This window comes from Aotus nancymaae, unplaced genomic scaffold (assembly GCF_030222135.1).
Source record: "Aotus nancymaae isolate 86718 unplaced genomic scaffold, 86718_ANA_hifiasm-v0.15.2.pri h1tg000028l, whole genome shotgun sequence".
NCBI lineage: Eukaryota > Metazoa > Chordata > Mammalia > Primates > Aotidae > Aotus > Aotus nancymaae.
Window position 1 is genome coordinate 5300192 of NW_026988441.1, and position 120223 is coordinate 5420414.

General features: G+C 49.6%; 5 protein-coding genes and 1 pseudogene across 14 annotated transcripts in view; 4 read left to right on the plus strand and 2 right to left on the minus strand.

Moving 5' to 3' along the window:
- Positions 1 to 276: 276 nt before the first annotated feature.
- On the plus strand, positions 277 to 10119 carry IZUMO2 (IZUMO family member 2). 2 transcript variants are annotated; one of them, XM_064380672.1, is made up of 9 exons: positions 277 to 594; positions 766 to 840; positions 3898 to 3984; positions 4223 to 4243; positions 5124 to 5204; positions 7839 to 7965; positions 8365 to 8404; positions 8895 to 8984; positions 10018 to 10119. In XM_064380672.1, exons 1-8 carry the CDS (start codon positions 279 to 281, stop codon positions 8970 to 8972), a joined length of 825 nt encoding a protein of 274 aa, XP_064236742.1. In that variant the 5' UTR covers positions 277 to 278; the 3' UTR covers positions 8973 to 8984; positions 10018 to 10119. The 2 variants fall into 2 exon arrangements, with proteins under 2 accessions (XP_064236742.1, XP_012316673.2); XM_012461250.2 differs by lacking the exons at positions 8365 to 8404; positions 8895 to 8984.
- Positions 10120 to 11204: 1085 nt separating this feature from the next.
- Positions 11205 to 30637, plus strand: LOC105723296 (zinc finger protein 345). Its single transcript, XM_064380770.1, has 6 exons — positions 11205 to 11276; positions 14432 to 14534; positions 18594 to 18682; positions 19731 to 19857; positions 20795 to 20896; positions 28063 to 30637. The coding sequence occupies exons 1-6, from the start codon at positions 11205 to 11207 to the stop codon at positions 29829 to 29831; spliced, it is 2262 nt and encodes a 753-aa protein (XP_064236840.1). The 3' UTR covers positions 29832 to 30637.
- A 7699-nt stretch (positions 30638 to 38336) lies between these two features.
- ZNF473 (zinc finger protein 473) lies at positions 38337 to 54298 on the minus strand. Of its 4 annotated transcripts, none has more exons than XM_012461190.3 (5): positions 54183 to 54298; positions 52499 to 52695; positions 48492 to 48618; positions 46028 to 46117; positions 38337 to 42811 (listed from the first exon to the last, which is right to left on the minus strand). In XM_012461190.3, the coding sequence occupies exons 2-5, from the start codon at positions 52505 to 52507 to the stop codon at positions 40431 to 40433; spliced, it is 2607 nt and encodes an 868-aa protein (XP_012316613.1). In that variant the 5' UTR covers positions 52508 to 52695; positions 54183 to 54298; the 3' UTR covers positions 38337 to 40430. The 4 variants fall into 4 exon arrangements, with proteins under 4 accessions (XP_012316613.1, XP_012316633.1, XP_012316639.1 ...); XM_012461210.2 differs by having other exon boundaries at positions 52499 to 52945; positions 54183 to 54275; XM_012461216.3 differs by lacking the exon at positions 54183 to 54298 and adding an exon at positions 52772 to 53361.
- A 555-nt stretch (positions 54299 to 54853) lies between these two features.
- VRK3 (VRK serine/threonine kinase 3) lies at positions 54854 to 103663 on the plus strand. 2 transcript variants are annotated; one of them, XM_064381021.1, is made up of 15 exons: positions 54854 to 54934; positions 60878 to 60940; positions 64964 to 65103; positions 68165 to 68308; positions 69639 to 69980; positions 76440 to 76504; positions 79970 to 80036; positions 81952 to 82036; positions 82307 to 82412; positions 84243 to 84335; positions 87804 to 87936; positions 89062 to 89182; positions 96039 to 96097; positions 100922 to 101081; positions 103340 to 103663. In XM_064381021.1, the coding sequence occupies exons 3-14, from the start codon at positions 64965 to 64967 to the stop codon at positions 101068 to 101070; spliced, it is 1503 nt and encodes a 500-aa protein (XP_064237091.1). In that variant the 5' UTR covers positions 54854 to 54934; positions 60878 to 60940; position 64964; the 3' UTR covers positions 101071 to 101081; positions 103340 to 103663. The 2 variants fall into 2 exon arrangements, with proteins under 2 accessions (XP_064237091.1, XP_064237092.1); XM_064381022.1 differs by lacking the exon at positions 54854 to 54934 and adding an exon at positions 58567 to 59424.
- Positions 103664 to 107256: 3593 nt separating this feature from the next.
- LOC105724188 (sialic acid-binding Ig-like lectin 6) lies at positions 107257 to 110100 on the minus strand (annotated as a pseudogene).
- SIGLEC11 (sialic acid binding Ig like lectin 11) overlaps positions 107745 to 120223 on the plus strand; it is a 14912-nt gene continuing 2433 nt past the window's right edge. For 2 of the 5 annotated variants that reach the window (XR_001108767.3, XM_064381019.1), the window contains exons 1-11: positions 107745 to 108917; positions 113448 to 115986; positions 116058 to 116438; positions 116562 to 116846; positions 117163 to 117210; positions 117328 to 117591; positions 117877 to 117924; positions 118243 to 118500; positions 118572 to 118859; positions 119047 to 119143; positions 119574 to 119760. Coding sequence is in view for 4 of the 5 variants with exons in the window: in XM_064381019.1 (XP_064237089.1) it covers positions 115839 to 115986; positions 116058 to 116438; positions 116562 to 116846; positions 117163 to 117210; positions 117328 to 117591; positions 117877 to 117924; positions 118243 to 118500; positions 118572 to 118859; positions 119047 to 119143; positions 119574 to 119760 (2004 nt within the window). In the remaining variant the exon portion in view is untranslated. Of the gene's footprint in view, positions 108918 to 112652; positions 115987 to 116057; positions 116439 to 116561; positions 116847 to 117162; positions 117211 to 117327; positions 117592 to 117876; positions 117925 to 118242; positions 118501 to 118571; positions 118860 to 119046; positions 119144 to 119573; positions 119761 to 120223 lie in introns of those variants that run through there. The other 3 variants (XM_021668556.2, XM_064381020.1, XM_012461044.2) reach the window with 3 other exon arrangements.

Sequence of the window (120223 nt, forward strand, 5' to 3'; positions counted from 1 at the left end):
GTAGGCTGAGGCATGAAAATAGCTTGAACTTGGGCAGTAGAGCTTTCAGTGACCCAGGATCGCACCACTGCACTCCAGCCTGGGAGACAGAGCAAAACTCTGTCTCAAAACAAACAAAAAAACCAATATGTTTTGAATGAATAAATTTAAGAAGAATTAGTAAGTTCCAAGAGGGGTAGAGGACATGCTTTCTGTTTTTTCTTGACTCTCTCTCTAGGTCCTAGAACCATGCCTGGCACATAGTAGGTGTTCGGCAAACACGTGCCTGTAACACCCTGATGCTCCCTGAGCCTCCTGACCCGCCCTCGCCTGGGGGGCGGGGCTGGCCGGGCTCCCTCTGTTACGTCACAAGGGCCCCCGCCATGCCTCTGGCCTTGACTCTGCTGCTGCTCTCGGGCCTGGGCGCCCCGGGAGGCTGGGGCTGCCTGCAGTGCGAACCCTCGGTGCTGGAGGCCCTGAGTCACCTGCGCTCCGCCCTCATCCCCAGTCGCTTCCAGTTGGAGCAGCTGCAGGCCCGCGCCGAGGCCGTGCTGCTGGGCATGGAGGGGCCTTTCTTCCGGGACTACGCGCTGAATGTGTTTGTGGGGAAAGTGGGTGCGTGCTGGGAGAAGTTGGGCGGCGGGGTGGGCGAGGGATGCTGGGGACCACGCCCCCAAGAGGGGAGGGTCCAGGCCTGGAGGGGGAGGGGCCAGGCCTGGAGGGGGCGGGGTCACGGCTCTCTGGGGGCCCACTGGAGTGTCCTCTCCCCTCTCCCCTCTCCCTCAGAGAGGAATCAACTGGACCCTGTGGCGTCCTTTGTCAAGAACCAAACGCAGGACTTAATGGGTAACTCTCTGAAAGGTAGGAGAGAGGAGGGGACGCCTTCTCCAGCACCCCTCCCCTTTCCACTGCTCGGCCCCACCTCCCTTGAATATAAAAATAAGAACAGGCCGGGCGCGGTGGCTCAAGCCTGTAATCCCAGCACTTTGGGAGGCCGAGGCGGGTGGATCACGAGGTCAAGAGATCGAGACCATCCTGGTCAACATGGTGAAACCCCGTCTCTACTAATACAAAAAATTAGCTGGGCACGGTGGTGCGTGCCTGTAATCCCAGCTACTCAGGAGGCTGAGGCAGGAGAATTGCCTGAACCCAGGAGGCGGAGGTTGCGGTGAGCCGAGATCGCGCCATTGCACTCCAGCCTGGGTATCAAGAGCGAAACTCCGTCTCAAAAAAAAAAAAAAAAAAAAAAAAAAAAAAAAAAGAACAAACATGCATGTCATGTAGCCTTTTTTTTTTTTTTTTTTTTTTTTTTAAGAGATGGGGTCTCACTGTTGCCCTGGCTGGAGTGCAGTGGCACCATCACAGCTCACTGCAGCCTCGACCTCCAGGTCTCCAGCATTCCACCGGCCTCAGCCTCCAGAGTAGCTGAGACCACAGGTGTGTGCCACCACACCTGGCTAATTTTCTAATTTTTAATTTTTTGTAGAGACAGGGTCTCATTATATTGCCCAGGCTGGTCTCAAACTCCTGGCCTCAATAAATCCTCCTGCCTCAGCCTCCCAAAGTGCTGGGATTATAGGCGTAAGCCACTGCACCTGGCCATAAACCAATATACTCTTTTCTTTAGACCGAGTCTCACTCTGTCACCCAGGCTGAAGTGTACTGGCGTGATCTTGGCTCACTGCAGCCTCTGCCTCCCAGGTTCAAGCGATTCTCCTGCCTCAGCCTCCCGAGTAGCTGGGATTACAGGCACTCACCACCACACCTAGCTAATTTTTGTATTTTTAGTAGAGACAGGGTTTCACCATGTTGGCCAGGCTGGTCTCGAACTCATGACCTCAGGTAATCCTCCCACCTCGGCCTCCCAAAGTGCTGGGATTACAGGTGTGAGCCACCGTGCCCAGCCAAACCAAGAACTCTTAAGTCAGGATATTCCAAGGACATAGAGGTTACCTTCCAGGAGCCAGGCAAGAGCCAAATATATATATATATATATATATATATATATATACACATACATACACATACACACACACACACACACACACACACACACATATATATATATTTTTGGTGGTGGGGGGGATGTGCAGGGTTTGGACAACCCAGGCCTGCTCAGTTAATCCTGTATTGCACAATAAGTCAAATGGGGGGAAATGCTACGGAGAAATAAAAATAAAGCGGGGACCACGGAATAGCGAGTGCTGTGAGGAGGGGTGGGGATTGCGGCTTGAGGTAGGGCATTCAAGAAAGATGTCCCTGAAAAAGGAGCATGTGAGAAAAGACGTGAAGGGGAAGGGAGGCAGCCATGAGGGGGTCTGGGGGTAGAAGGGTGCAGGCATGAAGAATAGCTGGCGGAATCCTGGAGCTGGGACTACGGCATATTCACAGAACATCCAAGGAGGCCGGAGCGGAGTGAGGGGGCGATGCTGTCTCTGTGGAAGATGAAATATTGGAGTTAAGGGAAGGGAATGGATGCTTTGAATATTGAACCAACAAATAGGATTTGTTGCCAGTCATGCTGACAAATGGCACTGGGATGTAAGAAAAGGAAAGATGTCGGCCGGGTGCGGTGGCTCACGCCTGTAATCCCAGTACTTTGGGAAGCCGAGGCCGGCCAGTGGATCATGGGGTCAGGAATTTGAGAACAGCCTGGCCAACATGGTGAAACCCTGTCTCTACTAAAAATACAAAATTAGCTGGGCGTGGTGGCATGTGCCTGTAGTCCCAGCTATTCGGGAGGCTGAGGCAGGAGAATTGCTTGAACCCAGGACGTGGAGGTTGCAGTGAGCAGAGATGGCACCACTGCACTCCAGCCTGGGTGACAAGAGTGAGATTCTGTCTCAAAAAAAAAAAAAAAAAAAAGTCTAGTAGCCACATATTTAAAAAGGTAAACAGAAGCGGGTGAAATTAATTTTGATAATATATTTTAGTTAACCCTATATATAAAAATCACCATTTCAATATGCAATCCACATAGGAATTGCCAAGATATTTTACAGGTTTCTGCACGTCTTTAAAATCCAGTGTACATTTTATACCTATAGCACATCTAAATTCAGACTAGCCCATTTCAGCTGTTCGGTAACTACATGTGGCTAGTGGCCGCCACACTGGACAGTGCAAGTCTAGGTAATATATAAAGCCATGTGGATTGAAATCATGAAGGAGTGAATGTAGACACAAAAGGAAGAGAAGGCCAGCCACGGTGGCTCATGCCTATAATCCCAGTGCCTATAATCCCAGCACTGAGGTCAGGAGTTGGTGAAACCCCATCTTTACTAAAAAGACAAAAAATTCGCTGGCCATAGTGGTATGTGCCTGTAATACCAGCTACTCAGGAGGCTGAGGCAGTAGAATCGCTTGAATTTGGGAGGTAGAGGTTGCAGTGAGCTGAGATGGGCAACAGAGTGAGACTGCATGTTGAAGAAAGAAGAGAAGAAGAAGAAGGAGGAGGAGGAGGAAGAGAAGGAGGAGGAGGAAGAAGGAAGGAAGAAGGAAGAAGAAGAGAAGGAAGAGGAGGAGAAGGAGAAGGAGGAGGAAGGGAGGAGGAGGAGGGGAGGAGGAGGAGGGGAGGAGGAAAAAGGAGGAGGAGGGGGAAGGGGAGGGGGAGGAGAAGGAAGGAAAAGGGGAGGAGGAGGAGGAAGAGAAGGAGGAGAAGAGAGATCAAGTCCACTTACCAGATGAGGAAAGTGAGGCCAAGGAAGGGTGGTTTTGCCTAGGCCCCACAGTGAATCAGAAGTTAGATGCAGGATCTCCCTGGCCACAGATTTGCCCAGCAGACCCTTAGTCATCCTGGTCTTGGTTGCCCCTTATAAATGAAGAGGAGCTTCCTCATCTCTTCTCCTGGAAGCTGCAGGTAGCGGGGTGGGCTTTCTGGGTGCCTCCTGCCCCACAGAGATCTCCTTCTCTCCTCAGATGAGCCTCTGCTGGAAGAGCTGGTGACCCTTAGGGCAAATGCGATCCAGGAACTCAAGAAAGTTTTAAGATCATATGAATTAAAAGGTGCAGCATGTCTCTCCACCAATCCCCTCTCCCCTTATCCCTTATCTCTTGATCCCCTTTTCCCACTTATTCTCCCAAACTCTTTCACCTCCCTATAGCTCAGCCTTCTTCATGTCTCCCCAATCTTCCCTTCTCTCCTTTCCCAGCCTCGCCCCTTACCCCATCTTCTGATCCCTTCCCAATTAAATTTTCAAGTTGTCATCCCAATTTAACTCACCTCAGCTCTTTTATCTTGCAGCCTGCGACGCCAATATTTGCCGTGAGTTCTGAACTGTCTATCTCTCCCTTCTCTATTCTCCTAACCTGCTTCACCCTGTCCCCCCAAATCAAGTCCTACTACCATTCCTTACTCTATTTGGTGGTTCCCTCACCCCAAAGCCATGGTACTAGGGAGATTTGCTTCTTAAACGCTTGTGAAAATAAGGACTACCTGCAAAACAGTGTTTCGAAGGTATGTAAGTCACAGTGAGCTAAGCTACGTTGTAGTAACAAACAAACCCTCACATCTTAGTGGTTTAACATAACAAAGGTTTGTTTTTCTCTCACCCAAATTCCACTGAAAGTTGAGTGGCACTTCCAGGTGGTGACTCAGGGATCCAGGCTGCACACACACGGGAGCTTCTAAGTAAGCTTCAAACGGGAAAGCAAATGGGAATCACCCTGGGAATTTTATAGCCAAACCTGGAAGAGAGGCACATGATTCTGCTCACTTGCCATTGGCCAGGACTAGGTCACATGGTCGCAATTTCCTGAAAGGCACCCTGGGAAATGTAGTCCTCCTGTGTACGCCAGCAGAGGAGGAGGCCAGGCACCCAAAGAGAAAACATCTCACCAGTGTCTGCAAAGGAGGCTCCAAATTAGAAAAGTGCAAACTCAGAATTAAAAAACATTTAATTAAATGTCCACAGCAGGATGTTTAATCTACTGAACGGCTGCAACTAAATTTAACTCTTCAATGATTATATAAAAATTATTTTGTAAGTGAACTGTCTGTGCATTTTGCTCAGTTCGTCTGCTGTGCAGTGGGACCTATGAAATTTAGGCAACCCAAGGGACCTCAACTCCTCGTTCTCTTCTTCCTTCCCACCCTTGCTGGTCCTCTGATATCTGCCCTTACTGCTCCCTTTCCCCTTGCCTAGGCTTGCTAAAAGAAGAGGTGTTGGACTGTTTACATTGCCAGAGGATCAGTCCCAAGTGTATCCACAAAAAGCACTGCTTTGGTAAGCTTCTGGAGGTCGGGGAAGACAGGGGACAGGCATGCAAGTGGTTAAGACAACCATGACCCACTAGATATGGGTTTCCAGTCTCCCACATGCAGCCTCGAATCCTGCCCTTACCATTTGCTTAGAGTGTGACCCAGAAGTTGCTTCTGTATTCTGAAATTCACTTTCCTCCATCTGTTACATAGAAAGACTCCTCTGGAGCTTTAGAATGCCCCTAGCACCAGAATGGCAGATGCTAAAAAAACATTTTATTCTTAGCCCTTGCTGTACCCAGGGGATTTGGAAGGATATACTGAATTCACTTATTCATTTATTCATTCGGAAACCTAAAAAACATATATATATATATATATATATATATATATATATATATATATATTTTGTTTGTTTGTTTGTTTGTTTTTGTTTTTTTTTTGAGACTGAGTCTCACCCGGGCTGGAGTGCAATAGTGCCATCTTGGCTCACTGCAACCTCTGCCACCTGGGTTCAAGTGATTCTCCTGCCTCTGCCTCCCAAGAAGCTGGGACTCCAGGTGCGCACCACGCCGTCCAGCTAACTTTTGTTTTTGTTTCTGTTTTCCTTTTCTGAGGCAGAATCTTGCTCTGTCACCCAGGCTGGAGTGCAGTGGCACCATCTCGGCTCACTGCAACCTCCACCTCCCGGGTTCAAGCGATTCTCCTGACTGAGTCTCCCAAGTGGCTGGGATTATAGGCGCCCGCCACTGCACCTGGCTAATTTTTGTATTTTTAGTACAGACGGGGTTTCACTATGTCAGCCAGTCTGGTCTTGAGACTCCTGACCTCGTGATCCACCCACCTCAGCCTCCCAAAGTGCTGGGATTACAGGTGTGAGCCACCACGCCCAACTTTAAAAAATATATTCTCATAGCAGAAAGAATAGTACAATGAACCCACATATATCTATGCAGATTGAATAATCATGCTGGATCTTTTCACATGCTGTTCCCTCTCTGTGTCACACTGTTCCCATCACTCCCTCACTTCATTCAGGTCTCAAAGGTCCCTTCTCATACAGGCCTCTCTGATCATAATCTCAAAAGTAGCACTTACTATCAAATTATGGGTGTTTTTGTTTTTGTTTTTGAGATGGAGTCTGACTCTGTCACCCAGGCTGGAGCACAATGGCATGATCTCAGTTCACTGCAACCTCCACCTCCTGGATTCAAGCGATTTTTCTGCCTCAGCCTCCTGAGTAGCTGGGATTACAGGTGCTCACCACTGTGCCCAGCTAACTTTTGTATTTTTAGTAGAATGGGGTTTCATCATCTTGGCCAGGCTGGTCTTGAACTCCTGACCTTGTGATCCACCCACCTCGGCCTCCCAATGTGCTGGGATTACAGGTGTGAGCCACCGCGCCCGGCCCAAATTACATTAATGATTAACATTCTTCCATATTTACTTTACCTATTTTATTCTTTGCCACGGTATCTTAAAAGAAATCACAGACTATAAACCAAATATTACCAAACACATAAACACTTCTTTCTTAATTAGGGTTAGGAAACTTTGATTATATAAATACTATAATTAGAAATTAATCCTTTCAATGATTTGAACTTGTTTTCATTTCAATTATATTTTAGTTGTATCAAATAAAAGTGAGTTTCCATTCAAAAAAAAAAAAAAAAAAGAAATCACAGACACAGACACCATGCCCTATACATAGCAGTACCTCTAAAAATAATGACATTTTCCTAAGTAGTCACGATGTTGTTTCCATGCCCATCAAACCTAGCAACGATTCCTCAATGTCAAATAATTCCAGATCCCACTGTCAACTTCCATAATTGTCCCCAGAATATTTTTCACAGTTGATTTGTTCAAACCAGGCAGGGTCCAATGAAAGGACTTCTTATATCATTCCATTGTTGGGCTTTTCACTTCTTTTTAAAATCTAGAACAGTACTTTGTTTGTTTGTTTTTGTTTTTTTTAGAGACTGGGTCTTGCCATGTTAGTCTCAAACTCCTGGGCTCAAGTGACTTGCCCACCTCGGTCTCCCAAAGTGCTGGGATTACAGGCATGAGCCACTGCACCCAGCCTAGAACGGTTTCTCTTATCAGTTTTTTTTTTTCTTCCATGACATTGGCATTGAAAAAGAAGGGAGTGTGTCCTAGGGAGTGTCCCACTTTTGGATTTGCCTGTTTGCTTCCTTTGGCTGGTATTTAGGGACAACAAATATTTTGAGCACCCTACGATGCCCCAAACTGAGGAACGGTGGAAGGGGAGACAGGTGTAGTTCCTGCCCTCATGGAGCCCACATTTTCCTGGTGCCCGGGGTTAGACTGGGTTTCTCAACCTCAGCACTGTTGAGATTTGGAGCCGGATGGGCCATTCTTTGTTTCGGGGGCTGTCCTGGTTATTGAAGGATGTTTAGCAGCATCCCTAGCGTCTACCCATCAGAGGCCAGTAGCATCTCCCTCCCCATTATGACAATCAAAAATGTCTCCAGACATTTCCGAATGTTCCTTGAGGGACAAAATTATCCCTGATTGAGAGAGCGCCCCCACCCCCCACCCCTGCCCCAGGCTGCTGAATGAACAGGTCGGATGGATGCGAGGCTAAGGAGGGGCGGTGACTTGGAGGTCGGGGCTGTTTTCCCACCCGCCGCAGTTGACAGGCAACCCCGCGTGGCCCTGCAGTACCAGAGGGACGGCAAACACCCGAGGAACCAAGCTCTGTTGGGCACCCTCATTTCTGTGTCTCTGGCTGTCTTTTTCTTCGTGGTCATCGTGGTCTCGTGAGTCATCCTTGCCCCCTCCTCAGTCCCCCGTGTGACCCACTGGGCCCCTAAAAAATGGCAACTCCCCGGATGGGTCACTGTGTACTTTGGAAATCTCTTCAGTCACTTTAGTCTCTGTCTGTCTTTCTCTCTCTCCGTCTCTCTTCCCTCTTCTCCCTCCCGCCCCCTGCCCCCCCATACCTCTCTCTCACCTGTATTTCTGTCTCTTTCTCATTTTCCCTTTTCTCCACCTCTGGGCCACATTACAACTTCCCCGGGTCCTCAGCACTTTTGCCTTTGTGGGCCTCTTCTTACATTAAAAGCAAACCAAAACCCCTAAAAGTCATATTTTGTGGATGCATCCGTAGAAAGACAAATATCATCCAAGTTGGCCTCATTATGTTCTTTTTTTTTGAGATGGAGTCTCACTCTGTTGCCCAGGCTGGAGTGCAGTGGCATGATCTCAGCTCACTGCAACCTCCGCATCCCGGGTTCGAGCGATTCTCCTGCCACAGGCTCCTGGGCCTCATTATGTTCTATTCATCATCATAATTACTGTTGTTATATTCATTTATCTTCTTCTGGCTTTCAAAGATAGTGAAAATATTTCCATGGACCTCAGGCCCTGCGCCTAAGGAAGAAGTGGCCTTCATCTTCCTCTCCCCTTCTAAGCATATCTCCCTGCCTCTTTCTGCTTCTGTCCTGCCCCGAATCCCTTCTTCAGCCCCTCTCTTGCCCTCTCCACCTCAATTTCCATCTCTCTCTCTGCCTCCTCCAAGTGCCCCATTAACCTACTTTCCCTAACACCTCAGTTTCTTCATATGCAAAAAGGGTGTAATGCCAGCACCTCCCCCGGGGGGTGCGGTGAGCACTGAATCAGTGAACGCTCTTTTTTTTTTTTTCTTGAGACAGAGTCTTGCTCTGTCACCCAGGCTGGAGTGAGTGACATGATCTTGCAACCTTGGCTCACTGCAACCTCCACCTCCCAGGTTCAAGCGATTCTCCTGCCTCAGCCTCCTGAGTAGCTGGGACTACAGGCACCCACCACCACACCCAGCTAATTTTTGTATTTTCAGTTGAGACGGGGTTTCACCATGTTGGCCAGGCTGGTCTCGAACTCCTCACCTCAGGTGATCCACCCGCCTAGTCCTCCCAAAGTGCTGGGATTACATGAGGGAGCCACCTTGCCCAGCCAGTGAACGCTCTTAATAGCACTTAGCACATGGGGAGTGCTCTGCGTGGGCCAGCTCTCACTATGCACTTGCTCGGCCTCTCTTCCAACTCTGACTCTCTCCTCACTTGTCTATCTCCCTGTGTATTTGTTTCCTATTGCTGCTGTGACATCACCACAAATTGGGTGACTTAAAACAAAAGCAGTGCATTCTCTGGGTTCTGAAAACAGAAGTGTGAAATCAAGGGGTGGGCAGGGTTGGTTCCTTCCAGAGCCTCTGAGAGTGAAACCACCCTGTGCCTGTGTCCTAGCTGCGGGCGGCGGCTGGCAGTGCTTGGCATTCCTTGGCTTCCTTCTAATCCCTGCCTCTGTCTTCACATGGCTTGGTTTCCTGTGTGTCCATCTCAAATCCCCCTCTCCTTTCTCTTCTAAGGACACTTGTCTTTAGAAGTAGGGCCCATCCTAAATCTCATGTCACCTTAATTACATCTGCAAAGACCGTGTTTCCAATTAAGGTCACGTTCCCAGGTACTAGGAGTTGGGACTTGGGTATATCTTTTGGGGACACAGCGAAACCCACTCTACCCTGCTTCCTCCCTGTCTCTACTGGCTCTCTCGCCATTTCTGCCTGTGTCTCCTCTTGTCTTTTTAGACTCTTTCTGATCCCACATTTTACCATCACCCCTGGTCCCAACTTTTCTTTCCCCTCTCCTCACCAACTCCTATTGGCAGAGAACCCTGAAAATCTGCCCAGACACCCACGATGTCACTGGATGAGCCAAATCAGGCTAAAGATTGGAGGGAAGTTATGGGGGGGTGGGGAAGTTATGGGTCTCTTGATCTGGAGGAGCCTGAAATTATCATTGTAACCTACAGGCTTTTTCTCTCTGTACATACAGGGCTTGTACATACAGGCAAAACCGAAAACTCCTGCTGCAGTAGGACGGTGGTTTGGGGTTTGTAAGGAGAAAGGAAAATACATTTAATAAAATTGATGACAATCATCAATGTCTCTGTCCGTTTTCTGGGTACCCTCCCCCTAGTTGGTGTCCAGCTCTGTTTCTCTACCTGACTGGGTGCTCCTCAAAAGCTGGGACCAGATCCCACTCATCTGTAGACAGCCATTATCCTAATTCAAGGTAGAAGTGACTTGGATCTTCAAAAAGGATGGACAACATATTGTAAGGATCTGAAGGGACAACCATTTCTCCTCTAGGAAGGAAATGCATCCGAAAGGACATAAGTCAGTGCAAGCCTCGAGGATGGTTAAACAGAGGAAGAGCAGAGGTCAATGTGGAAGGCACAGGGTTTCTTCTCTATCTGAACTACAATTCTTCACCCTCTGTGCACCTGAATACTAGATTCGGATATTCTTCTCTTTTTGCTTTTCTTGTTTTTTGTTTTTGTTTTTGTTTCGAGACAGAGTCCTGCTCTGTCGCCCAGGCTGGAGTGCAGTGGTGTGATCTCAGCTCACTGCAACCACTGCCTCCTGGGTTCATGCGATTCTCCTGCCTCATCCTCCCAAATAGCTGACATCACAAGCCTGCGCCCCCACGTCCAGCTAATCGTTGTATTTTTAGTAGAGACAGGGTTTCACCATGTTGGCCAGGATGGTCTCCAACTCCTGACCCGCCTCGGCCTCCCAAAGAGCTGGGATTCCAGGCATCAGCCACCGCGCCCGTCCCAGCGAGACTTCTGATTGGCCGAAATCTTGACTTCTTTGTTCCAGCCCCACCCGTTGCCAAGATACCAGTTTTGGCACATGCGCAGTAGGGTGTCCCTTGAATGAAAGGGTTTGAAGAGGTGGAGCACTGGCCCATATTTCTGAAATTGATCCGGCTGCAACCGGTAAGACTGGGAATGGTAGTTTCCGGCCTCAGCCTGCGCAGGCGCACTGTCCTACGCCACATTGGCGCGCAAGAACCCTACCCCGCGCTGCCTGGTGCCTCCCACGGTGTCTGAAAGTCCGCGGGAACCAGGCTCCAATGTCTGGGCCTCTCTGTCTCTGAGAACTGCTCCCTCCCCTCCTCTTTTTCTCGACTCCTCGCCTCCGCTGGGAGCCGGCTCCAACGGAACGCTGGTTGCCATGGCGACTCTCCTCCTGGTGAGCGCGACGTCACCGTCACCTGTGCGCTGGCCAGGGACGTGGCTACTCCAGGTGGGTCAGAGATGCTTGAATTCACGCGCACCTCTGAAGCTGGTAGTCAGACTACAGCACCTGTGAAAAACTCAAGTTTGAGGGTCGCAAACTGGTGGCCCCCGAATGCGTTTTGCTTGGGCAGTAGTGAGCAGTGTTACGGGTTTATTTTCACGTCTTCATGCTGCAGGTCCAGACACTTCATCCACTTCATGGAAATTTCCTGGGAGAAGTCCATATTAAACAGATAATTTAGTTGCGCATAAATGATAGTGTGACGAGAACTCTCAGGGGCGCAGACTGGAGGAGAGAGACAGTTACCAAGAATTACAACACAGCCATTAGCACATAGCCCTGTAGGATCTAAGATACCAGGATGTTCTCGTGGGAACCCAAGAGAGCGAGTTGCCAGCTCCCGCTCAGCTCGGTGGAAATCGGAGACAGTTTACTGCAAGGAGAGGCTGTAATAACTTGTTCTTGCAAGAAACGTAAGTGTTTTCCTAAAGCAGTAGTGGGGAAAAGTTAGAGTAAAGAGCAAATAGAAATCACAGGTGGGAACGATTAATGCTTTTTTTTTTTTTCTGAGACGGATTCTTGCCCTGTTGTCAAGGCTGGAGTGCAGTGGTGCTATCTTGGCTCACTACAACCTCCGCCTCCCGGGTCAAGCGATTTTCCTGCCTCAGCCTCCCAAGGTAGCTGAGATTATAGGCCCCTGCCGCTACACCCAGCTAATTTTTTTGTATTTGTAGTAGAGACAGGGTTTCACCATGTTGGCCGGGCTGGTTTTGAACTCCTGACCTCAAGTGATCCGCCTGCCTCGGCCTCCTAAAGTGCTGGGATTACAGGGTGAGCCAGCGCACCCAGCCTAACGCATTTTTAATAATTGCAAACACTTACATGGGGTTTTTTATCTGTCACAGACTGTTCTAACGGCTTTACTTCTATCAGCCTACTCATATCTCATAACCTGATGAAGAGGGTACTTATTATTGCCCCATGTACAATGAGGAAACTGAGACACAGAGAGGTTAATGACTTTCACAGTGTCACACTGTAAATGGGAATAGCTATTATGCTAGGCTGCACTTGCTACAGGGTTCAGGAGTTAATAAGCACTTATACTTACAAAGCTCTGATAATAATCAAGGTCTTTGGAGACAGTTGTATCAGCCAGGATGACTAGTTATGCTTCAGTAATGAACACTCCTCAACCTCTGTCATGGCTTATAGCAATGAAGGCTTACTCCTTGTCCACGTGTGTTCCATATAAGGACTGTTTATGCAAAATAACCCCCAAATGTGGAAGGAGCCAATAACCAAAAAAGAGGGAGACAAATCCAGTTTGTTGGTAAGGGGCGATTTATTTGGGGAACTTGCAAAGGGAAGCTTGGTCTTGGGTGGCAGCAAGACAGGACGATCTCCACAGTTACTCCCTAATCACAAGGCTTATCTAACATAGGGAAGGGGAATATTTGCTTTCTCAAGACAATTAAGGGTAAGGCAGGTAACCCTCCAGAGCAGGCAAGGACACTGTTTGTGTCATAGCCTATAATTTGTGTGATAGCATCAAGGCTGACATGATCTTACACTAGGGACAGTAAGTAAAGTAGGAATCCGAAGTCATTCCCAGGACTGGGGTTAATCAGAAGTCAACATGACATGCCTATTAAAGATTAGCTCCATGCCACCCTGACTCCAGAGCCTCAGGTGACAGTACAACCTGTGCTTGGAGCATTTGGTTATTAGGACACAAAGAAAAAAGAGCAAACTTGGCAGTAGTAAAATGAAGTGGTTGCAAATATGGGCTGGACCCGGATTCAAATCTTGCTTCTGTCCTCGACTGCTCTGGGAGTTTGGGGGGAGACATAAATCCTCTATCTCAGTGTCCTTATCTGTAAAATAGGGAGAGTAATGCCTTCTTCATAGGGTGGTGGTGCCAGCTCAGTGAACTAGTAAAGCTCATAATGTGTTGTCAGTAACACCTATTATTATTTCATTCAGGCAATGGGCCATCTAGCTTTTGATCATGAGCACATATACAGTTTACACTTTTTTTTTTTTTGAGACAGGGTCTTGCTCTGTTGCCCAGGCTGGCACCATCACAGCTCACTGCAGCCTTGCCCTCTTGGGCTCAATTGATCCTCCCACCTGAGCTTCACAAGTAGCTGGGTCTACAGGTGCTCACCACCATGTTTGGCTAATTTTTGTATTTTCTGTAGAGATGGGGGTCTTGCTATGTTTCCCAGGCTGGTCTCAAACTTCTAAGTGCAAGTTAGCTTCCCTCTTTAGCCTCTTTGAAATCCCAAAGTGCTGGGATTTCAGGTGTGAGCCACTGCACCCAGCCTGGCAATTCTTTTAGTGTTTTACCATTAAGCCTGATATGAGGTTTTGATTATATGGACATAAATACATACAATAAGAGGTCAGCAATTCTTTAACATTGTTGCTATTGTTGTTCAATATGAATATATGCTTAATTTATTAAGCTTATCTAGAAATGACTGGTTACTGAATTATTTTTTGTAAGCGTTCTCAGCTTCTAGGATTACTTAATGTTATCAAAAGTCCTTTTAGTATCTATAGATATGGTTGCATATGGATATATATTCAGAAAGATCAATAGATGAAATGTGTAACGTCCTAATATCAAACCATCCTTGCACTCCTGAACATACATCTCCTAGCTCCCAGAATAGGCTCCATTGCCTTTACTAAACTGCCCTTTAAGAAGTAATGGGTGAAACTGAGGCAAACAGGAAGACAGATGCCCAGGGAAATTGAGTAACAGTGACTCAATTCATTCATCATCAGTTTACAAAGGGCCAACTTTTATCTGTCCTGTAGACATCAGCCATGGTAGGAGACATTTGGATTACATGGACTATGGCATCATCTCCTGTGGAGGAGAAAACTCTGCCTAAAACAGGGTTATTCACGGTGCCAGTGTAGTCAGGCATATCCCAAATATCAGTTTTCCCCCAGCTGCAAAGCTGCTGTCTATAATCTAAATACAGTCTTGCTCCCGCCCCACATTCTGCTCCCAGACTCCATTTCCCAGCATAACCCCGCACTCAGAGCCCTTGGCCGGGAGGTTCTTGAACCTCAATGCTTTCTGGGAAATGTAGTCCGACCGCGATACCGAATTTAAAGTACCGGGACTTACATTTCCGAGACAGCGACCGCGCAGGCGCGTTCCGGGGCCCGCCGGAGGGAGGAAAGGCCTGGCTGCCCGACGGATTCCGCCTGGACGTACGGACCTCGCGGACCCGACTGGAACAGGTGGGTGCAGAACGGGCCAGGCAGGCTAGCAGCAGCTCAGAGGGCGGTCCCGAGTCTGACCTGGGTGGGAGGGGGGAGGGTGCTGTGGGTGATGCCCCGCCCCGTCTTGTCATTCCCTGAGCCCCACCTAGCATCAGTGCAGTTCGGACCGCTCAGTGCGCAGGAACTGGGCGCTTGCTGTTTGTCTGGAGTCCCGCGGAGCGTGGGACTGCTGCAGTCTTCTAGGAAGGGGAACCTACTATTCCTCACTTAGCAGATGAAGAAGCTCAGACTCGATGAGACTCCGCGACTTCTCTCAGGCTGGTGGAGCTGCAACCCAGATTCTGACCCCAGAGCCCGAGAGCTGCACTGCACGGGCACATCCTCGGTGTCGGCTCCCCTTATCCTGAGCACCTGTTCTCCTGTCTCTGGGTCTCCCATCTCTCTCTTTAATCTTCCCCTCACCTCCGCCGCCTCAGGTCCTGTCCCCGTCTCTCTGGGTCTCTGTCCTCCTCTCTCGGTCTCTGCGCCCTCCTTCCACTCCCCAGCCCTCCTAGCGAATCTCTGTGTTTTCCAAAAACAAGGTCATTTTCTTACATAACCACAGCACCACGATCACAATGAGGAAATTAATACTAATAGCCAATCTGTAGACTTTGTTCAAATTTTTGTCAAATTTTTGATGATTCTTCCAGTAATGTCGTGTGTCTCTGTGTGTGTGTGTGTGTGTGTGTGTGTGTATGTGTATGTGTAGACAGGGTCTTGCTCTGTCACCTAGGCTGGAGTGCAGTGGCACAATCATAGCTCACTGCAGCCTCCACCTCCTGGGCTCAAGCCATCCTCCCACTGCAGTCTTCTGAGTAGCTGGGATTACAAGCATATGCCACCATGCTCGGCTGATTTTTTAAATTCTTTTTTAGAAACGGTGTCTCAGTAGGTTGCCCAAGTTGGTCTCAAGCTCCTGGGCTCAAGTGATCCTCCCACCTCAGCCTCCCAAAGAGCTGAGATTACAGGTGTGATCACGGTGCCTGACTGCGATAATGTCCTTAATGGCAAAAGGAAATCCTAGATCACACACACTACACGTGTTGTCGGGTCTCTTTCAATCTGGAGCCGTTTTTCAGTCTTCTCTTGGAAGTTCCAAAGATTATGGACCATCTACTTGCAGAAGGTCCCTCAGTCTGGGTTTGTCTGGTGCTTCTTTATAGTTAGATTTAGGTCATGTGCTTTTGGCAGGGATGTCCTAGGGATGATGCTGTCTCCTCATCCCATTGGGAAACCTGGGCTCAGCTTGTACCACCACATACCACATCAGCTTCATTCACATGGGTAAGGTGGCATCTGCCAAGTTTCTCCTCTCTAAAGTTACCCTGGTCCAGGCGCAGTGGCTCACGTTTGTAATCCCAGTACTTTGGGAGGCCGAGGCAGGCAGATCACCTGAGGTCAGGAGTTCGAGACCAGCCTGACCAATATGGCAAACCCTGTCTCTACCAAAAATATAAAAATTAGCTGGGCATGGTGGCAGGTGCCTGTAATCCCAGCTACTCAGGAGGCTGAGACACAAGAATCAATATCCTGGGAGGTGGAGGTTTCAGTGAGCCAAGATCGCCTCACTATACTCCAGGCTGTGCGACAGAGTGAGACTCTGTCTCAAAAACAAAATAAGGCCGGGTATGGTGGCTCACGCCTGTAATCCCAGCACTTTGGGAGGCCAAGGTGGGTGGATCACCTGAGGTCAGGAGTGTGAGACCAGCCTGGCCAACATGGTGAAACCTCGTCTCTACTAAAAATACAAAAAATTAAGACAGGCGTGGTGGTAGATGCCTGCAATCCCAGCTACTCGAGACGCTAAGGTTGGAGAATTGTGTGAACCCAGGAGGCGGAGTTTTCAGTGAGCTGAGATTGGGCCACTGTACAAGCCTGGGCAACAAAAGTGAAACTCCGTCTCCAAATAAATAAATAAATAAATCCAGCTACTGCACTCCAGTCTGGGCCACAAGAGCGAAACCCCATCTCTAAATAAGTAAATAAATAGATAGCAAACTGTCTCCAAATAAATAAATTAAATTAATTAAAAAGCTACCTTGTTCTTTTTGTAATTAACAAGTGATTCATGGGGAGAAAGTTAAGACTCTCATGCTGATTTTCTCATCAGAATCTCATGCAGTGGTTTCAGCATTCAGGTTTGTGTGTTCTGGGTAGCTGGGGATGTGTGTGGCTCCTCGCCTGGGAAATAAATGTGCGAGGTGCTGAATCTTTTCATTTTGTGGGCTGTATTAGTTTCCCATGGCTGCTGTAGCAAATTGACACACACTTACAATGACACAATTTTATTCTATTACAATTCTGGAGGCCAGAAGTTGGAAGTGGGATTCTCTGGGACGGGATCAAGGGGTCAGCACGGCCATGCTCCCTCCAGAGGCTCACCGGAAGCATCTGTTTCGCTGCCTCCTGGCCAGTTTCCAGTGGCCTGTGTTCCTTGGCTTATAGCTCTTTCCTCTGTCATTAAAGCCAGCAGCATAGTGTCCTCTCTCTCGGCCTCTGCTGCTCTCTGCTTCTTCTGCCCTGCGTCAGATCCTCTGCCCCCTCTTTTTTTTTTTTTTTTGAGACGGAGTTTCACTCTTGTTGACCAGGCTGGAGTGCAGTGGCACGATCTCGGCTCACCGCAACCTCCACCTCCTGAGTTCAAGTGATTCTCCTGCCTCAGCCTCCCGAGTAGCTGGGATTACAGGCATGTACCACCACGCCCAGTCTGCTCCCTCTTATGAGGACACTTGTGAAGGCATTTAGGTCCCAAGATGATAATCCAGGATAATCTCCCCATCTAAAGATCTTTAACTTAATCCCTTAAGTCTCTTTTCCATGTAAGGTAAGATCTGTAGGTTCCAGGGATATCTTTGGGCGCTGTTAGACAGTCTAATCCACCAGGCAAGAAGTCCCAATTTATGGAATAAAGTTTTAAGAATCTTTGCCAAGACTGGGTGTGGTGGCTCATGCCTGTAATCCCAGCACTTTGGGAGGCCGAGGTGGGAGGACTGCTTGAGCCTAGGAGTACGAGGCCAGCCTGGGCAACAGAGAGACCCTGTCTGTATTATTAAAAAATAATAAATAAATAAATAAGAAGAACTCCTGGCCAGGCGCAGTGGCTCAGGCCTAAAATCCCAGCACTTTCAGAGGCCAAGGCAGGCAGATCACCTGAGGTCAGGAGTTTGAGACCAGCCTGGCCAACATGGTGAAACCCCGTCTCTACTAAAACTGTAAACATTAGCCAGGCATGGTGATGGATGCCTCTAGTCCCAGCTATTCGGGAAGCTGAAGCAGGAGATTCTCTTGAACCCGAGAGGTGGAGGTTGCAGTGAGCCGAGATCGTGCCACTGCACTCCAGCCTGGGCGACAGAGCGGCGAGACTCCATCTAAAAAAAAGAAAATTATGGGCCGGGTGCGGTGGCTCACACCTGTAATCCCAGCACTTTGGGAGGCCGAGGTGGGTGGATCACGAGGTCAAGAGATCGAGACCATCCTGGTCAACGTGGTGAAACCCCGTCTCTACTAAAAATACAAAAAATTAGCTGGGCATGGTGGTGCGTGCCTGTAATCCCAGCTACTCAGGAGGCTGAGGCAGGAGAATTGCCTGAACTTAGGAGGCGGAGGTTGCGGTGAGCCGAGATCGCGCCATTGTACTCCAGCCTGGGTAACGAGCGAAACTCTGTCTCAAAAAAAAAAAAAAAAGAAAAAGAAAATTATAAGAAAAAAGATAAGGGGTGGCTCTGTGGCTAGACTTCTCTGATTCTTTGTATGTCCATGAACTTGAGCAGGTCTTGACCTCTTGTGCCTCGATGTTCTCATGTAGGGATAATTATGTTCCTGTGTCCGAGAGCTGTGGTGTGGGGGAGGTGAGACAGCCTCATGGTTGCTGGCTGTTGTCACTGGTATGAAAAGGGGGCCTCAGGTGGCCTGTCCTGAGCCTTTGCTTTGACACTTAGAGGACCATGGGCCCTTCTGTGACAGGAGTCTTTGGGGAAAGCGTCTGTCTGCCTGGACCATGACTGACCCCTTTTCTGCTATGGTCTCCTACTCCAGCTCTTCAGGCCCTGGCCTGGACCTTTTTCCCAGAGATGCATGCCCAGGACCCAGCAATGGCCAACAGGACCCTGATGGCTGCCGGCCAGGTGAGTCTGGGTTTCCTCTTCCCCAAGATGACTTTGTGGACTCCTGTGGGCCCTTTTCATCCCTGTGCATGATCTGAAGGTCTCCTGACTCTCCCAATACTGGGAAAGCGGGTATGAGGAGGGGGGAGCTAGGCAGTGCAGAGGGGCAGGGGACAGAGGCAGAATGCTCTGACCTGGGACCTCATCACGCAGTCTAAAAATTTTACATCAGCCTGGTGCAGTGGCTCACGCCTGTAATCTCAGCACTTTGGGAGGTCGAGGTGGGCAGATCACCTGAGGTCAGGAGTTTAAGACCAGCCTGACCAACATGGAGAAACCCCGTCTCTACTAAAAATAGAAAATTAGCCAGGCGTGGTGGCGCATGCCTGTAATCTCAGCTACTCAGGAGGCTGAGGCAGGAGAATCACTTGAACCCGGGAGGCAGAGCCTGCAGTGAGCCGAGATCATGCCATTGCACTCCAGTCTGGGCAACAAGAGCGAAACTCGGTCTCAAAAAAAAACATGTTTCCACCTAACACTGCAGCCTTTTGGTTACCAGGCAGAGTGGGCAGTGGATGGTTTTGCTTCACCCCTGAGCCTTATCCCTGGAGTCAGGAATGGGGGTCAGGATCAGGATGGCGTCTGGGATTGAATGGGATTTAGGAATATCTCCAGCACACAGTGGCTTGAGTTTTTTCTTTAAGTATTCCTTAGGGCCGTCACTTACAGGTGTACAGGCTGTGCACTGCACAAGGGTGCCTCATCCCAGGCAGGATTCACACCTTGCACCTCCTACATTGTGGCAGTTTTCAGGTGATTGGTATGTCATACACTAAATTAATTGGTATATTACAATGACTGCCCAACAGATGGCAGTAAAGAGTCACGTGAAAGGGCTCCTGGTTGTACTTTATACCCAGGTGTCTATGTAGGCCAGTTTGATTCAGGCATCCCAATTCTGCACAGTCAGAATGTTCCAGCCCAGGGGGCAGTTGTAGGCTCTTGACTCCTGACACCTGTGCCCCTGAGTTCCGGAAGGACCTCCATCAAGTGAAATTGGCCCTTGCAGGAATCAGTGACCTTCAAGGATGTGGCCGTAGACTTCACCCTGGAGGAGTGGGGCTGGCTGGAGCCTGGCCAGAGGGAGCTGTACCGAGATGTGATGCTGGAGAACTACCGGAACCTTCTCTCCCTAGGTGAGGCCCCTCCCCCAGCCCTCCCCAGGGGGAGGCCTGATGCCCCCTGGTACCCTCTTTGATGCTCCTGGTGCTCTCTAATGCCCCCTGGTGCCCTCTCTGATACCCCTGGCACCCTCTCTGATGCCCCCCTGGTGCCCTCTCTGATGCCCCTGGTGCCCTCTCTGATGCCCCTGGCGCCCTCTCTGATGCCCCCCCAAGATCAGCCTGGGCAACATAGCGAGACCCCATCTCTACAAAAAATTTGAAAATTAGCCAGGCCTGGTGGTGCATGCCTGTAGTCCCAGCTATTCAGGAGGCTGAGATGGGAGAATCACTTGAGCCCGGGAGATCGAGGCTGCAGTGAGCCGTAATTGTGCCACAGCACTCCAGCCTGGGCAACAGAGTGAAACCCTGTCTCAAAAAAAAAAAAAAGCAAATGTTTTAACGTACATATTTAGGAGTCTTGAGATGGAAGCTTCGGGCATCAATGAATCTAAAACAGAGTTATCCATCAGAAATAAGATGCAACCCCCTCAGGTAATTTTACATTTTTTGGTGGTCACGTTAAAAAAATAAGAAACAAATGAAATTAATTTTAATAACGCGTTTTATTCACTGCAGGCTATCTAAAATCGTATCATCTTGACACACTGAAATCATAACCGATTAACACATTGTTGAAATATTTTACTCTTTTTTTCTTTAGTAAGTCTTCAAAACACAGAAGACAGTGTTTTTTGCACTTTCACAGGGCACTTAACTGGAACAGCACAGACCCGGAGCCTTAAACAGTCTTGTCCGAGCTCAGCCTCTCTGCAGTGCGCAAAGCACACAACAGATGAGTCTGGCATTGGCCATTCGTGCTTCTAATCATTAGGCGCTCAACGCATGCGCCCTCCCTCCAGACCTCCGTGTGATTCTGGCACCCACTGCCAACTCTTATCTCTTTCCCCAGGGGCGGGGCTTCCTGGGTCCAAACCCGACGTGATCTCCCGTCTGGAGCGAGGGGAAGAGCCGAGGCCAGAGGAGAGAGAGGCCCAGCGAGTTACCTGTCCAGGTAGGGGAGGATGTCCAGCGGTGTGAGCCCTCCTCCTACCCCATCTCTCGTGGTCAGTGAGGTTCGCTCAGGGATGAGACAGTGGAACACATGGGTGATCATTGTGGGCTCTGGAGTCAGGTGGCGGGGGTTCAAATCCCAGCTGATTACTTCCTAGCTGTGAGGCCTTGGCAAGTCACGTAGACTCTCTGTGCTTTGATTTTTTCATTTGTGGAAAGGGGGTGACATGAGTATCTAGGGTTGGGAGGAATAAATGAATTAACAGATACAGAGCAGAGCCCAGAGCTTGCTACAGAGTCAGTCGTGGCTTCAATGGCTGTCATTGTTATAATTCTCACCCCACCCTCCCCTTGTCCCACCACAGCCCATCAGTCCCCAGCCTTGTGCCTCCTGCCCCTGGCCAGGCCTCAGCTTATCTCCCCTGGACCCTCACCCCAGCCTCCTGGCCCCCAGGCTTACCCCTCAGTCAACACACAGCCCCAGGTGATCCTTCCATACTGAGAGCTGACCCCCCTCCCCCTCCCCTGGGCTCCCCAGCTCCCCCAAGATAAAGCCCCAGCCCCTCAGCCTGGCACTCGATGTGTAATGCAGCCCGGGCTTTCTCTGGCCTCGTCTTCACCATCCACCCCTGGTTGTATGCCGTGCCCTGATCTCGCTGAAGCGCCTGTCCGTACCTCAACCTGAACGTGTGCTCCCACCTTTGGACCCTCACACGTGCTATTCCTTCTCTCTGGAACACCCTTCCCTGCTTTTTCTGCCTGGCAAACACCTTCATGTCCTTCAAGACGAAGCTTACGTGTCACCTCCGAGTGGCCTCCTTGCCCGAGGTGGTGTATAACCGCGCTTGTGCGTGTTGTACTTAAGAGTGTGGACTCTGAGTTCCAATCCCCTTTCTGCCGCTGACAGGCTGCATGACTGTACGCAAGTGACTTAACCTATCGGTGCCTCCATTTCCTTACCTATTAAATTGGGAGAATAATAGTATCCACCTCATTGAAATTTGTGGATGATTAAATTACTTAATACGCAGAGCAAGCTCAGAACAGTGTCTGGCATGTAGTAAGCGTTTAATGAAGTTCCCTATTGCAATAATAATAATTGTTATTATCCAGTATATCAGGACTCTTGCATATAAAGAATCAAAATAGCTTAAGAAAAATTAGATTTTTTTGACCCATATACCTAGGAAGTATTTCAGTGCAAGGCTTTGGGCACAGATGCATCTAAGGCCTTAAATGGTATTTTTAGGGCTTACTTGTTTTCTCTTTCTCTCTCTCTTTCCTTCCCTCCTTCCTTCCTTCCTTCCCTCCTTCCTTCCTTCCTTCCCTCCTTCCTTCCTTCCCTCCCTCCTTCCCTCCTTCCTTCCCTCCTTCCTTCCCTTCTTTCCCTCCCTCCTTCCCTCCCTCTCTCCTTCCTTCCTTCCCTCCCTCCCTCCTTCCCTCCCTCCTTCCCTCCTTCCTTCCTTCCCTCCTTCCTTCCTTCCCTCCCTCCTTTCCTCCTTCCTTCCTTCCCTCCCTCCTTTCCTCCTTCCTTCCTTCCTTCCTTCCCTCCCTCCTTCCCTCCTTCCTTCCTTCCCTCCCTCCTTTCCTCCTTCCTTCCTTCCTTCCCTCCCTCCTTTCCTCCTTCCTTCCTTCCTTCCCTCCCTCCTTCCCTCCCTCCTTCCCTCCTTCCTTCCCTCCTTCCTTCCCTTCCTTCCCTCCCTCCTTCCTTCCTTCCCTCCCTCCTTCCCTCCTTCCTTCCTTCCCTCCCTCCTTCCCTCCTTCCTTCTTTCCTTCCCTCCCTCCTTCCCTCCTTCCTTTCTTCCCTCCTTCCTTCCTTCCTTCCTTCCTTCCTTTTCCACACGTGTTAATTCTGTTTCTAGCTTCGTTCTGTCTACAGGCCTTTCCAACTAGCAGTTAACATGGCTACCCACAGTCTCAAACTTCTATTCTGCCTAGTAATTCCATATATTAATCTCAGGGAAGACTCTGATTGGGTCTCTTTGGATGATGAACCAATTATTATTTATTATTTATTTTTATTTTTTTCTTTATTTATTTTTTGAGACCGAGTCTCGCTCTGTCACCCAGGCTGGAGTACAGTGGCACAATCTCGGCTTGCTGCAACCTCGGCCTCCCGGGTTTAAGCAGTTCTCTGCCTCAGCCCCCCGAGTAGCTGGGATCACAGGCGCGTGCCACCATGCCCGGCTAATTTTTATATTTTCTGAGTAGGGGTTTCACCATCTTGAACCCTGACCTCGTGATCCACCCGCCTTGGCCTCTCAAAGTGCTGGGATTACAGGCGTGAGCTGCCGCACCTGGCCGATGAACCAATTATTATGGCCTGGGGAATGGGGTATTATGATTGGCTGGCCTGAGTGTGATGCCCATTACTGAGGTAGGGGTTGTGGAGATGTGTATGTGGCAGCCCCACCAGGATTACAGGAAAAGGGGAACAGTGGTTGTTCAAAGACAGGGATGCTAAAGAGATAAGTAGGATATATCCAAAACGTCGGAGTACAAGCTTCCCTTCCCTCCTCTCTGAGGACAAGAACCAGATATCTTGTTTAGCACAAGGTCACCCACTCACAGCACTGTGGTTGGCACACATGTAATTAATGGACATTCCATGAACAAACCTACTGGCTCAAAAAAAATCCATTCCTTCCACATTCCAAATGGTTTTGCTTTCTCCTCATCATGACTTTTTATTCATTTATTTTTATTTTTAATGTCTTTTTGAGATGGAGTCTTACTCTGTCACCTAGGCTGGAGTACAGTGGCATGATCTCGGCTCACTGCAACCTCTGCCTCCTGAATTCAAGCAATTCTCCTGCGCCACCACACCTGGCTACTTTCTGTGTTTTAGTAGAGACAGGGTTTCACCCAGTTAGCCAGGCTGGGCTCAGACTTCTGACCTCGGTGATCACCTGCCTCAGCCTCCCAAAGTGCTGGGATTACAGGCGTGAGCCACCGTGCCCGGCTATGATCATCATTTCTTCACTACAGCTACCTTTCTACAGATTACAAGCTCATCTGCAAAAGCTTTATATCTAATTAATATATATTGATGTTTTTCAGATCAAATAAAAGCTATGCGTTCATCATAGAAACTTAGAAAATCTAAATAAGAATAAAGCAGGAAATGAAATTTCCCCATAATCCTGTCTCACAAAAATTAACTTTCGACATTTTAATGGCGTTCTTTCAAGTATTTTCTTTCCTTCTTCTTCTGTATGTGTATTTTTTGATATGGAGTCTCACTCTGCCACCCAAGCTGAAGTACAGTGGTGTGATCACATCTCATTGCAGCCTTGATGTGTTGACCTCAAGCAATCCTCCCACCTCAGCCTTCCAAGTATCTGGGACTACAGGCGTGCACCACCACACCCACTAATTTTTTAATTTTTAATTTAAAACAATTTTTTAAATTTTTTTGTGGAGATGGGGTCCCCCTATGTTGCCCAGGCTGGTCTCAAACTTCTGGGATCAAGTGGTCCTCCTACCTTGGCCTCCCAAAGTGTTGACATTACAGGGATGGGCCACTGCACTTGGCCCTCCAGGTATTTTCAACTCAATGTCTTCACTATCTTTTAATGTTAGTTCTTTAAAAATATTATGCTGCTGTAGTAGTATAGTACACCACTATAATAGTATAGCATAGTACTAAATCTAAATCACAAGAAGGAATAAAATTATCATAATTTTTTTTTTTCCTCTTCAAGAAAGAGTCTTGCTCTGTCACCCAGGCTGGAGTGCAGTGGTGCCATCTCGGCTCACTGCAACCTCTGCCTCCTGGATTCAAGCAATTCTCCTGCCTCAGCCTCCTGAGTAGCTGGGATTACAGGCACCTGCCACCACACCTGGCTAATTTTTGTATTTTGAGTAAAGGCAGAATTTCACCATGTTGGTCAGGCTGGTCTCGAACTCCTGACCTCCTGATCTGCCCACCTCAGCCTCCCAAAATTTCTGGGAGTAAATATGTGAGCCATCATGCCCGGCCTAGCATAATATTTTTAAGTCATTCACATTGCGGTATTTATGAGAGCTTCATTCGTGTTAATGACTGAATAATATTTTATTGTATGAATGTGCCACAATTGGTTTATTCATCAGTTGGTAAACAGTGAGTTATTTCTTCTTTTTGGCTATTATGAATCATACTGCCATGAACATTCATGCACAAGGTTTTGTGTGAATGCATGTTTTCATTGCTTTCGGGTAGATACCTAGGAGTGGAATTGTTGAGTCATAGAGTAATTCTATGTTTAACCTTCAGAGGAACTGCCAGACTATTTTCAAAAGTGGCAGTACATTGTTACATTCCCACCAGCAGTGTGTGAGGGCTCTGATTTCTCTACATCCTCACCAATGCTTACTATTATCTGGTTTTTTTTTCATTATATAACTCGTGAGTGTGAAGTGGAATCTCATCTTTTTCATTTTAATTTCCTTGATGGCTAATGACGTTGAGTATCTTTTCATGTACTTATCGGCCATTTGCATATCTTTAAAGAAATGACTGTTGAGATCTTTGCCCTTTTTTAATTGAGTTTTTAAAAATACTGAGTTGTAAGTATGCTTTTTATATTCTAGAAACAAGTTCTTTATCAGACATAAGATTTGAAAAAATTTTCTCCCATTCTGTTGTCTTTTCACTTCTTGTTAGTATCTTTGAAGCACAATGGGTTTTAATTTTTTTTAATTATTATTATTTTTGACACAGGGTCTCACTCGGTCACCCGGGCTGGAGTGCAGTGGTACGATCATGGCTTACTGCAGCCTCAACCTCCAGGGCTTCAGTGATCCTCCCACCACAGCCTCCCAAGTAGCTGGGACCGCAGGCATGTGCCATCACTGCCTAATTTGTGTATTTTTGGTAGATTTGGGGTTTAGCCATGTTGCCCAGGCTGTTCTTGAACTCCTGAGCTCAAGTGATCTACCCACCTTGGCCTCCCAAAGTGCTGGGATTACAGGTATGAGCCAGAGTGCCCGGTCTAGGTCTTACTTTTGACAGTGTCCAGTTTATCTATTTTGCTTGTGTTGCTTTGTGATTCTGACATCATATCTAAGATAAGATACCATTGCCTGATCCAATGACAGAAGAATAATTTCAAGAATCCTACATAGCATTTCGTTGTCGTGTCTCTGTTTTGGGAGTCCCACAACCACCCACTGGTTTGGCAATTTTCTGGAAGGAGTCATATGACTTTGCAAGTTGTATTGACAACTTACAGCAAAGTATGTAACACAGGAACAGTAGGAACTAACAAAGGCAGGAGAGGTCAGACACAGGCTTCTGGCCCTCCCTTTCCCTGTGAGGGTCACGTGGGTATGCTTTTTTCTGCCAGTGCAAAACCACAGACACATGTGTGAGGTGTCTTCACCCAGGAAAGCCCACTTTGAGTCTTACAGTCAGAGTTCTTGAAGAGAGCTGGTCCTGTATGCACCTACCTGCTACATGACCAGCCATAGTGAGGACCCCAATCCAGGTACCAGGTGCCCGTCATGAATCCTCATATTTACAGTCAACAGTGCTGACAACCTAGTACATCTTGACCCGCAGTCTTGTGCATATGGAAGAACATCTTACCCAGCACCTATGTGAATACCCCAGGAGTTTAGTTCTCAGAGACTGGCCAAGGGTCATTCCCATGTCTACAGAGACAACAAAACCAGAGTGAGATGGACCTTCTGTTAACTCTTTTCTTGCACGTTCCCATGAACAGCCTGTGAGAGGGTCTGTGCCATGCTCCCATGACAACACGGGATATCTTTAATATTTTCCAATCTAAAATGGGTAAAACAGCACCCTAATGATTCAATTTTTTTTTTTTTTAGAAGAAGTTTCACTCTTGTTCCCCAGGCTGGAGTGCAATGGCGCGATCTCGACTCACTGCACCCTCCTACTGCTGGGCTCAAGCAATTCTCCTGCCTCAGCCTCTGGAGTAGCTGAGATTACAAGTGCCTACCACCAGGTCCAGCTAATTTTTTGTATTTTTTTAAATAGAGACAGGGTTTCACCATGTTGTCCAGGCTTGTCTCGAACTCCTGACCTCAGGCAATCCACCCACCTCAGCCTCCCAAAGTGCTGGGATTACAGGCATGAGCCACTGCGCCCGGCCATGATTTGATGTTTTTAACTATTGCTGATGTTCAGCATCTATCCATGTGTTATTCAGCCTCTTATTTTTCTTCCGTGAATTGTCTGCTCATATTCTTGCCTCTTTATTTTCTTAGATTTTTTCTGTCATTTTTCATATTGATTTGTAAAAACATTTATTATAGCCAGGCGCAATGGCTCATGCCTGTAACCTCAGCACTTTGGAAGGCTGAGGCAGGCGAATCACGAGGTCAGGAGATTGAGCCCATCCTGGCCAACATGGTGAGACCCCGTCTCTACTAAAATACAAAAAATTATCCAGGTGTGGTAGTGCGTGCCTATAGTCCCAGCTACTGGGGAGGCTGAGGCAAGGGGAATCGTCTGAGCCCAGGAGGCAAAGATTGTAGTGAGCCAAGATCGTGCCACTGTACTCCAGCCTCATGACAGAGCTAGACTTTGTCTCTCTCTCTATATATATATATATCTGCTATCTTGGCTGGGCGCAGTGGCTCACGCCTGTATTCCCAGTACTTTGGGAGACCAAGGCAGGCGGATCACGAGGTCAGGAGTTCAAGACCAGCCTGACCAATATGGTGAAACCCTGTCTCTACTAAAAATACAAAAATTAGCTGGGTGTGGTGGTGTGTACCTGTGATCTCAGCTACTCAGGAGGCTGAGGCAGGAGAATCTCTTGAATCCGGGAGGCAGAGGTTGCAGTAAGCCAAGATTGCACCACTGCACTCTAGCCTGGGCAACAGAGCAAGACTCTCTCTCTCTCTCTCTCTCTCTCTCTCTCTCTCTCTCTCTCTCCTACACATACACACACACACACACACACACATATAGATGGCCACTCAACCTCTGTGTACATAAACTGTTTGCAACTTGGTTCTTTTCATTTTTAGAGTGTATTGAGACTATCCTTCCATTTCAGAACACGAATCTATCTACATACACATGCCTTTCAAAATAGCAGCATCAAGTTTGAAACCTTTTTCTTTTTTTTAGGTTTACACTGCCACTTCCAAGTAATCAGCTTACTTTGTCCTGGGACAGATGGTATTGGTATTTTCCATTTCTTTCAGACGTGGAGATGATCTCTGTGACTTTTGGAAAGACACCTCCAAAAAAGAGCATTTCTGAAGATTCAGCTTCCCCACCTGAGGGAGCTTTAAGGGCTGTGCTTGGAGATGCCAAGCTGGGGAAACCCATGGCATGTCACTGTCCACTGGAGGACTCAAGAAAGCAGGAGAGGCATTTGAGGTGTTTATTTGCTACTCCCAGGGGAGACACCTCAGGGGAGAGAGGCCTTGGGTGTGATGAGCTTGGGAGAAGCCTCCGGCAGGCCTCTGCCCTCACCAGGAAGCAACGAGTGCCCTGTGGAGAGAGGCCCCGGAAGTGGGGCGGACCCTGGAGGAGCTCGAAATGCCAAAGGACCTTCATGGAGAAGAAACCATTTAACTGCACGGAATGTGGGAAAGCCTTCATTTACCATTCCGACTATATTCTGCATCAGCGAATTCACACTGGAGAGAAGCCCTACAAGTGCCGTGACTGTGGGAAGGCATTCAGCAACAGCTCGTATTTCATTCAGCACCACATCATCCACACAGGTGAGAAGCCCTACGCCTGCCACGAGTGTGGCAAGACCTTCACTCAGAGCTCTTCACTCACCGAGCATCAGAGGATTCACACTGGAGAGAAGCCCTACAAGTGCAAGGACTGTGGGAAGGCCTTCACACAGAGCTCATCCCTCATCAAACACCAGCGGTGCCATACTGGGGAGAAGCCCTACAAATGCAGCCAGTGTGGGAAGTTCTACTCGCAGGTCTCCCACCTCACCCGCCACCAGAAAATCCACACAGGGGAGAAGCCCTACAAATGTGCAGAGTGTGGCAAGGCCTTCTGTCACACCTCCTCCCTGACCCAACACCAGACCATCCACACTGGGGAGAAACCCTACAAATGCAACGAGTGTGGGAAAACCTTTAGCCACAGCTCATCTCTGACCCAGCACCAGCGAGTCCACACTGGAGAGAAACCCTATGAGTGCACTGAGTGTGGCAAAGCCTTCAGCCACAGCTCGTCCCTGACCCAGCATCAGAGAATTCACACTGGTGAGAAGCCCTATGAGTGTCACGAGTGTGGGAAGGCTTACACACAGATTTCCCACCTCATGAGGCACCAGAGCATTCATGTAGGGGAAAAGCCCTACATATGTGATGAATGTGGGAAGGCTTTCAGCCACACGTCATCCTTCACCCAGCACCAGACCATCCACACTGGCGAGAAGCCTTACAAATGTACCGAGTGTGGGAAAACCTTCAGCCAGAACTCCTCCCTCACACGCCACCAGAGGATTCACACAGGGGAGAAACCCTATGAATGTAAAATGTGTGGGAAAGCCTATACCCAGATCTCCCACCTCATTCAACACCAGAGGGTTCACACCGGAGAGAGGCCCTACGAGTGTAGCGAGTGTGGGAAAACCTTCAGCCGGAGCACGCACCTCATTGAGCACCAGAAGATCCACACTGGCGAGAAGCCCTATAAGTGTCAGGAGTGTGGGAAAACCTTCAGTCACAACTCATCCCTCACTCAACATCAGAGAATTCACACGGGTGAGAAGCCCTACGCCTGCAAGGAATGTGGGAAGGCCTTCAACCAGAGCATTCACTTAATCCAACACCAAAGGATTCACACTGGAGAGAAGCCCTACAAATGTCATGACTGTGGGAAAACCTATACCCAGATCTCACACCTTCTCCAACATCAGAAGGTCCACACTGGCAGCAAACGCTATGCATGTGAGGAGTGTGGAGAGGGTTTCAGCTGGAGTTCACACCTGACTTAACACCAGAGGCTTCACACTGGGCAGGATGTCTATATCTGTGATGATTTTAAGAAAGCCTTTGCTTGGGAAACAGAGTTTTCTGATCATCAGAGAACGCATGCTGATTAGACAACCTGAGTGTGTAATAAACTGTCTGTCCTGCAGAAGGTCCCACCATCATCAACACTAGGAACCTCAGGAAAAATTTTGCCTTCAGGAACAGATGGATCCAGGGGCATAAATAGCCTTTAAGCCATCTGCTCTTCATCAACACTAGGGACTCCCCAGAGAAGGATGCTAGTGCCATATGTTGAGATAATTTGTTCCTTTCTTCCCTAGAGGGAAGGTGGCACAGTTTTTCACTAACTGGGACAGGTACTGATCATTTTGGGGGTTTCCCTTTCATACTTCCTCCACTTTACCATGTCCCTAGATTGTGGTATAGTTAGGGGTTGGTCCAAAATGGATACTATTTCATCTGGTACCTTTACTAAGAACAGCTGTCTTCAAGCTTTTAAAATGGATTGATCCTTCCTTAAATTGGAGCCTGAATATTTAGTGGGGAAAGACAGCTGTAAAGATTAACTCTTTAACATTTTTAGTTTCCTTTAAAACTTTAAGTTATAAATATCACAATCTGCAGTTGGCGTCAACAATAAATACATTTCATATAAATATGACTATAAATATACATATGTTTCACGTTTTTATAGGCATTCTTAATGTCCTATTGTTTCTGTTTATTATGTTTCCAGGATCTATGCTTTACAAAGCTATTATTCTTTTCTTTTTTTCTTTTCTCTCTTTCTTTCTTTTTTTTCTTTTTTTTTTTTTTAGACATAGTCTTGCTCTGTTATCCAGGCTGAAATGCATCTTATTTTTTACTTTCTGTTTTTTCTTTTTGTTTTTGAGACAGAGTCTTGCTCTGTTACCCAGGCTGGAGTGCAGTGATGTGATCTCAGCTCACTACAATCTCCAACTCTTGGGTTCAAGCGGTTCTCCTGCATTAGCCTCCCAAGAAGCTGGGATTACAGGCACCTGCCACCATGCCCAGCTAATTTTCGTATTTTTAGTAGAGCTGGGGTTTCACCATGCTGGCCAGACTGGCCTCAAACTCCTGGCCTCGTGATCCTCCTGCCTTGGCCTCCCAAAGTGTTGGGATTACAGGTGTGACCACCATGCCTGGCCTACATAGCTATTGGTCTATTAAGTGTCATGTTCTTAAGCATCATTGTTTGTTCATGCCCAAGGGGAGACTTTTTAAATCATATTTTAAAAATACAATATGATTTTGTATTTAATAATTATATTTTTATGACAGGAAAAATTTTAGTGAAATATATGCTCTTCATAAAGGATAATTTGGAAAGCATAAAGAAGTATGAAATAAAAGACAAATTCCCTATAATCCTGCAGTCCAGAGAGACATGCCAGTCATTCTTGGGTGTTGGAGTTGTTTTGTTTTTGTTTTTTGTTTTTTTTTGAGATGGAGTCTCACTCTGTCACCCAGGCTGGAGTGCAGCGATGCTATCTTGGCTCACTGCAACCTCTGCTGCCCGGGTTCAAGTGATTCTCCTGCCTCAGCCTCCTGAGTAGCTTGGATTACAGGCACCTGCCACTGCACCCAGCTAATTTTTGTAGTTTTAGTAGAGACAGGGTTTCACCATCTTAGGCAGGCTGGTCTTGAACTTCTAACCTCATGATCCACCTGCTTCAGCCTCCCAAAGTGCTGGGATTACAGGCATCAGCCACCGAGCCTGGCCTCTTTATTTATTTTTTAAAATCTATATTCCATATCCACAGGTTTAGTTGTCAGAAATTTGGGGTTGAAAAAATAAAAGCCATCACTGACAATTTAGCCATCCTTAGAAGTCATATTGTTTTTATTTTTTATATTTCCTTCCAAATCTTTTAAACAAATATGTTTATTTTATTGCAATCACAATGTAGGCACAGTTTTGCCATCATTATGCCATGAGCATTGTCATTGTCCCATATACTTTTATCATTATTAAGGATAAGGATATGCTATTGAGAAGGCGTGATTTACAAATCCACTCTGCATTTAGATTCCCCTTTAAGCTTCCGACTCACACCGGTTGTTCACCAATTATCCCAATTACAAATAATGGGTTTTTTTTCTAAAATTTTTTATATTCTCACCTAATACACTTAGAACAAATAATGTTATAATGAAATTTCCATGCTCACTTCCTCTCTCCCTTTGAGGCGATTATCCCTCAAAGTAAAATTCCCAGAATGTCAAAGATGGGAATCAAGGCTTCAGCCACTTTCCTGATTCCTCATACATATTGCCATATTGTTCTCCAAAGGGCTGAACTTAACCTACCTGCCGTAGCTGGGCGTGAGGACCATGGATGTACTATGTTTTTATAGCAATGGGTGTCAACTATTTAACACATCATTAAGCAACTTTTAACAACCTGATATTTTGCAGCTTCATGTAGTTTATTCACCCGACATATTATCCGGTCCCTTGTTGGACGTTTTGGCTGTTTCTAGCTTTTGGCTTTTACATATATAGTATGGAACATCACTCTGATGAAAGGGATGAGCACCTTACCATTTCCCAGGCGAAATCCTGGCAGTGAGGTCATGGGGTCACAGGGAGAGATTTCTGTGACCTCAAGCATGTTGCCAATGGGTTGCCAGAAGTTCTGTATCAGCTGGAACTTCTGTCAATATATGGAGCTGTCTTACTAGCCCTCATCTGTGCTATTATCATATTTTAAAGTCTTTGTCTAGGGTATTTCTCTTATCTTTTGTGCCTTCTTTCATGATTGAAATAACATTCTTTGTGAATAATTCAGATGATACGAAAATAAGAAATCTTTAGTGCCCTGTAAATCTTTGTTCCAGGCTGGGTGTGGTGGCTCATGTCTGTAATCCTAGCACTTTAGGAGGCCAAAGCGGGTGGATCACCTGAGGTCAGGAGTTCGAGACCAGCCTGGCCAACATGGTGAAACTCGTCTCTACTAAAAATAAAAATAATTAGCCTGGGCCAGGCGCTGCGGCTCGTGCCTGTAACCCCAGCACTTTGGGAGGCCAAGGCGGGTGGATCACGAGGTTAGGAATTCAAGACCAGCCTGGCCAACGTGGTGAAACCCTGTCTCTACTAAAAATACAAAAATTAGCTGGGCATGGTGGCATGCACCTGTAATCTCAGCTACTTGGGATGCTAAGGCAGAATTACTTGAACCAGGACCTGGGAGGCAGAGGTTGCAGTGAGCTGACATCATGCCACTGCACTCCAGCCTGGGCTACAGAATGAGACTCCATCTCAAATAATAATAATAATTAGCCCGGTGTGGTGGGGCATGCCTATAATCTCAGCTACTTGGGAGGTTGAGGCAGGAGAATCACTTGAACCCAGGAGGCAGAGGTTGCAGTGAGTCAATATTGCACCATTGCACCCCAGCCTGGACAACAAAACTGAAATCCATCTCAAAAAAAAAAAACTTCATTCCAAATATCTTATAGTTTTTCTGTAAATATGAATCTCCCTTTCTGTTTTATGAAACTGATTATATGTGTGTGTGTGTGTGTGTATATATATATTCACATATGTATGGTGTGTATGGCATAATCACATGCAAACATAATTTTAAGAAGTTACTCATTTGATAGAATGTGGATACTTTCCCACAATAATGCAATATATATATATATATATATATAGTACATATTACACAAAAATATATATATACACATAGGTATCTTCATTTTTCACAGCTGCATAATATTTCATGCTAGGGCTTCTTTAATTTGTTTAACCAATCCCTATTAATGGACATTTACCTTGTTTCCATTTTCTTTTCCATCATTGGATATTTATCATTTGACATACGTACAAAATGAATTCCTACAAGTATACTTGTGGGATCATAGAACATCTACATTTAGATTTTTCATGGTTATTGCTAAATAGTCCTCCAAAAGGGGTGAAACGATTTACACGACTCCTGGAAGTGTACATGAGTGCCTGTTTCTCTGTTCCTTTATCTTTCTCCAGTACTTGGTATTAGTCATTTTTTAAAGCAATTTTAATCTGATAGGTAAAAATATCCTATTGGTCATGAGATTAATGATTTTTTTAGATTAATGATCTTTTTATGCATTTATTCATGTTTTGTATTCTGTGAATTGCCTATTTATGTATTTTGCCCCATTTTTAATTGAGCAGCCTTTTTATACTGATTTATAATTGCAAGTCCCATGTTTTGTTTTGGTTTGGCTTGGTTGCAAGTCCTTATATATACCATGTATATTAACACTTTGGTATATAAGTGACTAATATTTCTCCCAGTTATTTCTCTTTCAATTTTATGTTTGTTATACAGAGTTTTAAAATTTTTAGGTATTTAAATCTGTCTGTATTTTCCTTTATAGTTGTTGGACCTACTATCATGCTAACAACGTCCTCACCCCCAACATTATGAAAAAAAAAGTTCTGCTATATTTTATTCTAGTACTTTTATGATTTTTTTCACAATTAAAACTTTGATCCATCTGAATTTTTAAATAATTTCTGGTATGAGGTAGACAGTTATTTCCAGCCAAGAGTATTCTATTTGCTTGAGGAAGAGAATTTGTTAGCCTATGTCATTGAACAGTTTTGCCTTCAGGAACAGATGGATCCAGGTGTTTAAGTGACATGTCAATCATCTGGTCGGTCACTCCTTCTCTTAGCTAAGCTTTTTCAGTTAGGTTCATTTTCTGGCAGGTTCTCCCCACCATGGTGGCAAGTTGGACACCAGCAGCTCCAGGCTTATCTCCTATCACCTTAGAACCTCAACAGAAAGAAGGCATCTTTCTCCTACCAGTCTCTCCCATTCAGTGTGTCTCTCAACTCTTCCTTTAAATGCTGAACTTGACCACCTCTCACACAGCTCAAACGAGAAAGATAATTTATGGGCTTGAGTAGCTAAACGCACCAAAAGAAAGACACTCATCTTGTTTATGCTAGCACATCAGATGCCTTCGCTGTGAGTAAAAGAAAACCCCAACTCAAATTGTCACAGACACCAGGAAGAAGACATGTACATTCAGGGCAGATTCTAGCTGCAATTCATAGTATTTCTCTACAGTTCTCTTGAGGTTGATACTATTTATTATTTCACATTATGTTCTCAAAGAATTATGTTTCTGATCCCACAGTCCCTCCTTCATTCCCATCTCAGCCCCTGCCTGTTTACTTCACAACATTTATTTATTAATTAATTTATTTATTTATAGATGGAGTCTCATTCTCTGGCCCAGGCTGCAGTGCAGTGTCACGATCTCGGCTCACTACAATCTCTGCCTCCCGGGTTCAAGTGATTCTCGTGCCTCAGCCTCCTGAGTAGTTGGGATTACAGGCTCCCGACACTACACCTGGCTAATTTTTATAATTTTAGTAGAGATGGGTTTCACTGGTCTCGAACTTCTGGCCTCAAGTGATCCTTTCGCCTTGGCCTCCCAAAGTGCTGGAATTATTGGTGTGGGCCACCATGGCTGGCCTACTTCACAGCACTTATAATTTCCAATCATATGTCTCGTGGTTACTGCCTGCCCCCTGTATGTCTTTCCCCGCTGTATCCCTAGCATCTGGCGCACTGCCCGGTATACCGTAGGTTCTCAGGAAACAGTCACCCACTTTATGACTGATTTACTTCCTTAAAGGCTGAAGACATTCCTCTCCTCACCAGCAGGGTAGGAGAATGGCAGTTTCCCCACACCCTCGTTAAGACTTTTAATTTTGGCCAGATCTCTAAATATAGTGTATTTTCTCTTCTCTTCCTGGCGACCTCCTGCTCATCCCTCAAAGCCTTATTCAAAAGCCACCTCTTGGGCCCTGAGCGGTGGCTCACGCCTCTAATCCCAGCACTTTGGGAGGCCAAGGTGGGTGGATCACCTGAGGTTAGGAGTTCGCGACGAGCCTGGCCAACAGGGTGAAAGCCCGTCTCTACTAAAAATACAAAAAATTAGCCAAGCATGGTGGCAGGCGCCTGTAATCCCAGCTACTCGGGAGGCTGAGGTAAAAGAATCATCTGCACCTGGGAGACAGAGGTTGCAGTGAGCCGAGATCACGCCTGGGCGTGATCTCGAAAAAATAAAAGTAAAAAAATACAAATAAATTTTTAAAAAGTCTCCCTTCTTTGAGAAACCTTCCCTCACATCAACTCTTTGAGTACCGCCCAGCCCTGTGCTCTAACATTCGTTTCCCATCAAGTTTTACGACCCGATCACGCTGTTTGTCCAGCACCCATACTGCTTAAAGTCTCCGGTAATGGGCGGCCCCGCCTGCGGGGTAGACAATGGCGGTGGAGAAAGGCGTTTCCAGAGTTGACAGTTGCCTTGGAGACGAAAGCCGCCCGCACCGCAGTAGGGGGCGGGGCTTACAGAACGTATCCTGCGATTGGTCGCTAGGAAATAGAAGCGCGGGCTGCCTTCTCACCCCGCCTATCGAGGCCAGAGGAAGCCGTGGCTTCGTGCTCCCCACGCGAGGGCCGCCTGACGCCAGGGATGTTCCCGCATCTGCTATCAGAGGACCGTCACCCTAAAGAGCCCGAGCTCCCGCGGGACTCTGGGAAGGGTAGTTCATCCCGGAGTTTGACAGGCGCGGAAGCACCCGTGGGGGCTGGGGCAGCTTCGCCACCAACATGGGGGATGCTGGTGGGGAGCGAGCTTCGCGTGGGAGGACCGAGGTCCAACGCCCCAGTTGCCAGGTACCTGGGGGCCCGACCGTCTACACTCATCACTTGCTCTCCCCATTTGGCCCTGAGCAGTTGGGGATTTAGGCCGCCGAGAGGATTAGAGGGGCTCGAGAATCTGGCGGCGGCCAACGAGGCTGAAGGGGTGCGGCTGGCTCGCGGCCAGAACCTGGGGAGGGGACCGGGTTAGAGGCAGCGGGGGCGGGGCTAGGGCGTGGCCTGGAGCCGAGTCAGCGCAAGGACTGGCTGGAGTAGGCGGGAAGGGAAGTGGTTATTAGAGAATTGAGCCGGTGAAGCCGGCGTGGGCAGAACGCACTGATGTTCATTTTGAGAATCCTTAAAGCGAATATCATTCTTGAGTCCATTGGAGAAACTGAGGCTTAGAAGCGGCAGGGGACCCTCAGGTTCAGTAATTCATTAGAAGGGCTCTTGGTTGCATGGATTATAGCTAAAGAATAGAGATTAAAATCAGCAATGCAAAAGGTGCATAGGATGGAGTCTAGGAGAGACCAGGCGTGAGCTTCCGGGTGTCCTCTGCCAGTAGAGCACATGGAGAGTACTTAACACACCCAGCAATGACGTGTGACAACACACGAAGTACTGCCGGAGATGCTCGCCCACGCCAGGTACCCAGGGTTATGAGGTTGGTTATGTATGTTGACAGGGCTGTTTACCCTGACTGACCTTAGTCTCCAGCGCTTCCAGAGGACAAACTGAAATTTAGCTGGGGTATCAGTTCTGGCAAGGGGTCCCCCACCTCTGAAGTGTTGGGGGAGAGCTTGGCCCAAAGACTTTGCTGCTGCTTTATACCTTGACATCGTTTTAGCTTGTCTTCGTATCAGCCTCATAGGTGTTGGGTTTCGCCATCTTAGCCTTGCTTGGTTTAGGCTCCTGTAGCTCATTTCTTTTTTCGATCACATTTTTTTCCTTTATTTGGAGACAGGGTCTTGATCTGTCACCCAAGCGGGAGTGCAGTGGTGTGATCACAGCTTACTGCAGCCTCAACCTTCCAGGCTCGTGATTCTCCCACTTCAGCCTCCAGCAGCTTGACTGCAGGCATGTGTCACCACACCTGGCTGTTACTTTTTTGTACAGATGGGGTTTCACCATGCTGCTCAGGCAGGTCTCAAACTCCTGAGCTCAAGCAATCCACCCACCTCAGCTTTCCAAAGTGCTGGGATTACAGGCGTGAGCCACCACACCCAGCCTACCACACAAACTTTAAAATGTAGTACTTTATCTAAATGTTTTTTAATTGTGGTAAAAACATGCATAACATAAAATTTGCCATTTTGATCTTTTTTTTCTTTTTTGAGATGGAGTTTTGCTCTTGCTGCCTAGGCTGGAGTGCAATGGCACGATCTCAGCTCACTGCAACCTCAGCCTCCCGAGTAGCTGGGATTATAGGCATGCACCACCTAACCTGGCTATTTTTTTTGTATTTCTAGTAGAGACGGGGTTTCTCCGTGTTGGTCAGGCTGGTCTTGAACTCCCAACCTCAGGTGATCCACCCACCTCTGCCTCTCAAAGTGCTAGGATTACAGGTCTGAGCCACCACGCCCAGCCCCATTTTAATCATTTTTAAGTGATTGTTCAGTGGCCACCACCCAGCTAATTTGTGTATGTTTTGTAGGGACAGGGTTTCACCATGTTGCCCAAGCTGGTCTTGAACCCCTGGGCTCAAGTCATCTTCCCACCTAAGCTTCCCAAAGAGCTGGAATTACAGGCATGAGCCACACACTGGGCCCCATCAGCTCACGTTATAATAAAACTTTGAATTACTAGCAAGAGCAAGAAACTGGTATCTCATCACTAAAGGAAAAAGATGGGGAGAAAAATTAAAATACTAAGCAAAGTTATATTATTTGATGCTAATTAGAAACACCGGCCAAGCCTAAGGCTGACGTGTCTGTAAGGAGAGGAGTGAACTGCAGCTGCCTGTGCACGCTCCTCGGTTCCTCAGGCTCTCACCACACAGACTGAAAAGTGTTGTTTGTTGATGCATCTGAGGACCAGCTGAACTTGTGTGCCTCCTCAGTGACCCATGCTCCACCCAGACGCTGGGGAAACACTCAGCTGCTCCCTCTTACTGGACAATGATTGCCATCAGAAGCCCTCCCCACGAAGATGTGAGGCCTGGCAGGCAGGGACTGATGCCTAGCTGCATGGCAGCAGGCTGAGAGAAGGAACCAATGCTTTTAGACTCAAAATTTTAATCAGAGAACCAACAAACATGCACACATGGAGGGCATTTCTACCCCGGCCCGAAGCAACAAAGGTGACTGATTTAGAGAGGCTGTCCCCAACCCCCAATAGCTGCCAATTTTCCAGAGTCCCCATTGTGTTCCGGCCTGCAACACTTTGTACACTTTTGGTATTTAACATGCCAGTCTCCTAGATGAGACAGAGCTCCAGAGGACAGGAACCCTGTACAAGAAGTTAAAATGTTGCAGCCATTTGAAAAACAGTATACTGGGGTTAGCCAATAGGTTCCCAGTTTCAACCAAGTTTAAGAAACTTAACCAGCAGAACTCTAGGTGCAAGACTTGAAAAGCCTGAGTGTACAGAGCACTTACCCCCAACCATTTTAAGCGCCTAAAATATGAAAGATATTCAAAGTATCAGTGCCCAGTGCTTTCCATAAGACTTCTGTTTCCAGAAAATGTGTGACTGAGCCACTTAGTGGTAGGGCACAAAAGTCCCGAGCTGACAAAACACTGTCAGGAGGGAACTGGCTGTGTGGTCCCATCTCACTGGACTCTCCAACAGTCGCTGGTGATCCCAGAACTGTGATATGAGGGAATGTGGCATTTTTATGATGTCACTTGTCAATTAACAGTAATCATCTATGAAAATGGGTTCATTCATCTCCCTGATCCCAGAAGGAAGCTTCAGAGCAGGAGCAGTGCATAGTGTACTGATATTACCCACCCTCAAGCCTCAAAATTTGCCAGGTGAGTGGCCATCTTGGATAAATGGTGAATGACAGCCCAGCAGTCACCTCCGCACACCACAGGCTTGACCCCCAAGCATGTATTCCATATGGGTTGGGTTTCATATGTGGTTAACACCGTGATCAACGCAGCTTTCCTGATGGAATCCAGCTGTGTTTTGGTGTCAACTCCCACAGCAAATTGGGTGTCCTATTGCATAACTAATACTGTTAAGTGGAGGAAGGTCATGGGAAGAGGCAGCATGTCCCCTTTGAGTGAGAGGCTTGGGAGGTTAGGAGTGGAAGGTTTTAGCCAGTTGAGGTTAGGTGTTTACATGTTCTTCTTAGCTTTCTGGGAGTTAAGAAAAAAAACCAGGAAAGAGAGATGAAGGGACAAAAACGGCCAGGCATTTAAGAAGAGTAAGGTGCTGGAGAAAAACCTTAACAAAGGAAAACTTAAAAGCTATACATTATAAGAACATTAACTACAGTCAACACAGAGAAATTACTGCTTCCTTTCTTCCCGTAACACGAGTCTATTTGTGCTATAGCTGACGTGTATTTGTGGCTCATACTTGGTGAGCCCTCATGTGCTGGGCATCAGTTCCAAGTGCTTCACATTTATTTACTTAATCCTCAAAAAAGCCCTCTGAGGTAGGTGATACCCATTTTACAGATGAGGACACTGAGGCCCTGAGAGATTTTTCTGACTTTCTCAAGGTCACTTAGGTAGCAGACGACAGAGGTGGGATTGAACTGAGGTAGACTGGCTCCAGAGCCTACCTCTGAATCCTGACACTGTACAGCTTCTCCATTTTTGTGTTTTCATTGTCATAATGAAACTCATGTGCACAAACTTTCTAATCAATCTTTAGATGTATTTATTTGGAGGGAAACTTGCAATGGGATGATTTCCAACTTCTGACATCCAACGAACATTCTCTCATATTCTGGGACTCTGCTACCACCCAACGGCTACAGGCAGTATTGCTGCCTAATGTGTACACGCTGATGGCGGTTGAGACTCGAGTGGCACTGAAAGGTTTTCTGGCAATGTTGACACTGATAAAGTGTCCCCTGGGTGTGAACTCTCAGGTGCTGGTTGAGATGGGCACTGAGCCCAAAAGCTTTGCCACACACGTTACAGGAGTAAGGTTTCTCCCCAGTGTGCGTTCTCTGGTGCTGTGTTAGATTTGCTTTCTGGGCAAAGGCTTTCCCACATTCACCACATACATAGGGCTTCTCCCCGGTGTGAACTCTTCGGTGAATAGAAAGGCATGAGCTCTGGGTGAAGGCTTTCCCACATTCCTGACAAACATATGGCTTTTCTCCAGTGTGAATTCTCTGGTGGCGGACAAGCTCAGCATTCAGGCCAAAGGTCTTCCCGCAGTAGTCACATACATAGCGCTTCTCACCTGAGTGAACTCTCTGATGCTTAGAAAGGCATGAGCTCTGACGGAATGTTTTCCCGCATTCGTTACACTGGAAGGGCTTCTTTCTGCCATGAGTTCTCTCATGCTGAACAAGGTAGTTTCTCTGGCTGAAGACTCTGTCACACATGCTACATTTAAAGGGGCTCTCTCCAGTGTGAATTAACTGATGTTTTGAGAGGCGTGCACTTTGGCTGAAGGTCCTTCTGCATTCGTCACATTTAAAAGGGTACTCCTCGGTGAGGGAGGACTGAAGTTTGATAAGGGAGCCACTGCTGATGGCTTTCCCTTGTTCACCCCATTTAGACAGCCTCACCCTAAAGTGGATTCTTTGATGGCGAATGAGCTGAGTACTTTGACCAAAGGCTTTCCCACACTGGTCACACTTAAAGGGCTTCACCCTGGTGTGAATCCTCTCATGCTGAGTTAGGTATTTGCTGCAGCTAAAGGATTTCTCACATTTGTTACACTTAAAGCACTTCTCTGTCTGTGCTGGGTTCTGAACCAAGATCTTCCCACTCATAACAAACCCTAGTTTTTCTTTGGTGTGAACACTCTGGTGGCACTTCAGGGTTGAGCTGCAAATGAAGCGTTCTCCACACTCCTGACATTCATATGGGGTTTTGACAGTGTGTATTTTCTGGTGCTGCACAAGTTGACTGTTATGGCTGAAAGTCTCCTTGCATTCAGTGCAGCTATAGGGTTTTTCTGCGGCATGAATGGCCTGATGTCGCGTCAGAAGTGAGGGCCGGCTGAAACTCCTGACACATTCCTGACATTTGTAGGGTCTGTAGCCTGTATGAATTCGCTGATGTTCACTAAGGTGAGTGTTCCGGCAGAAAGCCTTCCCACACTCACTGCATTTGTAAGGTTTCTCTCCACTGTGAACTCTCTGATGGATCTTTAGGGTAGAGGTATGGCTGAAGGATTTCCCACATTCGTTACACTTATAAGGCTTCTCTCCAGTGTGAACAGCCTGGTGTTCAATGAGCAGCGAACTCCGCCTAAAAACCTTCCCACACTCCTGACACTCAGAGGTAGTTTTTGCAGCGTGAATTTTCTGATGTTGGATGAGGTGTTTTCTAAAGTTGAAGGTCGCCTGACATTTGGCACATTCATAGCGTTTCCGAGTGTGGGTCTTCTGGTGCTGAGTAAGATGAAGGATCCGGGTAAAAGTCTTGCCGCATTCGCTACAGCTGTAGGACTTACTTCCTCTGTGAGTTTTCTGATGCTCAACAGGCTGTGTGGCATGACTGGGTGGGTGGTCACTGTCTTGACTCTTACACGGTTCTTCTCCAGTGTGAGTTTTCTGATGCCACAGGTATGCACTCTCACTAAAAGTTGTCCCATATTCATTACACACATAGGATTTGTAGCCTGTGTGGCTTTTCGGATACACAGAAAAGGAAGCATTCTGGTTGAAACCTTGCTCACACTCTTGATGCACAGTGGGTTTCTCCCTAGTATGAGTAATCCAGTGCTGGATAAGATGGTAACTCCCACTAAAGCTTTTTCCACATTCACTACATTTATATGGTTTATCCCCTTCTGGAACAGAATCCTGCTGGCTGTGTTCCAAGGAGCCAAACTCATCCCTATGTTCCTTAGATTCAACTGGTGTGATGCTCTTCTCAGAAACATGCATCATGTTATTTTCTCCCATGGAAAGGGTGGACACAGGACTGAAGCCTCTCTTTAATTCCTGACTCTCACATTCTGCAGGACTTTCCCTGTTGGTGGCAACATTGGACCTCAGAAGACTTTCTGGATCTCCTAGCAAACTATCTAACCAGCTGTCCTCTATACAGGTTTCTCCAAAATTGGAGTTCCAGAAGCCATCCTTGGAAATCATCTCTGTAATCTCCTGGGAGAGTCCTTCTTCTAAGAAATCCTGCATCAGAGGAGAGTTCGTGGTCTCAGCCAAATCTGAAAGAGCAAGTGCAAATGTCTCCTGTTCACCAAGGGTGAGAACACAGACAAGAGCAAGTAGGGGTGATGGATCTTGAGTCCAGCCTGTCCATCAAGGGACCCAAAGGGTGACCTATGTGGAACTGGCATCACAGAAAACAGAGAGAGCCCATTCCCAGGAGGATCAAGAGGGCAGTTGGGAAACCACAGGGGTTCAACAAGAAAGGAGACTCTACCATTATGTTCACACCTATGTGACTGACCAAGTTCCTTAAAGCCTCCTGGACTCACCTCCTTCCACTCTCCACTCACAAAAATCTTCCTCCTCATATCCTGCATCCTCTATCCCGGATGACACCCTGCCCCTCCACTCCACCACCCATCCAGTTCTCCATGCTAGAATCCTAGGAGTCAACCTCCTCCCCACCTCTCCCTCAACTTGGCACTATTTTTTTCATTTGATCTCTATCAAAATGTCTCAACCCCCTTCCTCTCCTCTCTTTATCAAGACTCCATCTGACTCCAGGCTGCTTTTTGGCCTCCTGTCTCTGTTTCTCTAGTCTTCCACACTAGTCCTAAAGGGCTTTGTAATACATGGATCTGACTACATCACTCCTCAGATTAAACCCTTCCATGGCTTCCTACCTATAGAAGAGAAATGAGTGTATTAGTCCAGCGTTCTTTGTGCTGACCTCATAGAACTCTTGTGGTTCCCTAAATCTACCAGACTTTCTCCTCTGTGCCTTTAATGGTCCCTCATGCTGGACTGCACTTCCTGGTCTAACTCCCCTAACTCCCCTTTTACCACCCAGCTTGAGTATCACCCTCCTGAGAGGCTTCCCTGACAACCCCATCTCCATTCTGCTTTAAGTTCCTTGCCCTGTATTCTCTAAAAAACAGCGAAGCACCTACCATCCTCTACCATAACAGGTTATGAAAGGGTCTGACCCCTGACCAGAAGGTAAGCCCTTTAAGGGGCACCTTCCACAGCTCATCCATCCACTGCCACAGAGGCAGCCATGGGAAAGGTTCACAGGACAGAGTAATTCCCATTCATGGCATGCTTGCTCACAGGTGGGAGTGCCTCAGGCACACTCTGTTACCCTCAACAACCCCCTGTAAGGTAGGCACATCTCTGCTTTTTTTTTTTTTTTGAGACAGAGTCTTGCACTGTCACCCAGGCTGAAGTGCAGTGGTGCGATCTCAGCTCACTGCAATCTCTGCCTCCTGAGTTTAAGCTTTTCTCCTGCCTCAGCCTCCTGAGTAGCTGGGACTACAGGCACGTGCCACCACACCCAGCTAATTCTTTTTGTATTTTTAGTAGAGACAGGGTTTCACCACGTTGGCCAGGATGGTCTCGATCTCCTGACCTCGTGATGCACCCGCCTAAGCCTCCCAAAGTGCTGGGATTACAGGTGTGAGCCACCGTGCCCAGACACGTTTCTGCTTTCTTATACCTAAGTGAGCAGCAGAGTGAGATTTGAACCCCGCTGACTAGATCTACCTGTGTGTGTGTGTGTGTGTGTGTGTGTGTGTATTTTTTTGTTTTTTTTTTTTTTTTTGAGACTGAGTTTCACTCTGTTGCCCAGGCTGGAGTGCAGTGGTGCGATCTCAGCTCACTGCAACCTCTGCCTCCTGTTCAAGTGATTCTCATGCCTCGACCTCCCGAGTAACTGGAAGTGCAGGCACCCATCACCATGCCCAGTTAGTTTTTGAATTTTTAGTAGAGACAGGGTTTTGGCATGTTGGCCAGGCTGGTCTCAAACTCCTGACCTCAAGTGATTGCCTGCCTTGGCCTCCCAAAGTGGTGGGATTACAGGTATGAGCTACCACACCTGGCCCCCATAATCTTAACTGCCAAGCTGTATACTCTCTGGAATCCTTCACAAAGCATGAATGTCATTGCTCTGCTATATGCCTCGTCTCCCAATCTCTCCTCTCCTCCATCATCATGCTTTTTCCAGCCTGTCCCTTCTGCAATTCTTGGCTCACCATCTGAGTATCTATAAGACTGCTTAAAGTATCTCTGCCTGGAATTAAAACTTGCAAATGAAAGCCTTCCAAAACCACGTCTTGCTCTGAATTGTCACCTTTGCCTCTGCTCTTGTCTCTCCCACAGATATCTGGCTCACTCTCCTTACCACACCTGTGCTCCTGTTGTTCCCTCTGCCTGGAATGCATCAGCAGACAAGTAATAGGCACCCCTTATGTGCCAAGCGTGATGTCAGGAGCTGGGAATAAGGGTCAGCTAAGCTCTGCTTCCTAGACAGACGTGCTGTTAAAGGGGAAAGACACTTTTGTGATAACTACGCAACTCGAGTGTCACTACTGGAGGATATGGAGGTACATTTGTTAGTAAAGGCATGGCTGCCTATGCTTGGAAACAGCCAATATGCTGAGGTGACAGAAACAGAAAGCAGAGGTTGTGGGAGCCTGTGCATGGGTTAGTCACCTGCAAAGGACACTGATGTGCTGAAGAGGAGGCTGCAGAGGCCTCATGTTAACAAGCTTGAGGCTGGTGAGCCAAGAAGGGAGCTGCAGACTGACTGCGTGGAGTGCAGCCTGAGACTCCTGTGCTCTCTGGTTTAGGGCCCTGCTTCTCATGCAGATAAAGAAAGAATGAGAGAAGCCTCCCAACCAGGCAAGGCAGCTGCCTCTGCTTTCTCCTACTGGAGACATCTCCATCATGGGTAATACCCCAGGAATCCTCACCACCTAACCTGATCCACCTGGAGGAACCCTGGCTTGGGAGATGGCAGGGCAGATGTTCTTGGCAATATTCAGGCCTGGGCTTGAGTTACTCCCTGATGTGGCCATTTGCTCTGCCCCAGGGCTAGGAAGGAAAAATGGGCCTGAAAAAAGGGAGGTAAAAGAAGTAGAATGAGGGTCAGCACACTCAGGGGGCACAAGGCAGGAAAGTAGAGAGACCAGCTCAGAGAGTGAAGGGCGTCCCCTTGTTGAGTCTTGGAAGGAAAGAGGAAGAGATGCGAAGAGGCACCGGGATAGCCCTGTGCTGAAGGGCAAGGTGGAGAGACACGAGAGTGAGGGTCTATAAACATGTCCTGATCCCTGACAGCTGCCAGGATGAGGGACGGAAGCCAGCGAGCGGCAGAGTGAAGTCCTGAAGCCAAGTGTTGTAATGTCTGGGTAGACCTGTTGGAGAGCTGGCCACAGCCCCAGGATGGTGGTCTGGAGCACAGAAGGTACACAAGGGGCCCCTCTCCAACCACTCACCAGGGCCCGTTGCTTCTGGGCTTCCTCGTGCCAGAGGCTCCAGATCTTCACTGCCATCTGGGTGGGAGGTCAGGTTGGGTCTTGGGGGGTCTGCAAGGAGAGAACAGCATTGTCATCCAACCAGGACATGAAGGGCCATCCACTCAGTGAGAACCTCCTGGCTCTCCTGACTTTTCTATGCTTTATGCTGCACATGGCTCCTGTGGGCCAGGTGCTGCACTGGGCAACTCTGGGGATGCCTGTCCTGTAGCTTTCCTAGTCCAGTGATAGAGAGGGAGCCAAACAGTCACAATCCAGGGTGACAGCTGGGACTAGGGACACAAAGGACTTGTGACAGCTCTTCAATGGGCAGAATCTGCCAAGTGGAGAGGCACGTACTTCCTTAGCCATTCATGATTCACTCACTCACCCATGGGCCACACATTGAACAAGGCCTCCATGGGCCAGGGACAGATGTCAGGGTCCCAGAGCCCAGGCAGTCCTGAGCCCTACCCTCCACAAGCTTCCCCATGGAAGGGGCCAGAGTCATCATCCAGGGGGATACAGGCTACAGCAGAGAAAACACCACTGCTAGCTTTGAAGTCAAAGTGAAAGGCCATGAGCCAAGCAATACAGGCGACCTCCAGAAGCTGGCAACGGGCCAGGAAAGACTCTATGTGCTGGAGCCTCCAGGAGGAACAGGGCCCAGCCAACAGCTCGCCTCCAGCCCAGCCACATACATTTGGAACTCCTGACCTCCAGGACTATAACATAATAAAGGTGTGTTGGTGGACACTAGGTTTGTGCTATGTGTAATAGCAGCAATAGGAAACGGATTCACTACTCATACATACACGCAAATGTGTGAAGGGGCAGTTGAGGTAAACACATTTCTTATGGTGGGCTGCAGTTTAAAAATTCAAAAAGACACTGAGATAGGACCTCCCGTAAGATGCTTCTTAGCACACACTGGCCAGTTTGGAGAAAGTCTGCCCCAGTGTGATGAGACTGTATCAAATGATAGTTTCCACAGTGTGTTATCTTTTACTTCTTTCATCTTTGGAGTCAATTATTTTTCTGTTTCTTCAAAAAGAAAGAACTGAGGCAACAGAGAGGGGAAGCGAGTTAATGAGGTGACACTGCTGGGGAGCTGGGGTGAGGCGGCCTTGGAGCTGTACAGACCTGAGCTGCAGTCTGGGCCCTGCTGCTCTCTCACTGTGTGACACTGGTGTGCAGAAGAGGGTGACACAGCAGGCTGGCTGCTCTCCTGGGAAAGGCCTGCTGGCAAGGCTGGATTTCAGGAGGGTAAAGAGACACGCTCCCAGGACCTAAACCGTGCAAACACTGTGGCTTACACCTGCTTTCCTTCTGGGAGTCTGGAATTTTGGTATGTGCCAGGCAGAGGCACCCACATGACCAGCCCCCAGTAAAAACCCTGGCACTGAGTCTGTGATGAGCTTCCCTGGTGGACAGCATTCTACAATATTGCTGGGGGAGTTAAGCATGTCCCATGTGACTCCCCTGAGAAAGAATTCTGGAAGCTTGTGCCTGCTTCCTTGGACTCTGCCCCATGTACCTTCCCCACTTGCTGACTGTGCTCTGAATCCTTTCACTGTAGTAAGTCATAGCTGTCAGTCTGACTACAGGATGAGTCCTGGGAATCCTAGTGAATCACTGAATCTGCAGGTGGTCCTGGGGACACTGACTTAGCTGGGAAGGTGACTGCCTCTCTTTTAACCTCAGTTTCAGACCCATCGGCAAAAGAGAGACAACCCAGCTTCTTCATGGGGGTGCTGGAGGATTGAATGAGCAAGTCCTAAGAGCTGCTACTCAATCATTCATTAATTTAGAGCTGTCGGCTGGGCCCTAGAGCAGGTACTGTTTGTTCCAAACACTGGGGACACGCCCTGTCCTCACACAGCACCCGTTCTGGATGATAAAATTGTATTTAGAATGTGATGGAACGACGTACAAGATGAGTGACAGAGGAGGTACGGAGTTCTAACAGGGTCCCAGTTTCGACCTGAGAAAGGTGAGGAGAGCCACTTAGGCAGAAGGGAGAGCAACTGGAAGACCCTGAAGTATCAGCTTGAAGAATGACTGACTACAATAACAAGTAGGACAGTGGTGAAGATGAGGCTGGGAGGCAGATGGGGCGAGAGCAGGGTTTCCCAGACTTAGCACTACTGCCACTGGGGTGGGCCTGTCCTTGGTTATGGGGCTGTCCTGTGCATTGTAGGATGTGTGGCAGCGTCCCCAGGCTCCACCGGCTAGATGCTAGCCGCACACTGCTGGCCCAAGGAGTAACAATCAGAACCGTCTCCACACAGTGCCAAGGTCTCCTTGGCCAGCTGAGAACTGCCGGGCTAGGTCATACTGATTCTGAGGAGCCCAGGAGCCAGGATTTCACCCTGTGGGTGGCGGAGGGCACAGGTGATCACCAAGCAGGGCAGTGAGTAGGCCCCTGGGGACAGGTGACACTCACTCAGCAGGAAGAGGTTCTGGTAGTTGTCCAATGCTGTGTCCCAGAACAGGTCCCCCTGGTCCAGCCCGAACTGCTCCCAATCTTCCAAGGTGAAGTCCATGGCGACATCCTTGAGGGTCACAAATTCCTGAAACACAATGCACTATTGGTCACTCAGGGGCCGGGGTCAGGGAGGAGCTTAACACTTCACTCAGGGCACTGCCAACCCTCAATCTGCCAGGCCTTTGGCAAAAACTATCCCATCCTCAGCCTCACAGGAATCTTGAGAAGGGATTGGAAACCCCTGCATTTTGTAGGCAAGGAAAAGGGAGTCTTGACCAGGGGACGGAATGTCAACAAAAGTTAACAGGACTCAACCCAGGTCTGCCTGATCCTAAAAGTCTATTTATTTCACGCTTTTGCTTTTTTTAGTGTTCATTCAAGATTTGAATTTGTAAATTTTCAAACATACATACAAGCAGGGAGATGTATATAATTAACATAGTAGAGAGATGGGACCCATCACCCAGGGGTCATCTAATTTCACCTGCGAATACTTCAGTATGAACAGTAACTCCTTAATCACTGAACACCCAGACCACACTCAAAATCTGTATCCAGATTAGGCTGATGTCTCAGTGGCATGTCTTTCTAGCTAGCTTGTCTGAATCAGAATTCAAGGGGGCCCATACCCTGCATGTAACTGATGTGGCTCTGAGGTTTTAAAATCTACAGCTGAACCCCTGTGCCCTCTTCATCCTCCATGCTCCTGATTTGAGGTCCCACGTTCTGCCTCTCTGCAGTGTCATCTGGCTGCTCCTCTGGCCCATGCATTTCCTGTGAGCTGGTCAGGAGAGCAGAGGCCTGACTGGAGTCAGTACAGCTTCTAGGGGAAAAATCCCCTCACAGATGTACCAGGTCCACTTTAGGCCCCATGACTACCAAAGGCTCCTATCTGGCTGTCCAACTTTTAGTGACAGCATCTTTCTTCATTTTAAAACTTTCCTAGTTAATAAGTGTTTACTATTATTTAATTACCTGTGTGTGTGTGTGTGTGTGTGTGTGTGTATATATATATATATAAAATATAGAATACATACATATACAGAGAGAGACAGAGAGAGAGAGAGAAACTGTGTCTCATTCTGTCTATTGCTCAGGCTTGAGTGCAGTGTCACAATCACAGCCTCGACCTCCTGGGCTCAAGCAATCTTGCCTCAGCCTCCAAGTAGCTAGGACTACAGGCGTACACCACCAGACCCAGCTAATTTTTTTCTTTTTTGGTAGAGCAGGAGTCTTGCTGTGTTGCCCAGGCTGGTCTTGAACTCTTGGCCTCAAGTGATCCTCCTGACCCTGCCTCCTGATGTGCTGGGATTACAGCCATGAGCCACTGTACATGGCCAATTAATGGGTGTTTAGGATAAAAATTCAAATACTTGAGAAGTACTGACAATAAAACGTGAAAGCCTGCCCCCACACACCCCATCTCTAGGTGAATCCATGCCCAGTGTGTCTCTTCCAAATCTCCATCAATGTGGGCACAGGCACATGTGCACACACAGGCACATTTTAAGGAAGAATGAAAACCACCTTTCTGTAGTTTGGGTTTGAGGTACGGCCCTACTACCTTCACTTATGACTATTGGCAAGTAAGCCGTATGTCTCTTGTGACCCCGATTCCCGCTCCACTCGTGAAATGGGACCAACGAGCCCCATCTCATCAGGGCTGCCACAAGAAGCAACTGAAATACTGCTGGGAGGTGACTGCACAGTACTTAGCACACAGGAGGAGCTCGACAAAGGCACAATTCCACTCTGGCTCACACTGCCCGTGCCAATGCTCCAGGCATCTGACTGCAAAAGCCCTTCTTTGGCCAAGAAGTTCCGGCATGCCGACAACGGACTCGACACTTCAGGTGCAGTGAGTCACTGAACTGCCTGCCTCTTTGAGGCAGGATTATCCCCAATTTACAGAAAACAAGATCAAGGCCCAAACAGTCACCTTCTCCAAGTCACACAGTATATTAGTCCGTCTTCTGTTGCTATAACTGAATACTTGAGACTGGGTAATATATAAAGAAAAGAAATTTATTTCCTATAGTTCTCTAGGCTGAGAAGTTCAAGGCCAATGGACTGCCTCTGGTGAGGGTCCTCTTGCTGGCAGAGACTCTCTGCAGAGCCCTAAGAGGGCGCAAGGCATAGCATGGTGAGGGAACTGAAGCAATGTCAAGCTGGCTTTTACAACAGACCCACTCTCATGATAACCCATTAGTCCATAAATATATGAATTCATTCACACAGGCAGAACCTTCATGACAATCATCTCTTAAAGACCCCACCTCTTAATACAGTTACATGAGACATTACATTTCAAGGAGCTTTGATTGGCCTGGTACAGTGGCTCACGCCCATAAATCCAGCACTATGGGAGGCTGAGGCAGGCAGACTGCTTGAGCTCAGGAGTCTGCCCGCAATTCTACCTCAGCCTCTCGAGTAGCTGGGATTACAGGTGCGCACTACTACACCTGGCTAATTTTTGAATTTTTAGTAGAGACGGGGTTTCACCATGTTGGCCAGGATGGTCTCGACCTCCTGACCTTGTGATCGCCTGCCAGGAGAATCACTTGACCCCAGGAGGTGGAGGTTGCAGTGAGCTGAGATAGTGGCCACTGCATTCCAGCCTGGGTGACAGCAAGACACTGTCAAAAAACAAAAATCAGGTATTGGAGATGTGAGAGGGCTATGACAGAGCCCACGAGGGACTTCTGGGATGAGTGGCAAAAAAAATTCTCACTCTTGATCTAGGTGGTGGTCACCTTCATTAAGTCATGCATTTGATGTGTGTCTGTTTCTGCATCTGTGATTGTGCAATAAAAATATTTTTAAAATTAAACATATACTAAACAGCATTCTCCTCTTGCTGCTATGTGGGAAAAGATAGAAGGTGGGAAGGGGAGAAGCAGGGAGTCAAGGAAAAAGGCCAGTTTGATAATACAGGTGAGAAATAGTGGCAGGAATGGATGGAGGTCAGGGAAAGCTTCCTGGAGGGGAGGTCATTCAAGTTGGATTACTGAGGATGAACAGGTATTTACGAGATAGAGAGATGCTTTCATGCATCATTCATTCAACTAACATCTCATGAGGCTTCCTACGTGCCCGGCCTGTGCTGGGCCCTGGGGACCCAGAGATGAATCCCCATCAGTTCCTGTCCCCAAGGAGCATCTGGTCGAACTTGAAATTTGGGTGGGTCTGACAGAGATGGGCAGGAACATCCGTATCTAGGTGGATCTCTGCTGCAGTGGAGGCAGCAGGGGGTGCTATGGAAGGCCAGAGCAGGAAAGTGCTGACTGCCTAGGGAAGGGTGGAGGAGCCGAGCAGGGTCTTAAAGGCGGTGTGAGACATCACCAGATGGAAAAGGGGCATGGGATTCCAGCAGAGGGCACAACCTGCGCAAAGGCAGGGAAGCTGCTGGAAACTACAGAATAACGTTTTCCTACCAGGCCAAAGGGAGTACTGGTTACCTAGAGAAATAGCAGAAGACAGTGCAAAGGGAGGTAGAACCCAGACCACACAGGAAGGCTGAAAAAACTGGAATTCATCCTGTAAGCAACAGGGATGCCCAGAAGAGTACAAGCAGAAAAGAACAGCATGCAAGCTTGCCTTTAAAAAGATCACCCGGAAGCCACCATGGGACAGCATGCAAGCTTGCCTTTTAAAAGATCACCCGGAAGCCACCATGGGACAGGGAGGCCGGAACAAAGGAAGGCCATGGGCGTGACCAGTTAACACAGAGCCATCTTCAACTCACCTCAGCCACAAAGGAAGGCCAACAACTTTCCTGCCAGGGGGCATGACCAATTCACACAGAACGGACTTCAACTCACCTCAGCCATAAAGGAAGGTCAGTTTTTCTGCCTGCGGGGGTGATCAATGAAGACAGTGGCCTTCAACTCATCTCAGCTACAAAGGAAGGCCAGCTTTCCTGCCTCTGGGGCCGATCAGTTAAGATAGAGTGGCCTTCAACTCACCTCAGCCATGGCCAACTGGGGTTCAGTAGCCTCTCTTAAGCTCCTCCTCCTTCCCCTCTGTGTTCCTGGCTGGCAAGGCTGTGGGAAGCCCAAGGGAGCTGTGAGAAAGCCTCCCTTCCGCCCATGGCTGACTCGCTGTCCATGCTGACGAGCCCCCAAAATGTCCAGGAGGAGGCTAAGTCCCAGTGTGAGTCTCCCTGCAGGAATCACAACGACAACTGTATTTACTGAAACCACCCCAGCCCCACGTTTCCACTGTGGTTCAGAACCTACCGAGCAGCTTCGCCACCACTGTCAGCACTTAACGCAGTCAGTAAATACACACTCAGGAGATTTGGTGATGAAAGTCTATGGCCACAGTGGGAGCTTCTGTCCTGCTCACTGCTGTGTCTCAGCACCAGCATGGTACAGTACGTGCTTTCACAGCAGGTGTAAACGCACCTACAGCTGTTGACAGAACAAAGGTGTCTAACAGAACCAACAGAACAATGCTTCTGGGATTTCTGATTATCATCTCTAGAATTTGAGTTCAGATCAATTGGCCTCCAAAACTCCTACTTTTTTTTTTTCTTTTTTTGAAACAAGGTCTTGTCGGTTGCCAGCCTGGAGTACAGTGGCACAATCATGGCTCGCTGCAGCCATAACCTCCTGGGCTTAAGCAATCCTCCCACTTCAGCCTGTCAAGTAGCTGGGACTACAAGCATGTGCCACCACATCCAGCTAATCTTTCTTACTTTTTGTAGGGACAGGATCTCACTTGTTGCCCAAGCTGTTCTCAAACTCCTGATCTCAAGTAATCCACCCTCATCGGCCACCCAAAGTGTTGGGTCTACAGCCACCGCACCTGGCCACTATCTCTACAACAGACATATTTAAACTTTTGTTTTAACCATGACCCACAGTAACAACAACAATATATATTATAGGCCAGGCACAGTGGCTCACGCCTGTAATCCCAGCACTTTGGGAGGCCGGAGTGGGCGGATTACTTGAGTTCAGGAGTTCCAGACCAGGTTGGCCAACATGCGGAAACCCCGTCTGTACTAATAACATAAAAATTAGCCGGGCTTGGTGGCACCTGCCTGCAATCCCAGCTACTCGGGAGGCTGAGGCAGGAGAATCACTTGAACCCAGGAGGCAGAGGTTGCAGTGAGCCGAGATCACTCCAGCCTGGGCGACAGAGCAAGACTCCGTCTCAAAAAAAAAAAAAAACAGCTGATGATTTTTTTACCACCTACTGAGTTCTTCCCCCCGCCCCCTCTCTTTCTTTCTTTCGAGACGCAGTCTCACTCTATTGCCCAGGCTGGACTGCAGCGGCGCGATCTCGGCTCACCGCAACCTCTGCCTCCCGGGTTCGAGCGATTCTCCTACCTGAGGCTCTCCAGTACCTGGGGTTACAATTTTTAGTAGTGACGGGATTCGAGCCAGGATCGTCTCTTAACTCCTGATCTCAAGTGATCCGCCCGCCTCGGCCTCCCAAAGTGCTGAGATTACAAGGGTGAGCCACCTCGCCGGCGGCCCTTTAGCGGACTCTGAAAGGCGGTTCACGCCTCCACCTAGACAACCGCCGCCACCCCAGGCGACGCACCCATTGCCGAAGTCGCCCCCACTAGCATTCCGTCACCTCTCAGAAAGGATCGAGCCTGCAAGGCCCTCAGCGACCCCAACCCCAGCGTCTCTGTACCTCGGGATTGACGTCGGCCGCGTCAACAGACGCAACCTCATCCTCGAGGGAGGGAGAGATTCAACTCCCCTCACACGCGCCTCCTCGCATCGACTTCCGGTGTGCGTATAGTTTCTTTGAGAGGCTCCACCCAGGATCCTCCGCGCCAGCGCCAGGACTCTATTTCCCAGAGGGCTGCGGGGCCGCCTTCGTTCGCCTTCCCATCTCCTCCCGCTTCTTCAGCCTTAGAGACCACGCTTAGCACTCTGGGAGTAGAGTACAAACAGAATCAGAACCAAGCGGCCTGAGTTTGTAGTCCAGTTTTTTACCTTGTTAAAGAATCATTTAATTAGGCTCTTGCCTTTCCTAGAAGACTGGGAGTCTTCCCCTCTTCTGAAAAGCAAGCATTGGGTTGCCATGGAAACGCGTTGAGACGGGATTTCTGAGAAAACGCGTGGAAGGGGCGGAGCTTAGAAGGGCTCACGGTGCATTCCGATTGGTTTCACATGGACACATGCGCAGTAGAACCAGAAAGCGTTCCAAAGCGGCTAGAACGGAGTAGGGTAGGGGGATAAGCAATGAGGTAATAATTCCCTCTCTATGTGGAATCAGAGGGCGGGCCTGCCGCGAAGGCCTCTGGGAAATGGAGTTCCTAGGTAGGTGAAGCCGGGCGCCGTCGGGAAGTCAGCGGCGCCTGCGCGGGCGCATCAGACTCAGGATGCGCGCGCAGCGCTCTCCGCCCAGCGGAAGTTTTCTCGGGGGCAACTGAGAAGGTGAGTCCTGGTAACTGCGGTGGATACGAGGGACAGGCCGCAGAAACCTAGAGTCCCCCTCCCGTCCCCAAGTACAGAGGCGAGGGGAAGGCGAGGCGGAACGGCGGGACCTCCCCCGACCCCCTAGCCGCAGCTCGGCCAGGGTGCCTATGACGTCAGCCCGAACATTTGTGTGAGGCGGGGGCCCCCGCGGTCGCGGTCGCGGTCGCGGTCGCGGTCGCGGTCGCGGTCGCCGTCCGGGATGAGGGCGGCTCCGGGTCGCGGGGGGTTCACTGGCCTGCTCTTGAGCGGGCTTCGTGTTGGGCATGGCTACGGCGGAGATGGGTGGGGCTTGTGGGAAGTTTGACTGCTGCTCTGCCTGGGCAGCTCGTCGTCCCTTGGTTTCTATGGAGGGTGCGACAGAAGGGAGGCTCTGTCACCTAGGCAGCCGTCCCCACCGGCGCTGGGGTGGGGTCTGACCTTTAGCCTTTTTGCTGTGCTGTCTCCCGAAGTGTAGGAGGAACGCTATACTGTAGTTGACACGTAGCAGCTGTTCAGTAAACATTTGTTGAATAAGTCAAATAAATGGATGGATAAAGACTGGCCTGAGGGTTGGAGCCTTGGGTTTCAAGTGATGAACTGGCCATTGCGTAGGTGACTTCAGCACTCTGAGACTCCTTTCTTTTTTGCATCTACTTTTATTGAGCATATACTATATGGAAGGCTCTGTGCAACCGATATTGCTGTTTATTCTACGTTGGAATGCCTAGTCTAATAGGCACTGTTCAAGCCCGTGTTATAGTAGTGTCTAAAACAAAAATCCTGCCCCAGCTAATTCACATTCTCACGGTGGCTGGGGATGCCAGACACTGAAAAAGAAGTGTTAAAGAATATTTGCAGGTCTGCAATCCCTTATCTATAACTTTAAAATCCAAAACGTTGTAAAAACCGAAAGGTCTTTTTCTCTATTTGGCAACTTACTTGGTAGCCCAGCCTCACCTGGCTTTGAACTTGTTTGCTGGCAATACCCCCTCCGAACTGATGTGTGACTATTTAGAAAAGATACTGTTGTATAAATCACATACTTGCTTATGGAGGGTTGCCCTGGATCCCGCCGGTGTTGTAATATATAATAGGTTCTAAAATCCAAGAAATTTGGCTGGGTGCAGTAGCTCCCGCCTGTAATCCCAGCACTTTGAGAGACCGAGGTGGGAGGATCAGCTGGGTTCAGGAGTTTGAGACCAGCCTGGCCAACATAATAAAGCCCCACCTCTACAAAAAATAGAAAAATATTAGCTGGGCATGGGTACATGCCTGTAATCCCAGCTACTCCGGAGGCTGAGGCATGAGAATCGCTTGAACCCAGGAGGCAGAGGTTGCAGTGAGCTGAGATTGCACCATTGTACTCCTGCCTGGGTGACAGAGCGGGACTCCATCTCAAACTAAGTAAATAAAATAAAAATGTTCCAAAACCTTCAAAATTCTGAACTTTGAAACACAACTGGCACCAGATGATTAGAATAAGGAATTGTGAATCTATGTTAGATGCATTAAGTGCTAAGGAGAAAAATTAAGGAGGAAAGGGGAAGGGAGAGCGAAAAGCGGGGCTAGGGAATGCAGTTTATATAAGGTGGTCAGGGAAGAACTCTTAGGCTGAGACCTGAATGAATGAATCAGCCGCAGGGGAAAGTGGTGGAGCACATTCCTGGCCAAGGGAACTACTGCATGTGTGAAAGTTCTCGGGGAGGAATTCACTGGCTAGAAATTAATGGAACCAAATCAGTTGTGGAACTAATGTTAATCAGATGTACAATATGTGTCAGGTACCCTAAACTTCAAAATTTCAAGAGGTAACTGCTGCTGTTCTCAGTTTACAAATGCAGGAACAGGCAAAGAGGTGTTTTTTAAAAATTGGAAATAAATTAACTGGGCAAGGTGGTCTGTGACTGTGATCCCAGCTACTTGGGAGGCTGAGGTGGGAGGATCGCTTGAGCCCAGAAGGTGGAGATTACAGTGAGCTAAGATGGAGTCACTTCACTCCATCCTGGGCAACAGCAAGACCCTGTCTCTTAAAAAAAAAAATTGGCCAGGCACAGTGGCTCATGCCTGTAATCCCTCCTTTGGGAGGCCGAGGTCACAAGGTCAGGAGCTCGAGACCAGCCTGGCCAACATGGTGAAACCAGATCTCTACTAAAAATAGAAAAATTGGCCAGGCATGGTGGCATTGGCCTGTAATCCCAGCTATTTGGGAGGCTGAGGCAGGAGACTCGCTTGAACCCAGGAAGCGGAGATTACAGGTGAGTTGAGATTGTGCCACTGCTCTCCAGCCTGGGTGACACAGCGAGACCATCCCAAAGGGGAAAAAAAATTTTTTTATTGCCCACCATCACACAATATGTGGCAGAAGTAAGATCCAAACCCCCGCAGATTATGTCCCAAATTTATCCTCTTAACCCCTATACTGCTCTGCTTCTAAGTGGCAGGTCTATTTAAGGACCGTCCAGCTAGATAATTCTGGCCCTGAGCTTGGAGTCTCCAGCTCCATGTCTAGACTTTCCCTGAAGGATGGATGTGTGCTGACACAGCTGGGGGCCCCTCTGCCTTCTTGGCAGGTTTTCTTCTGCAAAGAAGACAATGATTTATTCACTCAGCAAACATAGACTCAGCATTTGCTCTGTGCCAGGCCTGTTTGAGGCTCTGGGCATAGTGTGGCAAACAAGGCAGATAAAAGTCCCCGCCATCGTGAAGCTTACATTCTAGTAAGTCAGGCGGTGACAAGTACTGTGAGGAAAAATAAAGCAAGGCAAGGAGACAAAACATGTTATTAGTAAAATGTTGTCCAGGGCCAGGCATAGTGGCGCGCACCTGTAATTCCAGTGCTTTGGGAGACTGAGGCAGGCAGATCACCTGAGGTCGGGAGTTCAAGACCATGCCAGCCAACATGGTGAAACCCCGTCCCTACTAAAAATACAAAATTAGCCACGTATGGTGGCGGGCGCCTGTAATCCCAGCTACATGGGAAGCTGAGGCAGGAGAATTGCTTGAACCTGGGAAGCTCAGGTTGCAGTGAGCCGAGGTTGTGCTACTGCACTCCAACCTGGGCAAAAAGAGGGAAACTTCGTTTAAAAAAAAACACAGTAAAATGGTGTCCAAGAAGGTCTCTGAGAAGGTGACATTTGAACAGAGAGCTGAAGACAGTGATGAGGGACTCACCTGTGTGCACTCTGGGGGGACAGCATTCCAGGCAGTTGGAAGAGCAAGTGTAAAGGTCTTGGGGAAGAAATGTTCTTGTCACGACTGGGGAAGAGCACCAAAGCCAGCATGGCTGGCTCAGAGTGAGCAAGGGGAGATGGTGGGAGAGGCAGCGAGGGGACAGCGAAATGGCGGCTCATGTAGAGACTCCTGGGCCATGGTAGGAATTTTGGCTTTGAATGAAATCCACCATACGGTTTTGAGTAAAGGAGGGACAGGGTCTGACTTAGATTTTTTTTATTTTTTTATTTATTTTTGAGATGGAGTCTCAGTCTGTCACCCAGGCTGGAGTGCAGTGGTGCGATCTCAGCTCATGGCAACCTCTGTCTCCTGGGTTCAAGTGGATCTCATGTCGAAGCCTCCTGAGTAGCTGGGATTACAGGTGCCCGCCACCATGTCTGGCTGATTTTCTTTTGTGTGTTTTTTTTTAGTTGAGATGGGTTTTCACCATGTTGGCCAGGCTGGTCTGGAACTCCTGACCTCAAGTGATCCACTTGCCTTGGCCTCCCAAAGTGCTGGGATTACAGGCGTGAGCCACTGTGCCCAGCCCTCCATATGGTTTTGAGTAGAGGAAGGACAGGGCCAGGGTCTGATTTAGATTTTAAATGGATCTCTCTAGCTACTAGATTGAAAATAGATTGTAGGGGCAAGCGTAGAAGCCAGAAGTCTAGTTAGGAAGCTGCTGCAGTAGCACAGGGAGAGATGGTGGCCTAGACCAGGCTAGGGGCAGGATGTCAGAACCAGGGTTGGCACATGCTTAAAAACCCTCTTGGCCTGATTCCACACCCAGCATCAGCTTCCAGATTCAAATCTGCAAGAATTTTCTGACCTGTCGCCCCAGGAGCACAGTCCAGGTGTGCATTTTCATCGTATAAATTGGCACCAGGTTAAGAACATGGGTGTGGCCAAGCACAGTAACTCAAACCTGTAATCCCAGCACTTTGGGAGGCCGAGGCAAGCGGATCACAAGGTTAGGAGTTTGAGACCAGCCTGGCCAATATGGTGAAACCCCGTCTTTACTAAAAAAATACAAAAATTAGCTGGGCATGGTGGTGTGCTCCTGTAATCCCAGCTACTCGGGATGCAGAGGCAGGAGAATTGCTTGAACCTGGGAGGCAGAAGTTACAGTGAGCCAAGATCGTGCCATTGCACTCCAGCTGGGCAATAAGAGTGAAACTTCGTCTCAAAACAAAAGAAAAAGAATGTGGACTTTGGGGCTCAGGGCTCTGAATTTCATCTCCATCCCCATCGTTTTCTAGGTGAGTGGAGTCGGGTCTGGGGGAAGGAGAATTCTCACCCGTTTGTGCATCATTTTGTAGCTTTCAAATATGGGATGAGCATCCCTACCTCACAGAGTGGAAGGAAAGATTAAACAGAATCATGTGTCTGCCTCACCTCTTTAGAGCTGTGTGGCCTTGGGCAAGTCATTTTCTTTCTGAGCTTCTGCTTCTCAGAAATCATTCTTACCTTGAAGAGGGTGACTGAAGGTTCTGTAGATAATACCTCCTAAGAACTTAGCACAGTGATCCACACATACTGAACTGTCACGAAATGAGAGCTGTCATTAAGTAAGTGGCTTAACCTCTGTGCAGCCAGGACTGCCTGCTCCCTGTTCTGGTTACTAAGTCCAGAGGACAAATTATCCCCCAATTCAGTGATGTAGAACCACCATTTGTTGTGCCCATGGATCCTGTGTGCCAGGAATTCAGAGTGAGCACAGCGGGGTGGCCTGTTTCTGCTCCCTGATGCCTGTGGCTTAGCAGGAAGATGAAGCCTGGGGTCTAAGTGGCCTGAGGACTTGCCCACTCACATATCCAGCAGCTGACACTGGCTGTTGGCCGCGGGCCTCAGTGCCTCTCCTCCTGAGCCTCTCCATGTGACTTCTCTGCCTGGGCTACTTGAGGCTGCCTCATGGCATGGAAACTGGGCTCCATGGGTGAGCATCCCGAGCAAGCCAGCCAGGTGCAAGTTGTTTTTTATGACCCAGCCTTGGAAGTCTTATGGCCTTACTTCTGCCCATCCTCTATCGGTAGGAGCAGTCACAGCTCTGCCCAGATCCACAGGGGGTCAAACAGATACCCTGACTCCTGGGAGGAGGGGTGACAGGGTTCCAAAAAGCACACAGGACCAGAAATACTCTGGTATGCCACACTCTCCAATGAAGTGATGATAATTCTGGAACCTGCCTCCTGGACTGTAGTATAGACTAAATAGGATAATGCATAGAAAGCTCTCTGCCTGGGGGACTCCTTCCCAGGTATTGAAGACTCGCTCCCTGGTTTCCTTTGGGTCTCTGTTCAGATGTCTCCCTCTGGGCAAGGCCCTCCTTAACCACCCAGTGTGAATGGTGACCCGCCGCCCTCTGTGGCATCCTGTTTTCTCCTGTGGTACTTTATTGTCCTCTGTAGCACTGTCTCCATCTGACCTGTTCAGCAGTTCCTTGCTCATTTGTTTGTTAGCTTCTCTTCTCCCACCAGAACACAAGCTTCCTGAGGGCAGGGGCTGTGTTGTTTCCTTTGCTGCTGTTTCCCCAGTGGCTGGCATAAACAGGAAACTCAGTAAATAATTATAGAATAGATGAATGAGTGAATGAATGAACAAATGGATTTGGCACATGCTGGCGGCATGGCCAGTGCTCAGTAAACGTTAGCTGTTATCTTTCATTGCTATGTGAAAGTGTGAATCAGCCTCTCCACTTTTGTTCACTTGCAGGTTGCTGTCAAGATGGAGTTTCCAGCCCAGTAAATCCAAGGGCCAGTCTGTGACCTCATAAAGGTATTATCCCTTGGGCACAGCCTCTCAAGGCCTTTTTCCTTTTTCCCACCAGCAGCTGGCTTCTGCTTGTCTCTCTGGGTTGCTGCTGGCCAGCTGCGCTCCCAGAAGGAACGTTGTCATGGGTGTGGCAGGGCTCACCTGTTTAGACACTTGCTGCATCCTGGAGGCATCTTTATCCAAGGACAGCCAGCATCTGGGGAAATTCCACTTAACATGAATCCATTTAAAACTGGCACGGATTTCTGCCAGGCTCACACCTGTAATTCCAGTCCTTTGGGAGGCAAAGGCAGGTAGATCATTTGAGGTCAGGAGTTCGAAACCAGCTTGGCCAACATGGCGAAACCCCATCTCTACGAAAAATATAAAAATTAGCTTGGCATGGTGTTGCACACCTGTAGTCCTAAGAGAATCGCTTCAACCTAGGAGGCGGAGGTTGCAGTGTGCTGAGATCGTGCCACTGCACTCCAGCCTGGGCAACGAGCAAAACTCCATCTCAAAAAAAAAAAAAATGAGCTGGGTGTGGTAGCGCATACCTGTAGTTCCAGCTACGCAGGACGCTGAGGCAGGAAAATCCCTCGAACCTAGGAGGCGGATGTTGCAGTGAGCCAAAATCGTGCCACTGCACTCCAGGCTGGGTGACAGAGCAAAACTCTGTCTCCAAATAAATAAATAAAACCATCACAGATTTCTAAACAAATCCTTTGTTCACTTAAGAAATCTAGACCAGGCATGGTGGTCCACACCTGTAATCCCAGTACTTTGGGAGGCCAAGGCAGGAATATTGCCTGAGCTCAGGAGTTCGAGACCAGCCTGGGCAACATACCGAGACCCCATCTCTACAAAAAGTTAAAAAAAAAAAAAAGCCATGGTGGCACATGCCTGTAGTCTCAGCTACTTGGTAGGCTGAGGTGAGAGGGTGGCCTGAGCCCAAGAGGTCGAGGCTGCAGTGAGCCATGATTGTGCCATTGCACTCCAGCCTGAGTGACAGAGTGGGACCCTGTTGCTAAAAAAATAAAAAAGAAGTATAGCAAAGTCTGTCTAGGCGAGGTTTCAGTAACAAGCAACTTCCAAATCTTAGTGGTTTAACGCAATCACGCATTCTTTCTAATCCAACTCTCCAGGCACCAGCCTCTAGGCAGTTTAAAAAAATTTTTTTTAATTTGCTAGGCCTAGTGGCTCACACCTATAATCCCAGCTATTCTGGAGACCGAGGCAGGAGAATAGCTTAAACCCAGGAGGCAGAGGTTGCAGTGAGCCGAGATCACACCATTGCACTCCAGCCTGGGCAACAGAAGGAGACTCTGTCTCAAAAAATACGTTTTTAATTTTTAATTTACATAGGTATGTAGTAGGCGTATATATTTATTGGGTACATCTAGGCAATTTTGATCTTGTGGCACCAGTGTCAACACCCAGGTTTGCCTGGGAGAAAGGGAAGAAGAGGCAGTGAGACCTCTAGCTTAACAAAAATGCTCACCAGTATTTATACCTTTGAGAAGACACAGATGCTCTTTTACATATTATTACCAGGACAGCACATCACTAAGTTACACTACCAGTCAGAACGACTGACTTTCTGGAGGGTAAAAGATACTTGACCGACAGCCTTTGCAGTCCAGGTGTCTTACACGACTCCTTTGTTTGAAAAAACAGAAGGGCAGATTTATGCCACAGAGTATTTCTGCTCTTCTACAGCCTAAGAAAGGAATCCAGGACCCCGTCTATCCTCATGTGGCTGAGATTTCTTCACCAGCTGATGGGATTGCCTGTGGTTTTGAAGGACAAGCTTTAGAATTTCAGAAGTCAATACCTAGAGGAAATAGGCTGAGAAGCTCAGAACTTCCTATCGAAGAAGAAAGGGAAGAACAGAAATATCAATGACTGGAATATAGTAACTGGGGTACAGGGTATGATACGGTCACAGCAGCCACTGACATAAAAGGCTTTGTGTGCGCCAGGCCCTGTTCTCAGCACCTCATATAAATGTATTCATTTAGACCTCAATGGCCATTCTGTCAGATAGGTGCTGGGTGAAGCCCCATTTTATAGTGGAGTGGACTGTGGCACAGAGAGGTTAAGTAGTTTGCCCAGCATGTGGCAGATGTGGGATTCAAATCTGGCAGCCTGGAGCCAAACCTGTGATCTTACAGACTCCAGTGTTTGCATTTGCAACAGAAGCCAGCCCTTACAGTAAATAAAGGAAAAGGGTTTCATCAGAATGGTCTCTTGCAGCCAGGATGGTAGCTCATGCCTATAATCCCAGCACTTTTGGAAGGCTGAGGCAGGAGTTCCAGACTAGCCTGGGCAACATAGTGAGACCCCCATCTCTACAAAAAAAATAAAAATAAAAATTAATCAAGTGTAGTGGCACACACCTATAGTCCCAGCTACCTGGGAAGATTGCTTGAGCCCAGGAGTTTGAGGCTGCAGTGAGCTGTGATCATGCCACTGCACTCCTACCTGGTGACAGAGTGAGACCCCCGTCTCTAAAAAAATTAAAGAATTTTCTCTTTCAAGGTGAAATTAAATCACAAGCACATGTTTATATTAACTTCTATTTCGATAGTTTCACTTTCCTTTTTTTTCTTTCTTTCTTTTTTTTTTTTTTTGAGGCGGAGTTTCGCTCTTGTTGCCCAGGCTGGAGTGCAGTGTCACAACCTCGCCTCACCAAAACCTCCACCTCCCGGGTTGAAGCAATTCTCCTGCCTCAGCCTCCTAAGTAGCTGGGATTACAGGCTCCCGCCACTACACCTGGCTAATTTTGTATTTTTGTAGAGACAGGGTTTCTTCATGTTGGTCAGGCTGGTCTCAAACTCCTGACCTCAGGCGATCTGCCCACCTCAGCCTCCCAAAGTGCTGGGATTACAGGCGTGAGCCACTGTGCCCAACTGATAGTTTCACTTTTAATTGCTAATGTACACTAAGCCTTAGACTATAAGAACAAAGAAGTGGCCGTTTTTTTTGTTGTTGCTGCTATTTGTTTTGTTTGTTTGTTTAAGACGGAATTTTAACTCTTTTTGTCCAGGCTGGAGTGCAATGACACGATCTTGGCTCACTACAGCCTCCACCTCCTGAGTTCAAGTGACTTTCCTGCCTCAGCCTCCCGAGTAGCTGGGATTACAGGCGTGCACCACTACACTCTGCTAATTTTTTTGTATTTTTAGTATAGACAGGGTTTCACCATGTCAGACACACTGGTCTTGAATTCCTGACCTCGGGTGATCTGCTCTCCTTGGCCTCCCAAAGTGCTGGAATTACAGGTGTGAGCCACTGAGCCCAGTGCGTTGCTGCTGTTTGTAAGATGCTCATTACAAATAGCACTGCCATAATGAAGGGCAATACAAACTGCCTGTTGTACTTCATCCTTGTTGATTTTCTCTTCTTCGCTGGCCTAATTCTTCCATATCCTCCTTTGTCATAGGCTCAGCATGTAATTTGGACTTTTACAAAGTATCGGCAAATAGAGAGATGCAAAGCATAAAGAGTAACGTAGTGAACACTCATCATTCTACTAAATTAGTCAGTTAGAATAGGCTGTGCTGCTGTGACAAATAAACCCTAAAAGTTTGGCAGCTCAATACAGCAGAATTTTATTTGTTGGTCATGAGGTTCCAGTGTGGACCAGGCAGCCCTCCTTCATCTCATCGCTATGTCAGTTGGGAGCCATGGCCTCCAGGGCCATCCCTGCAGGTGGACGGGGAGGCAGAGGAGGTACTCTGACTCCTAACTGCCTCAGCCATGAGATGACTCTACTCATACCCCATTGGCCAGAATTAGTCATGTGGCCCCTACCTCGCCGGGGAACCTGGGAAGTACAGGGCAGCATATGGATATTTGGGGAACGTTGACCCTCTCTCCCATTCCCATCATATGTTTTAAGAAGTGAACATCACACACATAGTTGAAGACCCTGGCCGTGCCTCCTGCACACTCACCCTGTGATGAAGAGCAGTTCTCCCACAATACTTCCACTGACCTCCAGCCATCCCGCTTCACTTTGTGTTTATTCATTCTCTTTTGTAGCATGATCTCCTTCTGTCCAGACTGTGGCAAAAATATCCAAGCAGCATTCAAATTCTGCCCCTACTGTGGACATTCTTTGCCTATAGAGGAGCATGTAGTTTCGCAGACCTTTGTCAAGCCACATGTGTCATCCTTCCGAGGTAAGAACCAGAGCTTTGAGCCTATTCCTGCAGAGGGGGTGAGGTGCATGCACATGTGTGTCTCCAGACGGAGGACTCCTTTGCAGCCTGCCTGACCCTCTCCTGATAGTGGAGAAGCTCAGGCCTCAGGACTGGACCACTCTGTCTACCCTCAGTCTCTTGGCCTCTTATTGTCCTCATGGCTTTGAACTCCGTCTCCGTGTAGACAGCTCCTTCATTTCTATCTCCTGCCAACCTGGACTCCTTCCCTGCTTGGAGGAGATGTGTATGTGCAGCCTGCCTACTTGGCATCTGCAGGTTGAGTATCTCTTATCCAAAATGATCAGGACCAGAAGTGTTTCAGATTTTGGAATATTTCCATTATACTTACTGGTTGATCATCCCTGATTTGAAAATCTGAAATCTGGCCAGGCACGGTGGCTCATGCCTGTAATCCCAGCACTTTGGGAGGCTGAGGCAGGCAGATCACTTGAGGTCAGGAGTTCGAGACCAGTCTAGCCAATAAGCTGAAACCCCATCTGTACTAAAAATACAAAAATTAGCTGGGTATAGTGGTGAACGCCTGTAATCCCAGCTACTTGGGAGGCTGAGGCAGTAGAATCACTTGAACCCAGGAAGCAGAGGTTGCAGTGAGCTGAGATCATGCCACTGCAGTCCAGCCTGGGCAACAGAGCAAGACTAGATGTAAAAAAAGAAAAAAAAAATCTGGAATCCACAGTAGCCCAGTGAAATTTCCTTTGAGCATCCTGTTGACACTCAGAAAGTTTTAGATTTTGGAGCATTTTGCGTTTCAGATTTCTGGATTTGGGATGCTCAACCTGTGTTGGATGTCCTGGGACCAACTGTGCTGGCTGAGTTAGTCAGTGTCAACTAAAAAGAAAGGACATTTGTTTTTAGCAATGTGGCAGACCAGATGATAATAAATACTCCTTGTAGTTCAGTCTGCCCAAATATGTTGAATAAAACATAAAAATGTCTTTTTAAAACATAGAGCTAAGTGGTAGGAAACTAAGGGGAATCCATGGAGGTGAGAAACAATAGGAAAGCAGAGACCACAGCGCTGCATTGGTGTTACTTGTGCCGGGGCTGTTTACTCTTGACCTGGAGCCTGGGTTTTAGTGGGGTACGGGAGACAAATCTTAGGGCCTTAGCAGTGCAGGAGTTGCAGTTGGAAACCTCCTCTTAAATCTGGGGCTCCTCAGTGGGCAAACTGCAGCAAAAGTAATCGTTCCACAGAGAAAATTGGTGGAGACATTTGTCAGCCTTTGGTGGTGGGTTTAAAAAAAAGGAGGAATGTCTTATTTGAGAATTCCTTTTTTTTTGAGACACAGTCTCTCTCTCACCCAGGCTAGAGTGCAGTGGTGTGATTTTGGCTCACTGCAACCTCCACCTCCTGAATTCAAGCAATTCTCTTGCCTCAGCTTCTAAGGAGCTGGGATTACAGGCATCTGCCACCACCGCTGGCTAATTTTTGTATTTTTTTGGTAGAGACAGGATTTCACCATGTTGGCCAGCCTGGTCTCAAACTCCTAACCTCAGGTGATCCACCTGCCTCGGCCTCCCAAAGTGCTGGGATTATAGGCGTGAGCCACCACGCCCGGCCTTCTTTGAGAATTCCTAACCAAGAATTCATGTTCTCACCAGTTTGGGGCCAGAATTCACACTGATCTGTGTGGTCCCCCAAAATGCAAGCTGAACATTTAACTTAAAGTGGTGAGATGTGGGCATCCCTCCCTGCCTGATATAAACAAATCTTCTCTTGGAAAACATTCTTTAAAGACAAACTTTAGGGAATGTCTAAGGAACATGAGTACCAGTCTTTGTTGATTTACAAGGACGCCAGGAAATAAGCTAGCCTGAGAGTCAGCAGAAACAACAAATTACAGAATCAGACCTGCCAAGACCACAGACCTTAGAATTAATAGATGAGAATATTTACAAAGCACGCTTGATACATTTAAAGAAATAAAGTAGGGAAGGCACAGTTCCTCATGCCTGTAGTCCCAGCACTTTGGGAGGCCGAGGCGGGTGGATCACGAGGTCAAGAGATGAAGACTATCCTGGCCAACATGGCGAAACCCCGTCTCTACTAAAAATACAAAAATTAGCTGGGCATGATGGCATGTGCCTGTAGTCCTAGCTACTCAGGGGACTGAGAATTGCTTGAACCCGGGAAGCAGAGGTTGCAGTGAGCCTAGATCGCACCACTGCACCAGCCTGGCAACAAAGTGAGACTCCATCTTAAAAAAAGAAAAAAAGGAATAAAATAACAAATTGAAAGTACAATGAAGGAGTAAGTAAAAGTTGCATAGGCAGATAAGAGAAGGAACGAAGTAAAATCTCTAATGTTTGTGTGTGTGTATACATAATCATTGTATGTTTATATATATGTGTATGTGTGATATATAATCAATGTAATCAGAAACTAAATGGGTGGTTTAAACAGCAGACAAGACATAGCTAAAGGGAGAATTCGTTAACTGGAAGATAGATTTTAAGAAATTACAAGGAAGAGGCCAGGCATGGTGGCTCATGCCTGGAATCCCAGCACTTTGGGGAGATGAGGTGGGCAAATCACTTGGGGTCAGGAGTTCAAGACCAGTCTGGCCAACATAGGGAAGCCTGTTTCTACTAAAAATACAAAAATTAGCTGGGTGTGTTGGTACACGACTGTAATGCCAGCTGCTTAGGAGGCTGAGGCAGGAGAATTGCTTGAACCCACGAGGCAGAGGTTGCAGTGAGCCCAGATCACACCACTGCACTCCAACCTGGGCAACAGAGTGAGACTCCATCTCAAAAATACATATATGTAAAGAAATGTTGTGGAAGAGGACACAGAGTGACAAAATGCCAGAAGATACAAGAGAGGCTAAGACCTAGGAGGGAGAGAATAACTAAAAGGAACAGTTTGCTTAGATACTCAAGTGATAGAAGAAGCAAGAATTGGTCTTGAGGGCCAAAGAGAAGAGCATAGCTGAATATAGCCTCAGGGCTCCAGGTCCTGTGGTGCCTGCAAAGGGCCTTTGTAACTCCAGCCTGCATTTTGTCTGCCTTTCTTTAGGCTCAAAGAGAGAACTGAACTCCAGTTTTGAAATCTCTCCCAAGAAGGTGAAATGGTCCAGCTCTGTCACCTCTCCACCTCTCTTCTCAGATGGTGACAGTTCTGAGTCTGAAGATACCCCGAGTTCCTCTGAGAGATCTAAAGGTAAGAGTTAAGGTCAATCTGGCCTGACTCTTGAGTGGGACCAAGTTAGATCATCTGATGATGTTTGGGACAAAACTGCCTTAGCCCTGGCTCAGACATCATCCAGCCCTGCCTGACACTCACTCCAGCATCTCCCCCAGCCTCCCATCTCCCCTTCCAGTGCTTCTACATGGCCCCACATGGGTCTTCTGGCAACCAGAGCTGCCCCAGCCCCTCCCTGCACACAGCCCCCTGCTGTTCCTAGCACCCACAGGCCAAGCTCTTCAGCCTGGCATCTGTGTGGCCTGGTTCCTGCTTTAGCCCTCAACACAGTCTTTGCCCAGAAAACTCACTTTTGGGGATTAACCTTGGTCTTTGCTAAGCCTGTTCCCTCAGCCCAGGGCACTCTCACCTTCCTTCTTGGCCTGGCGTACTGCCACTCAGCTGGTCTGGTCTCTAGGAAGCCTCTCTTGGGTACCATAGGCTTACATCCAGACCTCCTCATGCCCGCCAGAGCCTCTCTCCAGCTTCTCTGTCTGGTGCCCCCTGTGCCTGCTGCTGCCCTCATTGGAGCGCATGTCACTCTTGGCTCTACGTCCCTTTCAGCCTCACTTTCTGGACTGGGGGCCCTTTGCCAGCAGGGAGCAAGCACAACTCAGGTGTATATTTACTGGGCCCCTGGATCTGAAGCCACAGCCACAGTTGCGGTATGAGGTGTCCCCTTTGCTCCTCCTCATCCTCTGGGCCCCAGAGACCTCCTACCATTACATGCCTTTAGGGGATGGTAGGTGAGAGGAATGGTAAGTGATGTCTTTTCCTGTGTCCAAGGCTGTCTCCCACCGCACCTGCCTCATTCTCTTGCCAGTCTAGGAGCCCGTCCAGGGCAGGGCTTTGGTCTAACAAATTTCTCAGCCCTTTTCTGTATGAGGACTGAGTCCTTTTGCAGGATGTGTTTGGGTAAACATCTAGAATATCCTTTTTTCCCAGGCAAACTTCTACTCATCCAACATCCCTTCCTCCAAGAAGCCTACCCTGACTTCTCCAGTCAGGACCTCTTTCTCTTTTGGTCCCTAATATCTGTCTGTACTGCCCTGTCTCGGACCCAAATCTGACTGGCTGTGTCTAGAACAGACTTCCCCACCAAACTGGGCACTCCTGAGAGAAGGATGCAGGTCCGACTCCTGTTGGCGCCCAACATCATCACACAAAGCCTGACCCATAGAAGGTCCCAGGAAGTGTTTGCTGAGTGAACGAATTCATAAAGGAATAGTATTTTGTGTGCTATTTCACTCTCCATCCAACTTTTCTCTTCTGGATGACGTTTTGCTTTATTCTTACCATCCTCCTGCAGGCTCCATGACCAGACCCCCAACCCCCAAAAGCAGCCCTCAGAAGACCAGGAAGAGCCCTCAGAAGACCAGACAGAGCCCTCAGGTGACCAGGTGCAGCCCTCAGAAGACCAGGCAGAGCCCTCAGACACTGAAGCAGAGCCCTCAGACACTGAAGCGGAGCCCTCAGACGCTGAAGCGGAGCCCTCAGACGCTGAAGCGGAGCCCTCAGACGCTGAAGCGGAGCCGGGTGACCACCTCACTTGAAGCTTTGCCCACAGGGACAGTGCTGACAGACAAGAGTGGGCGACAGTGGAAGCTGATGTCCCTCCAGACCAGGGACGACCAGGGAATTCTCTATGAAGGTACACTCTGTCCATGGACAGACAGGGGCTGGGTCATCTCAGCACTTGGACAGTGGGAGGGGGACTTTCTGAGAATGGGAATGGAAGCCACATCCCTTGCTGTGGACCTGCCACTAGGCAACTTTCTCTTAGACCTAGGACTCTACACCTACCCACCTGCAGGGCCGGGCAATAGTGGGAAGCAGTGCAGCAGGCTGGGGTAAGGCAGTGGGGAGTGGCGGGGTCTGCGGCCGGTTGGAAAGCATGTGCCCCGTGTGAAGTGTGCCCCTCCTCGCCCCGCCTGCTGTTGTCATGTGGGGGGCGCAGGCCCAGGGGCTGCATGTTGAGGACGATTGTTGTGGCCAGTGTGCAGAGAGGATGGCCCCCCCAACCTAAAATTTGGTTCAAACATTGAGCCTGACCATGTCACACACACACCAAGCGGATATGAGAGGTTTATTGCTTACGTAACAGGGGGCTCTGTGGAGAGCAGGGCAGGCCCCCCACACAGATCTGAAATGCCCTGAGAGTGAGGAAAGGAGACCGGCCAGGTGTTTCCATTGTGGTTGGGGGTGGGGCTGGGGTGAGGGTTCCTGTACACCGGCCAACGCCATGCATGGTTGAGTCTCCTGGATGCAGACACCAAAGGAGGAAGCACCCAGGCTTGCTCTTCCGCTCGCCCAGGGTGGGATGGAAGGGGAGGAGGGAGGCATGAGGCTGAAAAGCTCAGACTCTCACAATGAGGAAAATAGCTATGGCAGTAGTATTAGTATTAATTGTACTAAATATTGAGCGCTTATGCAGGGCCAGCCCTGTTCTAAGCACTTTACATGGGTTTTTCTTTTCCTTTCTTTTATTTTTGGAGCTTTTTAATTGAGATAAAACTTATATTAAAGTTATTATTATTATTATTATTATTATTATTATTATTATTTTGAGAAGGAGTCTTGCTCTGTCACCCAGGCTGGAGTGCACTGGCACAATCTCAGCTCATTGCAACCTCTACCTCCTGGGTTCAAGCAATTCTCTTGCTTAGCCTCCTGAGTAGCTGAGATAGGCACATGCCACCATACTCAGCTAAGTTTTGTTTGTTTTTGTATTTTTAGTAGAGATGGGGTTTTATCACATTGGCCAGGCTGGTCTCGAACTGCTGACCTCAAGTGATCCACCTGCCTCGGCCTCCCAAAGTGCTGGGATTATAGGCGTGAGCCACCACGAAAATTCTTTTAAAGGGTGCAACTGAGTGGCTTTCACAATATTCACAGTATTATGCAACCATCATTGCTGTCTAATTCCAGGGCCTTTCTACCACCCAAAAAAGAAACCCAGTACCTTTCAGCCATCACTCCCATTCCTCTGTCCTCCAATCCACTGGCAGCCACTAACCTCCTTTCTGCCTCATGGACTTGCCCCTTCTGGGGCAAGTTCACAGAGGCGGAATCCTACACTGTGTGGCCCCTGTGTCTGGCATCCCTCACTCAGCAGCATGTGCCCCAGGTGCGTCTGTGCCGTGACGTGTCACTGCCACACTCCTTTTACGGCCGCAGGATATTCCTCTGGATGAGAATACCCCTTGTGGCTTATCTGCTTAGTGGTTGTTGGGCGTTTGGGTTATTTCCACTTTGGGCTGTGCTGAGTGATGCTGCTATCAGTATTTGCTTACAGGTTATTTGATGGACAGAGGTTTGCTAAATTCTCACCACAGCCGTAGGATGTCGGTACTCTCACTGTCCCCATTTTATACGTGAGGAACGTGGATCCCAGAGGTGTGAATAATTAGCTAGGCTCTGGGCTCTGAGTTCCAAGTTTTCAAGGAAGAGCTTGCAACCTGGATTTTGATAGGAAATCTTTGATTTAGAAGTGCCCACTGGCCAGACAAGCCTCTGGGCAATTTTGAGCCTCCTGTTGGCCATCCCTGTCTTGGAGTCTGGGCAGGTGGGTGGGACAGCCAGTGTTTCACACAGCCCCGAAGCTGAGCCTGACTTGGCTCCGACACGCTGAGGGAGCCCCAGCAAACAGCTCAGGCACTCTGTGCCTTGATGTCCCCACTGGAAAAGTGAGATGACGCCTTGTCTCCGGTCTGCTGGGGCTGTTGGCTCAAATGATGATAGGAGATGGAGGCCAAGAGCTTGGAAAACTGTACACAGACCTTCCCAGGCAGAGGCAGGCAGTGTCAATAATGGAGAGACAGATAGGCAGGGCCAGGAACGGTGAGGGAGAGGGGAGAGAGCATGACCAAGACCAGGCAGGAGCAAGAGAAAGAGGGCCATGTCTGGCACCTAGGGAGCACTCGCCCGTGATGGTACTTTTATTTTCAAGAGATTGGGTCTTGCCCCGTTGCCCAGGCTGGAGTGCATTTGTGCAATCACGGCCCACTGCAGCCTCAACCTTCCAGGCTCAAGTGATTCTCCCACCTCAGCCTCCCGAGTAGCTTGGACTGCAGGCACACACCACCATGGCAGGCTAATTTAATAGAAACAGTCTTGCTGTGTTGCCCAGGCTGGTCTCAAACTGCTGGGCTCAAGCGATCCTCCCGCCTCAGCCTCTTAAAGTGCTGGGATTACAGGCAGGATCCCATGCCAGACACTTTGGGAACTCTCTGTGTCTTACCCACGTAATGCTGCCAGCCACGCCATGAGAGAGGCACCCGTATTACCCCGTCCTACAACTGGGGCACAAAGAGGGGAAGCTACTTGGCCAAGGGCACACAGCCTAGAAGTGGTAGAGCTGGGATTTGAACCCAGGCACTCTGGCTTCAAGAAAGGAAGAGAAAGGAGAAGGAGAGGGTGGGGAGAAAGAGGAATCAGGGTAAGAAGGAATGAGAGGTTGAGGAGCACAGAGTCAGGAGAAAGGGAGAGGGATGAAAACCTACAGCAAGGAAGAGATTGTGGTGAGAGGGCAGGGAAGGAAGAGGGAGAAGGAGAGGAAAACACACAGGGCCGGGAGCTCCTGAGAGGAGAGACCATGCTTGCGCTCCCCAGAAACCCACAGTGGAAGTACAAGAAGGGGCTGCTCTGGGCCAGCGTAGTTTTGGTTTTGCCTTTTATGACTCAGGTTGTTTGATAAAAATAGCAAACCCCAGTGCCCGGCCTGCCTGAGCCATCCATTCCTTCAGCAGATCCCTTTATTTATTTATTTATTTATTTATTTTTTGAGACAGGATCTCACTGTGTTGGCCAGGCTGGTCTCAAACTCTTGGTCTCAAGCCATCCTCCTGCCTCGGCCTCCCAAAGTGCTGGGCTTACAGGTGTAAGCCACCACGCCCGGCTGCTCGGTGTATCCTTAAGCAGCACCTACCGTGTGCCTGGCCGCAATGCCAGCACAGACACAGTGCAGGGGAAAGCGGGGCTGGCAGAGGCCCTGCTGATGTGGAGCTTGCATTTGGGGACGCACCACCATCGGGTGGCATCACCCCAGGGCAAATCACCTTTTTCTTCCACCAGTTTGCACGAGTCAGGAAGAGATGGTGTATGTTGTATGTCCCGTAGTTTAAAGCAGTAACAGTAAAACAGCAAGAACAAGCTGAATCGTTGGGGTTATTCGAGCAGCGGACCCTTTTATCCCACTCTCTGTGCCATGCTCTAAGCACTTTATCAACTCTTTTCTGTCTGTCCAGTACTGAGTTATAGTGTCGTACCCCCGGGCCTCCCCGGAGCTCTGTGGGAGAGCCACCGTCCATCGTGAGTTATGTGAATCCCTGTGGCTGCTCACTGTGGTGCACTTAGGAGAGCTGCCGTAAGCAGCAACTCAGGCTCAGGCTCACGCTGCCCTCCGCAGCCTCCGCCTTCGTGGAGGGAAGGTGGGGCTTGTGTTGGTTTCCTACTGCCGCTGTAACAGGTTACTGCGGTGAGTGGTTTAACACAGCACATTCTCATTTTCCTGCAGTTCTGGAGATCAGAAGCCCAGAATCACTAGGTACAAAGTTTAGGTGTTGACAGTGCTGGTTTCTTCTGGAAGCCGGAGGGGAGCAGTCACTCAGCATCCCCAGCAGGGCCAGGGCACCCTGGAGCTCGATGGTGGGCCGGACTGCCTCTGCTGGCCGCCTGTCACTTGACCTTTCAAATGACATCATGACATCATGACCCTGTGCCTCAGTTTCCTCATCTGCAGAGGGGAGATGGTAATGCTACTGACCTCACAGGGCTGTGGTCAGGAGAATGAAATGAGTAGTGTGTTGCCGGGAAAACAGCCAGCGTTGTGTACATGCTGCCTGTCATTACGGTTAGGATGGGCCCCAGAACGGGGCTCCTGCTCCAAGTTCAGTATCACTGACCTTTGGCAAGGGAAGGCCCTCACCTGCCTGCCTGCCACACCTCGGTCTCCATTTGGCACACGTAGAGATTTTCCAGGTGTCAGGTTTCTGTCAAGCAGCAGCCTGGATCTGCCACCCTAGATCACAGAGTCTAGAGACCTGAGCTTGTGGCCCGTCTCTGCGGGGGCCCTTGGCCAAGCCCTGTTCCCTGTCTGGCCTCCCTTGGTTCCCTCTACAATGCAAATTCCCCACCTAGCTTTCCGGACTGTCAGCAGCAGGGCCAGTTAGAAAAGTGAAAGAGAAAAGCTTTTTATAATCTGCAAAGCTGTGCAGGAAAATTATATCAAATCGTCAGCTTTTTCTGCCTGCCTCCAAGTGCCAAGTATGTATGTGTTGTCACTGACTTCATGGAACCTCTGAGAGACAGGTATTGTTTCTATTCCTGGGTCCCAGAGTGGGGCGGATGCTTGGTCATGATGTCACAGCCCACTCCAGCATGATCCCCCTAAAGCTTTCCCCACGGCGGGAACGGATCCCTCTCCCACTGGGCTTAGAGCACCCTTGGCCTTGAACGTATAGAGCCGGCTCCCAGCCCTGCTCCAGCTGGAGCTTCTTGAGGGCAAGGACGGCTTCTGGGTGACTTTGTCACCTCCCTATCCCTTAGCTTAGCATCTTGACGATACCAGCCTTGATGTTGAAGGGAGGGTGGGCACCATGAGAGCAGAGGAAGGAGGGACACCAGCATGAGTCAGGGTGTGCGGGCGACGATGGCTCAGCTCATGGGCTTTGGGATTAGCTAGACCCAGGTGGAGCCAGTTCTGCCACTCCCTGGCTGCGGGGCCCTGGTGTTATGGGGGTATTTTAAGGCTACTGCCTGTGGAGCAGTCCTGATGTGCCAGGCTCCATGCTGGGCTCGGGCTGAGTGGCTTCCCTGAGCAGCGGACGTGAAGGGGGATGCAGACTCTTGCTGCACACTTGGCTGCTGCCGCTCTTACTCCTGCCCCTTCCCCATTGAGTTCTTGCAGCCAGCCTCAGGATGGACCTTATCACTCCCATCTTACAGACACGCAAATGGAGGCCCAAAGTCACAGAGGGGAGGGAGGACAGACGTCAGGACTGCTCCACAGGCAGCAGCCTTAAAATACCCCCATAACACCAGGGCCCTGCAGCCAGGGAGTGGCAGAGCTGGCTCCACCTGGGTCTAGCTAATCCCAAAGCCCATGAGCTGAGCCATTGTCGCCCGCACACCCTGACTGGTATTTGAACCCTGGTCAGCCTGGCGTTTCCTGGCCTCTGTCCTCTTCTCATCTGTCGGATGGGACGATGCATGTGAAGCCCACACTTAGCACAGCCCTGGAGATGGGGGTGGGTCTGTAAATGAACAGCAAGGGCTCCTGGAGCAGCTCTGTTGCGGGGCAAGCATGCAGGGTGCTTATGGGGAGCTGCCTCAGGGATCAGAACCCAGGGAGCGGGTAAGGAAGCAGGTAGGGCAGACAGGGAGGTGGGGCTGGGATGCAGCCCAGTGATGGCCTAAGCCGACCCTGCAGGGCTCTGGAGCAAAAGTGGTCCTTCAGCGTGGGTCCACATTGGGCCAGTCGGCCGGGCCTTTATGTCCACTTCAATCAGTCATCGGACCTGGGTCACCCTGGGATGTGGCCTTGGATGAGGTCACTCTGCCTAAGATGCAGGTATTTCCCCAAGCCACAGGCTGCGACAGTACATGGGAACTGTCCACCAGGAAGCCCCTCAGACACTCAGGGCCCAGGGCTGTTTTTGGGGAGTGGTCATGTGGCCCTCTCTGTCTGACATGTGTCCACATCCCAGGTTCCCCAGAGGAAGGCAGGGGTTGCACAGAAAGCACAGTGATTGCATGAACAGTTTAGGCTCAGCAAGCGCCACTCATCAGTCAGGGGATTCTGGGAGCCCTCCTGGAATCCAGGTTCCCAGACCCTGCCAGGAGAGCAGTCTCAGGCCTGCTGTATTAGCCCTTTCCTGCACGGCTGGATAGTGACAGAGAGAAAAAAGAGGAAGAAGAAGCTTGTTTGAAAATAGGAAGCAGCAGGTCATGGCGTTTCTTGGCCTCTCTCCTCTTCTCATCTGTCACATGTGCACTTGACCTTGTTGAAACTAGGGCACTAGAGCTGCTTTTCATTGCTGGGAAGTTTGGGGACAATGACCCTGACCTTCCCTGTGGTTATAACCTTGCTCACTTGTTTGTTCCCCTACAGCTGCACCCACCTCTGCCCTCGCCTGTGACTCAGGACCCCAGAAGCAAAAGTTCTCACTCAAACTGGTAAGTGACCCTGGGGGGCAGTTCAGAGGGGAGGGACTTTCACAAACACATCCTTGACTTCTGAGCCCCTCTCTCAGATGGGAGAGATTGGCCAGGGGCCAGGGTCCCCACCTGCAAGGAGCACTGAGACCATGGGCAGGGCAGGTCCTCAGTGCTCCATCACCCCAGGGTGTTGGAAACCCAACTTTGGATCCGCCTGAGTCTGGCTGATACTTCCCAGCTCTGTAACCTGGGCAAGCCCATCCCCCTCAGAGCTCGGTTTCCTCATCTGCCGCCTACCACCGGCCTCATAGTGTGCACATATCGAGCACCTGCTGTGTATCACCGTGCTGGGTGTGGGGTCCAACGAGAACCCATCAGATGGGGTCCCTACGCTGAGGATTCAGTGAAATCACACACATCGGGTGCCGAGCACGAGGTTCAGCAGACAGGATATGTGCACTTGGGGGTGGCCAAAAGGAAACAGAAGCACAGAAAGGGAGAGTGGCCACGAGGGGGAGTCACGCCTTCCGCACAGAGTAGGTGCCCAACAGAAGGGCATTGTCGCGATTCGCAGCCCCGCCATTGTCCCTGGGTGCTGGGATTACAGGCGACTTTTATTTTCTTCTTTTTATTCGAATTGTCACACCCCAGAAAACCGGGGACAGCTGGGTTAGTTGCTGTCCCTCCGCCCTAGATGGAGGCCATGAGAGTGGGTCCCAGCGTGGGCTGTGGAGCCCGGCTCACTAATGATGGGGAACACCTGCTTTGGGAGCCTGGCGTTGCCTGAGCCAGGCTAAGAGTTCCACAAGCACTGCTTCATTGAGTCCTCTCAGCGGGGCAGCTGCCGTGTCCCATTTAACGCTTCTCTGCGTGGTCCAGGTGTGCCTGGCACAGTACATACCCCATCAGCCTGAGCTGTTCCTGTTGTTTTTTCTTTTTCTTTTCTTTTTTTTTTTTGAGACAGAGTTTCACAATCGTTGCCCAGGCTGGAGTGCAATGGCACGATCTCGGCTAACTACTACCTCTGTCACCCGGGTTCAAGTGGTTCTCGTGCCTCAGCCTCCCAAGTAGCTGGGATTACAGGCACCTGCCACCACACCTGTCTAATTTTTGTATTTTTATTAGAGACGTGGTTTCACCATGTTGGGCAGGCTAGTCTTGAACTCCTAACCTCAGGTGATACACCCGCCCAGCCTCCCAAAGTGCTGGGATCACAGGCGTGAGCCGCTGCGCCTGTTATTACTGTGATTATACTTATCATCCTAGAGATACAGCCTTGCTCTCTGTTTGTCCATCTGACCTCATCAGCATTTCCTGTGGCTCAAAACTGGGTGATGATGAGTTGGCCCCAGGCACAGCCCTGGAGAAGCTCCCAGTCTGAGGGGATGCCATGCCCCAGTCCCATCAGAAAGTGGTACATGCTGGGAGGGAGCACAGAGTACTGGGCCGACCAGAGGACATTGACTCTCCCCATCCACTGGGAAGGCAGCTCTGTTCTGAAACATTCAAAAGGTCGGGCTGAATGCCCAGTGTTGTTCATCCATTCATTTATTCATTCATTCACCAAGCCTTTCCAGCAGCTTCCTGTGAACTGAGTGCTAGGGACATCAGAGATGGGTCAGACCCAATTCCTGCCCTGAAGGAGCTGTCCCCTTGGGGGAGTGAGGCAAGCATGAATACACCACGTGAGATTGCTCAGCGCCTACAAGGCTGTGCCCACGTTGCTCACGTTTACCCAGTCCATACTACAAGCTTTGCCGGCATCACGGGGAGGACTCCAGGAGGCAAAAAGAGAAAAGGAAGGACAAGAAGAGGAGGAGCTGGGCAGAGAGCCAGGCCCACTGATGACCAGTAGCACCACCTGCTTATTGAGAACCTGTTATGTGACAGTCCCTGGGCCGAGTGTCACAAGCACCATGTCAGTTAATTCTGTTGGGTTTTTGTTTGTTTTGAGACAGGGTCTCTCTCTCTCTCCCTCAGGCTGAAGTGCAGTAGTGCAATCAAGGCTCACTGCAGCCTCGCCCTCCTGGGTTCAAGTGATCCTTCCATTTCAGCCTCCCAAGTAGCTGGGACCACAGGCATGCACCTTCACACCCAGCTAATTTTTTTTTTTTTTTTTTTTGGTAGAGATGGGGTCTTCCTATGTTGCCCAGCTTGGTCTGGAACTCCTGGGCTCAAGCAATCCTCCCAAAGTGCTGGGATTACAGGCATGAGCCACTGCACCAAGCCTTTTGGTGGGTGGGTGTGTGCCTGTCTCTGTGTATATGTTTACTATGTCATTGAATTCTCTCAACAAGCCTATGGGATGGCTATCATGTTCCCATTGAACAGATGAGGAAATGGAGACTCAGTCACTTGCCCGGGTGCACCCAGCATGCGTGTTGCTTTGTTCACTGCTATATCCCCAATGCCCAGATTAATAGCATATAATGGAGGCTTTGTAGGAAGAATGAATTAATGAATAGCAGAGCTGGAATTTGAACCGAGATCTGTTTGACTCTGTACTCTTAAGAATCCAGCTGCACTAGTTGTATTTAGTTAAAATACTTGGTGCTTTTTTTTTTTGAGACAAAGTCGTGCTCTGTCACCCAGGCTGGAGGTGTAACATCACCTCTGCCTCCCAGGTTCAAGTGATTCTCCTGCCTCAGCCTCCCAAGTAGCTGGGATTACAGGCGTGTACCACAACGCCTGGCTAGTTTTTGTATTTTTAGTAGAGATGGGGTTTCGCCATGTTGGCCAGACTAGTCTAGAACTCCTGACCTCAAGCAAGCTACATGCCTTGGCCTCCCAAAGTACTGGGATTACAGGCATGAGCCACCATACCTGGCTATTTGGTGTTATTTTTAACAAATACCCAATATTAATAATGGCTTAATTAATACCTTATTGCTTTTTCACTTAAAAGTCGGGGGCAGTTTTCCAGGGCTGATACGATGGTTTCATAAACAAGGGGCCCAGTTTCCTTTTACTTGTTGCACCAACATTTTCAATGCGTAACCTCCATCTTTTGGGCTGAAGTGGCTGCTTCAGCTCCCACTATCACATCTGCGTTACAGTCAACTGGAACAGAAGAGGAAAGGAAGAGCTGTCCCAGCCTTTTAAGGGCATAACCTGGACGTTGCCCACATTTCTTTGGCTCACATCCCCACTGGCCATAACTTGGTCATGTGTTCATTCCTCACTGCAAAGGAGGCTGGGAAACATAGTTTTTAAGCTGAAGGCCAAGATCTAGGGAACACTGTGGCTCTTACCATAAAAGAAAGAAGAGGAACCTGAGTACTGGGAGGTAGCTTGCTGCTGCCTGTTTTTCTTTGATATGTGTTTGTGCGCAGCACCTGAGGAATCTAGCTCTGATGTGGGGACTTGATGAGGAACCTGGTCATCAGGGGCATTACCCTGGAGTAATAAATGGCCAGTGGGGATTGGGGGCCCTTGTCTGAGAGTTCAGTGTGACAGCCTTCTGCCCCTCCTGTCCCCCACCAGGATGCCAAGGATGGGCGCTTGTTCAATGAGCAGAACTTCTTCCAGCGGGCCGCCAAGCCTCTGCAAGGTACGTGAGGGAATTGGGCAAGGAGGGGAGAGTGGGGGGTGCCAGCTTGGTCACAGCACCTGGCTTCTACTTGTAGGTGTGAGAAGGGTGAGTTCAGAATAAAGGCCCAGGTTTGCTCCCATCTGTACTCATAAGCTGACTCTTGTCACCCCTCAGGCCTCAGTGTGTGTTGTGGCTGGCTCACACCAGCTCTTGGGAGCCAAGTATTAAATTTTTAGTCTGGGCCTGGTGGTTGACGCCTATAATCCCGGCACTTTGAGAGGCTAAGGCGGGCAGATCACTTGAGCCCAGGAGTTTGAGACCAGCCTAAGCAACATGACAAAACCCCATCTCTACTGAAAATAACAAAAATTAGCCAGGTATAGTGGCATGCGCCTGTGATCCTAGTTACTCAAGAGGCTGAGGTGGAAGGATTGCTTGAGCCTGGAAGGTGGAGGTTGCAGTGAGCTGTGATTGTGCCACCCGCACTCCAACCTGGGCAACAGAGCCAGACGCTGTCTCAAAAAAAAAAGAAATTAATTTTTCAGGAAGATGGCAAGCTGGTTGTTACAGCCAGTATTAGAAATTATACAGGCCGGGTGCAGTGGCTCATGCCTGTAATCCCAGCACTTTGGGAGGCTAAGGCGGGTGTATCACCTGATGTCAGGAGTTTGAAAGTATCCTGGCCAACATGGTGAAACCCCATCTCTAATAAAAATACAAAAATTAGGCATGATGTCTGGTGCCTGTACATGTACATGTCACGTGCCTCAGCTACTTGGGAGGCTGAGGCAGGAGAATCACTGAGAAGCGGAGGTTGCAGGGAGCCAAGTTCATGCCACTGCACTCCAGCCTGGGCAATGGAGACTCAGTCTCAAAAAAAAAAAAAAAAGAAGAAATTAAAGTATATAATCTTACAAATAAATTATATTCAAAAACAAAGGTAATGACCCCTCAGAAACTCATCGCTTTCTGATTATTTCCCTACACTTCCTGTTACCTCCCCCAGCGAGGCTGTGTGCACGGTTGTCTCTGTGGGTGAGAACGTTGTGTGACGGCCTCCCCTGTGCATCTCCCCCACCCACCTCCAGTCATGTCATGTTGGTAGCTTGGAGTTGGCCATAGCAGGAGTATTTACACTGCAGAAATTAGCAAATGTGGGTGGGCGCAGTGGCTCATGCCTATAATCCCCGCACTTCGGGAGGCTGAGGCGGTTGAACACCTGAGGTCAGGAGTTCCAGACCAGCCTGGCCAACATGGCAAAACCCCGTCTTTACTAAAAATACCAAAAAAATTAGCCAGGCATGGTGGTGCACGCCTGTAATCCCAGCTGCTCGGGAGGCTGAGGCAGGAGAATCATTTAAACCCAGGAGGCAGAGGTTGCAGTGAGCTGAGATTGCACCATTGCACCCCAGCCAGGGTGACAGAGCAAAATTCAGTCTCAAAAAAAAAAAAAAAAAAGAATTGAGCAAATACTACCTATCAGACTGCCTTCCCTGGACAGCCAGCTGTTAAACTCGTGTCAGCTTGCCGTTGGTTCTCGTCCACTCCACTGAGATCTGGAAGACAGGCCGAGGCACATTCTGGTGACGTCATGGCTAGGTTAGGCATGTATTGATCTCGTTAGCTCTATGTGTGAATTCGGAAGTGACCTTGTCATTATCCTTTCCATGCACTCTGGATTTGTATTTGCTTCCTCCAGAGCCACCATGTTCACCCCGTCACCTGCAGACCTGGATTACAGACATTCATGGGTCACCCATGCCTGCCCCATCACCATCTCCTTCCCACTGTCACCCACCCACAGTGTTGTCACCTCCAATGAGGAGACTCAGAGGCAGTCTGGGCACTCCGTGCTTCTGCTCTGAGAACAGGCTGTTGTTGCCATGGGCTTGGGACCGAGTGGGTTCTAACCTCGAGCCCCTGTTTTCTGCAGTCAACAAGTGGAAGAAGCTGTACTCGACCCCGCTACTGGCCATCCCCACCTGCGTGGGTTTTGGTGTTCACCAGGACAAATACAGGTGAGCTGCTCCACTCACTGCTTGCCTCGCCAGCCCCTTTCCTCCTCTTCCTGTTGTGTGTCCAGGCATGGTTGGACCCCTGAAGCCGTGGGCCAGTTCTTTGCTTCCTGCCTTCTTGTAGTTTTGAGACAGTTTGCTGCCCAGCCAGTAGAACCTTTCATCTCAGCTTGGACCAGGACCTTGCAGCCCCCGCCGCAGTCCATCCTTGGCAGTGTGTACTCCTCTCTCCTCAGCTCATCTCCCACCTCCTGGGGTGCTTGTGTCTTCCAGGTTCTTGGTGTTACCCAGCCTGGGAAGGAGCCTTCAGTCGGCCCTGGACGTCAGCCCAAAGCATGTGCTGTCAGAGAGGTCTGTGCTGCAGGTGGCCTACCGGCTGGTGCGTACCCAGAAGTTGCTCAGCTCCTGCGTCAGGGAGGGTGCATGAGACCCTAGTTTGGCAGGCTGTTTAGTCATTGGCACATCCAGCCCCCACCTCCTTCCACTGCACGCTGGGGGCTGGCTCACTGACGGACATGGCAGGCGGTTAGAGCCAGGATGATGGGTGGTTGGTCCTGTGGAGTGCCCTCGGGGGGCCACGAGTGTTGGGGGGAACCCCAGCCTCAAACTGAAGGCTCAGATGGGCTTCCTGGTAGAGGGTGTTTCTAAGTCATGACTCTCAGGATGAGTGGAAACAGCAAGGTGCTGGGTGGAGGAGGCGGGGATAGATGAGAAGAGGATGGTCCAGCCAAGGATACAGCTGGGGTAAGGCTTGAGAGGAAGAGAGAGCATATGGCATTTGTTCATTTACTCATCCTCATTAAATATTCATCAAACACTTACTGGGTGCCAGACACTGTCCCCGGGGCTGGTTGCAGATCAGAGAGCAGCATGGTTTCTGTGTGTTGGAGCTTACAGTCTAGTGGGAGAGGCCACTAGTAAATCAAACAGTTGCACAAACTATGACAAGTGTTCTGAATGGAAGCGGTGTCTGCTGTGATGGAGAATAAGAGAGTCCAGTTTACATTGCTGGAGGGCTGGACGTGCCAAGGGAGCAACATGCTGAGCCCCCACAGTCTTCACGTTCAGTATCTGCAGTATGGCCCTGCAGTGGGGCAGATGGAGTTGGTGCGGAGAGGTCGGCACTGACCACCTCACGCATGGCCTCACACACCAGGCTGAGGGGCTGGGATCTGTCTTGAGGGCACTGGAGAACCACAGAGTGCTGGGATTAGGGGAGGGCAGGGTCAGCTCTGGGTACAGAAAGGCCCTCAGGGGGCATATGGGGAGGGACTGGAATGGGGAGCAGAATATGAGCGAGGGTCCATGTGGGAGAGGACAAAGCTGAGGGGGGTCCCAGCCCATGAGGGTGGAGAGTCTGTAGAAGGAAAACAAGCAGAATGTGGTGGACAGTTGAGCCCAGGGGTCAAAGAGGGTTGGGGATATGATCGGAATATAGCTGGCACTCGGGCAGCAGGCACAGTTGAAGAGTTGGCCAGGCACGGCTGCTCACACAGTAATCCCAGCACTTTGGGAGGATGAGGCAGGTGGATCACTTGAACTCAGGAGTTCAAGACTAGCCTGGGCAACATGGCAAAACACCCTCTCAACTAAAAATACAAAAAATTAGCCAGGTGTGGTGGTGTGTACCTGTAGTCCCAGCTACTCGGGAGGCTGAGGTGGGAGGATCAACTGAGCTTGGGAAATCGGGGCTACATCGAGCAGTGATTGCACCACTGCACTCCAGCCTGGGCAACAGGAGTGAGACCCTGTCTCAAAAAAAAAAAACCACATACATACACACACACCCCAAAACTCCATGGGACACCTGGAGATCATTACAAATTTACAAATGTCAACAAAATTTTTTCCTGCTCTCTAAAACGGGTGAGAAGAGCTCTTTGATATTCACAAGTGCTGAGTCATTTTTGCAGAGGGTCATTAACCCCTTCTCCGTCTCCTGAGTTTGCCATCAGCTAAGAGATACAGGAGTAGATGGGAAGCCTCGAGTTAGCTCGACTGGTGAACTCTCTGAGAGCCTGATGAGAAGTGTGCTCAGTGTGCTATCACAGCAGGCTCCTCATGCTGCCCAGGATTTAGTCAGGTTTAACCTCAGTCACAGTGCCGGATGACCCCAGTCCTTAACAGTGGGCTTCCCTGACCCAGTCTGCACCAGAGCCTCTCTGTTAGTCGTACTGTTCATGCAGACCTGGCTTGCTTCTTCCTGCAGCTGGATGCCTTGGAGTTCCTCCATGAGAATGAGTATGTTCACGGAAATGTGACAGCTGAAAATATTTTTGTGGATTCAGAGGACCGGAGTCAGGTAAGAGTAGCTCCTACCCATTCTGGAAGGTCTCTGGGCTCAGGTTCCCATCTGTCTCCAAATCTCTATTTATTTTACAGTGCTTATTATAGACAAAGGATTGCTGTGCATCATATATAAAGAGTTCCTTCAAATAAATAAAAGATAAGCAATTGAGTAGGAAAATGGGCAAAGGATAAGCAATTCATTAAAAAAGAAATCCACAAACTTAGCTAAATATACGAAAAGATACTCAACCTCCTTAATAATCATAGAAATGTAACTTAAAACAAGATGCTATTTTTCACCCTTTAGATGGACAGAATTAAGAATAATAGTAATACGTGCTGCATACCAGCACTACGTGCTGATAAGGATTTAAGGAAGTAGGAATTCTTCATACACTGTTGGAAGCATGAATAGGGAAACATTTTTGGAAGGCACTTTGGCAATAACAGTCAAAATTTTAAATGCACCTTTGTTTGTTTTTGTTTTTGTTTTTGTTTTTGTTTTGAGACACAGTTTCACTCTTGTCATCCAGGCTGGAGTGCAGTAGTGTGCGTGATCTCGGCTCACCGCAACCTCTGCCTCCTGGGTTCAAGCGATTCTCCTGCCTCAGCCTCTCAAGTAGCTGGGATTACAGGCTTGCACTACCACACCCAGCTAATTTTGTATTTTTAGTAGAGTCAGGGTTTCTCCATGTTGGTCAGGCTCATCTCGAATTCCCGACCTCAGGTGATCTACCTGCCTCAGCCTCCCAAAAGCGCTAGGATTACAGGCATGAGCCACAGCACTTGGCCAAAACGCACCTGTTTTTTGATCCACCAGTTTCTGTCTTAGAAACGTGTCCTATCTGTATATTCATAGGATTGTTCTAAGATATGTGTACAAGATGTTTCTGGCAATGTTGGTTGTAATAGTAAAATGGGAAATACCTTAAGTAGGATACTGGTTAAATAGTATTTTAAAGTATTCAAACTTCTAATTACTCTTTACAGTTGCAGATAACAGAAACCCATCTTAACATGCCTTAAGCCAAAAACCGAAAGGGAGTGTGTGCAATTTATTAGTCCATGGAATGGAGAAATCCAGGACTGCACTGTCTTGGGCATGGCAGGATCCAGGAGCTCAAGCCCTGTCATTGGGAAGCCAGCTCTTCCATCTCTGGGCTCCTCTTGCTTCTGCACTGCTCGTTGTCAGGCAGACTTGTTCCTCATGGTGACAAAATTGCCACCAACAAATTAGGCTTAAATCCCCAAAGCCTAGCAGCCCTGGCAGAAACAGATCTGAACTGCATGGACTGAGAGTTGGGGAGAGGCAATCCCAGAGGAAAATCCTGGAACTACGTGTTAGGAATCTTCAGAGAAACAGAACCAGCAGGGGTTGTGTGTGCGCGTGTGTGTGGGTGGAGAGAGAGATTTATTGTAAGGAATTGGATGGAAGCTAGGCAGTCCTGAGATCTTCAGTTTTCAATCCGGAGACCTAGGAGAGCGAGTGGTGTTAAGTTCCAGTCCAAATGCCAGCAGGCTTGAAACCCAAGAAGAGCTTTTATTTCAGTTCAAGTCCAAAGGCAGAAAAAGAGCAATGTCCTAGCTCAGGCAGTCGGGGAGGAGGAACTTCTGGTTACTTAGCTTTTTGTTCTGTTTGCATCTTGAGTTGATTGAATGAGACCTATCCACATTAAGGAGAGTAATCTGCCTTACTCAGTCTACAAACCCAAATGTTCGTCTCATCCAAAACACCTCATAGACACACCCAGAATAGGGTTTGGCCAAATGTCTGGGCACCCCATGACCCAGTCAAGTTGCCACATCAAAATGACCATCATGGCCAGGCCTAATGGCTCACACCTGTAATTCCACCACTTTGGGAGGCCAAAGTGAAAGGATCACTTGAGCCCAGGAGTTTGAGACCAGCCTGGGATACATAAGGAAACCTTGTCTCTACAAAATAAAAATAATAACCACCTTTCCGGGTGTAGTGACACACACCTGTGGTTTCAGCTACTCAGGAGGCTGAGGTACGAGTATCACCTGAACCCAGAAGATTGAGGCTGCAGTGAGCTGTGATCATGCCACTACACTCCAACCTGCGTGACTGAGTGAGACCCTGTCTCAGAATGTTAAAAAAAAAAAAAAAAAATTAATGTCACAAACTATGAACAGAGAAAAACAGAGCATGTATAGGTCTTACACAGACAAAACCAACAGCTGTCCATATCCATACAGTGGAATAAGATGCAGCCACTGAAAAGAAGACATGGACTGGGCACAGTGGCTCACGCCTGTAATCACAACACTTTGGGAGCCCAAGGCAGGAGGATCACTTGAGCCCAGGAGTTCAAGACCAGCCTGGGCAACAGGGCAAATCCCCATCTTTACACAAAATACAAAGAATTAACTGAGCATGATGGTGCGTGCGTGTAGTCCCAGCTACTTGAGAGGCTGAGGTGGGAGGATCACTGGAGCCTAGGAGGCTGCAGCAAGTCGTGATCGTGTCACTGCACTTCAGCCTGGGTGACAGAGTGAAACCCTCTCAGAATAAATAAGTAAATAAATATTTTTAAAAGAAGATGTGGTTAACTTTGTGTATCAAGCAGAAAAGCACTTAATTTTTGTTTTAAAATCAGTTAAGCTTCATAAGAACCCTTGGAGTTGGGGACTGTTACTATTATCATTTTACAAATGGGGAAATCATAGCAGAGAGAAGTGGTGTAGCTTGCCCAAGGTTGTATCACCACCAGCAGGCTGAGCTGGCATTTGGACTCAGACCATCTGGCTTCAGAGTTAATACCCCAAAACCAGGCCGGGCGCGGTGGCTCACACCTATAATCCAGCGCTTTGCGAGGCCAAGACAGGTGGATCACGAGGTCAAGAGATCGAGACCATCCTGGTCAACATGGTGAAACCCCGTCTCTACTAAAAAATACAAAAATTAGCTGGGCATAGTGGCGCACTCCTGTAGTCCCAGCTACTCGGGAGGCTGAGGCAGGAGAATTGCTTGAACCCAGGAGACGGAGGTTGCGTTGAGCCGAGATCGCGCCATTGCACTCCAGCCTGGATAACAAGAGCGAAACTCCGTCTCAAAAAAATAAAAATAAAAAAGTAATAATAATACCCCAAAACCACTATTAAAATGTTAAGTGCTGGTGCCCAATGGGAGGTCTGGTGTGAGGCTTCTGGAAAACAAGAGCCCCTGCCTAATCCACATACGTTTACCTGGTTAAAGAAAACAATTTGGAACGATGCACAAGAAACTGTTACTAGTGGTTATTTCTGGGCAGTGGGTTTTGGGGGCTGGGAGGAAATATGGATGGCTGGTTTGGGGTCTTTTTACTTCATCTCATTTTTACTGTGAGCATGGCTTAGTTTTGTAAGTGGAAAATGTCGTCTTTGATAGAATGGTTGTTTTCAGTTGCATATATAGTGGAAATCTCTGACTTCTGCACTCCTAACCTCCAATTTGTATGGCTTTTCCCTGTGTCCACAGGTGACCTTGGCAGGCTATGGCTTCGCCTTCCGCTATTGCCCAAGTGGCAAACACGTGGCCTACGTGGAAGGCAGCAGGAGCCCTCACGAGGGGGACCTTGAGTTCATTAGCATGGACCTGCACAGGGGATGTGGTACGAAGCCAGGGAAGGGTTTGGGACCATGGAGACCCGCTTCTCATACAAGGGCAGCTCTGGAAGTTCACAGCCAGAGACAGCAGGTGGCCAGACAGGACAGGCACTAAGGGCGCCAGGACGGGGGTCAGAACCACGGACAGCGCCCCGGCCGCCGTCTTCAGCACCGAGGACAGCGGGTGGCTGGGCACTGGGGAGCCCTGAGTTCCAGAGGTTGGGATTTAGGATCTGGTGAGGACTTAGAAGATGAGAGTTGCCTAGGAGTCATCCAGGAGGGGCTGTTGAGGAGGTGGTTGGCAACCACGTCTGAACTGTGGGAGGGAACTCTGCACAGAGGCTCTGCAGTATCTCAGGAGTTAATCAGCCGAAGCCCTGGGAGAGGATAGGATCATCCACTGAAAGTGTGGAGAGAGGGAAGAGAGCCTGGGGCAGATTTCTTGAGCCCCTCTTTCTCATATCCCTTTATATTTTGGCCATCCACATGCCTGCCACGTTCTCCCACCAGACTGAGCTCCCCCAGGGCAGGGATGGCACCCTTGCCTCCAGCATCAGGTGATGGAAAGTCAGCATGGACAAGTAGTACTTGTTGAGTGCTTACACAAAGCATTGTCTAAATTAAGTGGCTCAGGAAGCATAAGGAAAATAAACTGTCAGAGTCTTCCCTGCTCTTCCCCACTGAGGCTGGATTTGGTGCCCATCCTTCTGGGCTCTCGTGTGCTCTGTTCTGTGTCCTTTGTCACTCAGGTAGTCCCATGCTATAGCTGTTTCCTCACTAGGCTGTCATGGGCTGGGACTTGACAAGATCCTGGTTTGGGTTTTCAGAGCGTGAGCTAGTGCCTGGCACACAGGCACTGAGGATTCATTGAATGAATGCATGAATGAAAGAAGAGTGGATGAGGGTGAGCTGGTGAAAGGGGCTGAGGGGATGGTTGAGTGAGAGAGAATGAGAATGAGAGTCGACTTCTGCCTACTCATGAAAGTGAATGAGCAGAGGAAACAGCCTATATGGCTGGAAGGCTGCATGTGTGAGTGCATGGTTGAGTCAGTCGGGGGAAGGAAAAGGGTGGACCCATCAGTTAGTGGAGCAGTCAGACTGAGCCACCACCTCTACCCCTCCCTCCCCAGGGCCCTCCCGCCGCAGCGACCTCCAGAGCTTGGGCTACTGCATGCTGAAGTGGCTCTACGGGTTTCTGCCATGGACAAACTGCCTTCCCAACACTGAGGACATCATGAAGCAAAAACAGAAGTGAGTCTGGGGGTCAGCAGAAGCCAGCACTGGCCCAGAACCCCTACAAATGGGCAGAAACCCAGAGCCCAACAGGGAGCAGGAGGGAAAGGGAGGTAGCATCCAGTGGAGCTGAAGTCCTCTGAGCTACACAGGCCTGTGCTGCACAGGTATATACTGTCCACACAGCAGGTAAGGCAGGGGTTTCTTAGCCACGCTGCCTGGGCTCGGACTCTGGCTCCACCACTGTGGGGTGTTAATGTCTGCGAGCCTCAGTGTCCTACTCCGTGAGATGGTCTCCTACTGGCTCCCGCCTTACAGGGCTGTGGAAGGGTTCAAGGGAGTCAGGTACACACAAAACTTAGCAAAGGGCCTGGCTCGTAGAAAATGCTTATCGTGTGTGGTACACCATGACTCACTTCATCACAAACATGCCGGCAACCTGAGCAGGATAGGCCCGGGCCCTGCCTGAGCAGAGGTAGTTCCAGCCACCCAGTGTCCACACTGCCAGATCAGTGCCTTCACCTCTGTATGTAAATGACCAGGTCCTACTAGTGCTGGTTTAAACACTCAGCACCAAAGACAGTGTATAGCGGAACATATGGGGAATTTCTGGGGTGAGATTGAACACTAAGGGCATTGAGCAGCTGGACACAAAGGACTAGCACTAGGAGTGTGTGTTCAGCACTAGGGACAGCGAGCAGCTGGGCCCAAAAGGAAGGCACTAGGATGTGTGTTCAGCACCAAGGGCAGCATGTAGCTGGACCTAAAGGGAAGTGCTAGGCATGAGGGTTCAGCACCATGGACAGCGGGTCGCTGGGCACAAAAAGGAAGCACCAGGGGTGTGGGTTCAGCAGCAGGGACAGTGGGTCGTTGGGCACAAAAAGGAGGCACTGTTTGTGTTCAGCACCAAGGACAGCAAGCCGCTGGACACAAAAGGAAAGTACTAGGGGTGTGGGTTCAGCACCAGGGACAGCGGGCCACTGGACGCAAAAGGGAAGCGCCAGGGGTTTAGGTTCAGCACCAAGGACAGTGGGTAGCTGGCCCTATGCGTGCCCTTTAGACATGAGTAAGAGTTGCCCAGGCTGAGCAAAGTGACTCATGCCTGTAATCCCAACACTCTGGGAGGCCGAGGCAGGCGGACCACCTGAGGTCAGGAGTTCAAGACCAGCCTGGCCAACATGGTGAAACCCCATCTCTACTAAAAATACAAAAATTCACTGGGCATGATGGCGGGTGCCTGTAATCCCAGCTACTTGAGAGGCTGAGGCAAGAGAATTGCTTGAACCCGGGAGGTGGAGGTTGCAGTGAGCTGAGATCATGCCACTACACTCCAGCCTGGGTGACAGAGTAAGACTCTCAGAAGAAAAAAAAAAAAAAAGTTGCCTGACTCATCTGGGAGGCACCTGGCCATCTACATCTGAAGTGCAGGAATGAAGTCTAAAAGGAGACTCAGACCCCAGAAGTATCTCAGGAACTGTCAGCTAAAGCCCCAGGAGAGGATGAGATTATCTGGGAAAGTGTATAGAGTGGGAACAAGGTGATCTCTCCAATGAGAACAGCATCGAGTCCCTCATACTTCCCAGTCCTTAGTGTGCCGTGAAGTCCTTCCCAGTCCTTCCCTCATGTGAAGACTCTCATTTAACTCCCTTTGTATCTCCCAACTTCCTTCTCTCAACCATGGACAGCCTCTTAAGAACACTTACTGTGTGTTCTCCTGATGTGTTCACTTAGATGTATTTGTACCTTCAAAATTGCATGCTGGAAGTGGTGCTGTGTGTGATTTGCATAAGTGATGTTTTGCTCTGCATCTCATCTGTCTCTAGCTCTCTCCAGCTTTAACCCTATCCCTACATGTGGATCGAGTTTACTGCTTCTGATTCCTGCTTCTAAATCAATTTTGTACAGACGTGTCTGTGTCCTTGAACTATATATGGTGGTATGTGTGTTTAATTTGTATAAATGGTACTATGCTCTAAACCTCATGCTGTTTCTTGCCTTCTTTCACTCAATGCTATGTTTTTAACTTTAGCTACATAGCTAGTTCACTACTTCTGAATACTCCTAAATGTTTTTATCTAGGTGCATCTGTGTCCTTAAAAACTATATGATGTTCTTGGGTGTGTGTTTAATTGGCGTAAGTGGCACCATGCCCAGAATTTGATCCTCCTTCAGACAAGGGGATGTATCTTATCATTTTGACTTCCTCCTACTGACTCTTCAAAGCTAACATTTATCATATGCTTGTCTGTGCAGGGCACTGCACCCAGTGCTTCCCCTGCATCCTCTCAACTGCTTTGAGCTGCGTGCTCTCATTATCTGTGGCACAGAGAGCTTAGGTAATCAGCCCAGGTCACACAGCTACTAAGCAGGGGCTCCTGGGCTCAAGCCCAGGCCATTCAACTCCAGAGACAGCCCCTGTCACCTCCGTGCTGCTTCCCTCTTGTAGGAGGCTTGTGAGGGTGAATTGGTGATGCCTGGACCCACCCTACCTTCACTCAACAAATACTGAACCCTACCATGTGCTAGGCTCTATTCTAAGCACTGGGGATACAGCAGTTAGTAAGACAAAAATCCCTGCCCTCAGGGAACTCACATCCTAGTGGGCGAGACAGGAGCTAAGGGGTGAAACGTGGCATCTCAGAGGTCAGACTGATGGAGATCGTGGGGCCAGGTCCTGGGTGTCCACTGGTGGGACTCTTGGGGTGGGGATGTGCAGCACACTTTCAGGTCTAATGTCCGGAGCAAGTCCCACAGTGACGGTGACAGGTGAATTGCCCCCTGAAGGACCATGAAGCTTGAAACAGTGACAAGAAGGATGTCACAGTTTGGTGCTGATTTGCCCCAACATGCCTGCAGAAGAGGGAGAGACAGGCCTTCAGCTTCCGGACTTCCGCAGGCAGCCTCTGCATGGGAAGCCAGCCTCAGCACTCGCTAGACCACACGTCCATTCCCTCGTTTTCTTGGAGCTTATTTTTACACTTACTCTCTAGCTTTGGCAGATGGTGCTGGTTTTCTGCTCACAGTAGGGAGACAAAGATTTCTTTTGAAATGAAGCCAGGTGAAAACAATGAGTCACAGAATGAGCAGCCCACTCAAGTGAGCCCATGTCCCTGTGTGAGTGAAGGTAGTGAAACGCTCCCTCACACACTCTAATGGGTTAGCTCAAGACAAGGCTGAGCTGCTCTCACAAGGAGACCCCAAAACACTGCAGCTTCCATGAGGGAGGGTTCACTTCTCTCACTAACAGTCCCAAGGTAGGAGACTGAGGGTGTGGAGGGTCCCAGTTCCCTGTGACATACACATATTCTTCTCTGGGTGCAACAGAGAGCACACATTTTAGGTGCCCAAGAAATAGTAGCGGATCTGGCGCAGTGGTTCATGCCTGTAATCCCAACACTTTGGAAGCTTACGTGGGCAGATTGCTTGAGCTCAGGAGTTTGAGACCAGCCTGGGCAACATGGCAAGACCCCATCTCTACAAAAAATTTAACTGGGTGTGGTGGCACATGCCTGTAGTCCCAGCTACTCAGGAGGGTGAAGTGGAGGGATCACTTGAACCCAAGGAGGTTGAGCTTCAGTGAGCTGTGATTGTGTCACTGCACTCCAACCTGGGCAGCAGAGTGAGACCCTGTCTCCAAAAAAAAAAAAGGAAAAAAAAATTGTAGTGGAACAAAGAACAACTAAGGAGTCAATGTGTGAGCCCGCCCAGGCTTCAGTGTGAACACAGAGGGCAGGCAGGCACAGCCTCAGCATAGGGGGTTCCAGGGCTGTGAGGAGACCCAGACAGGAAGCAGGAGCTGCAGGTGAGGGTGGAGGTGGCCCAGGCACTGTGGGAGCAGAGGGGAGGCACAGGATCCCACCGCTGGCTGCCGGAAACTTTCAGCTGGGAGATGCCTGGCCTGGCAGCCAAGCGGGAGACAGACAGGACAGCATGAATCTGAACCCTCTCCACTCATTCATTCAGGGCCTGGGTCCTGAGGCCAGTGGCTGTGCTGGACACCCAGGTTAGAACCAGCCCACGGTGCCTCTGCACTCCACTCTTGTCAGGGAAACCGGTCCCTGAGGCTCCCCTGGGTTGAGTCTTCTCCCCACTCCACTTCCTAACTCTTAGGAGCAGTCATATTACCCTTTTCGCCCCCTCCCCCCCGCCCCATCTAAAGAGACTTTCGATGAATGTGACTGGTTCACAGGGAGGGTCTGCACTTGCCAACATGGTGCAGGGTGAATAAGACAGGTCATAGTAATCATCTCAGATCAATGATATCAGCATGGATAACGGTAATTCCACAGCCCCAACTCCAGACCATGACCGTAGAGGGCTGGGCGCACGAAGATGCTCCCCAGAGAAGCTGGTGATGTTGACACTGTCCCCCAGACACCTATTCTCACCCCCAGCCCGGCGTCTGTTGGCCCATACAGTAACCAAGGGGACCACAGGCAGGCAACGTTGCTACCTGTTCGTTTCCTGCCTCCCCAAGGTGTCCTCTGTGAGGACATTTTACTGATATACGTGGCCTTTTACCATTCATTCAACAGATACTCATTTTTTGCACGTTGTAGTTCACAATGGAAGGAATGAGTAAAAGAAGGAGGAGAGGCAGTTTAAGTCCCTGAGTCTTTCTGGCATTCCAGGCCCTTTGCTGGGCAAAGCACAAACAAGAGCCAGCTTTGGTTCCACCGTTAGGCCTCCCAGCTGTTCAGGGAGAGCCCGTGGCACTCGGCAGCAGCAGCGTTGCTGTGCGGTGCACAACGTCCTGGTGATGGCACAACTGGCCCTTCTTGTGCATGAATGTTGATGGCTGCCATAGGACAGCTGGGATCTACACACAAGCCCGGGAGGGATGGAGTTCCTCTGCCTGGAGGGGTCTGGGGAAGACTTTCTAGGAGGCCAAGCCCTTGAGCTATATCTGAAAGGGAGAACAGCCATCTGCCAGAGCTCAGAGGGGAAGACCGCCCAGGCAGCGAGAGCGATAGGTGCAGAGGCAGAAATGTGCAGGAATGTGTGGCCTGGTGGGACTAGAAGTCCTTTGGTGCGGCTGGGACATGCGATGGGAGGAGGGAGTGGGGAGACAGAGCCAGAGGGGTGGCCAGGTGGCCATGTGTGCTGGGGAACCACGGAGGGAGGGTGGGCTGTGAGCAGGGAGGGGCAGGGACAGGTGTAAAGAGAACATCTGGTACCACGTGGGGATGCACAGGAGGCCAGGGAGGACCTGAGGTCAAAGGAGAAAGGATGATGCCTGAGTTGGGCCCGGATCCGTGGGACATAGGAGGACATGGGGCAGAGAGAGTTGAGCAGGAGGGTGGAGCTGGGGATGGCGAAAGCAAGGTCGGAGCCCAGTGACTGGGCAGGTGGTGGGAGCTGGCCCGATGGACCAGGCAGAAAAGTGGAGGGGCTGGGCCTGGAGGATGGAGCAAAGGCAGTAGGCGAATCAGGATTTTTCTTGAACAGCTAAAGAAGGGTGCGTGTGCATGCACGTGTGTGTGTGTACATATACAGTCAGTCTTGATTATTCAGAGTCCATATGTATGAATTCTCCTACTCACTAAAAGTATTTGCAACCCCAAATCAATTCTTGGAATTCTTTCATGAGCTCTTGCAGACACATAATGTGGAGAAAAATTTTAATCCCCTGACACATGTGTTCCCAGCCTAGGGTGGAGCCAGTCAGCATTCTGCTGCCCTGTTTCAGCCCTCATACTATACGCCAGTGTTCTTTTCACTGTTTAGTTAATGCTACATTTTTTCCTGTTTTTATGCTTTTGTCAGTGATTATGCCATTTAAAATGGCCTCAGCCAGGTGTGGTGGCTCACACCTGTAATCTCACACTTTGGGAGGCAGAGACAGGAGGATCAGACCAGCCTGAGCAACATAGTGAGACCCCGTCTCTACAAAAAATAAAAAATAAAACAACCACCTAGCGTAGTGCTGAAGCGCTGTCTGATGTCCCGAAGCCTGAGATGGTTAATAATTCGTGTGTTTTATCAGCTTTGTTCAGGCATGAGCTACGGTGCTCTAGGCCATGAGTTTGTGGGGAACTCTTGCCATTTTATGTTGCCTTGGCATTCATTTGAATGTAAGTTGGACTTTCTCATGCCAGAAGCAGGTCTCGGTCACCCTCAGCATAGTTACCAGTTTTCCACCTCCTCCCAGTTCCTCTGTGTGGTTGACCCAGTTATCTCCCTTATGCAGCCGCCTCCTGGGGACCATGTCTCTCTTTATGGGACAGCCACAGGCAGCCTACTTGATGGCCCTGCTGGCATCCACACCCCATGTGGACTGTGCAGATGCCACAGTGACCCCCCTTTCAGGCACAGCGTGATCTCCTAGAACTCAAGCCTGCTTGCTTTGTACCCACCAATTAAAGTCCCCTTGAAATGTCTGGATACCACACATTGGTCCCTTATGTAGCCACGAGCTCCCTGACCAGTGTGCATGTGTGTGCGTGTGTGTGTGTCTCCTTTGGGTGTGCTGTGTGCCCCCAGGACCTGTAAGTAATAAAATCTTTATTTCTATCTTAGATCTTCCCTCATCATTGAAGGGATCTTCTCTGTCTTAAAGATCCCAGATTAAAATAGAGTTCAATGCTAATGAATCAAGAATACCTATTACATAAGATGTCTTTCAACAGAAACATACACAAAACAAGTATCGATCGGCTGATGAAAATGGTGTGAGCAGAGGCTTGCAGGAAGCCAGTGCTGTTTCCCCTGGGAGCAATGGTAGTGGATTGGTTGATTCAGTGTTCACAGCAACTTTAGGAACATAACTACCCTGGATGGCAGAGTGGACTGTGTATATATCTTAGGCAATCTGTTTTAAAAGGTTGCTCTTCTTTCCCTAAAAGACATTTCACATGTGCTTCTGTCTCTTCAGGTTTCTTGATAAGCCGGGGCCCTTCGTGGGACCCTGCAGCACCTGGATCAGGCCCTCAGGTATGTCCTGAAGGAGGCGGGAACAGGTGGGACCTGGTGGCTAAGATCCATCTTGGGGTGGCCTCTCCTTACACCCCTTGTTTTTTTTTAAGTTTTCCAAATTGCATTTGTAATATGTACCCATTGTAGAAAGACAAAAATCTTCAAAAAATTCACAAGTACCTCCGAACAAAAACAAAACAGAAACACACAACTTTTTTTTTTGAAGACAGGGTAATTTTTTTTTTTTAAGACAGAGTCTTGCTCTGTCACCCAGGCTGGAGAGCAGTGGTGCAATCTCAGCTCACTGCAACTTCTGCCTCTGGTTCAAATGATTCTCATGCCTCAGCCTCCCAAGTAGCTGAGATTAGAGGTGTGCATCACTATACCTGGCTAATTTTTTGTATTTTTAGTAGTGGGGTTTCACCACATTGCCCATGCGGATCTCGAACTCCTGACCTCAACTGATCCACTCACCTTGGCCTCCCAAAGTGCTGGGAATAGAAGCATGAGCCACTGCATCTGGCCTCACACACTTAATTTTTAAATATAATCGTATTATGCATCTTGGTCTCCATCTTGCTTTTTTTTTTTTTAAGAAAAAATCCTGGAGATTTTCTATGTTGATGCTTGTAGAATTTTGTCAGTATTTTTTAAATTATCTTAAAATACACATAATATCAGTTTTTGTTTTTGTTTTGAGACGGCGTCTCACTGTCACCCAGGCTGGAGTGCAGTGGCACGATCTCGGCTCACTGCAACCTCTGCCTCCCGGGTTCAAGCAATTCTCCTGCTTCAGCCTCCCGAGTAGCTGGGATTATAGGCACCTGCCACCATACCCAGCTAATTTTTTTGTACTTGTGGTAGAGATGGGGTCTCACCATGTTGGCCAGACTGGTCTTGAACTCCTGACCTAAAGTGATCCACCCACCTTATCCTCGCAAACTGCTGGGATTACAGGCATGAGCCACTGCACCGGGCCAATATCAGTATTTTTTAAACCATGATTGTGGCTTATTAGTCAGTCATGAAAGCAATTTACTGGGTCTGGAACAGGATTTTAAAAGTTAAAAAGAGCAAGTAAAAAATACGAGTGCCTTGCAGGAATTAAAGAGTTGCTTGTGATTATTGGTTTCTGAGGTACATATTTGAATGCATGTGAAAACCAGGTTTTAATGTAAAGTGTGTTTCTAATTTAGGCCTCGGTTTTAAAATGTTTGAAAATAGTTGTCTGTCTGTCTGTCTGTGGGCACAACAAGCCATCCGTGCCTGTATCCTAATTCACTTAACCACTTCCTCACTGGGAAGCATTTAGACTGCCTTCACCTTTGTGGTCTTATAAACTTCCTCCTTTTTTTCTTTATTAGGTGTCAGTCTAAGTACCAATATAATATTTGCTTCTAAAATAAACCAAATGGAAATGTGTAACAGTGAAAGTTCTTGTCCCTTCCCTGCCCCCCCGCCCAACCATACTTTGAAGAGTGATCTCCCTGTTCATGTTAGTGATGTGGTGAGTGTATGTGTCAGTTACCTATTACTTCATAACCAACCACCCAAAACGTATGGTCAAAAATAAGCTGAACAGGCACTTCTCAAAAGATGACATACACATGGCCAACAAATACATGAGAAACCGATCAACATCACTGATCAGAGAAGTGCAGCTCAAAACCTCCATGAGGTGTCATCTCACCCCAGTTAGGATGACTGTTACAAAAAAGACAAAATCACAAATCTGGGTAAGAATGCAGAGAAAAGGGAACTCTTAGACCCTATTGAGAACATAAACTAGTACAGTCACTGTGGAAAATAGTAGGAAGGGCCCTCAAAAAACTACAAATAGCTATATCATATGGGCCAGGTGCAGTGACTCACAGCTGTAATCCCAGCAATTTGGGAGGCCAAGGTGGGAGGATCACTTGAGGCCAGGAGTTTGAGACCAGCCTGGCCAACATGGTGAAACCTCATCTCTACTAAAAATACAAAAATTAGCCAGGTATGGTAGTGCACACCTATAACTCCAGCTACTTGGGAGACTGAGGCACAAGAATCGCTTGAACCCAGGAGGTGGAAGTTGTGATGAGCTGAGATTGCACCACTGCACTCCAGCCTGGGTGACTGAGTGAGACTCTGTCTCAAAAAAAAAATTAAGAAATATCATATGATCCAGCAATCCCTTCTGGGAATGTATCCAGAGGAAAGGAAATGATGAAATTGAAGAGATATCTGCACCCTCAGGTTTACTGCAGCACGATTCTCAATAGCCAAGACATGGAATCCACCCAAATGTTCCTGAACAAATGGGTAGATAAACTGTGGGGCTGGGCATGCTGGCTCACACCTATGAGCCAAAATTCCAGCTCTTTGAGAGGCTGAAGTAGAAGGATCATTTTAGCCCAGGAGTTCAAGACCAGCCTGGGCAACATGAGGAGACCCTGCCTCAATAAAAAACTAAGAAACTGTAGTATATATACCCAGTGGAATACAATTTGGCCATAAAAAAAGAATGAAGTCCTTTCATTTACAACAGTGTGGATGGAACCGGAGGTCATTATGTTAAGTGAAGTAAGCCAGGAACAGAAAATTGAACACTCCACGCCCTCACTCATATGCAGAAACTAAAAAAAGTTGATCTCATAGAAGTGAAAATAAGAGCAGAGGTTGCTAGAGTCTGGAAAAGGGAAGGGAAGGGAGAAATAGGGAGAGATTTGTTAAGGGTTAAGGGATATAAAACTACAGCTAGATAGGAGAAGTAAGCTCCAGTGTTCTGTAGCACTCTAGGATGACTCTTGTTGACAATGACATACATTTCCAAATAGCTAGAAGGGGGATATTTCACGTTCCTAACACAAAGAAATGATAACTGTTTGAAACATTGGGTATGTTAATTACCCTGATCTGACCACTATATATTGTATGTATCAAAACATTATTGTGTACCCCACAAATACAATTATTATGTCAGTTTTTACAAAAGCATAGTGGCCTAAAACAACCCCCATTTTATTCACTGACAATTCTTTGGAATAGTGATTTGGGCAGGGTTCAGCCAGGCGGTTGTTCTGCTTGTCTTAGTAGGTGACATCCATGCCAGTGCAGCTATCTGGTGGCTGTACTGGGGCTGGAAGGTTCAGGTGGCTCCTCACTCTCCTATGTGGTGATTAGTACTGGCTTGCCACTGGCAGGTCTAAGAGGCCTCAGCTGGGATGGCTCATCTCCACTCCATGGGGTCATGCAGCCTCCAGTAGGGTAGACAGCATCTTCACTTGGTATCAGGACAGCTTTTCTTTTTTTTTTCTTAACATTCTTGGAGTATAAGGACAGCTTTTCAAAAGGGTAAGAATGGAAGTTGCAGAGCATGGGAGTCCCAGAACATCACCTCCGCCACATCTTCTGGATCAATGTAAGTGACAAGGCCGGTCCAGACGCAAGAGATGGGGGGAAACAGACTCCCCCTCAGGAGTGAAGAAGCAACGAAGTCACATGGCAAAGGGTTGTTCATACAGGGATGGGAGGAGCTGTCCCCACCTCTGCAAACAGTCTCTGCAGTCTGCTGTCAGTACTCTGACATCCTCCCACCTCAGCCTCCCAAGCAGCTGGGACTACAGACCCACACACCACATTCTTCTCCATACAGCAAACAGACAAATACATAGCTATTACACTGCTGTTTTTCACAAAGCTATTTTGGGTTTTTCTTGTGCTTTGTTTTGTTGTTGTTTGTTTGTTTGTTTTTGAGACCCAGGCTGGAGTGCAGTGGCGCGATCTTGGCTCACTGCAGCCTCTGCTTCCCAGGTTCAAGTCATTCTTGTGCCTCAGCCTCCTAAGTAGCTGGGATTACAGGTGTCTGCCACCACACCCAGCTAATTTTTTTATTTTTAGTAGAAGCAGTATTTCACCATATTGCCCAGGTCTCAAACTCCTAACCTCAAGTGATCCGCCCACCTCAGCCTCCCAAAGTGCTGAATTTACAAGGCATGAGCCACTGTGCCCGGCCATTTTTATGACCAAAAAACGGGCTCACCTTACGTATGTCTCATTCTACCTCTTGCTTTTTTCACTTAACCCTGGGGCCATCCTTCATGCCCTTCCTTATAGATGCTCCACAGCTGTTATTGACAGCTGCACGACGTTCATGGTTTGGCCGCATCGTAGCTTGTAAATCCAGGCCCCGTTACCGGATATTTGCGCTGTTTTGTTTGGGTTTGGAGGTGTTCGTCGTTGCTGTTGTCTTTTGCAGTGCCCTTCTGAAGAGCATTGATGATTGTCTCCAAGCTGGAGGCAGAAATGGACAGACAAACAGATAGCTTGTCCCCTCGGGCTCTTTAAGGCTCATTTTTGAATTATTTAAATCCCTGGGTTCGGATCATGGCTCAGCTGCCTGAGTGGCGCTCCCCTCCAGTTCTGTCTCTAAATCTTGGGCCTCTAGGATTTTAAGCTGTCAATCAGAGGTTGGAGGTAGAGGTGAGGCAGGGCCTGTCCACTTTAAAGATACATGCTAAGTAAGTATTTATATGCGGGTGGACTGCATTGCTAGCTGGGATTTGCTTTAAAACACTGCAGGCCAGGGGAGGGGTTTTGATGTAACAAGATTGGCTGTGAGGTGGTCATTGTTGAAACTGAGTGATGAGTTCTTGGGCGTTCATGCCCTTCTACTGGTGCCTGTGTCGGAAACAAAACACTTAAGTCCTCTGGCAATGCCAGGCACCAAGCAAATGGGCACTTTTGCTGAGACCCTCATCCTCCTCAGTTCCCCAGCCCTCCACCTCTGGGCGCAGACCCCCAGGCTCAGGGTTGGGGGACACCTCTTAGGCTGTTCCTTGCTGGGGGTTGTCTTGACCACAGAGACTCTGCAGAAGTACCTGAAGGTGGTGATGGCCCTTGAGTATGACGAGAAGCCGCCCTACGCCGTGCTGAGGAACAGCCTGGAAGCCCTGCTGCAGGATCTGCGTGTGTCGCCATATGACCCCATTGGCCTCCCGATGGTGCCCTAGGTGGAATCCAGGTGGGAAGAGCTTGTGAGTTTTAAGCCCTCTCACCCCTTGCCTTCCCCCCAGCCCTGCCCCAGGCTCCAGGGGATGCTTCCCAGAGGCTGTTCCACATTCATACCAGGGCCCAGCTTCCCAGGGAGATGCTGGGTTTCTCCACAGGGTCCTTGAACTTTCCAACCTCCAGTAATAGCAAGCAGCAGAAACCCGGCTCAACTTGGCTTTAAGAAAAAGGGGGTTGATTGGCTGTTGTAGCTAGAAAATTCTAAGGGAGAGCTTCAGGCATAACTGGATTCAGGGCCTCAGAAATAGCATCTGTCTATCGCCATCTTCCTCTGTCCCTTCTTGCATCTGTGGCTCCCTCTGTCCTTCCCCCCGGACACCTGTAATCTCTACTTTCCTTTGGCCTGGCCCCCTAGGTCCCCCATACGCAAAAGGCAGCTGCTCCGTGCCTTCAGGTCTTGTTCATAGCACACACTACCCCATCATGTGGGTGACAGACAATCCTCACAGCCAGCGGCTCAGCATTTGCTTAGTTTCCCAGATTTTTATTTTACAAACAATGCTGCCTGTGTGCACAACCCGGCTGGTGCGTGCCATCTGTGGATGGAGCTGTCATCTTGACTGTGATAACTAGATTGCTTTACTCCCATCAGCACTGTGTGTAGTGTACAGGAATTTTTGCAAGGTCGAAGAGGGGCTATCTTTGCAGTAAATTTTGGCAAGGGTTCAGAGATATGTCCTGAAGAGGAGCAGAAGCTCCAGGCCCCTTCTCTCTCCCAGAGTTTTCTTTTCTCTCATCAGTGTTGGCTGGAACCAAAGCTAAGTGCTTTTCTAACTGGGCACCGCCCTAGGGGGCATTTGGCAGTGTCTGGAGACATTTTTGGTTATCAGAATGCAGGACAGTAGAGGCTGGGATGCTGCCTGACATCCTGTGACACATAGCACGGTCCTCACCTCTGCCCCCCAGCAAAGAGTCCCCTGGCCCCAATGGCCGGCAGCGCCGTGACTGCGTGGTCCTGGTCTTCAGTAGCGTCTCCTTTTGGCGGCCTGTCTCCCTGTGCAGCCACCTTCCTGTGGGCGCTTTGATTACACGTGCTTCTTCATTCCCACAACCTTTCCTTATACCCAAGGCTGAAGTGTGAGCTGACACGTGTGTGCCGAGCGCTTCACAGAGCACCTGTGCACAGCCTGAGCCGGCGGTGAGGGGTGGAGGCTCTTTTCTCTGTGGTGGAGTAGCAGGCTCTTTGCCTCAACCAGATGCCCCAAGAGTGAAGTCATGACCTTATGAGCCAGGCTCACTCCTTCTCCACCTCTCCAGCTTGATAGACAGCTCCTCCTCTCTGCACCCAGTTGTCCAGGCCAGACAGCTTGGGGTCCTCCCCAACACCCTCACTCCTCAGCATCCTCCTCCAAATCTTTGGTCCCGGATGAGGCCGACTATGGGGTCGCTTGTCACAGTCTCCTGCTGGCAGCGGGCTCCTGGAGGGCAGGGTTGTATCTGACTCTAGTGTCTCTGCTCTTCTGGCATGGCACAGGGCAGAGGCTCCATCCTGTTTATCGGTGGAGCAAGCCCAGGCTTCCCATCGGTGCCGCCCTGTCTCACAGTGCCTTCCTGTCACCCAGGACAAAGGGCGTTTAGAACCCGACACCTGACGGCTCTTCCAGGATCTCCACCATCTCACACCCACACACTCCCTGGAAGCCACTTACTCAGCCCCTTGGTTGGGAGATGTGGAGATGGCATTTAAGGAGCCGGGTGATCTTCTAGCACCTTAAAGGTCGCCCCGCCTCAGCTCCATGGCAGCTCCTTGCCTTGGCCCGAGGCTGAGCTCCCTTCCTCCCTTGTACAATGCACCAGCCACACCCCCTCCCCTCTGATTCTAGACCAGGCCAAGCTGGACCCCACCCTGGGACCTCTGCCCTTACCATCCCGAGGTCTGGAAAGCTCCCCTTATCCTGGTTTTGTGCACCTGCTGTTGCTGAAGACCCGAGGCCTTCCCCATCCTCCGTGAGGCATCCTCACCGCCTCCCACCCACTTGCTCATCACGTCACCTGTTTCCACACAGCCCTCGTTCCCATCTGGAGGGAAGCCTGTGTTTACTGTGTAGTCTCTACCCTCCTCTTCTGTGTCCTAAACCCAGCAGGGGCTCCCCGTCCCATATGGTCATGTTGACATCCCCAGTACCTAGAAGGTGCCTGGCACAAAGTAAGAGCATAGAGGGTGTTCCTTGAATGAATGAGACACTCATAGCCATTTTTATTGTCTTCCAGAACTTTCCATTTGCAGTGTGCAACAGAAAAAAAAAAATGAAGCAATGTGACTCAAGGCCTGCTGTTAAACACAGATAAGCTTCTAGAACAAGCTCTGGAATGTGCATTCCTGCCACTGGTTTTGGGATACTCATCAGTCCTGATTAGCCTCAGGGAGGTCCCCAGTTTCCCTCCAGCGAATGTGAAGTTCCCCCACTCGTGGCCAGCCCTCTAGCCAGCGTCCTAGCAAGGCTGGATGGGGTTGGGCTGGCCCCCAGGGGGGACCCCTCCTACTCTTGACACCTCTGTGCTTTGGTAATAAATTGTTTTAGCGGAGTTTGAGGACCCAGTGTCTGCAAAAGAAGTTCTTTTGGGGCCCAGGAGTGGTGCCTCACACCTGTAATCTCAGCACTTTGGGAGGCCAAGACAGGAGGATCACTTGAACCAACAAGTTTGAGACCAGCCTGGGCTACAGGATGAAACCTGTACAGAAATCTCTACAGAAAATTAAAAAATCAGCTAGGCATGGTGGTGGGTGCCTGTAGTCCCAGCTACCTGGGAGGCTGAAGCAGGAAGATCACTTGAGCCTAGCAAGTTGAGGCTGTAGTGAGCCATGATTGCACCACTGTACCCTACCCTGGGCAAGAGAGTGAGACTGTGTCTCAAAAAAAAAAAAAGGAGGAGGAAGAAGAGAAGTTAAACCCACCTCTCTGAATTTTTTTTTTTTTTGAGTAGCTCAGATCATGCATTTTTAGAAACAAATTTTCAGTGCTGCAAAAGACTAGCACTTCAATGTAAATTTTCTCAGCAAGGCAAATCTACTTCTATAGAAGGGTGTGTCTCGTGGATGGAGCAATGGTGAGAGCACATCGGACACAGGAGAGCAAGGGTTTTTAATTCCTAACGCAGTTGGCCTTAGCTGCTGTGTTATTCCCCTATTGGTTGGGGTCAGACTGCACATTCTAAGCCAAACATGACTAGCTAATTTGAAGAGCGCAGGGAAGAACAGTTTCAGTGGGGAAAGCTGTTACAGCAGGGAGGGGGTGGTTTCTTGGCAGGCATGCCTGAGCACAGCAGGGCCAGAGGGGCTGATAGATTGGCAGGCAAGATTACTTTAGACAAAGAACAGGGAAATAAGACTTCAGGACAGACAGTATAAGCAAGTAAAGGCCTCTGGAGGAGAACACCTGGTTTGTAACAAAGTGAAACTCTTTGAAGAGGAACCATCTAAACTACTTGTTTTCCACATGCAGTGCGGAGAATCTGAGGCCAGGTAAGGGAGGAAGTGGTGTCAGACGCCCTGACTCTCCTGTACTGACCAATCCTGCTCAGGAGTAGCGGGTGGGATCAGGGAACCTCTTACCATCTCCTGGCTGAAAGCAGGTGTGTGCACCCCTTTCCAGAAGGGGACATTCGCGAACAACGAGAAAACCCCCCTGAACCTGCTTAGACCCCTTGTTGCACATGAGTCTGTGAACCCCCAAAATTTGAGACAGGTCTCCATGAGTTTAGAAAGTTTATTTTGTCAAGGTTGAGGACACGGGCCAGTGACACAGCCTCAGGAGGTCCTGATGATGTGCTCAAGGTGGTTGGGGGACAGCTTAGTTTTTGGGGGACATGAGACATCAGTCGATATATGTAAGAAGTACATTGGTTCCATTTGGAAAGGTGGGAAGACCTGAAGTGGGGAGGGGGCTTCCAGGTCACAGATAGGTGAAAGAGGAACAGTTACATTCTTTTGAATTTCTCATTAGCCTTTCCAAAGGGGGCACTCAGATACCCAGCTATCTCAGTGAGCAGAGGGGTGACCTTGAATAGATGGGAGGCAGGTTTGCCCTAAGCAGTTCCCAGCTTGACTTACTATTTATTTTTCTTTCACAAGTCTATAAAAGATTAGGGGCATCAGCTGCCCTTCAGCACCCGAATCAGGTGAGCAGACGGGTCAGCATTACAATGTCAACACTAGCCTCCATCCTCCATACCTTAGAGCAGTGCCCAGTCAAACGCCCCAAGGTCTCCACAGCCCGTGTGTCCTCCTCCACTATCTTTGCCAGCATAACCAGCCCAACCTGACCCTGCTCAGACAGTGGACGGAGCCCAGGGAAAGCCTGGGCAGTGGCCTCACTTCTCTCAGCCCAGTATCTTCTATCTCCAGAGCCCAGGTTCTGAACCCTCATGGACTTTGGCAGCTCATCCCCCAGGCTCTGAGAGGAGGGCGTTGTCATCAGGGTTAGATGATGATCTCCCAGCATGGGAGTGGGAATGGCTCAGGTGCCACCAGGACATGGAGCTGATGCTGGCTGGAGCCCATTCTCTGTCCCCCACACCCACACCCTGCCCTCTGCCCCAAAATGGAGCCCTGGCTTAGATTTAGTCAGATATTTGTGGTGATGGTAGTGTTCTTATGTTTTTGAGACAGTCTTGCTGAGTCGCCTAGGCTGGAGTACAGTAGTGCGATCTTGGCTTACCTACTACAACCTCTGTCTCCCAGGTTCAAGCGATTCTCCTGCCTCAGCCTCCCTAGTAGCTGGGACTACAGACATCTGCCACCACGCCCAGCTAATTTTTGTATTTTTGGTAGAAATGAGGTTTTGCCATGTTGGCCAGGCTGGTCTTGAACTCCTGACCTCAAGTGATCCACCCACCCAAAGTGCTGTGATTACAGATGTGAGCCACCTCACCTAACCCATTTTTAGCTATTATGCCATATTGTTACTAAACCTTCTGTTTTCTACTAATGTATTCACTGTGTTATAATTGCCTACAGCTTTCAGTACAGAAACATGCTATGCAGGTATATAGCCTAGGATCAATTGGCTATACCGTATAGCCTTCACGTGTGGTAGGCTGCACCATCTAGGACTGTGTAAGCACATCCAGGATGCTCATACAACAGAATCACCTAAGCATGCATTTCTCAGGACGTATCTCCATAGCTAAGTGACACATGGAAAGCAAGTTCCGCATGAAAGTTGCAGCAATGCGCCCCATCAGATGAGATGTGCGGAGCCCACAGCAGCGCGGCTGACACCATGGCAGGCTGTTCAGGGAATTGCCTCATCTTGCATATGTGGTGCCTGTGGTTTCTTTCTAATACCAATGGAAGGAAGAGGAAAGAAGTTGAATGTGACCACTGCCAGCACCCTGTTAGAATATGAGTGGAACACAGACTGCAGACTGCAGCTGCAAGGAATTTTATAAGAGAATCCTGCAAAAAGAAGACACTGCTGGCCGGGTGCTGTGGCTCATGCCTGTAATCCCACCACTTTGGGAGGCCAAGGCCGGTGGATCACCTGAGGTCGGGAGTTCAAGACCAGCCTGGCCAACATGGTGAAACCCCATCTCTAACAAAAATACAAAATTTAGCCAGGTATGGTGGCATGCGCCTGTAATCCCAGCTACTCAGGAGGCTGAGACATGAGAATCACTTGAACCCAGGAGACGGAGGTTGCAGTGAGCTGAGATCGCACCACTGCACTCCAGCCTGGGCAACAGACCAAGACTCCGTCTCCAAAAAAAAAAGGACACTGCTGAATGGAACAAAATCATCTGGGAAATATAATTGATGATAGAGGTATGTGATTCAGACATTCATAATTTATTTCAGATAATGGATGATTATCTGTGTGTGGTAAAATATGGAGGTTGAGGTTCCAAGATGCCCTGGGATCCATAAGGGCAGTGAGGGGAGTGGGAGCGGCGGAGAGAGAATCAGTTGAGCTACGACGCAGCCCAAGGACAGCCCCAGCCCCAGCCCCAGCCAAGGCTTCAGGGAGCTCTGAAGCTGGACCTGCCCTGCAGAGGGGTTCCCATTTGGACCGGAATGATCAGACCTTTCTTTTTTTTTTTTTTTGAGACGGAGTCTCGCTCTGTCACCCAGGCTGGAGCACAGTGGTGCAATCTAGGCTCACTGCAACCTCCGCCTCCCAGGTTCAAGTGATTCTCCTGCCTCAGCTCCTGAGTAGCTGGGACTACAGGTGGATGATCAGACCTTTCTACCTCATGGGCTACCCTGGGAAGAGGCGTGACTCAGATGAGACTCTCCCCTGTTGGCTCCTTTATGTTAATTACTTCCTCATGCCCACGAGAACCCTGTGAGTTCGGTTTACTGTGTCCACCATGCAGAGGAGGAAAATGAAGAGTAAAGTAACTTGCTCGAACTATTAGTCTTGGACGGGGCTGAAATCTGAGTCCAGTTCTTGCCATCACACCAGCGCAACTCCCACATACTTGCTGGTGCCCTCTTCCCATGGAGAACTCCACTTTGGAACCTCCCTGACATCTCTCTCTCCAGCCAAAGCCCAAAGCCCGGGCCCCTCGGGAGCCATCATCCCTTGTGGATCTTGATCTCGGTGGTGCTGGGGGGCCTCCTGGCCCACAGGCTCCCGGGGCCTCAGACCCTGGAAGTTGAAGGGGGCGTAGTGGAACTCCTGCTCCTCCACCAGGGTGGGGGTGGCTGCACCTGGACTCAGCAGGGGGCCTCTTCCCCCTTTATACCATCCAGTTCCTGCTCCAGCTGTCCCCACACTCACAGTGCACACAGAGACTCAGAGACATTTGCAGGGAGCCCAGAAGGTGCTGAGCTCAGCAGGTGAAGCCTCCTTCTTCTGCAGACCCTATGCAAGGCAGCTCCAGGACCCTGGTATTGGAGACCAGGGTGGTGTTTAGGGCGGGGAGCCCTGGAACCAGCTCAGGTATGTGGGGGGTTGCCGTCAGCATCACAGAGCAGCCACAGAGCCTGGCCCTCCAGGACCAGAAGGAACGAGGTGTTTTGCAGAATCTTGAGAGTTTTGGGGAGAAAGGTGCAAAGACAGGTGGGAAGTGAAGCGCTGGTGTCCCTCTCCTCCTCCGGGGTCCACACTAGCTCTGAGGAGGGACTAGTAGAGTGAGAGCTTCAGGCCTTCAGAGCAGCCCAGACCACTTCCCTGGAGCTGCCCAGGCTGTCCCGAAGCAGGAAGAGCAGGGGCTGGGGACAGCAACATGGCAAACAAGTGCGATTCCTGGACCACAGAGGAGCTGCAGGAAGAGAAACATCAGAGAAGAGGGAGCGCGAGGGGTGTGGCGGCTCCTGTGGATGTGGCCACAGAGGATGTGGGTGAGCAGAGACTAGGCTCAGGGCGGTGAAGTCTGTGGGGCCTCCTCCTGCCCCTCCCCGAGACTGGCCTCCCTTTATTGCCTTAATCTCTCATCCTCACTTTACGCTGTAAGGATTACAGGGGTCAGGCTTCTCATATTGGTCCCCCTCTCTGCTTCGATCCAGCCCTGGAGAGGGCAGGACAAGCTCCTTCCTGCCTGTGCTGTTGCCTCGGAAGATGCTGATGGCCACGTTCTGTGGAGCATCTAGGGTGGAAAGAGGTGGCTGCCTCCACATCCCTGAAGAGGGACATTGGGTATGGGGCCTTCCCCGCAAGGAGCCATGGAAACAGAGAAGGAAGCTCTCCTCTTTGGCTACCAGGTCCCCAACTTTAAGCTCTGGCTCAGCCCTTCCCTCCTTCCACACCCTCAGGGGCCCAGGCATCCTGGTCCAGCACTCACAGAGACACTGAGCTGGATGGTTCTGTCCATGGTCACACCAGCTCCAGGGAACGTCACCTGACAGGTGAGTTAATGCCGTGGTTCTGGGGCCATGGGGTGATCATGGGCACCAAGGAGTGGAAGGTCCTGGGCCCCAGGGAGGTGGGGGCAGCTGACATCCAGGAGAAGATGGGGGTCGCTCTCTGCTCACAGGCCTAGGGCACAGAGCAGGTCAGGTTCCTGGAGTGGCTGGACTCCAGGGTCCCCAGGATGAGAATGTCGGGCCTGTGAGTCAGGGCTGGTGAGGAGAGGGGGATGCAAGATCAGGAAGACAATTCAAGGCATGACCGTGGGGAAGCTCAGGCTCTGATCCAGCTCCTCCCCTCACCTTGAGTCCCTTTACCCCCAACTTCCACCTCGGAGGGCGTCTGTCCCAGCCCTGGCCCGCAGCCCCCATGACCTTCCTTGTGGCCAGTCCTGGAGCCTGTGCCTTCCCTGTTTTCACACGCACAAAGAGCTGGTATTGCTTGTAATTATATCTCACACTTCCTCTCTCCACCCGCAACTGGTAGGAATTACTGTCCCTCCCGCTGGTGTATCTGATGATCAGGGAACAGTCGTTAGTTTGCCGGTTCCTAAGGAGTTGGAATTGGCCCTGGGTCTCCTCCCCCACTTTTCTTTTTTTTTTTTTTTTGAGACGGAGTTTGGCTCTTGTTACCCAGGCTGGAGTGCAGTGTCATGATCTCTGTTCACTGCAACCTCCACCTCCTGGGTTCAAACAATTCTCCTGCCTTAGCCTCCCAAGTAGTTGGGACTACAGGCGTGCGCCACTATGCCCAGCTAAGTTTTGTATTTTTAGTAGAGACGGGGTTTCACCATGTTGACCAGGATGGTCTTGATCTCTTGACCTCGTGATCCACCTGCCTCAGCCTCCCAAAGTGCTGGAATTATAGGCGTGAGCCGCTGCGCCCAGCCTCCTCCCCCACTTTTCTATCTGGGTTGTTTGTGGCCACTGGAGTGTCCCGGTCTGTATTGGTCCCTGCCCAGAACCAGTAGCCATGAACCGGGTGAGAGTTAGTCTGGCTGTCCCCTGGGTAGGAGAAGGAGCGGGGCACATGGACACACAGGCCCTCCTGCACCGTCACCAGCCTCTGTACTTGCAGTGTGTAACCATCCCCATGCTGTCCCTGTCCCTCCACCTCCGCCCTCCCCACGGCAGGGGCAGCAGCAGCAGCAGCATGTCTGGGGTTGAAGGTTCCAGGGAACATCTGTTCCTCGGGCTTCTCTAAGGAACTCAGAGCTCAAGACTTAGGGGAATCTCCACAGGAAATCAGGGGTGAGGTCGAGACAGTGACCTCCTGAGAGGAGGAACTTCATACCAGGACACTGTCAGGGCCAGGTCAGCCCTGGGAATTCCACCGTCCACTCCTGGGGACCCTGGGAGGCCAGCAGGGGCAGGAGATTCTCCCAGATTCCCACCCCAAGCTGGGCTCATGCCCCCATCTGTCTCCTGTCTTACCCTTCCCCTGAGATGACACTTTCTGCAGAGTGACAATGGGTCCCATCTGGCCAGACCCCTGACTCACAGGCTGTGGATGTTTGTGGATTTCAGGAGTGGGATTCTGGGACAGGAGAGATGTGAGCACCAGGTGGGGTGCACAGGCAGCCTCTCCTCCGTCCCTCCACAACTAGGTGACCACCCTGTCTCTGCACAATGGGGTCACCATATTGTCCCCAAAGAGTCTTTTCCAGTGGGAGATTCTAAGTCTTCCAACATCAGTTTTCCCATCGATGGGAGCTGTGATGGTGTGAATACTTGTGTTCTATATCTTTTAAGACTCTATTGTGGCCAGGCACAGTGGCTCATACCTGTAATCCCAGCACTTTGGGAGGCTGAGGCGGGTGGATCACCTGAGGTCAGGAGTTTGAGACCAGCCTGGTCAACATGGTGAAACCCTGTCTCTACTAACAATACAAAAATTAGCTGGGCATGGTGTTGCTCACTTGTAGTCCCAGGTACTTGGGGGGCTGAGACATGAGAATTGCTTAAGTCCAGGAGACAAAGGTTGCAGTGAGCTGAGATCACACCACTGCACTCCAGCCTGAGCAAGAGAGTGAGACTCCATCACAAAACAAAAGGGGGTGTTAAAGTAGGTGTATGTTACGTGTGTTTTACCACATTTTATATTTTTAATTAGCAAATAATAATTGTATACCTTTATGGATATAATTTGATGTTTTGCTAAATGGATTTACAAAATTATAACCCAACTATATGCTACCTATAAGAAAGTCACTCACCTATAAAGACATACACTGGAAGGGATTGAAAAATATATTCCATGCAGACAGAAACCAGAAGAGCAGGCAGGGTGGCTGTACTTAGCCAGACAAAATAGACTTTCAGTCAAAAACACTGAAAAGAGACAAAAAGGCGATGAAGTCAGCAAGAAGATAGAACTTTATGGAACTGAATCGATATGCACGTTGCACTAGAGCACACGTAAAGGCAGAGACAGACTCCAATACAGTCATAGCTGGAGACTTGAATCCCACACTCTCAGCATTAGACACATCATCTAGACAGAAAATTCACAAAGAAACTTTGGACTTTTTTTTTTTTTTTTTTTTTTTGAGACATCTCACTCTGTTGCCAAGGCTGGAGTGCAGTGGCACAATCTCGGCTCACTGCAACCTCTGCCTCCCCGGTTCAAGCAATGGTCCTGCCTCAGCCTCCCAGTAGCTGGAATTACAGCTGTGTGCCACTATGCCCAACTAATTTTTGTATTTTTAGTAGAGATAGGGGTCTCACCATGTTGGCCAGGCTGGTCTTGAACTCCTGACCTCAGGTGATCCATCTGCCTTGGCTTCCCAAAGTGCTGGGATTACAGGCGTGAGCCGCCATGCCCGGCCAAAACTTTGGATTTCGACTGCATTTTAGACTAAAGGGACCTGAGAGATGTTTGCAGAACACCCTGTCCAACAGCTGAGGAACACAGTCTTCAGTCTTCCCTTTGGCACGTGAAACATTCTCCAGGATACACCATATGTTAGGCTACAAATGAAATCTCACATATTTATAGAAATCGAAATCATATTAAACATCTCAGACCACAATGGAAATGGAACTAGAAGTGATTAATAAGAGGAACTTCAGAAGATGTACAAATATATGGAAATTGAACAACATGCTCCTGAATGACCTCTGGGTCAAGGAAGAAATTAAGAGAAATATCAAGATGTTTCTTGAGGCTGGGAGTGGTGGCTCACGCCTGTAATCCCGGCATTTTGGGACGCCAAGACGGGCAGATCACCTGAGGTCAGGCGTTGGAGACTAGTCTGGCCAACATGGTAAAACCTGTCTCTACTAAAAGTCCAAAAAAAAAAAACCCAGGCACGGTGGTGCATACCTGTAATCCCAGCTACTTGGGAGGCTGAGGCAGGAGAATCGCTTGAACCTGGGAGGTGGAGGTTGCAATGAGCCAAGACCATGCCACTGCACTCCAGCCTGGAGACAGAGTGAGACTCCGTCTAAAAAAAAATTTTTTTTATTGAAATGAAGATGGAAATACAACCTACCAAAACCTGTGAGATACATCAAAAGCTGTGCCAGGAGTGAAGTTTATAACAACAAATGTCTACTTCAAAAAAATAGAATTCAAATATACAGTATAACAATGCACCCCTGGAGGGGCATGCTGGCTCACCCCTGTAATTCTAGCAGGCAGGCGGACCACCTGAGGTGGGAGCCCAAGGCGGGCAGATCACCTGAGGTCAGGAGTTTGAGACCAGCCTGGTCAACATGGTGAAACCCCGTCTCTACTAAAAATACAAAAATTAGCCGAGCATGGTGGCACAAGCCTGTAATCCCAGCTGCTCAGGAGGCTGAGGCAGGAGAATCGCTTGTACCTGGGAGGTAGAGGTTGCAGTGCGCCAAAACCATGCCACTGCACTCCAGCCTGGGCAACAGAGCGAGACTCCATCTCAAAACAAACAAAAAACAAAGCACCCCAAGGAACAAGGAAGGAGAAAAGCCAAAATTAGTACAAGGAAGGAAATGGCCAGGCGTGGTGGCTTGTGGCTGTCATCTCAGCATTTTGAGAAGCCAAGGTTGGAGAATCACTTGAGGCCAGGCGTTGGTGACTAGCCTGAGCAACAAAACGGGACCCCAACTCTACAGAAAACAAAAATGACCCGCAGTGGCATGTGCCTGTGATCCCAGCTACTTGGGAGACTGAGGCAGGAGGAGCACTTGAGCCAGGGAAATCAAGGCCGCGGCAATCTGTGATCACACCCCTGTGCTCCATCCAGCCTGGGAGATAGATTGAAATCCTGTCAAAAACAAAAGCAAAAACAAACTGCAGTGCATGTCAGTAAGAGCTCCCCAGGTCACCTCTGTCAAGGCTGGGGCCTTGGCTCGCCACTGACTACTGCTTTTACCCACTGCTTCAGCCACAGCTCTTTTCTACCCAGGGACCCTCCCCTACCGACCTGAAGCCTTAACTATTCAACCCAGTGAATAAAATACTGGGGAAAAAGATAAATTAATTAAAAAGCGCACACCACAGTGGAATGAGGTAAGCTTCAAAAGATCTCTTCCGTTCCAACCCCACAGGAGACGGTGAACTTGCTCATACACTGAGCACATTGCTGCTACAACCAGCGACTGAGAAAGCCAGCACACACAGACCGTCTCTAACCAAGGAACTCATACAGAATCTTCACCCCTGAAAGCACCAAGAGCTGAATTAGGCTCCAGTAAACTATGAACATTAAAATCAGGCCGAGCACGGATTTTAATCTGCGTTACATGGCTCACACCTGTAATCCCAGCACTTTGAGAGGCCAAGATGGGCAGATTATTTGAGGGCAGGAGTTCGAGACCAGCCTGGCCAACATGGCAAAACCCCGTCTCTACTAAAAATACAAAAAATTAGCCAGGCCTGGTGGCATACATCTATGATCCCAGCTACCCGGGAGGCAGAGATTGCCATGAGCCAAGATCGTGCCACTGCACTCCAGCCTGGACAAAAGATTGAGACGCAAGACACTGTCTCAAAAAAACATTAAAATTACATCCTTGGCCAGGTGTGGTGACTCACATCTGTAATCCCAGCACTTTGGGAGGGCGAGACAGGTGGATCACTTGAGGTCAGGAGTTTGAGATTAGCCTGCAAAATAGCCCATCTCTATTAGAAATACAAAAATTAGCTGAGCGTGGTGGTACACCCCTGTAATCCCAGCTACTCAGGAGGCTGAGACAGGAGAATCACTTGAACCCAGGAGGTGGAGGTTGCAGTGAGCCCACATCATGCCACTGCACTCCAGCCTGGGTGACAGAGCAAGAATTTGTCTCAAAAAAAAAAAAAAATGAATAGAACTACACTCTAGAACAAATAGAACAGATTACAGATATTTACAGAGAATTCTTCCCAAGAACTGCAGAAAATACATTCTCCTCATCAGCACATGGAGCAGTCTCAAGACAGACCATCTGACAGGCCACCAAACAAGTCTCAACAAATTAAAAATCAAAATCCTAACAGGCATCTTCTCAGACCACAGTGGAATAAAACTAGAAATCAACTACAAAAGGGACCTTCAAAACCGTGCAATCGTGGAAATTAAACAATCTGCTCCTGAATGATTTGGGGGTTAACAATGAAATCAAGACGGAAATTTCAAAATTCTTTGAAATAAACTGTAATAGTGATACAAGTTATCAAAACCTCTGGAATACAGCAAAAGCAGTGCTAACAGGAAACTTTATAGCACTCAATGCCTGTATCAAAATGTCTGACGCCAGGCACAGTGGCTCACGCCTGCAATCCCAGCACTTTGGGAGGCCAAGGAGGGTGGATCACCTGAGGTCAGGAGTTCGAGACCAGCCTGGCCAACATGATGAAACCCCATCTCTACTAAAAATACAAAGATTAGCCCAGTATGGTGGCAGGCGCCTGTAATCCCAGCTACTTGGGAGACTGAGGCAGGAGAATCACTTGCACCCAGGAAGCAGAGGTTGCAGTGAGCCAAGATTGCACCACTACACTCTAGCGTGAGTAAAAGAGCAAGACTCCATCTCAAAAAAAAAAAAAAAAAAAGCCTGGAAGATCACGAATTGACAACCTAATGTCACATCTCAAGGAACTAGAGAAACAAGAAGAAACTAAAACCAGAGCAAAAGAAGAGACCGTAAGAGCAGAGCAGAACTAAATGGACCGAAACAAAAACACAGAAATCAATGAAACAGAAAGCTGGTTCTTGGAAAATAGAAACAAAATCCATAGACCATTAGCTAGATTAACCAAGAAAAGAATATTCAAATGAAGTCAATTAGAAATAAAACTGGAGATGGCCGGGTGCAGTTAGCTGACATTGCGCCACTGCACTCCAGCCCGGGTGACAGAGTGAGACTCTGTCTCAAATAAATGAACAAATAATCAACAAAAGAAAAAGGTTCATAGGGCAGGATCCAGAAGAGACCATGTGTGGGGTTCCAGGTGACCTTTCCCGGTGAAGTCATACAGAAAACGCTTATGCTTGCAGCAAGGATGAGTGACAACATACACCACGTACTGCCACCGAGGCAAGCTTGCCAGAGCCTTGCTGTTCAGAGTTTTTATCGGGGGTTGGTCACATGGATGTGACCGATTGCCTGTATGGCTGACCCAGTTTTTGCCCTCTGTGGAGGTACAGCAATAATACATGGTACAAAGCCCCCACCATAAATCAGCATCCTCATAGACTCTTCCAGTGTCCCACGGCCCCCTGGAAAATGAATGAATGAATGGGACTCTGCATTCATCACCTCACCTGCAGTCATAACTCACCTGTGTCCCCTGACAGTCCCCTCCTAGCACTGCCCACCCCCGAGGCCACCCAGGGTGGCTCCTTCCTGGTTTGGGGCAGTTCCTCATGCCCTCTGCCCTGCTGCTTTCCCTGAGAAAGGAGAAGTCGGGAGGGGATCTTTCAGGACCTTGCGGTTCCCCAGGCTCCTCCTCTGCCGATGGTCACTGCCCCTCCACCAGGCTTCCTGCTGGAGGAGTTTCCTTCCGAGCCAGGCCGGCCCAGAAGCCAGATGGTCCCGGGACAGGCCCAGCTCCAGAGTCCAGAGATGCTGCTGCTGTCCCTGCTCCTGCCCGTGCTGGGGGAGGGTGAGTGGGGTCAGCAGCCGGGGTTCCCTCGCAGGGGCTGGGGCTGCCGCTGAGCCTCTGCATCTCCCCAGGGTTCCTGAACGAGGGTTCCAGTTACAGTCTTCAAGTGCAGAGGCTGGTGACGGTGCAGGAGGGCCTGTGTGTCTTCGTGCCTTGCAACCTCTCCTACCCCCGGGATGGCTGGAATGAGTCCACGGCTGCTCATGGCTACTGGTTCAAAGTAATGACCAACACATATACCCATGCTCTTGTGGCCACAAACAACCTGAATCGAGAGGTGGACATGAGCACGCGGGACCGGTTCCAGCTCATGGGGGATCCCAGCAAGGGGAGCTGCTCCTTGGTGATCAGAGACGCACAGATACAGGACACCGGAAGGTACTTCTTTCGGGTGGAGAGAGGAAGCTATGTGAGATTCAACTTCTTTAACAGATTCCATCTAAAAGTAACAGGTATGGAATGGGGTGGGAACTCCTGCCTCTCACACTGGGGAGGGACCCTGGGCATGGGCTGAGCAGAGAGGGCTCTCAGGAACCCCTGCAGCACTAACACCCCACACCCTGTCTCTGTCCCAGCCCTGACTCAGGAGCCTGATGTCTACATCCCCGAGACCCTGGAGCCCGGGCGGCCGGTGACGGTCATCTGTGTGTTTAACTGGGCTTTCAAGAAATGTCCAGCCCCTTCTTTCTCCTGGACGGGAGCTGCCCTCTCCTCCAGAAGAACCAGACCAAGCAGCTCCCATTTCTCAGTGCTCAGCTTCACGCCCAGACCCCAGGACCACGACACTGACCTCACCTGCCATGTGGATTTCTCCAGAACGGGTGTGAGCGCACAGAGGACCGTCCGACTCCGCGTGGCCTGTGAGTGTGGCCTGGGACTGTGGGGCCTGCAGACAGACCTGGGGGCTGGGGAGGGGGAGCCCAGCGGGGCAGTGAGCGGCTCCCAGCTCAGGAGGGTCCAGGGAGAGGAAGAGGAAGCCGTGGGGTCCCAGGAAGCCGGCGCAGCCCTGGGAGGGGATGGGAATGGCGTCTGGTCCTCTGTCCACACGTGTGAGCCCGGCGCTGGCTGTCACTTGTCTTCCCGGGATGGTCCCACTTTCTTTTCCCTGAGGGACATTTTTCCTGGTGTGAGGAACCAATTGTCCCTCCCTGAAGCCAGCTCACCATCTTGTTGCAGACGCCCCCAGAGACGTTGTTATCAGCATTTCCCGTGACAACACGCCAGGTACCGAGGCCATCGGGCTAGGGCTGGGCCAGTCCTCTTATTAGGAATGAAACATTTTCATGGAGGTGAGGGGATGTGCTCCTTCCTTAGCCCTTCTCTGTTTCTCTCTCTCTCTAGCCCTGAAGCTCCAGGAAAATCTCACACAGCTGGAAGCCCAGAAAGGCCAGTTCCTGAGGCTCCTCTGTGCTGCTGACAGCCAGCCCCCCGCCACGCTGAGCTGGGTGCTGCAGGACAGAGTCCTCTCCTGGTCCCACCCCTGGGGCCCCAGAACCCTGGGGCTGGAGCTTCCCCGGGTGAAGGCCGGGGATTCAGGCCGCTACACCTGCCGAGCGGAGAACAGGCTTGGCTCCCAGCAGCGAGCCCTGGACCTCTCTGTGCAGTGTGAGTGCCCAGCAGGGGCCCGGAGTCCATCTGGGAGGGCAGGACGGGTGGGGACGCAGGGGCTGGGCTCAGGGTCCCAGAGCTGAGCAGACGTGGAACCCCAGGCCGAGGGGACCGACCTTCTTACCTGTGTAGACTCATGCAACTTGTGTCTGGGACTCAGTGTGTGATTCTGCTCCGCCCTTCTATCCCCCCTACTTCCCCCACCTCAGTCTCCCAGGACAGTTCCCTTTACTCAGAGGGAAACCCCTGGCCCATCTAGAGCCGATCCCGTCTCCATTTCAGATCCTCCAGAGAACCTGAGAGTGATGGTTTCCCAAGCAAACAGGACAGGTAGGAAAGGGGACAGAGGAGCCAGGGCCTCTCGGTGCTAAACTGTGGGCCCAGGTGTCTGAAAGGTCCCCGCGCGGGAGGGTCCCTGCACCCCAAGCTGCACATCAGCGGGCCCAGGCATCTGCAGGGTCCCCACACGGGAGGGTCCCTGCGCCCCAAGCTGCACATCGGCGGGCCCAGGCGTCTGGAGGATCCCCACGCAGGAGGGTCCCTGCGCCTCAAGCTGCACATCGGCAGGCCCAGGCGTCTGGAGGGTCCCCACACGGGAGGGTCCCTGCACCCCAAGCTGCACATCGATTCTGCCTCTTCCTTCTCTAGTCCTGGAAAACCTTGGGAACGGCACATCCATCCCGATCCTGGAGGGCCAAAGCCTCCGCCTGGCCTGTGTCACCCACAGCAGTCCCCCAGCCAGGCTGAGCTGGACCCGGGGGGGACAGACCCTGAGCCCCTCCCCACCCTTAGACCCCGCGGTCCTGGAGCTGCCTCGGGTTCAAATGGAGCACGAAGGAGAGTTCACCTGCCACGCTCAGCACCCACTGGGCTCCCAACACGTCTCTCTCAGCCTCTCCGTGCACTGTGAGTGGGGAAAGGGGGCACCTGGGTCCCAGGAAGGGGTCCCTGCTGAGTCCTGTCCTCCCTCCCCACAGACCCCCCACAGCTGCTGGGCCCCTCCTGCTCCTGGGAGGCTGAGGGTCTGCACTGCAGCTGCTCCTCCCAGGCCAGCCCGGCCCCCTCTCTGCGCTGGTGGCTTGGAGAGGAGCTGCTCGAGGGGAACAGTAGCCAGGACTCCTTCGAGGTCACCCCCAGCTCAGCCGGGCCCTGGGCCAACAGCTCCCTGAGCCTCCGAGGGGTACTCAGCTCCCACCTCAGGCTCAGCTGTGAGGCCTGGAACGTCCACGGGGCCCAAAGCAGCTCCGTCCTCAAGCTGCCACCAGGTGAAGGGGCTGTGTGGGGCTGAGGCTCAGGCAGAAAGAGACAGGATCCTAGAGAGATGAAGTTGTGGGGGGAGAGGCTGGGCGTGGCGGGAAAGGATGGGAACACGAGAGCTCTAGGTCTGTGGGAGGAGGGGCAGGAGGGTCTCAGCGCTGGGAGGGCATCACCCCAATCCCCACTCCTCTGCAGGGAATCAGGAGTGGAGGGGAGGACTTGGTCTGGGGGCCACTCTGGGAGCTGGCATCGCTGCGCTGCTCTCTCTCTGTTTCTGCCTCATCGTCTTCAGGTGAGCGTCGTCTTTAGGAGGGCTGACGGTGCAGGGTGTGGGAACGGGGAGGGTTCTAGAATCCCAGACAGTCCCCGATACAGGAATCTGGGCAGGGCAGTGGGTGTGAGAACTGCACCTTGGGCGAGAGGATCAGAGCAGGAGTCTGCTCCGGAACGGTGATCTGGGCCATCTGCGAGGGTCCCCAGATCTCACTGTGGAAGTCATCTCGTGAGAGACGGAGGTTGCAGTGAGCAGAGATCGAGCCACTGCACTCCAGCCTGGGTGACAGAGCGAGACTCCATCTCAAAATAAAAAAGAAGTCCCCTGGCGGACCTGTCCCCACCCCACCGGCCCCACAGCCTTCCAGCCTCCGATAAGCCGTGGGGGCAGCACTCGCCCCGGGCCCTCGGCCAGCCTGGAGGCTGAAGGGCCCTGCCTCCTCCCTCAGGGTGAAGACCTGCAGGAAGGAAGACACCCAGATGGCAGCCGCTGAGCAGGACACGCCGTCTGACCTGGGGCCCATCTCCCAGTTGAGAGCCCAGCCTCTGTCCTCTGGGGCCTTAGCCATTCCCCTTTCCTGGACGGCCATGGCCACGCCTCTTGGTGACTCGCAGAATCATCGTGCCCCAAATAAGGTTTCATTCCTGGGTCCCCATCAATGCAGCCCATGATCTGTGAGGGGCTCTCCCCACTGCTCCCACATACCCTCCCAGAGCCAAGGGCCCCCCAGGCCTGTCCACCCCCTACCTGTGCTCAGCTCCAGTGGACCCTCCACCTCCTGCTCCTCCTTTCCCCCTGGGCCCCCTACTCCTTCACCCTCCCTCCTATCTCTCCTCCTCAACACAGGATGCCAGAGAGACCTTTCCCCAAATAACTATTGTCTACTACAAATCTCGGGGTCCCCATCCTCACTTCTGACAGCAGCTGCGGTTGTGGGGCCCTCGTGAGCACTCCGAGGTTGGATAGCCTCCTAGGACTCACTGAGAGCTGAGATCTTCGTGGTGACAGTTTATATAGTGACAGTTAACAGATGAAAATCAGGGATGGGGAGAGGCACGCGGGGCAGGTCCAGGAGAGACCAAACCCGCAGCTTCTGCG

Excerpts from the sequence above, each read along its gene's own strand:
- LOC105723296 (XM_064380770.1), top strand. The coding sequence starts at position 11,205 with ATGGCGACTCTCCTCCTGGTGAGCGCGACGTCACCGTCACCTGTGCGC. Across the intron at positions 11,277-14,431 it reads CAGGGACGTGGCTACTCCAG|CGACCGCGCAGGCGCGTTCC; the intron begins GTGGGTCAGAGA and ends TTTCCGAGACAG. Across the intron at positions 20,897-28,062 it reads CCAGCGAGTTACCTGTCCAG|ACGTGGAGATGATCTCTGTG; the intron begins GTAGGGGAGGAT and ends CATTTCTTTCAG.
- VRK3 (XM_064381021.1), top strand. The coding sequence starts at position 64,965 with ATGATCTCCTTCTGTCCAGACTGTGGCAAAAATATCCAAGCAGCATTC. Across the intron at positions 69,981-76,439 it reads CCAGGGAATTCTCTATGAAG|CTGCACCCACCTCTGCCCTC; the intron begins GTACACTCTGTC and ends GTTCCCCTACAG. Across the intron at positions 82,037-82,306 it reads GTTCACCAGGACAAATACAG|GTTCTTGGTGTTACCCAGCC; the intron begins GTGAGCTGCTCC and ends TGTGTCTTCCAG.
- IZUMO2 (XM_064380672.1), top strand. The coding sequence starts at position 279 with ATGCTCCCTGAGCCTCCTGACCCGCCCTCGCCTGGGGGGCGGGGCTGG. Across the intron at positions 595-765 it reads TGTGTTTGTGGGGAAAGTGG|AGAGGAATCAACTGGACCCT; the intron begins GTGCGTGCTGGG and ends CCTCTCCCTCAG. Across the intron at positions 4,244-5,123 it reads CTGCGACGCCAATATTTGCC|GCTTGCTAAAAGAAGAGGTG; the intron begins GTGAGTTCTGAA and ends CCCCTTGCCTAG.
- ZNF473 (XM_012461190.3), bottom strand. Across the intron at positions 46,118-48,491 it reads CCAGAACCTCTTCCTGCTGA|ACCCCCCAAGACCCAACCTG; the intron begins GTGAGTGTCACC and ends CTCTCCTTGCAG. Across the intron at positions 42,812-46,027 it reads CCCAGAAGCAACGGGCCCTG|ATTTGGCTGAGACCACGAAC; the intron begins GTGAGTGGTTGG and ends TTGCTCTTTCAG.